This window comes from Agelaius phoeniceus, chromosome 22 (genome assembly GCF_051311805.1).
Source record: "Agelaius phoeniceus isolate bAgePho1 chromosome 22, bAgePho1.hap1, whole genome shotgun sequence".
NCBI lineage: Eukaryota > Metazoa > Chordata > Aves > Passeriformes > Icteridae > Agelaius > Agelaius phoeniceus.
In genome coordinates, this window is record NC_135286.1 from 4819254 (window position 1) to 4961482 (window position 142229).

Here is a 142229-nt window from a genome sequence, read left to right on the forward strand (position 1 = left end):
TGAGCTCTCTGCTCCATCACAGGGGCTTTGCATCCCTCGCATCTCGTCGGGCTCTGCCTCAAACCTGCGCTGTGGATGCCCTGGGGAGGGGCTGGCCAGTGGTACAGCTTGGTTCTTGGAGCAGCTGTCTGCTGACACGTGGAAGGAGCTCATCCAAACCTGCCTTGTGCTTCCAGCTCCTGAGCAGCCCCAGCGACTGAGGGAATTGCATGTGAAGCTGTTAATGCAGGGCAGCAGGAGCAGAACTTCAGGGTAAGGCAGGGAGCAGGAGCAGCCCTGCCCCTCGCTCCAGCTGTCCCACCAGAGCTCCATGGTACAAACTCGTGAAGCAGAGGAGCACCAGACCCCACGAGGTCTGACCTGGACAGTGGCTGTGTGGAGCCAGGGTTTGATTGAAACCTGGAGAGGCTCCAGCAGGTAACCAAGTGTCGCAGACATCTTTCATGAAAAATCCTTTCTTAGGATTTTTCCTTGTGAGAAGCTGCAGTTACAGCAACCAAAGTAAACAATGGTTATCTGCTGCTGTGGAATGCAACAGGTAGACCCTGTGATTAGTCTCTTGTGGGTGTTTAGATTTCTTGACCACTCATAGCAGAGCTGGCTCTTGCTCTGTCTGAGACACAGATCTTTGTTATTCATTCCTTTTCTATTCTTAGCTTAGCTAGCTGCTGAAGAAACTTTTCCTTTCTATTGCTTTTTAGTATAGTCTTAATGTAACATATATCATAAAATAATAAATCAAGCCTTCTGATCATAGAGTCAACATTCTCGTCTCTTCTTCATCCTGAAAACCCTTGTGACCACAGTCACAACCAAGCAATGAGCAGTCAGGATGATCCCAGTGTGTGCCATGAGTTCTGGGAAGGCCCTGCTTGAGCAAGGGAGGTGGGAGCAGATGATCCTCTGTGGTCCCTTCCAACCTGAACCAGCCTGTGATTCTTTATGCTGTTATCTACTGCTGGATGGAGGATTTCAGACCCCAACTATATTTTTGGATGTACTTGTGGTTTTTAAAGTAGGCAGTGGAAGGTGGACGTGTACAGGAAACCTTCAAGATTTGCACCCATGTTGGCCGTATCCAGGTGAAAGCCAATCCCTAATCTTAGTGGATTGTTTTTTATTCCAGTGCTGGAGGAGAAAAGAAGAAGGTCAGGAATTACATCTGCCAGTCTTCAGAGCTGGCTTTCAGTTACAGGCACTTATTTAGACCTAAGATATTAAAAGTTTTTCCCTGCAATCAGATAATGCCCAGGTGAATCACAGATGGAGGCAGAGATGATGTGATGTGCAGTGATGATGAGATTAGGCTGGGCAAGTGAAGCTTGAACAACTTTTCAGTCAGCATCTCTACACTTTCCCTGCTTGACTTTGCAGCCCTGTTGTTCTCAGCACAAACTTAATTTCTTAATTTGGACTCCACTCTGTAGACATAAGGTGTGTAGGTCCCAAGGAAAGATTCAGCATGTGAAGGTGAGAATTTGTAAAGGTGCTCACAAGAACAATTCTGCCATGGGAGGTGTTCCAGTTACTGCATCTCCAGATTTCTCTTGGTGAGTGCTACCATTGAAGGGACTCCTCACTTGCAAGGTGACTTATTAAAGGCATCAGTAAACTCCTTAGAGAGCCTTGGGGGAAATCACAAGCAGCAGTTCACTTTCTCACACCTGGAAATACCTCCAGAGCTCAGCAAACCTGCAGTTCAGCAGGACTGGATTTGATGTTGGTTTTGGGAGCGGCAGCCTGGGGGCACCTCTGCACGATGGAAGCTTGTAGCTCTCTCTTTAATTGGAGGTGAATTTAATTTCAGTAATGAGCCTGGCACATTCCAGTTCCTGATTAGATTTGCACAGTGATTAACCCAGCAGATACTCACTTGGCAAACTGCCCAGTCCATTCCAGTTGCAGTGGACTGAAACCACTTCTGCTGCTCCTCTCACACTGGGAAGGAAGGTCATCTGAAGGTCATTTTGGCAAAAGAGATATGGCAGGGCTCAAAGCTGGTTTTCTAACATTCTCCTTGGGAAGGGCCTGTCCAGATCCTCCTGTTGGATCCCACCTGGACTGTGATCTACAGTGGGCAGTTTCTGGTGCTCCATGGGACAGGAGCAGGTCCTTGGAGAAGGTTCCCAAAGAGAAAGTTGGGTTTGCCTGAGCTCCTGGGGATGCTGAGCACCTCTCAGAAAGTGCTGCCAAGCTCTTCCAGATCTGTGTCCTTAGGGTGTGCAAGAAGATTCCTCTGGTTTTCTGTCCTCACTGAGAAGAGATGGAGCTGTGGGTACCTCCAAGGACATTCATACCCCTGTGCTGACCTGGGCTCCTGGCCTTGGAGCAGAGCTGGAAGGAGAAAAGGGATGAGTTATCCAACATGTTTTGCATGCAAAGAATCCCACCCTCAGGACTTCCAGGAAAATGTTCTTTACCTTCACTAATTGTCTCCCAGAAGGAGAATAAACCAGAAGCTACTTTAAGATGTACAAGTCACCTGTCAGTTGATCAGAGCTTCCAAGTGATTTCCACATTCTCCTGAAGAGCTCCCACCACTGCCCCAGAGCAGGACAAGGTGTTGGTCAGTGCCCTCTCTGTGATCACTGCCCAGTCCCTCTTGGACAGCAGGTCCAGCTCTGGGCAGGTGGGACCAACTGAGAAGCACACACAAAACATCAAAGCATTTCCTCTGTTGTGATTTAATTTACTGGTTATCGGGTATCTTTGCTATGATTATTAGCAGAGCAGAGAGTGAAAATGGCCAAACCTACTAAATTTATTACAAAAATCCATAGTTGGCTCAGGAGAGACACTGGGTGATGGCTCCACCCTCCCTCACACGTGGTTTATAATTCTATTTTGCTGACAAAAGACATTTTTTTCCTTCTTCCATGGACTGCCTGAAAGGGAAATAAGCCAGAATCAAGAGATTAGCATGTGTGGTTCATGTTTATAATTTGGCACTGATAGGATATTATAATATAGTCCAGATGCCTGGGAAGATGTTTAATGTAAGCCAGAATGATTGACATGTCTCCATACAGGATCTGAAGGCTGTCAGATCTGAGGTTATTGAATGCCCCACTTACTGACAAATATATACAGCAGCTAAGTAGGGCACAGAGCACCAGCTCATCCTGCTGAGCTCAGGCCCTTCTCCTGGAGCTGCTCTCAGAGGAGCTGTGAGGTGCTCATGGCATCTTCAGAGGACATTGGCAATTCCTAAAACCACTAACAGCCCCAAACCTACATCTTCCTGTTGTGCAGAGGAGGTTTGGAAAGGGCATGAGTCAGGTAAATTCAGGAACTCCCATTAACCCCTGACCTTGGGCTGCAGGAGCAGCACAAGTATAGTGGATATTTTTGCCCCTGACAAAGGGGAGAGAATGATGAGGACTCCATCTGATCAGAAGGCTAATTAATTACTTTATTATACTGTATTATTCTGTATTATACTTTATTATACTGTATTATATTGTATTATATATATAATAATATATAATATATAATACAGTATAATAAAGTATTATATACTTTATTATACTGTATTATTCTTTATTATACTGTATTATATGTATACCATATTCCACTATATTACATTACATCTAAACTGAATCTGCCAAGCACTCAGCTCTGCACAGAACTGCCCTGAATCTCGTGACTGTCACCCAACAGTCCTGACTCACATACACACACTTGGCCCTGACAGGCCAAGGGAACAGAATCACAGAATGATGAGGTTGGAAGAGACCTCTAAGATCATGGAGTCCAACCTATGCCCTAACACCTCACCCAGACTATAGCACCAAGTGCCATGTCCAGGCTTTCTTCAATCACATCCAGAGATGGTGATTCTGCCACCTCCCTGGGAAGGGCATTCCAGTACATTCCAATACAAAACACAATCACTTTGGGTAAACAATCTCCATATTGCATTCTGCTTTTGCACAAACACAGGCACAGCAAATGAGATAAGAATTGTTTTTCCTTTCTCTGAGCTTCAGAGAATGTGAATCTCAGAAATATTCTTGGGAAGTTCTCTGGGAAGAGAAATGCGGCTACACACAAGGACTTTGCCCCTCTGGCAGAGGTGTTGGCACAGCAGCCAAGCTCCTTGGGAGGGGGCAGCAGGGGTGACAGCAGGCACAGGTCACACCAGGCTGCCTCCATCTCCCCTGGCCTGCAGGCAGGTTGTGTTGGCCGGGCTCTGCTCACATTTGGGGAGGCCCCTGGAGTGCACTGTCTGTGATTTCTGCCGTGGGGAGCTGCTCCAGGTGGCTCAGGAGAGCAGTGGAGCTGGCACAGAGGGAGGGGAGCTGCAGCACCCACTGACCCTTGAATGGCAGGGGGGACCAGGAGGGGACAGTGACACCTCAGCCACCCAGGAGCTTCTCAGGTGCACCAAGACTGTGATGCTTTGGGAATATTTCTGCACCAACGTGCTGCACCTGGGCATCAAAACATCTCTGTAAGTGATGCCTTATGAGGCTATCTAGAACAGAGGCTAGACAGTGTTAAAGGAATAAAGTGTTTATTAAAAGGCATCCAAAGGATACACCTTGGGCAGTGCAAGAGCACTGGGCTACACCCAAGATGCACCACAGGTCATGAGTTTTCACGCTTTTATAAGTTTTGGTCCATTTACATATTGGGGTTAATTGCCCATAATGACAGCTTCAGGTTATGAATTCCCATTTTCCCAGTTTGCTCTCCTCAATTTGCTGTTTGCACTTTTTGGGCCTGAAGCTGCAATGGTGTCCTTAGCTGGAAAAGGATTGTGCTGTCTAACTAAACTTTGAGGAGAACTTGCTAACACTTTATATGAAGTTCAGAGTTACACACTAATGCAGCACAGAATCTGGAAAATATGAAAGCTAAAACTTAAGGAATCATTAGCATTCACTCACTTTTCTTTGCACAATAAAGGCCAAACTCTGGGAGTTGCACTGCCATAGGGCAATGCTTTTGCCTGCATCAGCAAAGCTTTTCCAGGCCCATCTGAGCAGCTGCATAGGAGGAGCAGTGAAGAGCCAGGCTGGATCCTGCTCCCTTTGAACCCAACCAGATATTTGGACAAGAGACATCAAAACAGATGTGAGAGCCATGTCTGGAGGTTGATGAATTGACCAGGGCTTGGTGGCTTTAACAGTTATTTCCAGGTTGACTTTGCTTTGCTGCAGCTCCCACTCATGGGTTTGCCTTGGGCAGCATCTTTGCTGTCAGTCTCTTGGGTTTGCAAGACACACAACAGCACCCTGTGCTTTGGATCCAACTTAATGGGCTCAGGCAGCATTAACTGGGAATGGCATCCTGGGGATAATGAACAGGTGTCAGCCCAGACTCAGGGTCTCGTGTTGAGGGAGGATTATTTTATTATAATTAATATTCTTATTTCTTATATTGTTAATTACTGGCAGAAGCTCAGTGCTTTGGGGAACCTGCAGTAATGCCTCCATCCGTGCTCCAGATGATCCTGCAGGCTTGGAGAGGACTTGTCAGAGCTCATCAGGTTTTGCACATGACTGGCTACTACATAGCAACCAGAGGTGAGTGGAAATATTACAGACACATAGGGAAATCTTCTTTCAGACTAATCCCCATGAATCATTTTGTTTGCATTCATGACCTCTTTTATATATGAGTATTTGGTAGGAAAACACTTCCTTCTAAATAAGGACTCACGAAAAACAAACATGTCCTAATTACTCGTGCAAATATTCTCATTTGAGTATTTATGCAAATATACTTGCCCATGTGAGCTGGTATATCAAACTACTATGAATATGTATTTTCTTGAGAAAACACATAAGCTGAAAAAACCTTTTTGTCCAAATTCCCTAAAATTCACTTCTTCGGTATGACAGGACTTTTGTTGTTAGCATTCATTAATGACTGAATTTGGTATTGATAAAACACAGGGTAAATTATGATTATGTGAGTTTATATCTGTTTAAATGATTGTGCAACTGCAAAGGATTAACAGGGACATGCCAGGAAAAGCACACAGTGCACTTTAGCCATAATTTGGTGCAGATTGTGCAGCTAGAAACCTCTTCTGAAGAAAGAATTCTTTTTCTTGTACAGGCCTGTTGGCATAGCTGAAGTGCACTGTACCATGCTGATCCCAGCCCAATGGCCCTGCCTGCCCTGGAAATTAGATTTTTGCCCTGGGTTAACTTAAAGAGTTTCCTGACCCACTTCACATGAAACTCTCCAGACCCAGTGGGCTTCATTGAATCATTTAGGTTGGAAAAGACTGTTAAGATCACCAAGTTCAACCCTGTACTTAAGACTGCCAAGTCCCACAAAACCACATCCCTGGGTTACACATCTACACATCTTTTCAGCCTCTCCAGGGATGCTGTCTCCACCTGTGCCAGGGCTTGACCACCTTTTCCATGGAGAAATTTTCCTTAATATACAATCCAAACATCCCCTGGTGCAACTTTGGGTAATTTCTTCTTATTTTATTCTTTTTCATCTGTGAGACCAACCCCCACCTGGGTACAAGTTCTTTTCAGGGAATTGTAGGGAGGGAGAAGGTTCCTCCTTCCATCTCTCTCTGTAGATGGATGCCACATCTGAAAATCTAAAGTCAGCTGGGATCTCCACAATGAGTCAGGACAATAATAATATAATAGCCATTTTTCGACTTCAGGATGAGTTTTCCTGGAAAATTCTGGAAATTTTCCCATTGGAAAACAGTAGAAAATGGTAAAGTAATTGTTGTTTCAGTAATTTAAAGAGTTAATGAATGTATGTTTGATCTGTAGCCTTTACTGGAGGAACACTGGTGGATACTCACCTCCTGCAGGTACAAATTTTCATGGAGGAATTTCACACGTTTTGGACTTTGACTTTGAGTAATGTGATCCATGTTAGCCAGATGTGTTTTTTGCCTCTGAAGAGCTGAGTTTTGGGTCTGAGTCAATGCAGCTGAGACATCACCAGCCCTGTTCTCTCCCCTCTGTGGCAGACAGGAGAATTTGAGGCACGAGGCCAGCCCATGCACAGGGCATAGCCCTGCCTTGTCTGCCTGCAGGAGTCAGTCCAAGGGGAATTTGGAGCTGAGGGAAGAAGTTCATCAGCCTTGGAGGGTCAGGTTAGCACAGCACATCCTTGCCATGGATGCAGCTGAGGCACACCAAGCCCCCTGACCACACAAGCTCTGTGGTGCTTGGGAGCCCACAGGGCCAGCACTGCCCACTCTGCAGCCCCCATGTGGGACACTTTGTCTGCTGCTACACTTGGCACTGACCATGGGCCACAGCTGGCACTGACCTGTGCAAGGAGAGCCTGCTACAGGCTCAGACACCAGCCTGGCTAAGCCAAGCTCGGGCTCAGACACCAGCCTGGCTAAGCCAAGCTCCTCTCCCCCAGTTGCTCCCTCCCCCACGAGTCTCTGAGAGCTCTCCCTCCTCTCCCTGCTCGAGGAGTGCGTTCCTGCAGATTGCTTTGTGGTAATTAGCACATCGGTGGGGCTGGGAAGTGGAACAGGAGGAGAAGCTAACGAGGTCAGAAGACAGCATGTGGCATCCCCGTGAGGAGAGGGAAGAGGATTCAAAACCTGCTGCAATCAAAGATGCACCTGCCTGGGATGAATCCCCGGGGCCAGGAGAGCAAAAGGAGAGGGAGAGGATTTCATTCTGCAACATAAGGCAGCAAGTCTTTCTCTCCCGTTTGTTTCAGAGACTAATTAGGTCAATGTTGCCCTTGTAGATTCAGCCTGGAAACCTGAGGTCTGCCTGCTCTGCAGATTGCAGGTCCTGGCAGGCAGGAAGGGATGGTGTAGGAGCATTGGGAGGTGGATGGTGGGGATGGACAGAGAGCAGAGATCTCTGCAGCCAGGGCTGGAACTTGGGGTTTATTGCAAAGGGCCTGGGTGCAGGGCCCTGCTGGGAGCTGCCAGCCACAGCTCAGAGCAGGCCTGAGAGAAGAGAGGGGGAGAGAGGGTGAGAGAGTAAAAGGGGTAAGAGCATAAGAGGGTAAGAGAACGAGGTTCCCATTACAACACCATAAATCTTCTTCTGTGTTGAATATTCTCATTCTCACTAACCAATCTAGTCCAAGATACAAATCCTACAGCATTTCCATACAGCCTATAGGAATCATTCCATTACCACACTGGGTTACATTTTAAACCCTACAAACTCCTCTTTGGGCCCTTCTGCCAAGCTGGCAGGGTCTGCTCTGAGCCTTGGGCCTGTCTGCAAGCAGAGGGGATTGTTTGATCAAAAGGGGATCACCTTCAGCTGGCCATGCCATTGTTTTCCAGTTGTTCAGGAACTGAGGGATCTCAAAGCTTGCTTTCATTTCAATCTCACTTAGAGTTTCCATATTCTCAAAATCTTTTGCCAGACAATCACATTTATAAGGCTTTCCTGTTTCACCTTCCCAACAGATGGGCTGGACCACAGGATGGGGGCAGCTGGTTCTGGGTGTGGATGGGACTCTTGGTCCCTTTGTGCTTGGTTGGTTTCAGATGCTTTCCACCCCCAATAACATCCCTGCTTCCTCAGCCTCACACAGGGAGATTTACTGAGAGGTAGAACAGATCTGGCTTCAAACCCACATTGCCATTCACAAGGGTACCTAAGGCTGCTGTTCCCACCTTGCTGCCAGCCCTGAGGGAGCTCACAGCCTGCTTTAGCCACAGCCTCGTTCACCTGCTCCCTGCTTCTTTCACACCACAGACATTCTGGGAAAGTTCTTAGGGATTCAGAAACCTGAATTTTGGGAGCATTTTGCTTCTGTGTTTGCTGTTAGTGGTGGAATGCTGAGCTGCACAGTACAACAGTGGGTCAAGGAATGCAGAAAAACCAGGACAGGCCAGAAAGGATCAGCATGGAAGAGAGAGCAAAAAGATCCATCACCTCTCACCACACTGATCCCAGGATCTCTGAAGAAAGAAAAAGATAAAATCAAGATGTTACATATCCTGAACATGTTTCATAATTTTGTTTGACAGCAATATACAAATATAAACCCTAAATCCCTGGGTATGAGGGTAGGAAGCAGCTGCAGAGGGAAGAAAAGAGGAAATTCTTTCTTACAGGGGTTATTATTGCCCAGAGGAGTTGCTGATGCCCCATCCCTGGAAGTGTCCAAGGCCAGGCTGGATGGGGCTTGGAGCAACTTGGTCCAGTGGAAGGTGTCCCTGTCCATGGCAGGGGAGGGGAACAGAGCTCCTCCACAACTGTTGCCCTCTGCCAGGGCAGCTGAGGTGGGATTTCCAGGGATCATTTGTGTCTCCAGGTAAACAGACACACATGGAGGGGCAAACCACAGCAGCTGTTGAAATGAAGCTGTCACCAAGCTCCCTGGAGCAGTGCCTGGCACAGGGAGCCTGAGGGAGGGGGAGACTCTTTCCCATCCCTGTTGGCTTCAAGCTCATGTGCTCGCATGGGGCCCATCTCATGTACACCCTCCTGGCCAGTCCAGGACTCAGGCTGAGCTCCAAGCCCCCCAACCAACCACCTCTCCATTTCACAAGCCCTGAAACCCCTCCAGGGCACAGACTCAGGACTCCAATACAGTTGTTTCAAATCTCATCCACTCAGCCATGCAGCTTTTCTTCTGGTGATGGTTTGTTTAGCCTGTCCCTAGCAAGTGACCCATGAGGAGCCTGGCAGTGTTTATGCTACTGCTGATTAGCAAACAGCCCTGGGACCCGCTGGGAAAATCCCAGCCAAGTCCTTGTCTGGCTGCTGACCCATGTAAACACCAAGAATTACTCCTGTGGCTGCAGTGCTGCAGGTCTGGGGTCAGGGGATTAAGCTCCAGGGAGCGAGTGCTGCTTTGCTGCTCAGTGACAGCATCTGCACAGAGGTTTGGTGCCTCACACTGACAGGCACCACCTTCCCTGCTCTGCCTAACTCAGCTCCCCCAGCTCGGGAGGCAAGCCCAGAGCACCCATCTGTTTGATCTGCTCTCCTCATGGGTCTGGGAAACCAGCAAGGGGTGCAAAGAAAACAAAAAGAGGTCAGAGAAGAAGCAGAGAGAGAAAGCACGCACAAAGGAATGAGGGTCTCTGGATGTCAGGTGTGGGACATCAGTGCTTTGGGCATTTCCCACCCTCAGTGGCTGTCCTGCAGCAGCTCTAGTCACTAGATCAGGGTGAGCATGGTGGGGTCACTGGGGCAGAGAGACAGAGCAAAAGCAGCACAAGCTGGTGTGATGGGCTCTGTGTGACAGTCCTGCTGTCCCCACACAGACGAGGCCACAAATGCTGACTCCACTCAGGGTTTCTCCTCAGGTCTCTTGAACACTTACTTCCTACAAGTTTCCAGCCATGCCTCTGGCTGTGCCTTCCATCCTTTGCATGCTTGGAAGCAATTATTCCAGCCAAGTGGCATTTGTGGTTATTCACAGAGCCCAGGCAAAAACTGGAGCTGCACATGTGAACTGACAGCTCTCAGAGGGGCTGCTGCACCAGGGACACAAAAAGAAACAGTCTCTGCTCCTCCTGTGCCTGCTCCAGTTATTCCACATGAGAGGCACAGGAGGAAGGAGAGCAGTTCCTCTGATGTTTGCCAGCAGAAGGGTGAATGGGCACGTGAAGGGCCAGGGTGACCCAAACTCTGTGGGTACAGAGCAGGAGGAAAGGGACAGCAGGTAAAGCCATGGCCATGGCTGATGGTAGGGGTACCCTCTCCAGGATCCATTGGGTCTTTGTTGGATCCAGTGAGTCTGTGGTGTCCCTGCTGAGCTCCATCCCTTTGTCCTGAGGTGTTTGGTGCCTCACCCAGACACAGTTTGGTAACACTGAACTTTAACCTGCCCAAGAGAGGTGATGGTGTGGTTTATGCTCATCTGGATTTCTGTGGTTACATCAAATGGGAGAAAGGAACACAAACCATGGGCTTATCAGCTGAAATTCATGTTTGCTGGAGAAATTTCCACACTTCCACATGATGGTACCAGGAACTGCAGGGGGAGCCAGCTGCTGTGACACAGCTGCTCCTGGCATGGTGCCTCAGACAAAGAGGATGGATTACTGGGACCTGGGGGACATTAATAAGATAGTTGTCCTGAAGGAGTTTTGTCTATCTCCAGGCTCCATACACAGAGAACTCTCCCTTCCTAGGCAGTGTGTCTGTAACAGGGCTGGGAACAGCACACCCTATCCTGTGCACCAGCCCCAGGCCCTGCTCGTGGTGCCTCTGTGCTGCCCTGGGTCCTTTTCCTTCTCACTTGAACTTCCAACCTCTCCCCATATCCAGGGGATAATTAACAAGACATGTTTCCTTCATCTTCACTGTAAACTGATAACCCACCAGTGTCTCTAACAGTGGAAAGCCATCCTTCACCTGCCCCAAGGGCTTATCTGATACCTGCTGCTCACCTTGGCTCAGCACAGGACCTGCCAGCAGGACTATTCAAGGACATGGTTTCCTGGTTTTTGCTGATCTGGGTCACTCTTAAATTTAAATTCGAGTTAAAAGCTGTCAGCTGTTTTGCCTGATAAATACACGCACATGGGATTTGCTTCAGTTCAAGAGAAAGTAGCAATTTCTTTGACTAAAAGTTGCTTGGAAAAACTGTGGCTTACAGAAATTAGTCTTGCAACCCTCCCAGCTCGGAGACCTGCTTTCTGCCCTGGTATCGCATCGCTTTGTTATTCACCTCAGCACTCCGGAGTTAATTGCAGAGCTCACACTTTCTCTTGGCTCGTTCGCTTCCTGCTGTTTCATGATTCATTACTTGTAAATGAGTCCCTGCGGTTCCCACAAAGCTGATTCCCAGCCTCACAAAACCCTCAGATCTGTCCTTTGGCTGAGCTTTCCCTGCTCACGCCTGTGCCTGCTGCTGGGGAAACTGTCGCCGAGTTACAGGTACTAGCTGCCATTTGAAGGATAGCTTCATCTTCTTGAAAAAAACCCACTTTTTTCTTTTTTTTGGAGGTCCCAAATTTCTGTTGACTTCGGGGCTGTGAAGTGAGCTCCCCGCTGGGCAACAGCTCCAGGGCAGAGCCTCGAGTCAGCTCCAGACAGGGAGATGGGAATAAGAAATAAAGAGTGCAAAATTGCACCTCACCATCATCCCTGTATGATTCCACTGGTGTCCAGTGGGGATCCTGGCCACAACTGCTCCCCCTAACCAAAACAGCACCAGTGCCCAGGCACAACCCAGTCCTGTCTCTGGGAAGAGGAATTTAAGCATCACCTCTGCACTAGAGCAGTGATTGCTGTCACCTGAGATGGACAGACAATAACCAACCCAGACCAGAAAAAAAAGGGTTTTGTTGCAGATTGCAATAATCCCCCCAAATTTCAGGGTGTTTCTCCTGGAACAGATGAAGCACCTGCTCCAGTGCATATGGTGAGTTCCTGTCACCCAGGGCAGCAGAGCAGGCTGGGATGGACAGGCATCCAAGAACTGGCTTCTTCTGGACCAGTCACCATGCTCTGAGTGGGAGAAGCCTCGCCAGGATTTGTGTGACTTACCCACAGCAGGACAGGCACAGCCTCCCCCATTTGCCCCAAAGTGAACTCCTGTCTTGGAGACCCCTGTGGGTGTGGGCAGGTCCCTGAACACTGCAGCTCCTGGTCTCTAGGGCTCAATCCATCCCTTGATCCAGTCCAGGACAACAGTGCAGGGTAGGAGTGACCTCAGTTTCCCAGCTGAGGGGTTAGGACTGCTCCTGACTAATCACCAGACACAGGTGAAAGTTAAGGATCAGTCAGAAGCTTGCAATGCAACCTGGCAGTCATTTGGGGCATCTTCCCTTTTCCTGAAGGGACATTTTAGAACAATCTGCCTAACAGAGGGGTGTGACTGTGGTCACAAGGGTTTTCAGGATGAAGAAGAGATGAGAATGTTGACTCCATGATCAGAAGGCTTGATTTATTATTTTATGATATATGTTACATTAAGACTATACTAAAAAGCAATAGAAAGGAAAAGGTTTCTTCAGAAGCTAGCTAAGCTAAGAATAGAAAAGAATGAATAACAAAGATCTGTGTCTCAGAGCAAGAGCTAGCTCTGCCATGAGTAGTCAGGAAATCTAAACACTCACAGGAGACTAATCACAAGTCTACCTGTTGCATTCCACAGCAGCAGATAACCATTGTTTACTTTAGTTGCTGAAACTGCAGCTTCTCACAAGGAAAAATCTTAAGAAAAGATTTTTCATGAAAGATGTCTGGGACAGAGGGGTATGCACAGCTTTGGCAGGGAGTGCCATGGATCATTGAATCCCTTCTCCTGGGCTGATGGTGGGTGATGCAGCCCTTAGCGCTCACAGCCATGTCCTGTTCATGGACAACTGTTTCCCCCTCTGCAATGAGTGTCAAGCAGCAGGCTGGCATGACAGGAATCTTCATCTCTGGACCCCTTCTCCTTTGTAGTCAGACAATGACAATGATTTCATTTTTGTTTCACTTTCTTCCTTGTCACCAACATTTCTTTTGTCCCTTTCTTTCTTTACAAATGTTAATTTCCGTCTTTGTCTCGGCCGTAGCTGTTTCAGTGCATTGTCTTCTGCCAACTGAAATGAAATCCTCCTCGATAGACAGATCTGAGAAAATTAACATCACGCTGCAATTTGGAACAAGCACAGCTGCAGCAGCTGCTCAGCTGAAGAGAAAGAGGCACAAGAACAACAGGAGTGAAAAGCACCTCCGACCTTTGTGGCCATACTCTGCCTGTGTTCATCAGAGTGGCATTCCTTTATGATTTGAAGCCAGTAAAAATGCCTAGGGACAATTTTGGGCAGGGTTTTACATTCCTGCTGAATTTGCATCGGCTGGGGCAAGAAGAGGACTGAGAACTCCGTGCCAGTCACCTGTTTATGCAAAGATAAGTCATGGAGCTCATCCTCTTGGAGTCCTTATCCAAATGTGTGCAGGATGGGGAAGTGACCACAAAGAGCTGGAATGGTTTTACTGAGGGCAAATTGGGGATTACAGAAAGGCTGGAGAGAGACTTTGGACAAGGGCCTGGAGGAACAGGATAAGGGGAAGTGGCTTCCCACTGCCAGAGGGCAGGCTTGGATGGGATAATGGAAAGGAATTGTTCCCTGGGAGGGTGGTGAGGACCTGGCACAGGCTCCCCAGAAAAGCAGTGGCTGCCCCATCCCTGGAAGTGTCCAAGACCAGGCTGGACAGGGCTTGGAGCAAGCTGGGACAGTGGAAGGTGTCCATGGAATGAGATAAGCTTTAAGGTCCCTTTCAACCCACGGTGCTCTGTGATTCTATGAAAATGCAGAGCTGCCTCCTTGTCCCATGACATTCCCATTAGCTTTTTCCCATTCACACCAATTTGAATAAGACCAGAATGGGCCCCAAAGGGTTAGAGATAATCACATCAAGTTTTTGGTTTAAAATGCTATAGTTCAGGAACTCAAATTTAACAGAAGTGCTGCTATTACCAGATGCATTACATCCTACATTTCCAATGTGCACAAATGCACTGAACAGAGGTGGAAGTCTCTCTGGGTATTGTATGATTTTGAGAACAAAAGCTGAATATCTTCCTAGACCACCAAGACAAATGCCAGAATCAGAGCTAATGAACAGCACAACCAGCTGCAGCTGCAGAACCAGGACATGAAGGAAAAAAGACTTTTCAGCACTTCTGCTTCCAAAGTGAACTTTCTTCCTTGAGCTGAGCAAAACAGCACTCAAAGAAAGGCTGGCAAAAAGGATACTGATCCCTCAAGTTTCCAGCAGCCACCACTCCAGGGATTTTGGAGGAGGTTAATGGTATTTAGTTATTTACAGGACTGAGTCCAAACGAACTGGAAAGCTCCAACTCTGGGAAGCTGACTGATAATGTTGTGGTAACCAGCAGAATGCCTCAATTAATTCCTCAATTAAATCCTCAATTAACTTATCAGATGCAGGACAGGCTGAGCTGGACAAGGCAGTTGATGCCTCAGCAGAATCCTTTGCCAGGATTGAAGGAATGTGGAAATCATTCAGGATTAAAATTCCTCTGGCCCATCCAGTTGCCCCTGTGCAAGCACAGCAGGAGTGCAGCCCCAGGGGGATGGCAGGGACAAAAGCTTCCCTGATCTGCCCTCATGGCACATCCCCTCCTGCTGCTGGACTCTTGAGGACATGCTCAGCCTTTTACTGAAGAGATCAAGAGGGAGAGTGGGGTGGTGTTTGCAGGGTCCCAAGGATGAGGTGAGAATCTTGACTCCATGTTTCAGAAGGCTTATATTATATTATATTATATTATATTATATTATATTATATTATATTATATTATATTATATTATATCATATCATATTATATCATATTATAATGATATACTAAAACTATACCAAAGAAAAGAGAAAGGAGACATCAGAATGCTAGAAAAGAAAGGAATGGAATGAATAATAAAATCTTGTGACTGACCAGAGTCCCAACACAGCTGGACCTGTGATTGGTCATCAAGTAGAAACAATCCACATGGACCAATCAAAGATGCACCTGTTGCATTCCACAGCAGCAGATAATTATTGTTTTTCTTTTCCTCTGAGGCTTCTCAGGAGAAAAAAACCTGGTAAAAGGATTTTGCAGAAAATGTCTGTGACAGGAGGCAACAAATAAAAATGGGAAATGCTTCCCTGTGGGGCAGGTATTGCTGATTTGACACTCCCAGGGTGATTTTACACTCCCAGGGTGATTTTACACTCCCAGGGCCGTTCACTGCTCCCTCTCTCAAACACAGGCAATGGATGGCACTTGTTATACCTGCAAACAACCCAGGTGTGCTTGTGCAGGGCTTCCCTCTCTTCCTGACCCAGCTCCTCCCACTCCTGACTGAAGGAAATAAATCCTGTTGCCCCCCACACTCAGCTCTGTCAGGGCTGTGGAATTTGCGCTGCTCCTGCCTGATGTGGGAGCCCAGCGTGCAGGGACTGCCTCTCTCTTCACACCACCAGCCCCTTTGAGCTCTTCATGCTTTTGTGCCTTTCACAATGTTGGCCTCTTCTCGGCAAGGATTTGGGTTTACAACCTGCTCACACCTCCCAAGGTCCTGTCTGTGTGTGCAGGAATGTTTAACAAAATGAGCTGGAAGCTGCAGCACAGCAGGAGAGAGCACTCAAGCCCTTTGACTTGAGCGTTTCTTCTGTAATGACTCTCTTTGTGCAAGGAAATGTTATAAATGGAGGCAGGAATTTGTAGCACAAGTGTGTGAGTATTTCTTTATTGTCAGTTAAGCAAATCCAGTATAAAAATTAGCAGTGAAGTGGCCTCTAAGTGAAAAACTCATCACATCTCCATCAGCCCAGCAGAAGTAGAGTGCAAATGGGTTTGTGTCAAGAATACAAATGGTTTTATTTCAGGAGTTTTGATTGAATTAAATAGAAGTTGAAATTATCCTGCAATTGAATTAACTGAATGTCACTGTATTTCTCACACATTTCATAAAGATTTTAAAGAGCACTCAGAGCAGGGTTTTGTGTCCTTAGGGTTGCATGAACAATGAGTGATTGTCCTTTTCCATGAAGTGCCTTTTGAGACATCTCACACCGCTTGTGTGACACTCTCACTACCAATCAACAAAGCATGTATGCACTCAAAAAAGGGTTGAAATCCCTCAAGCTTTTGCCTCTTCAAAATTAGAACCTAAATGACACAGCTGGAGGAAGAGGCCATGTGCAGAATCAGGTTCAAAGTGCAGGACTCCAAGAAAATCAGGGAGTAAAAGCCCTTTAGGACTGTTGTGAATCCCAGTGCATGTCCCTGCACTGTGGAGCTGTTGTGTCCCTTCAGGGTGGATTCAGGGATGTCACTGGTGGTGACAGGCTGTTCTCAGGGGCTGTGCTGCTCAGTCATACCCTGTGTTGTGCTACACCTGCAGTGCACAGACCCAAATGTTTTACTCAGGGCTTTATGTTTTTGATCTGGTGGCTTAAAGCCCATCCAGCTCCTGAAACAACCACCCCAGTTCTGCTGGTACCCTGTTCCTGTCACAGCAAAGCTCTTTGTTGGGTTTCTTTGACTGTGGACAGTGACAAAAACCCCCCAGTGGATGCTGGGTGCCCATGGAACTGCCATCTCCCCGTGGCACAGCAGAGCTGCCCATGCTTGGGGCACAGCAGGAGCTCAGCTGCACTGTGAGGTTTCCTTGCCAGCTTAGCTTCACCTCTGCAGGAGTCCATCTAGGAATCCCCCAGGGCATTCCTCCTCTCTCAGGGCTTTGTGTCAACCTGCATTTCCTTCATCCTCTCTCTGGAGCCTTTGTGTCTTTCCTCCTCTCACCCAGCTTGCCAGGAAGAGACTCACAGGAGTGACACTGTGGGACCTCATCTTTCTCAGCCAGCAATGCTGGCCTGGAAACTCTTCTGCCTGCATGTTTGCTCCATACTTCTCCAACTCTCTGCTCATGCTGCTTTCCTCACCCCAGTTCCTCTGTTTGCTTAGCACTTTGTCAGTGGAGCTCCTTCTGCCTGTGCTGAGCTGTGCTTTGCTGCTCCCAGGTCAAGGCTGGGTCCCACAGCTCCCACACATCCCTGTGCTGGTGGCACACTCTCTCCTGCTGCTGGTCACATATGCTCTGCTCCTAAAATAGAAGGATTCCACCCTTTTTTTACAGACAAAAAGCCCCAAAAATGAGGGAAAGGGACACGGTGCATGAGAGTGATCTTGTCAGATTTGTGTTGCAGAGTGAAACATGGAGATCAGTTCTCACCCCTTAACACTCAGAAATCCTATGGGACCTCCAGCAAACACTGAGTGCCTTCATCCCTAGATAACAGAATTGCAGAGCCATGGAAGAGTTTGGATAGAAAGGGACCTGAAAGCTCATCCTGCTCCACCCCCTGCCATGGGCAGGGACACCTTCCACAGTCCCAGATTGCTCCAAGCCCCATCCAACCTGGCCTTGGACACTTCCAGAGATGGGGCAGCCACAGCTTCTCTGGGTACCATGTGCCAGGGCCTCAGCACCCTCACAGGGAAGGATTTATTCCTGATATCTCATCTAACCCTTCCCTCTGTCGATTTAAAACCATTTCCCCTTTTCCTGTCACTACCTGCCTGTATAAAAAAAATCTTCCTCTCTCTTTTTTCAGAGACATCTACAAACTTATGGGAGAAGCTAACATCTTCTGAGAGCTTCCTGGCTGATCCTAGTCTCTAAAATCTACTTCTTGCACCCTGGTACCTGTTTGCAGCTCCAAACCTTCCTGTGTAGTATTGGGAAAAAGCAGCTTCCTTATGCCTTGAATAGAGCTGAGTCCCACACTGAGGTGAGACCATTCCCAGAAGAATGGGAAGATTCAGATGTTCTCTGCTTATGCAGAATTCACCTTTGCTACCAGGCAAACGTTGAGGTGAAAGCAGAGTTCAATCATTACAATGCAAATATTGTCAGTGCAAGTTTAAAGACAGAAAAATGAAGCATTTGAGCAGAACTTTAAATGAACTCCAGCTGGGCTGTTTTGTGTGGTCAGTGAGCTGATGGGACACTCACAGTAGTGGCAGAGAAACAGTATTTTAAAAAATTCCAGTCTTTGACACATCCACAAAAGCATCCTGGATTAGGGACAGGTACAATTTCACATCCCCAAAGCTCCTCTGGGATTCTGGTGCTCCCTCACAGTGGTTTGCTGTGACACACAGGTCTCCTATGCATGGTCCCACCTGATTTTCTAGCCATGGTGGCCTCTGTGTGTGATAATCTGGACTTGATCAGATGGTTCACAGTCCCTGTGTGGAGAGAGGGCTCAGCTCTGTCCTGGACTTTGTCATATGGTATCTGAAAATGTCCTTCATGGATCAAGGTTAAGATGTGCTGAGAGCCAAAAAGGTGCTGGGGGAACAATGGCCCTGGTGTGTGGGTGCATTTCTCTTCACAGAGAAAAGCAAGGCACAGCTTCCCAAGGATTTTCTGGGATTCACATTCTCTGAACCTCAGAGAAAGGAAAAACAATTCTTATCTCATTTACTGCTCCTGTGTTTTAGAACAAGTAGAATACATTGTAAAAAATTGTCTACCTAAAAGAAATTAGTAATTAATTTCTAGTGTAAATGTTTTAATTCATTAACCAATTAAATCCATGTATGTGTGTCAGGACTGTCAGCTGACAGTCACAAAATTCTGTACAGTAAAGTTAAGTACTTAACAAATTCAGTGTAATATAGAATAGTATAGTATAATAAAGTAATTAATTAACCTTCTGATATCAGTGGAGTCAGATGCATCATTTCTCCCTTTCTCAGGGTTGCCCTGCTTTTACTATACTGGTGTATATTTTAATTCAAGGAAAAATGCTATAGAGAATCACCTTTATTCTTTTCCCTGATTTTTCTGTTGAGGATATGAACTCTGGGAGAGATGAGACCCCTCCCTGTGTGTCTGTGTATTGCCTCACCTCCTGCCCTGGGCCTGGCACACCTGGCTGGCATTAAACCTTGGCCACACTCTGTTTATGTGTGGTACGTGGCAAATAGTGAGGCCAAAACCTGTTTTGCCTCTTGGCACCTCAGTGCTTTGCTGAGTGTTCCTGCTCTGCAGAGCTCTTGAGGTTTGCTGAACCTGACTCTCCCTGGGTGAGTGCATTGTTTTTCTAAGCACTGAGACCCTGTTCTGTGCCTGGCAGTGACATTCCTGCCCCCATGCAGGTCCCATCACAGCAATTCTGCCCATTTACCAAATGCCCAGACAAGCAACGTGTCCTGCACTTTATCACAACATCAAAACACGTCTGACTGACAAGGTCACAACCAGCAGGGATGGCTTGGGTTTGTTTGTGAACCTACAGGCACACCCTGACATCCCAGGGTGAGGTCACCTCAACAAATCTTCCTGCAGATCATTCACCCCATCCTTTCAGCTCTCTGGACCAAGCCTTTTCTTAAACACTTGGTTCATTACCACAACCATGACCAAAGAGCAGCTCTGTGAGATAATTTTATGATGGCTCCTTGTTGCTGCTAGAAAGACAGGGAACAATTAGTCTCCTTGGCCAATAAGAACAGAAGGTGTTACTTGACAGCAGATAAAATTTAAGACTTGAAAATACAAACTTAAGGCTTGAAAATACTTGAAAATACAAACACAAGACTTGAAAATACTTGAAAATACAAACACAGCAGTCAGTGGATGAAGATTTGGGCACCAGAGAAAACCCACAGACAGTCAAGCTCACAGCATCAAAGAGGCAGGTGAAAATGGACCTATGGAAATATGACAGGCTAAAAACATTAAAGGCAGATGATTGAATGGAAAAGCCAACCAGCATGCTTCCTGTGGGTAGCAGGTCTCTTTTCCCTACACCATTCTTTTTCTTGGATGACTCACTACAGAGTCCTTGTCCCAGCTTTCCCTGGTCTCTACTAGAGGCACCCTACAGGCTGCAGGGCTCACAGACCTGTCACAGCACTGCAAATCGTTAGAAGCCTAAATCTCATGGTTCATGTACAAGGGCCAGGCAGCTCTCCTGAGAGCAGAGGTAATTAAATTTTGCTCAGTCATGCAGGTAGAGAGAAGCAGCTCTTGATAATCCTGCCTCTTGTCCTTGCATGTCTTTGTAACACACTCCGTGGCAGCTGGCCTGGCCTCTCCAGAATGCACGAGCTGGAAATGCACTCCTGCAGAGTGCTGGGGGAGCTGAGGACACTCCTTAGGCTTCACATGGTCTGTGGTTTCTGTCCTCAGAAAAAAGGTGTCACAGAATCACAGGATGGCTTGGGTAGGAAGGAACTTTAAAGGACATCTCGTTCCAAGCCTTTTGGGCAGGGACACTTCCCCCTGGACCAGGTTATCTCCTGGCAAAACCACCACCAGCACAGTCCCCTCAGAGAAGGAAACTTCATTTGTTAAAGGAAAAGATCTCATTCTGTTTCTACAGCTTCTCCACTCATCAACTCTGCACGAATCTTTCTGCAGACATGGCCTGCAGCCTCCACCCTCACCAGGCTGGCCAAACAGTGACAGCAGCTCAAGCAGCACCCATCAGCCCTTCAGCAGCAGCTGGCTCTGGCACATCTCCCTTTGCTGTGTGCAGGACACTCTGCTCTAACTGAATTGAGGGAACCAGGACAGTGCAGGATCAGCCCCCTGCTCTGGACAGTGCCATGAGTGGAGCTAAAGCCTCAACTCCCCAACTCCAGGTACAGAGGGCACAATCCCACCAGTCAGCAGCAGAGTCAGTAAAGAAAACAGAGAGCTCTGACACCCAATTCATTGTAGATAAAAAAGGTCAGAATCCTTGATTCCATCTTACACAGGAGAAACTGAGGCACAGAACTGTGACATGACCTCTCAGGGCTGAGGACTGAGAGCTGGTTCCAGTTCAGCACTCTGTCCAAGGCCAGCACTGGCTCCATCACACAGACTTGGGAGCTTTAATTCCCATCACACAAATCATCTGCACCTGCAGAACTTTTCCTCCCCAACCCCCCCTCTTTGGTGGCATGCTGTCCCATTCTCATTCACAGTCCTCCAGCCAAAACATTCCCTTCCTGGCATGGATGAGCTCTGGGTTCAGACAGAGGGTTCACTCCTTGCCCCCTAGGAAAAAGGCAGCTCTTCTCCATGGAGAAAAGGAAGTGGAGAGGAAGGTGAAGGTGAAACCCCCTGCCTGAAAGAACCAAGACCTGTGGAATGATCACAATTCTTCAGTCCCAGTGGGTTTGGGATGGCACCGCAGAGACTGATGCAGAGGGGTGCTCCCAAATGCCCCCCAACACGAAGGGCACGTGTGGTGCTCCAGGATCTGGTCCTGAGAGCAGCTCTGAGATCGCCACGGGTGCCACCACAGCCTGATGGCGTCCCTTTGTTACTGCACGAACTCTTTTACTGGTGCATTCCACCATCTAGTGGAGATCTCGGAGAGGACAGAGTGCAGTGAGGTGAGAGGGCAAGAGACACAAAACCACAGGACAACTAAAAATGGAAACGACCTCCAAGATCATCAAGAGAAACCTCTGCCTGAATCTCACCCTGTTCACAAACCATATCATGAAGTGGCACGGTTACTCATTTTTTGAACACTTCCAAGGGATAGTCTCCACCACTGCCCTGGGCATCCTGTGCCAATGCCTGACCACTTTTTCAGTAAGAAATTTTCCCTAACATCCAACCTGAATCTCCTCTGGCATAACTTGAGGCCATTTTCCTCTTGTTCTGTCACTCATCCCCTCAGCTGCTCCTCATCAGATTTGTGCTTCAGAGCACTGTACAAGTAGTAACAGCTCTTGTTCCTACATCATTTTGTATCTTACTCAAGATCCTTTGGTTGCTCAGGGTAACAGATGTGTTTACTTTGCACTTGGATGAAAACTTGATCGAGTTCAGAGCACAAGTGTAGACTAGTGAAAGGATTTGAACACTTTACACAAACCCTAATTAATCCTGCAAATGGAGACCTCAAGGAGCCATACAGAAGGCTCACAGGGAGCATCCTGCTGTGTGGAAGAGGATGCTGGACAGTGCTTGACACTTGTCAGTGACTCCACATCACCCCTGTGAAGTTTATATTAATCACGAGGTGAAACCCAGTGATCAGCACTGGAAACCAGTGGAAATCAAACATAGAGCAGCTTTCACAGTGTGTTCAAGCACTGGGTCCTGGCTTTGAACCACGTGCTGATGGGAGTTGGTTAGGAGAACCTAGAAATGGAGATTTTTCTAGTCACCTCTGTAGAAGGAAGTCCAGCATCCTACCTCAGATAGTACACACCAGCATTGTTAAGAAAGAACTTCCACCCTAAACCACTAAAGAAGCCTTTCAGAAGGCATTTGGATCACAGCAGGAACTATTTCATCACCACTTCAGCAGTCACAGAGTGTGAATATGGAGCAGGGCAGCTGAAAATCACCCTCATGCCTTGATTTTTAGCTGTCTGCACTATTCTGTACTTAAAAATCAGCCAAGGTTTTGCAGCTTTTCACAGGTACTCAGAGACAGAAATGGCCAGGGCACTTCAGCAGCACATGAGATGCTCTACCTGGAGGTGTTCAAGACCAGGCTGGACAGAGCTTGGATCAACATGGGATAATGGAAGGTGTCCCTGCCCACAGCAGGGGGAGGAACAAATGGACCTTTAAGGTCTCTTCCCACCCAAACCATCCTGGGATTCTGTGATTCCAAGTGTCCTGTCTGTCCTTGGTGATACCAGAGTTGTCCTCTGCTGCTAACAAGGGATGGGGTCAGGCTGGATGGGGATGGTGACAGGGATGTCCTCACCCACACTGCTGCCACCTGGGGCATGTGCAGGGCATTTGGAGTAGGAATCAGTCAGAAGAGCATGAGCTGACACCCACTTAACACGATATGTTGATGATATATCAGACACCTGTGGTGATAAGCAGCACAGGTAACAGTAAAGACAAAGTGTTTCACTGGTAACAGCAAAGACAAAGTGTTTTCTCTGCAGTGCTGCCCAGTGGTGGGGTGGCAGCCAGCCCACACTGCAGATCCCGCAGGGGTCTGCATCTCCTGGATATTCTGTCAGGAACACTCCAGGGCAGGGCCATCTTTAGCCACTTCTTTCACAGATCACAGAGAAAAGAGACACTCTCTGAAAATGGTATTTCAGTCTCAAAATCTTGTTGCAACAGGTCATCCTGTCGTCTTCATGTAAGAGGAGGCTGTGAATGTTCTGACTGGAATAACTGCATGTATATATCATATATATTATATAATTTATTATTATCACTGTGATTAATACATGTAACATTACAATCAGCCTTTCCCTGTACAAATAGGCCCCTAAACTGCAAGGAAGTTCAAGTGTTTGAGGATTCCAGTCTATTCATTCCTTGCATAATCCCAGTAACACATTAACATTCCCCAGAGCTATGCCAGTCCTCCCAGCAATGTTTTCCAGTTAAACTGTTTTGTTGTGAATCAAATCCTGTTAAATAAACAGAGCAGATCCATTTCATCTCATTTCACATTTCTGAAAGGGAAATATTCAGTCTGTATTTTGCTGAGAGCTGAGAACAAGGCACTGCGAGGGCAAAATTAAGGGTGAAACACATGTACTCACACACACTTTCACCCACTTCTGCAAAAAGCAGATGTAATTTTGCATAACTTGAGATATTTGCGATCTGACTTTTCTGGGTCATTGTTATTCCACACCATTTAATGCTCACAATAGCTCCCAGTGAGTGCAGTTCTCTCCTGAGCACCACGGGATGTCCAACCCCTGAGGCCTTTAATGAGGCACTGAGAAAAGGATTTGTGTGTGCCGAAGTTAATGCTCACATCGAGGTTACACACATCTCCACAAGGATGGACTTCCCTTCAGCTACAAGACACTTGTCTGGTAGCTGAAGTGGAATGTCTTGTGCCCCACTCATGAAATGGGGAAAGCTGGGATGTCTAAAGGGAGAGCTCAGCCTCCCTGTGCCTTATCAGGATGTGCCACCAGGCAGTGACAGTGACAGCCCAAGCACACACAGCCCTTGCAGCTGTCACCCATCTCACTGCCACCAGACCAATGGCCACCATTCTGCAGAAAAGGTGCTGGAAATGTTGTTTTTTTAATTTCCCACTTAGGAGCTACTTGTAGGACAGCAGAAAACAGGAAGGGTCCTTTGTGGAGGAACAGATCAGCGTGGCCAGGTAACTCTGAAAGCAGATGCATCCTCCAAGGGGGCAGCAAGAACAGCATTCCTGTGCAGGGCCACCAAGTGCCAGCAGCGAGGGGACAGCCCCAGCCCATGGGAAGGCAAAGTGACATCTCTGCCCACAGAGCTATCAACACCCAGGGGACATGTCCATGGGGAAGTGTGCTGGCAGGACACACAGACACCAGAAAATGAGACCAACAGTGGCAGAATCCACCTCAGGCACAGCTGAGGGAGCTGGGAAGGGGCTGGAGCCCCAGGAGAGGCTGAGGGAGCTGGGCAGGGGCTCAGCCTGGAGCAAAGGAGGCTCAGGGGGCCCTTGTGGCTCTGCACAGCTCCTGCCAGGAGGGCACAGCCGGGGGGGCCGGGCTGTGCCCCAGGGAACAGGGACAGGAGCAGAGGGAACGGCCTCAGGCTGGGCCAGGGCAGGCTCAGGGTGGATTTGGGGAATTTCATTGCTGAAAGTTTGTCCTGGCCTAGACTGCTCAGGGCAGCGGTGGAGCCCCCATCCCTGGAGGCGTTCAAGAAAGCTGTGGATGTGGCACTTGGGGACATGATGAGGAGGTGTTCGCTCATAGTTTGGACTGGATGATAGTAAAGGTTTTTTCCACCCCAGTTCATTCCGCGATCCCACAGCCGCTCCCGCCCTCCATGAGGCTCTGAGAGGGCCGGGGCGGGACAGAGGGCGGGGCTATGCCGGCTCCGGCCACGCCCCCGAGCTCAGGCTCTGGGCCCGCCCCCTGCCAGCCCCGCCCCGCGCATGCGCAGAGGCGCAGCAGGGCCTCATGCGGTTCCCAGCCGAGCCGGCCGGGAGCGGCGCCGCGCGCGCTCCGCACCTCCCGCCCGCTCCCCCCGCGCGCGCGCTGTCCGCGCGCCCGGCGGCCCCAGGTGAGAGCGGCGGGCGGGACCATCCGGGCAGCGCTGGGGGGTGGAGGGGAGCGGGTGGGCGGCAGAGCGGGACCACGCGGACCCCGCGGGCCTGGCGGCGGGGCCACGCGGGCGGCGGTGGCGGGAATTTATGGCGGGAGGAGCGGGCAGGGCACCGGCCCTCAGCGGAGAGTGGGACACGGCCCGGGGCTCGCTGTCAGCAGTGTCAGCGGGCAGGGCACCGGTCCGGGGGTCGCTGTCAGGAATGGCAGCGGGCAGGGCACCGGCCCTCAGCGGAGAGTGGGACGCGGCCCGGGGGTCGCTGTCAGCAGTGTCAGCGCCCGGAGCGCGTTCCGCTGGCAGAGCCCGCGCTGAGGCGGTGCCGGTGTCTGTCGCGGCCAGGCGCGGGGCAGATGAAGTACATCCTGGTCACGGGCGGCGTGATCTCGGGCATCGGCAAGGGCATCATCGCCAGCAGCATCGGCACCATCCTCAAGTCCTGCGGGCTGCATGTCACCTCCATCAAGATCGACCCCTACATCAACATCGACGCCGGCACCTTCTCCCCGTACGAGCACGGTGGGTGCCCCGCGGGCTCGGTGTCGGGGGCTGCCGGGTGGCGCCGGGGCTGTCTTGGCTTGCCGTGAATCGTCTCCTTTGTAGGAGCCTTTGTGCCTGCTCCTGAGCCTGCCAGCACTGCGGCTGCTGTGCTCACAGCACAGATGTGCTCTGCCCTGTTCTTGCTGCTGCCCGAAGGGGTTCGGTCCCCAGTGCGCTGCTCCTCTCGGTTATTAAGGCTTTTAGTTCTATTCGCCGCTCCTGAACTTGCTGTGGCAATCAGGGAAGGAGTTTCCTTGTGTTGAATTGTTCCAGTGCCCGACACGTGTGCCCGTGCCTGTTTCTGTGCCCGCAGGGGAGGTGTTTGTGCTGGATGATGGAGGGGAGGTGGACCTGGACCTCGGGAACTACGAGCGCTTCCTCGATATCCGACTCACCAAAGACAACAACCTGACCACGGGGAAGATCTACCAGTATGTCATTAACAAGGAGAGGAAGGGAGATTATCTTGGCAAAACGGTCCAAGGTGATGCAAAACTTCTTTCCTGGTGCTTAGAAGTGCGTTCTGTATTTCAGCCCTGGCTGGATGTTTTTGCCTTTCATCTTCACTCGAGGCTCTGCACCATCTTGCCTGTGTTTGGACTTGGGTCCAGCTGGCTAATGTACCCAGTGATAAATGTGAACAGACTTCAGACCAGTACACTTTGGGCTTGTTTGTTAGCTGGTTAGAATGGTAAATGCTTTTCTTAACTCTAGCCATTAGAAAACCCAAAGTATTTGTGAGTATCAGATCAGTCCCTTTCCTTTTTAACCACTCTCCACAGCTGGTTGACATAAGGACCTTTACAGACAGTTAAAAACAGTGTTACTTTCTCTACTTAGAGCAGAGAACAGTTTGTGCTTGAATTTTTCAGCTTAAAGGAAACGTTGCTTACATGTGTTTAAATTAAGGCAGGGTTCAATTTCCTGCCAAGGCCCTTGAAAATCACAGCCAACAATAATCACTTCAAAAATGCACAGTTCTTTAAAGACAAAAATTCCTGCTCAAGCCCTGGCTAGTGATTGTCAGTAATTTGCTCTCTAATGAGTTAAGAGGGAGAAACGTGTGGGGGCTTTAACCCTTGCCTGGGTTTCTTTTCCAGTTGTTCCCCACATCACAGATGCCATACAGGAATGGGTAATGAGGCAGGCACGGATTCCTGTGGATGAAGATGGCATTGAACCCCAAGTTTGTGTGATTGAGGTTTGTAACTTTTTAAAAGCAGGTAGTTTTGTTTCTTGTATGCAGTAAACTGATCTATATGCATGTTTTTCTTTACAGCAATGTTCAACTTTGCATGTTATTGAATGGGTTAAAAATTCCCTTTGTTAATTTCACTTATTAATCTTTTGAGTTGCAGCTGCCTCATGAGGGGCAGCCCCACGGGACCCCAGGGCACAGCTGGAGCTGTGTCAGAGGAGATTTAGGCTGGAGATCAGGGCAAGGTTCTTCCCCCAGAGGGTGCTGGGCACTGCCCAGGGAATGGGCACTGCCAGAGCTCCAGGAGTGTTGCCCAGGGTGGGATTGTTGGGGGGTCTGTGCAGGGTTTTAGACTGGACTCAGTGGGTCCCTTCCAGCTCAGGATATTCTGTGAATCAAGCTACAGAATGAATTTTTCAGCTCTTGTAACTCAGTATGCCAGTCTGAGTTAATTGTGCTGTACCCTCTTCTTTGGTGGATGGAGGGAGGGGAGGTAAATCCCCCTCTGGGTTCAGCTGTCTTTCCTCCTCCAAGTGACCAATTGAAGCACAGACATGCAGCAGGAAATGGCACAGGTTAGTGGTGGCATTCCCAGGGTGCTCATGGAACATTCTGCTGCCAGAAGGAGACAGAGCAGGGTGAAGGCTCTGGCAGTGCTGAGCTGGCTGCTGGCACGTGCCAGCACAGGAGAGGGAGCTTGTCACAGAGCCCAGGTCAAGGTGACTGGGACTCTGCCTGCACCTTGGGTGCCAGTTTGTGTGCCAGGATCACAAGCCCAGGTCTCAAGTACCAAGGAGGCACTGTCTGACAGCCTGGGAGGCTCCAGGTGTGGTCTTGCATCTGTTCCTGCATGTGCCCACTCCATATAGTTCTAAAACTTAACAGAAATCTGCTTCTCAGTGCCACCTAATGTTCATAAATCATAATTTTCACATCTAAGTATTTTCCCTGACTAGAAAATAGAAGTCAGGCTGATGTCTCTGAGGTGCTGCCCATAGGGGAAGCCGTTTTTTCTTGTGGCCTTTTGATATGTGGGGAAACGATGGCAGTAGAATAGCACCTGGAGTAGATTGCTGTGTGGATTTCCATGTCTTCAGTGTACACCTGCAGCAGGTTTGGGCAGTATCTGTAACTCCCAGATAAAAAAACTCAGTGTGTGTTTGCCAGCTCGGGGGCACCGTGGGTGACATCGAGAGCATGCCTTTCATCGAGGCCTTCCGCCAGTTCCAGTTCAAGGCCAAGAGAGAGAATTTCTGCAACATTCATGTCAGCCTGGTTCCCCAGGTAAGGATCTGAAACATGCTGGTGGGCAGAGGCCTCCTCAGTCCAAAATTTCCTAAATAGGTATTGCTGAAGTGCTGTTACTTCTGTATTTCTGTGTATGGATAAACTTCTGGCAGAAGTGCAGAGATTATATGCTTATGTATTTTATTATATGCTTATGTATTTAAAAAGTCTTACAGGAATTGAAAAAGATCTTTTCAAACGGTGTAAATGTGTAATAAAGGTTTGGGAGTTGCAACAATGCAGCATGAGCATTCCTTGTGTCAGACTGAACTGGATTTGGCAGAGAAAATTGATAATTATGGAATGCAGATCAATGTTGGTTCTCTTCTCCCTTTTCCCCCTTCTGTCCAGGCCAGGTGATTTATAGAGAAAAATCAGAAATACAGAACATTAGGTATTTGGAGGGAGCAGTGGATAAACCTTAGGCTCTCTGTCCCTCTCCTTCCTGCACTCCAGTGGGCAGATTGGGGCTTGGGTCCCTGCTGTTGCTCTCAGTCCTGGGGATTAAAATGGGCTCCATGAGCTTCATGTGAATTGTCCAAGAACTGAATCCAAGTTTTGATGAGATGCCCTCATTAACCTGCTGAATCATTGCTGCTTATCACAATCTGATCCACCCACTGCTCTTCTCTGGCCAGCCAAGCTCGACAGGGGAGCAGAAGACCAAGCCCACCCAGAACAGTGTTCGGGAGCTCAGAGGCCTCGGGCTCTCTCCAGATCTGGTAAGGTTTGTGTAGCTTTAAAGTTTGTGGCTTTCAATGTAAAAATCTGGCATGTTGCAGCAGCAGTCTTGTCTAAGTAATGCTGAATTTGAGAGCTCTTGTATAGTTGTGATAAATAAGGAAAAGAAACTGAATTGCGGGGTTTTTTTCCCTCAAATCAGAGCCTGCACAAAGACAGCTCTTTTTAGAGGTTTGTTTTATGAATGCCTGAGTGTTTCTGTTTGCCTCACAACCCTGATGGTGCTGCTGTGTTAGATTGTTTGCAGGTGCTCCACTCCACTGGATACCTCAGTAAAAGAAAAGATTTCCATGTTCTGTCATGTTGAACCAGAACAGGTGAGGATTGCTGTCTGTGCTTCCTTGCAATAAATACTGGAGCTGCTTGTCAGATGCTGAGGGGGGTTTTGTCTAGTGCAGCAGTTCCAGCTCTGTGTTTTGGTAGCTGCATAATTCATTTGCTGCTTTGTCTTACCTCCCTTCCTGACACATGAACCTGTTGCTAAAGCAATTCTTTTTGTGCCAGCACCCAGGTTTTCTTGTGAGGTGATTGGTGTAAGCTTAGAGAATTCTATGGAATCCAAGGTGATTTCTGAATCACTGTTTTGACCTTAATTATAGTTCCACATTCCTCCTGCGAACATAGAATGAGATTTTTCCAGTATTTAGAGGTGAAAAGATTACCCAAAATTAGTTTTAAAGGCTATATTACTGTACTTCTGCTCTTTTCACAATATTATTCTTCTGCTCAAGAATTCTTGAGGAGAGATTTCACAGAGGTTGAAATGGTGTTTGGGAGAAGCCCTGCTTCACTTGAAGGTTGTGATATGCACAAATTCCATGTTTGCACGATTCTTTCTATACTGAGACTTGTAACACATTCTAAGGTGGACCTTGGAAAATAGTTAAAAGTGTAGGCTGAGTTTTAGCCCTTTGCAATCCATCTGGAACTCAAAAAATGTTGTCTTTTTGTGAAAGACTGAGTATAACTTCACAATCCCATGTTCTGTCAAGTAATTTTTACTAATCTGCTCTATAGCAAGACCAAACTTGAGTCCTGCAGTTCCAAGCACTGCACTGCTGGCAATAATGTTGATGTGTCATCAGTGAAATATCTACCTCTTGTTGGCCAGGAATTCAAAATAAGTTGGCTCTTGTCCCTTTCCAGGAAGTTTAATGCAGTTCTATGTAGTTGCTGCTCTGACTGCTGTTGCACTTGGATTGAGAAGTGAGCAGTAAAAGAGGAAAATGTGCAGCCAAGGAGGTTTGACTGGTGCAGAACTGAACTCTGCTCTCCTTTGAGTCAGTAGAAATGAGGATTTAAAGAAGTTTTGCCAGTGTGTTTTGGATCCCTAAAGTACAGCTTCATTATTAATGGACAGGTGACATTTGTCCTGAGCCATCTTTTCCCATTTCAGTTAACTAGAACTGTAGATGCAGATTTTCCTCATTGACCTTAGAATTCTTTGCTCATAATTGTGCAATCCCAAATTGGATGAGGGGCACCCTGTAAAGTGTATTGCTGTCCTGGGGTGACAGATTGCCCTGGGTTTCACTCAGACTGGGAGCCTGGTTAGGAAGCACAGTGGAGGGAAGGGGGAAGCTGTGACTGTGGCAGTTTGACTGTAGCTTCACTTGTGATCCTGTATCACACGAGTCTCTCTGGAGTGTTCTTTGAACTTTGCTGAGTGCTGCTCACATGAAGTGCTGGACAGCTGACTCCTGCTGCTGGGTTACTGTGTTCCAGCCCTTCCCAAGGGGCTCCAGGGAGCAGTAATGCCTTGGGAGTGCTGAAGTGGCTTTTTCAAGTATAAGGAAACCAGTGTTAAACTACTGATATGTTATATTGTGATGGTGTTCACAGGGGTCTGAGGATGAGGGAAGAGAGGAGGATCTGACTCCATGTTTCAGAAGGCTGATTTATTATTTTATGATAGATATTATATTAAAACTACACTAAAAGAATAGAAGAAAGGATTTTCATCAGAAGGCTGGCTAAGAATAGAATAGGAAAGAATGATAACAAAAGCTTGTGTCTTGGACAGAGTCTGAGCCAGCTGACTGTGATTGGCCATTAATTAGAAACAACCACATGAGCCCAATCCCAGATGCACCTGTTGCATTCCACAGCAGCAGATAACCATTGCTTACATTTTGTTCCTGAGGCCTCTCAGCTTCTCAGGAGGAAAATCCTAAGGAAAGGATTTTTCAAAAACTATCATGGCTACATTATATTATTCAAAATGTTATTGTCTGGAAGTTTAGGTGGTCATAGGGTTTTCTGCTAGAGGAACACTCAGAAAATCTGAGTAAAAAATGATTGTACAGGCACTGGATGGCTGTGTTTTAATGCTATCATTATTTTATGAACAGGTCATTTGTGTCCATGATGTCTCCTCCATCTACCGGGTTCCTCTGCTGCTGGAGGAGCAGGGAGTTGTGGACTACTTCAGGCACAGGCTGGACCTTCCCATCGAGAGGCAGCCCAGGAGGATGCTCATGAAGTGGAAGGAGATGGCTGACAGGTGAGCTGCACTGCTGGGACACTGCAGCACACTGCAGCATTGCTTTCTGGTCTTGGTTCTTTGAGATGATGTGAAATTCCCTGTCGGGTCTGTCTGTCTGTCTCTGCCCCGACACGGGTAGAGTGGTTCTTTGGTGGGCGCGATGCAAAGGACGAGTCTGGACTCTTCAGCTTTTCGGTCTTCAGGTTGTTTATTATTTCTTATCTACAAAATTTTCTGTCTGCCCAACAGAGGTCTGATCTGCAAGCAGTCACAGGCACTCTCTGACCACCCACGGGGCGGTCATGTCTTTTTATACTAAAACCTACGTATACAATATTTACCTTTATTTCCCAATGCTTTTCGCCCATGTTGGCAAGTGCACCTTCACCATAAACCAATCTCTAAGTGCCAACATCATCACAGGAGATGGAGGACAAGAAGAAGAAAGAAGAAGGACAAGACACGCCCTGATCCCTCCATCTTGTCTCCATAACCCCCCTGTACCAAAAACCTTAAAGTCTATATCTCACCCTCTAAATGTGTCTCTTTTACACCTTGTACTCTAAAGTGATTCTCTTGTCCTCAGACTCTTGTTACTTCTGTGGATGGATCAAAATCAAGCCACCAAACACTCTTGGCAACATTCCAGGATTTTCGAGACCCCCAAGGGTTCTCCTGGCATCTCTGGACATCGGGAACGATGTGCTGAGATCCCACAATTCCCTGTTCTTAAGTGTGTTCTTACATGCTCACATTGGTTTTTTTTTCTTTTGCTCAGAGCCCCATCCAAACTTTGAATGTTTCCAGGGTAGGGAATCCACAGCTGCTGTGGGAGGTTCTTCCCAAAACATTCATATTGAACTCACGAATTTTTATTAATGCTTTTAAATGGAAATGAAAGTTATGTGTTATCTCAGGCTTGATGAAACCAAAAATCCTACAGCTACAACTTCTGTTCCTCCTGCTTGGTTTAGCTGAGCCTTAATGCAGTGATGATCCTGCAGTCCCCCTTGGAGGTGAAGACAGAAACCCTGACTGGATTAGAATGTGGAACTGTTTATTCCAGCTGGGTTTCTTTTGCTTGCAAGAGCTGCTCTGAACTTCATTCATTCATGTGTTGCTAAAACAACTGCATGGGTTTCAGACAACCTGTGCCAGTGCCTCACCACTCTCACTGTACAAAACTTCATCCTTGTATCTGCCTAAATCCCCCCTCTTTTAGATTAAAACCATCACCACTTGTCCAGGCACAACAGACCCTACTAAAAAGTCTGTCCCCATGTTTCTCATAAATTCTCTTAATGGAAGGCTGCCATAAAGTCTCCCTCTCCCTGGGGCTTTTTCTTCTTCAGGCTGAGCCACCCCAATTCCCTCAGCCTTCTCTCCATAAAATCCTGTGAGATAAACTGAGTGAGATCCTTATCTTGTGTTGGAAGTTTACTGCCTGAGTCAAACCCAGCTTGAAGTTATTAACAGCTGGACAGCTCTGCCCTCCCTTTTTATAAAAAAACCAACTTCTCAGTAACATTACAAAGTGTTGAAATCCTTTTGTAGCTATATGGAGATGTCAGGAATGTCAAAGAATATCTTTGAGAGTTCTTTCAGGTAAGTGGGACAAGTGTTTGGTACCTGTTCTGAGACTCCTTGGACACTGGGCTTTTTCTTGTGAGGCTCAGGCTCAATGTTCATGGGGAAATAGTGAATAGAGTCTTTTCAGAAAGGGCTTGAAGGTCAGCTGAAGCCTTAAATATGTTTGTTCTTATAAGAAATTCATTTTCAAGATCTAGATGCTTTCCTTGATTTCTGTGCCTGACATAAGCCCTGTCAATAACATTTCCTTTGATGGGGAAAGCCCTTGGTCACCAGCTGGGCTGAGGGTATTTAGCAATTCTGGGAGAAACTTTAAACAAACCCTTGGCTGTGGCCAGGAATTCTGTGTGAATCCTGTGCTGCCAGGTGCTGGGGATTGAAAGTGGAGGCAGCACAGCCTTAGGGCTGCAGAAATGCAGAAATGCTTTCTGTGTTTGGGGCTGCTGGTAGGAGCTGAGCAGCAGCGTGGGAAGATGCTGTGCAGTACAAACATACACCAAGCTGTGCTTTGATCCTCTCCTAGGAGTTCACTGCAGCTTTTGGAACTAATACAGCTTCCTGAAAAGGCAGTTTGGATCTGCTCAGAATGGCTTTTCATCATCAGGAGAGATGAGTTAATTTATGTGTGGCTTTCTGCAACTGTTTTCCTCAGTCATTGTTGTGGTTTTGATCTCGCTTTGATGTTTCTAAATCAAAATGATTGTAAAAGGTCACTCTTGCAAGGACGTCAGCTCTGTTGGACACACTTAGGAGAACAGGAAAAGTTTGTTTGTTCCTTGGAAAGCTGAACAGAATGGAAGATTCCATCCCTCCCCTGTTAGTGCTGGAATAACCTGTGTGCTCTGGTGTTCTGTAGGTACGACCGTCTGCTGGAAACGTGTTCCATTGCACTGGTGGGCAAATACACCAAATTTTCTGACTCCTATGCATCTGTCATCAAAGCCCTGGAGCACTCTGCCCTGGCCATCAACCACAAACTTGACATTAAGGTAGGGGTGGGTCTGTGTGTGGGGAAAGAACTCCACCCATGCTGCTTCCACCTACAGTGCTGCCCATCCTAATTCACATTTTCACAAACCTGAATTATCCTCGCATCCAAAGGATAGTTTGATGCATAAAATGATCCTTGCATCAAAACAGCTGTTTTGACTATAACAGCTCTAAAACAGCTGTTATCAGGCCTAAACCAGCTTCAGAGCAAAGCAGCCTCTCCTCCTGTGAGCTGGAGTGGATGGAAATTCCTCAGTGCTGTGACAGTGGTTGATGGATTGGAGGGGGGCACTCTCTGCTCTCATTTCTCTGACACTTGTTGCAAGTGATTCTTTTTGTGGTTTTACCTTTTTTGTTGCTGTTAACCTTGTGGTGCTCAGGTTTTATGATGCCCCTGCCTCAGGCTTTATTAAGGTTTTCATGCTGGTTTGGATGCACAGATGCTTTCAGAGGTCTTGGTCATAGCTGGATCCTCTGAAGAGGTGAAATATGAATTCTACCTGTTGCTAGAAATTTAATTTTCATTTCAACAGACTTTTAAATGCCCAGCAGTTCCATGATGTCAGTGAGTCATGGAAATAGGTGATTGCTTTTGAACAGAAGTGATCTAGGTCAGGGTTTCCTTTCAACTTCCAAAATCAGTAGAGGTGAAAATAAGCAAAACAAGACTGGTAAAGTGCAGAACCCTGCATGTGCATCTGTGGGTATTCCCTGGCAAGGCTGTGTCTGAGTGGCTCAGGAGTGAAGTGAGCTCTGTGCAGGGAGATCTTGTGCTGAAGAACTGAGTAGCTGGAGTTAGTTAAAGACGTGATTGGTAGTTTTGCAACTTCCAAAAACCAAACAAAAAAAGAAGGACAAGATTGTTCCTTTAAAGGGTTAGCAGCCTGCCAGAACATCCAGAAGTTCAGAGGTCCTGGAATGCTGTGGATGAGAAAATGGAAAAATTGCAGGGTTTTTTTCCATTGTCATAACACCCTTTAATTACAGCAGCCTGTGTTTCACCATAGCCTATTTCTTCTGCAATGCCTCTTGAAGGAGATGTTTATTTGATGAAAAAAGAATGTTTTTTTTTCCTCTCTGTGTGGTGGTTTTTGTTTGCTCAGCCCCATGTTCCCACCTTGCTGTGCTGCATTCACACCTCACATTGAGCATCACAGGGTGGGGCTCAGGGTCTTGGTGTAAGCAGGGCTGCAGAGAGGGGAGGACACAGAAATCATGGGTTCTGTCTGTGCACAAAGAGCAGGGGGATGAGGAAAGGAGTTTTGTTGGCTAACAGATGGGAAATCAGCCCAGAAAAAACTGAAGTATCCATTAGGAAACAAATCCAGAAATGCCCAGGAGGAATTATGCTGTCTTAATTTAATGAGAATTCAGGGAGTCCTGTACACTCTGGTGGCAAGATCTCATCATCTTTTTTTTTGGATTTCTTCCCAGTACATTGACTCTGCTGACTTGGAGCCAGACACTCTGCAGGAGGAGCCTGTCAGGTACCACGAGGCGTGGCAGAAGCTCTGTGGTGCTGAGTAAGTTCTGCTGTGACCCTTTTTGGAGAATGCCTGATAAACCTGTTTTCAGCACACTCTGACAAGGCCCCAAACACCTCTCAGGGGCATTTAGGTGGAGGTGTTAAATGGAGAAGTGTTAAATAAGTGAGGGAGGTGGGGGAAATGATCATGGGCATGAGGATATGCACACTTGCATGATCAGGTGGAAACAGAGGAAATCAGGAGGAAGGAAAGGAAATCAGGAGGAAGGAAAGGTACTGGTGCAGCCAGACTGAGAATGGAAGGTGTGAATGGAGTACCAAGTTCTTCAGAAATAGTATGAGAGGGGGAAAAGCATTGGTATGCAGAGGAGTGCCAAGAATTAGCACAAAACCAAGAACAAGTGGGGCCTGTTCCCCCTCAGGGCAGCAGGATTGGAGTGAGAAGAAAGAACTTCCTGCAGAGTTTGGTGTTAGGATAACCTGACACTGTAGCCAGGGGTTTCCTCAGCATGGGCCTGGCTGGGTGATGTGTTTGCAAACATGTTTGGGGCAGGGTGTGGGAGTCCCACAGCATGAACCATTCCAGCATGGTAACCTGTGAGATACTTGGGATCTCTCTTTTTGGGAATGTAAAATTGGCATTTATGAAATATTTCCCCCTCTTTATGTGACAGCTCATGTGAAAACTGCTGCAGCCAGGCCTTGCCACGTGGCTATTTCAGAGCCCTTTGCAGAGGAGAGATCTTGCAAGGCCAAGATTTTATGGGAGGGAGGTGATTTGTGGGTGTGTGGTTTGGGGCAGCCATGCTGAATGGAATCTTTTCATCCCCATGCAGTGGAGTTCTGGTTCCTGGTGGATTTGGTGTTCGAGGGACAGAAGGCAAAATTCAAGCTATTTCCTGGGCAAGGAAACAGAAAAAACCCTTTTTAGGTGAGAAGCATGTTTGATCCATAAGAAGAAATAAAGCAAAGGAAAGGAAGTTGAAGGTGTCTGTGCTGGTCTGCAGCAGGAGCTGCCCTTGTTTTCACTGGTGTGTGGGATGAGCAGTTTTGCAGGCAGTGATTTGTGCTCAGCTGGGCAGGGAGTGCAGCCTCAGCCCTGCTTAGCTCTGAAGTGGTCAGAGCTGGCTGACAGGGAGTCTGTAATGAGGGGATTGCAGTCTGGGGATGTTTCACATCAGCCTGTGGTGATCTTGGCACCAGGAAATCCAAGGCTGCATTTCAGTGAAGTGTCTGTGGTGAGAGACTCAGCTGGAGTACGAGCAGAGGGGATGGGAAAGGGAGGGAAGTGAAGCTTGTCAGGACTACAGAGCCCTAAATCCCAGTCCAAGATGTGCCTCATGCAGGTTTTCCTCTGACTCAGGATACTCTGGGAGGGTGTGTGTGCTTTGCAGCATGGGCTCAGGGGTCCCTGTCCTGAGCTGATCGTGTCCTGCCTGTCCTTCCCCAGGAGTCTGTCTGGGAATGCAGCTGGCAGTGGTGGAGTTTGCTCGCAGTGTCCTTGGTTGGAGAGGTAATGGCACAAAACCCTTCCTGCCTTTGGTAATTTCTTGGGTTGCTTGAGTAATGTGATCTATATAGAGTAATATCTAAAAAATTGTGATTTTTTTTTTTTAGATACCTGTGATTTTAAGTTTTTTTCATAGGTCAGTTTAATTTTTTACCTAGACCTGTAAAAATCCCTGTCTCTTTTGCTAATTCAAAGTAAAAAGAGCAATTTCCTTACCCTATTTAAATAAAAATCAATAGAGTAAGTGATGCTTATAATGACAGAAAGCTTCCTAGTGCTCAACATGAGATTCTTAGCTCCTGAATGAAACACCATGGCAGATTCCCACTGCAGCCAGTGGCAATGAAGCTCAAAAAGCAACTCAGCCAGCCAGCAGCTGCAGCTCCTTCAGTGAGTGGAGTTACCTCCTGAGCCCTCTGCTTGCATTGAGCAGGTTCCTGTTGATACAACTCCCATCAGAGAGTGCTAAATTGAATTCTCAGCCTGACTCTTTGATTCTCTCCAGTAATGAGGGGGAGGAAAAAGGAGTTCCTCAAACCATTGTGCTCCTTTCCCCCTCCCTGCCTTTATTTCTGTGTTTGAAGCTGTGTTTTTCCTGAATGAGGATGGGTTATCCTCTGCCTGCAGCCTTTGAAATTGGTACTGAACAGTGCTGACAGCCCTGTTCCTGCTGCCTGGGGTGTTCTGTGCCTGAGGAGGGGCTCAGCACAGCTGGGGATGAGGAGAAGCTGTCCCTGGGGCAGCTCCTGGAGGTGATGCCATGCTTTGAGCCACTCTGTGCTCCTGACTGCTGAATCTTACATTGCAGATGCCAACTCAACAGAGTTTGACCCCAAAACTTCTCATCCAGTGGTGAGTTTATGGTGATTTACTTGTGATAGCCTTACCTGACTTTCCTGCCCATCCCTGGGCTGGAATTGCCAGAGCAGCTGTGGCTGCCCCTGGAGCCCTGGCAGTGCCCAAGGCCAGGCTGGACATTGGGGCTGGCAGCCCCTGGCACAGTGGGAGGTGGCCCTGGGCTGCAATGAGCTGGCATTGAAGATCCCTTCCCACCCAAACCACTCTGGCATTCCCATTCCTCAATCCAGGATGGAAACCAGCACCAAAAACCATTGCAGCAAATGGAGAAAGGCAAGGAAAGAATGATTTCCTGCATGGTTCCAGGTGCCCCCAGCGCCATTTGCCACAGGGGTTTGTAGCCTGGCAAGGCCTGGTTCGAGAGGTTTGGGCTCTGCCAGGGTGCCCAGAGCAGCTGTGGCTGCCCCTGGAGCCCTGGCAGTGCCCAAGGCCAGGCTGGACATTGGGGCTGGCAGCACCTGGCACAGTGGGAGGGGGCCCTGCCATGGCAGGGGTGGCACTGGGTGGGATTTAAGGTCCCTTCCAATTTGAAGTGTTGTATGATAGCTGCAGACACACCTGAATTCCTGGGTACCATTGTGGAAGGCTCTGTGTTTCTAGTCCAGAGTCCACCACAATGATTGGCTTCTGCTGTAATTTAAAATGCTACTCAAAGTGAGGAAGTTATCAAAAAACAGCTTTTGATAATTTATCAAAGAGTGAGCAAGTCTGATTTAATTTTTTTTTCCCATAAATTTGCTTGTTTGTTTGACATGCAGTTCAGTCAACATCACAGTATTGGTGTGTGCAATCTGTGTAAACTCTGACTGAGGCCATTTCCTCTGTGAAAGTTCCCTGAATATCCACAAAGCTCCCATAGGTACTGAGCAACTCAGCCAGCTAACCTAGTTCTGTTGGTCTGCCTTGGCAGGACAGTGTTCCTTGGGCTGGTTTCCTTGGTTTTTTGCATGAATGTTGATGGGATTTTTTTTCCTTTTATGTGTCAGAGTTTGCCTGTTCTTGTTACTCCTCCCTGATTCCCACCTCCCTCTGAATTCTTTCCACAGGTCATAGACATGCCAGAACATAATCCTGGGCAGATGGGTGGGACAATGAGGCTTGGCAAGAGGAGGACACTCTTCCAAACCAAGAATTCAATCATGAGTAAGGCCTTTCTTGTCTCTTCTGGAAATGTTTCCTGGGAATGGCCTGGGGAAGTGAGGCCTGGGGATGTTGAAGCATCCCTGAATGGCAGCTGTTCACAGACTGTTCTGGTGGGGAATGGGGATCAGGGAATTCAATTCCCTCCAGAAGTGGCAGATTCTGAAGGATGCTGATCAAGTGAATGTGTTAAAAGCTGTGATCACTGCTCTAAGGAACATTTCAATTCTGCTGCAGGGAAGCTCTATGGAGATCATGATTTCTTGGAAGAGAGACACAGACACAGATTTGAGGTAAAAATGCTCATGCAGGTATTGAGCTTTCCTGTGTAATCCAGACACAAGAGATCATGGCTTGCCTTGCTTCTGGTTTTCTAGGTCAATCCAGAACTGAAGAAGTGTTTTGAAGAGCAAGGTCTGAAGTTTGTGGGGCAGGATGAGGAGGGGGAGCGGATGGAAGTGGTTGAGCTGGAAGGTGAGTCCTTAAGTTTGTGGGTGTGGGATGGACAGGGGAAAGTGTTTGGAGGGTAATGGAGCAGCTTTTCATGTGGGACCCATTCAGACTGTCTTGATTGCATCCATAAAATGATGGTAAAAATAAAATCCCATGTCCATCTCCATTTATGGACAAAAATGGAAATGATACTTCCCCATCATCAGGGCTTCAGCATAATGAGGATTTCACTGCAGCTCAGCCACCAGCTTGAGAGACTTGCCATGAATGTTTTGTTTGTTTTCAGACCATCCTTTCTTCGTTGGTGTTCAGTATCACCCCGAGTTCCTCTCCAGGCCCATCAAGCCATCACCCCCATACTTTGGGCTCCTCCTGGCATCTGCAGGGAGACTCACCCACTACCTGCAGAAGGGCTGCAGGCTCTCCCCCAGGTGGGTTTCAGTCAGAGCTGTCACAGGACACTGCTGCTTCCTGCAGGATAGCCCAGAGCATCCTCTTGGCACAGAGCTCCTGGGGATAACTTGGTATTGCACCCTCTTCTTTCCACTCTTCTTTTGAAAGCTCACATCTGTGTGTTGAGGCTGATTGTGGGGCCACAGAGCTGTCCTGCAGAGAGGATCTGCAGCCTTGTGCTGTCAGTCAGGCTTTGGGAAAGCTGAGGTTGGGCCTGCTCTTTTACATGATTGAGACCTCATGGGCTTTCCCCTCCATTCCTCAGACAAGTCCCATGTACAGGCTGGTCCATGAGAAACTTGTTCCTGTTGCTGGTTTAAAGAACAAGCCCTGGTGGTTGCAGCCTCTTAATTTTGTTTTTTCTGCTGACTCCAGCTTTCCTTGTTTCATTTTGCAAAGCAAGTGGTGTTTTGGGTGGATTTAATGGTGCAGTTACTTGGTGCTGCTGTTCCCCAGTGCCTGCAATTCCCTTTGGCTCTTGGGACTGTGCAGCAAATAACAACCATTTGGTACTGACCTGTTCTCCTCCTCACACTGAGGGGTTGCTGACAGGCACTAAACAGAAACCAGACCAAATGCAGAGGAGAATTAGCAGTGTCTGTATCAAACCCAGGCAAATGCAATGCCAAAAATAAAGTGTTGGCTTTGTGGGCTGAGCTGCAGAGCAGCTGCACCACAGGATTCCTGTGTTGGTTCAACATCACAGTGCTCAGGTGTGGTCCAGAGGAGTTTTGTGTGTGAGGCACTCTCATTTCAGTGCCTCCAAGGGTGGAGAGATATTTTAACTCTCTGCTTTTGCACATTTGACTTTGAAATGGCTCCTTGCAGCAGAGGAGCTGAAGTTTTCCCTGTGCTGCAGCATCCCACATTAATTAATGAATTAATCTGTCCTTAAAGCACTTGTGCTCCCTAACCCCAAATCCTTTACTCCTGCAGGGACACCTACAGTGACAGGAGTGGCAGCAGCTCTCCTGACCTGGAGATAACAGAGCTGAAGTTCCCTTCAGCAAACCACGACTGATTCCTGGTAATGTTTCATGATCTCTGCCTCTTCCTTTGGGGAAAAAAAATTTCTTGGCCAAATCTTTGCTTCTGGCCACTGATTCCCCACATTGTTTGGTAGAAAGCTGGGGCACCATGAGATGGGCTGGGGCTCACACATCTGTTCCAGCTGTGCTGAGGGCTGGGTGCTGCCTCTGTCTGTGTAACAGCTGGGCATGGGTGTCCCCTTAGCAAAGTGACACAATAAAATACAAATACACACAGAGGAATTTGGGGTTAGATTTGGTTGAAAGCACCAGTGGAGCACACACTGCTGGGAATGGGGGCAGAGCTGCACAAAGGGTTCCTGGGTTTAGGAAATTCAGTATTTTGCAGTCCCTCACCATAGTAAAAGAACATCTTGGATGTATCCATTGTGTCCATCTCCTGGGACAGCAGATCCTGTCAGACCTAGGGCTCAAGCTCTGCTCTGTAAAGGCTGCAGGTGTTACAGGGATGTGAAAACTGGATGTAAACAGTCCTGGGAAGGAGAAGTTACTAAAACCTGGCACTCAGACTGCACCAGCAAAACAGAGTTTACATTTGCATCCTCCCTCTGTTCAGTGGGTGATCATGGGTGTGACACCTGCCCCTGCTCTGGCTGGTTTGTGAGGGGGTTTTGCAGGAGCTGAGCAGCATCTGCACACCCCTGTGGGTGTGTGGGCTCCACTGCTGAGTGGAGGGCATGGAGAGCTCCAGCCCTTCCCTCCTCCCCTCCAGAGTGCCTGCAGGGGACAGCAGGGTCAGCCCCAGTCTGGCCCAGGAGTGCTCCCCATCCCTGGGCACAGCACTGGGACCAGAGGGGACTGCTGGGTCTTGGGCTGCTCCACAGCACCAAGAGCTGGAGAATTCTCCCTGTGAATGTTGATCCTACAGACACTCTGAGCCTTGGTCTCACTGACAGTGTCCCCTGTGTTCCCTAATGTGGCAGCTCTGGTGGCTTGGAGGCTGTCCCCACATGGGGAGAGTGGCAGTCCCTGGGATTGGTGTCACCCAGCTCTCTTAGGGCTGCATGCAGCACAGTGCAAATGCTGCTTTGGTGCTGCCTGTGGGCAGGGCTCAGTGCTGGCTGAGCTGTGCTCACTCCCTGTGCTCTGTGTGCAAGGAGCCATGGCCAGGGGGGCAGTTCAGTGCCTTTGGGGGTGCCCCAGTGGAGCTGAGACAGCCCTGAGCTGGGCACAGGGCTCTGGCCAGGGCCCCTGTGTCAGACCTGTCAGTGATTCCTGCTCCTTTTCTCTCTCCAGGTGTGTCCTTGCTGCAGAGAGGAGTCTCCATTGGGTTTTCCAGGTGTTCTTACAGCAGCAGCTTCAACACCCTCAGCTTTGGGCTTTCCTAACTTACGGGTTTATAATTTTTGTTCTGAGATCCTGTCCCTTATTTCCTCAGCTCTTCTGTCCTTCCTTTATTCTCTCTATAGATCTTGGTTATTTGTGGAGGAGAGTTCACAGAGGCCCCTCCAGACTCCCTTCAGTTGCACCAGCTTGGAGGCCAAGGCGAGCTGGGTGTGGGATTTGCTGTGCTGAGGGGAATCCCATGGCACAAACCCTTCCCAGTGCAGGCAGTGCTTGGCACCAGGGTCCTTGGACACTGACAGTGCAGCTGCTCTCTCCAGTCCTTCTGCTCCCTCCTCAGTCTTTACTTACTGGTGGAATTATGGATGGCACAAGATTTTGGGAGCTGGCTTAGTGTCTGAGCTGGGCTGTGCTGCAGAGAGGGCTCTGGGCAGCTTCATGCAGCCTTTTTGGTTTGTTTGGCTTTTTTTTCAGGGGATGATTTTTGTTTTGTTTTGTTTTTTTTTTTTTTCTTTTTTTTTCAGTAGCATTTGCAAACCTTTGGCACTGGTGCTCTTGGTGCATTCATTGTCACAATGAATTTGTAACCAGGAAGATCTTCCTGGAACAGTGTTAGTTACTCTGGAATATGCTCAGCTCTGGCTGAGGTGTCACTGCAGGGATGTGATCAACTGGGATCAGGCTGGGGGGCCAGGAGCACAAAGCTGCAGGGAAGCCCTGACCTGAGGGGTCCCTGTGAGCCCTCCCTGTGCTCCTGGGGCTGGGAAACTTCGACCCCTTGCATCAAGGGGGAGGTGAGCACAGAGTGAACCCCTGAACCACTTCACTGCTGCCTTGAACTGTGTCCCTGGCCTGGGACACAGCAGCTCCTGGTGCTTTTTCATGGATTTGAAGTGGAGCCTTTTTGTTGCCTTTTTGTCCTCGCTGGAGTCCTGGGCTCCTGCAGTGGGTGCCCTTCTTCTCCAAGGGCTGTTCCTGAGGGAGGAGCTCACCACCCCTGCCTTGGTGCTGCTGTCCAGCTCTGTGGGGCTGAGCTGCCTCGGTTCCCTGCCCTGTGTGGCCCTTGATTGAGGAGAAAGGAACAAAGAAAAAGGAAGGAAAGGGTCTCCCTTGTCTGATGTTGCACACTCGGACTTCAGCAGCTCCGTGGAGTTTGGGAGAGCTGCACGGTCAGACCTGGCTGAGCCACAAAACCAAACCCTGTCCTGTCCCTCCCCAGTGATCTCCTCCCAGCCCCCCTTGCTTTAGTCCTCATTTGTTTTAAATATTCCCTGTAAAGCTGCTGTGAGCCTGGAGAGCTTGGAGCATTCCTCGTGTGCCAGTTCCAGCTGTGGGGCAGGAACTCTTGAGTTGCAGTTGCTCTGCTGCTGCCCACTCCTGCCCTGGCCTGGCCATCCTGGGGCAGGCTGAGATCCTCCCTCAGCTGCAGCACAACTGTGTTTTTTTTTTTCTCCTGAAATGTTTGTTTTGGCTAAAACCGTGCAACTGACTGGGTCATTAAATGCTCATTTGTAACAAACTGAGTGAGGAGCCCTGAGCCTGCTCTGTTCTGCCTGCTCGGAGGGAGGGAAGGAAAGGCCTGAAGCACAAAACTTCCCAATCTTGAATGAATCCCCTCTAAGCTAGCAAAAACTTGTGGGTTTAGATGTGGAGCTGCAAAGCCTGAAGTTACTGAGCTTCCTTCCAGCCCTGGAGAAACCTGGGGAGCCTGGGCTGAGCCTGCAGGCTCTGCAGGGCAGGAAAAGGTTTCCAGTGGCTCTGAGCTGCCCCACGAGGGTTTGTCCCACCCTGTCCTCCACAGCCAGGAGAGTTTCTTGCCTGGTGCAGGACAGGCAGGGCCGTGCACAGGCCAGAGCTGTGTCCATGGGGTGACGTGGGGCTGTCACTGCCACCACTGCTGTCCCCAGAGCAGCCTCAGCCCTGGCTCTGGCTTTGGGAACAAGGCTGGGACAGGTCCTGGGAGCACCCTCAGCCAAGGGCACCCCGTGGTTCAGGGAGGCCAGGCTGTGCTTCCCTGGCCTCCCCATCACCCCCAGCTCCACCCTGGCCCCGCTCTCCCTCCTTGCCTGGGGCAGCCGGGGCTCAGTCCCACGCTGCCATCAGTGCACAAACCACGGGGAGGAACTTGGTATCCTTTTATTTATAAACAAATCAACGTAAAAGAAGTGCAGAGGAAAGCACAGGCTGGCCCTGGGGCCAGGTCACAGCGAGGGCCCCATGAGCAGCACAGGCTGCTACAGGACAAAAGCCATTTTGCCTTTTTATTACTTTGGGGTTTGGGGTATTTTTTTTTTTTTTTTGCAACTTTGCCCCTTAGGGGTAAACCTGACTCAGTGCAAGAGCCTGGAGGGTTGGTCACCACAGGGGCCCATCCTGCTGCTGGCCAGGCCCTCGAGGCTGCAGGGGAGGCTGTGAGCTGTGGCTCCGATGCAGAGGAAGTGCTTGGAGTGGAGATTCTGTCCCAGCCCTTTGGTCACTGCAGGGGGAGCGTGCTGAGGTGTGTGTGGGCACACACAGGGCTGTGCTGGCACCATCAGCCCTGTCCCAGCTCAGGCCACGCTGGTGCCTGTGATGCTGCAGGGTCTGGGCAGCCCCGGGTGGCAGCTGCTGTCCAGGGGACACTGCGGTGGCACAGCTGGTGGCTCCACTCTGACACTCCTCGTGCAGCTGCAGAAACCTGTCTGGGACCATGGGAAGCACTCAAGTGCCATCAAAAATAAATACATTAAACTGCCTGAGACCAGTAGGTGCCTCGGGAAGGGCAAAGCCCTCACAGCCCTCACAAAGCCCTCACAGGAAGAGCAATGCCAGGACAGGTCACCATCCTGGGATGCTCTGGCCAGACCCAAAACCCTCACACACGCTGAGCTGGGACAGACCAAAACTAGAGGAGCAGGAGTGCCCCTGGGAAGACAAACCTTAGCAGCTCTGGCTAAAAAACCACCAAGAGCTGTGAGTTCAACACAGGTAGAAAAATCATCTCATCGTTTGAAACAGACAACTCCTTAGTAAAAAAAAAAAAATCCAAATTAAAACAAAAATTAAAAAAAGGCGAGAAGGATCAGCTGAGTCCTGCAGCATCCAGGCAGCCTCCAACACCAGCCCAGGCCCATCCGTGCCAGGGGCAGGCCAGGCCCAGCCCTGCTCAGCTCTCCCAGCTCTCTCCATGCTCCCACATGGCATCTCCAGTCTGGAATAAATATGAAAGCCTCCACCCCCAGCCCAGTGTGCCCAGCTGGAGCCAGGTCAGGAGCTGGGGGCAGGCAGAGATGGGTGGATGGGCTCCCCCAGTTTGGAGACAGGGCTGGCTGGCCAAGGCTCTGAGCTCGCTGCGGTGCCACGGGGCTGAGGGCAGGCTGGGGGCACTGAGCCCCTTGAGGCTGGGCAGGCCCAGGGAGGAGCTGAGGCAAACACCGGGGCCCCAGGGGCCCTGCTGGAGCTGCTCCATCCAGGGAAGCAGGACTGAGCTCATGGAGAGGCGCTGGCTGGGCAGCAGGGGAGACACCTCGGCTTCCAATGGCCCCAGCCCGAGTCTGGTGCAGGGCCGGCTGTGCCAATGCCCACAGCCCGAGTCTGGTGAGAGCCTGGCTGTGCCAATGCCCACAGCTCGAGCCTGGTGCAGGGCCGGCCTGTGCCAATGCCCACAGCCCGAGCCTGGTGAGAGCCTGGCTGTGCCAATGCCCACAGCCCGAGCCTGGTGAGAGCCTGGCTGTGCCAATGCCCACAGCTCGAGCCTGGTGAGAGCCTGGCTGTGCCAATGCCCACAGCCCGAGCCTGGTGAGAGCCTGGCTGTGCCAATGCCCACAGCCCGAGCCTGGTGAGAGCCTGGCTGTGCCAATGCCCACAGCCCGAGCCTGGTGAGAGCCTGGCTGTGCCAATGCCCACAGCCCGAGCCTGGTGAGAGCCTGGCTGTGCCAACGCCCCCAGCCTGAGTCTGGTGAGAGCCTGGCTGTGCCAATGCCCCCAGCCCGAGTCTGGTGAGAGCCTGGCTGTGCCAATGCCCCCAGCCCGAGTCTGGTGCAGGGCCCGGCTGTGCCAATGCCCCCAGCCTGAGTCTGGTGCAGGGCCCGGCTGTGCCAATGCCCCCAGCCCGAGCCTGGTGAGAGCCTGGCTGTGCCAATGCCCCCAGCCCGTGTCTGGTGAGAGCCCGGCTGTGCCAATGCCCACAGCTCGAGCCTGGTGCAGGGCCCGGCTGTGCCGGGCTCCTCCTGAGCTCTGTCGGGGGCGGGCGGGGCCCCGAGGGCCCGGCTGGCGTCGGGAGTGTCCGTCTGTCCGTCTGTCTGTCTGTCTGCTGCGGCGGAAGGGGTGTGTGCATGCGAACCTGTGGCAGGTGAGCGCGGGTGGGGCGGCCGGGAGCGCGGGTGGGATCCATCCTGCCAGGAGTCCTCTCAGAACTTGCCTTGCTTTAGCTTGTCGATGTGGTAGGTGAGCTTCAGGGCTGGCCCCAGCTTCAGCCCCATGTATTTCATCATCATGTCACTGCGCAGCAGCAGCAGGGCTTTCCCGTCGATCTCCTGCAAGGATCAACCACAGAGCTCGAGATGGCACCTGGGAGCCCCAGCCCTGCCTGAGCCAGGCCCAAAATGCAACAGCAGGGCTGGGTGAGAGAGGCCTGCTCAGCAGCACCACAGCATGGACATCCCAGCGAGGACATCCCAGCATGGACACCCCATTATGGACACCCCAGCATGGAGACTCTAGTATGGAGATCCCAGTATGGACACCCAAGTATGGACATCCCAACAGGGACATCCCAGTATGGACACCACAGCATGGACATCCCAGCGAGGAATCCCATTATGGACACCCCAATATGGGCACCCCAGCATGGAGACTCTAGTATGGAGACCCCACTATGGAGACTCCAGTATGGAGACTCCAGTATGGACATCCCAGCATTGACAGCACAGATAGCCCCACATCCACTCTGAAAAGTCTGCATTGTGGGCTCTGTGGGATCAGTTATTGGGTTAAAAGGGAAAATAATCCAGGTGTCAGTTCTTAATTGGATAGTTTAGTCTTAAAAGACCTTGGAACAAGAGATTGTTGGCCATTTTGTGCCTTCTAATGAAAAGCTGCAGAACTCACAGCAGTGAGACTGTTTTACTGATCAGAAATAATAAACACCTGAGTCCCAACATGAACTACTGTCTCAAGTGCCTTCAATCCAGACCCAGCGAAACCCACAACTGGTAATCCCCACACATCTGGCCTGAAGTGCTGCTGTGTTCTGAGTCTCGTGGATTTTGTTGGTGTGATTTGCCCCTTCCAGATGTAGCACACCCCCAAACACACACCCAGAGCTCTGCACATGAACCCCAAACACACCCAGAGCTCTGCACATGAACCCCAAACACACAGAGAGCTCTGTAAATGAACCCCAAACACACAGAGAGCTCTGTAAATGAACCCCAAACACACACACAGAGTTCTGTAAACGAACCCCAAACACACAGAGAGCTCTGCACATGAACCCCAAGCACACCCAGAGCTCTGCACATGAACCCCAAACACACAGAGAGCTCTGCACATGAACCCCAAGCACACCCAGAGCTCTGCACATGAACCCCAAGCACACCCAGCTCTGTACATGAACCCCAAGCACACCCAGAGCTCTGTAAATGAAGCCCAAACACACAGAGAGCTCTGCACATGAACCCCAAACACACACCCAGAGCTCTGCACATGAAACCCAAGCACACAGAGAGCTCTGTACATGAACCCCAAACACACAGAGAGCTCTGTTCATAAACCCCAAGCACACCCAGAGCTCTGTACATGAACCCAAGCACATCCAGAGCTCTGTAAATGAACCCCAAACACACCCAGCTCTGCACATGAACCCCAAACACACCCAGAGCTCTGCACATGAACCCCAAACACACCCAGAGCTCTGCACATGAACCCAAGCACACCCAGAGCTCTGCACATGAACCCCAAGCACACCCAGAGCTCTGCACATGAACCCCAAACACACCCAGAGCTCTGTAAATGAACCCAAGCACACCCAGAGCTCTGCACATGAACCCAAGCTCTGCACACTCACGTGCTTTCGGAAGAGGTCGGCGTGGGGGCCCAGCTGCGGGTCTGCCTCGCGGATGAACTGCATCACCTCCTCCACCGTCCAGGCCGAGGGGTCGCGGCTGCTGAGGCGGGAGCTGTCCCGGGAGCCCGGGTACCTGTCCGAGCCTGGGGAAGCCACAGCTCCGTTACTGGGGCTCCCTGGCACCGCCCCAGCCACTGGCCCTCAGCCCACCACCACTCAGCTCCTCTCCACAGCAGGGCAGAGACACAGCAAGGGCCAGGCCCAGATTCCTGTGGCACAGCTCTGGCACCCAAACCTTACTCCCCCTCTTTAGGTCTGACTTTTCAGGGCAGCCTTCTATACTGAGCTCTTGTCCCCTCTCTCAAGCCCCACTCCCCTTGTTTGGTCCCAGCTCCCACTCCTCCCTGTCCATGGGCAGACACTTCCCACCTCAGCAGAACATCCCCTGCCATTCCCAGGTGTCTCCACAAGCACGGCTCCTCCTCCCCTCCCAACACCTTTAGCACATCTAACACAGCCAAGCTGGTTTATGCTTCCACTGGCTGCATCTTCTGATGGACTGAACCCACAGGTGACCTCCCAGCCTGAGCTGGCACAAGTCCTGCTCCCAGCGTGCCCAGCCCCTTGTCTCAGCTCTGCCTGAAAATGTGTGGGGGAGGCAGCAGCAGCCTGAGCTTTTCAGAGGCTTTTACTGATGCCATGCACCTAAAATGACATTATTTGTGACCCCACATGCTGCAATGAGCAGTTCAGCTCTCCTGCCCCCATTCCCCCATACAGAGAGGTGCTATTCATGCATCTGCCCATCCTCCCTGCCCCACCAGGCAACTTTTGACTCCCCAGCCATTCTCAATCCATCCTTGTGGACTCAGACACCCATTTATCACTTGGACACAGTTCAGCTCCTGCCTGTTCCTTTCTCCCCACTGATCTCCAGGTCCACCCAGTCACCAGGCAAAGCAGAAACGTCACCTGTCCACATCACCTGTCCACACTGCCAGGTGCCATCACACCTAACAGACCCAGCTGGCTGTGCAGAGCCCAGCCTCTGGCACTTGCTGCACTCAGAGAGCTGTGACTGGAGTTAGCCCAGCCCTTCCCTGCCCCAGGTACAGCTCAGGGCTGTTCTGAGCTCTTACCCCCAGAGCTCAGCCTGCGCAGGGCAGAGCTGCTGCCCTGGCTGAGGCTGCAGGGCTGCTGCAGGTGCCTGTATCCTGGCAGGCGAAAGTCTCTGGAGCTCCTGCTGTGGCTGGATGAATTGACTGAGTTCAAGGCAGAGTCCATGGGGTCCAGGCGAGGCTCTAAGGGCCCTGGGAGGCCATCTCCCAGGACAAAGGTTTCACCTGGAATGCACCAAGCTGCAGTTAGTGCACCCACCCGAATGCCATGGCCACGCTCCCGTGTGGGGCACAGCCACAGCAGCATGGCTGGGTCCAAGCCCTGGCTGGGCTCAGGGATCAAACCAGGCCCTGCCACAGCCCTGGCATTCACCAGCTGCCAATGGTGTCACCATCTGCCAGTGCCAGTCCAACCAGTGTAGTGACAATGGTCCCAAACTGGAGCAGCAGCTCCTTTCTTCAGCTACTCTGCTCATGCCACCACCAGCACTGAGGCCTGACTGCCCTGGGCCCCTCTGTGGCCAAGGGGCACCTCTGGATGCCAACGGACACAGGACTCACAGACAGCCCTGAACAGAAGGGGAGGAGATGCTCCCTGAGGGGTCACACCCTGCACCTCACCAAGGGCTTGGCATTGGGTGGCAGACACATGCAGAGCAGGAGGGAGCTGTGCCATCAGGGCCAGGCAATGCTCCCACACCCTGCTGCTCCTCTGGCCCCAAAAGCAATGATGAGCTGCCCCAAAAGCAATGATGAGCTGCCCCAAAAGCAATGATGAGCTGCCCCAAAAGCTGGTCATGAGCTGCCCCAAAAGCAATGATGAGCTGCCCCAAAAGCTGGTGATGAGCTGCTCATCCCTCCTGGGCTCCTGCTGGGCCCTTTTCCAGCCTAACCACATCAGAGGCCAATTCCCTCTACTGGAACACGCACAGGAGGGCCTGGGCCTCTAAAACCTCCCCAGGCAGGGTGTCAGAGCAATGGTGGCTTCCTCATCTTCTCCAGAAATGCCCTGAATTTGCAGCTGCCATGGTACTATTGGGATGGAGGGGCTGGGGAGGCTGTCCAGGCTGCACTGGCTGAGGCAGCAAGATCTGTCTGTGCTGCTCCACTGCAGGGCCACCTTTGCAGGCTTTACTGTGGCACAGCTGAGTCTCAGCCCAGGTGGTTCTTGTGCCTCATGAGCCACCCTCAAGTGCTCTTTATGATGAACCACATGCCAAAGAGGGCAGGCAGCAGCTCCACAGTGAGGGGCGTTGCCTGAGCACTGCCAGCACACATGGCTGGGAGCTGCAGCTCCTCCACCACAACCTGAGGGGTCCTGAGGGCAGCTCACAGCCCTGAGCTGCTGCCACTCCAGCACCATGGCAGCTGACAAGGCTGAGGAAGCCTGAGCACTGGCCAGGCCCTGGGATTCTTCCCTGGCACTTCCCAGACTCCAGGAGCAGCAGGTGAAAGCCAGCACAGCACTGCTGTGCAGAGCTGGGGGTCATGGTGAGGGTGCAGGATCTGCAGCCTGAGAGACCCAGAAGCTGCTGAGATTTTCCCAGTTCCCTGCTGAGGTAATGCTGATGCTCCAGTGAAGGGAAATGCAGCTTGCCAGAGCCTGAAGTGGTTCCCAAGTGCTGCAGATATTGGGTCCCACTGACTGGGGCAGCATCTCCTGGCTGGCTACCCCTCATTTGCTCTGGTTTCTGTGAACTGTGGCACTGTTGTGACAGCTGGGATCTTCTGGTCCTGCTGCCTGTGTTTGAGCAGAGATCAGAGGCCAGCTCAGCTGGTCCAGCCCTGACCTGCCCGGGCTTCACACTGTAAGGACATGAAATGGGAACACCCTTGTGTGGCTGCTGGCCAGCCCTGTGTGGGGCCATCACTGGGAAATTGCTGCTCTCACCCCATCCCTGTGTGGGGCTATCACTGGGAAATTGCTGCTCTCACCCATCCCTGTGTGGGGCTATCACTGGGAAATTGCTGCTCCTACCCCAGGACTGTGTGGGGCCATCACTGGGAAATTGCTGCTCTCACCCCATCCCTGTGTGGGGCTATCATTGGGAAATTGCTGCTCCCAGCCCAGCCCTGTGTGGGGCTATCACTGGGAAATTGCTGCTCTCACCCCAGGGCTTTGCCACTCTGCACTTGAGGCACTGCTGCCTTTGTTTGTTTTTAGGTCTCTGGGATGTGCCCAGAAACAGCAGCACAGCCTTAAAATCTCCTGTACAACCTGCTGGTGTGGACTGTTACCCCTGTGACCTGTGCTGGCCCTCTTGTCACTCTCTTCCTCCATGGACAGGTGTGTTCTCACCTGCTCTGCATGCATAAAAAATGGTTTGCTGACTCATGGCTATTCCTGAATAACTCCAAACCCCTCCTGCACTCCCACCATTGCATTTCAGCCCCAGACTGGATGCAAAGCAGAGCTGGCTGCCCTGGTCTGGCCTGGGTGGAGATCCCTGCCCAGCCAGAGCCACTTGTGGGTGTCACTTACACCAGTGGGGTTCCACTGCAGCTGCTTCAAACTACATTTGGTCTCCTCCTTGTGAAAAATGCATGTATTTTATGATTGGCTTTTCACAAATATTCAAATGAATATTAGATGTGTTGTGTTAGAAAGTGATGCCGTATTAATTCTCTTAAGTAGTGTGTTAAATATAGTTTTAGGTTATAAAAATGTTAAAATAGAAACTATGCTATGTAGGATACTTTTTTTAAAGGACTAACAGCAAGATAGCAGCCACAGGACACCTGAATCTTTCAGAGAAGAAGAATTTATTGCCCTCTTATCAGCAGAAACGAACTTCTTCCTGCCTCGAAGGCGCTGTTAGGATTCAGAGGAAGAAGCTGACACTGCCCAGACAGAATCCTGTGTTTGAATGGAATTTATGCATCATGTCTGAGGTGCATGAATATGCAACAGGCTGTTGTTTTTAAGGGTTAATCCTCTGTTAACCTGGGTCCTTTTTCGGGCTTGTGCTGCCCAGAAAAGGTACCTGGACTGTCTGTAACTCTTTGTCTCTATTGTCTCATATTTTCCTAATTCAAATTGTCCTAATTATTATTACTCTAATTGTATTACTATTTTTATAACCATTTTATTACTATTAAGCTTTTAAAATTTTAAAAACAAGTGCTTGACGTTTTTCACACTCCTCAACAGGACAGTTCTGTTTGAACCCCAAAACACTTCCCATGAAACATCTGGGGAAGGGTTCTGACTGCAGGGAAGGACAGGGCAGGAGAGGGTCAGTGGGCACAGCCCCCTGAGCTGTCACAGGACAGTGGCTGTGGGCATGGCAACAGGTCCAAGCTGTGCATCCCAGCACCTTCTGGGGTGACAGAGAGCTGCAGCTGGCCAGGAGGTCCTGGGACACTCACCCAGATGTGCTGGGTGACACAAACACGTGTCTGAGTGCTCCCAAAAACCCCAGAGCTCTCAGCAGGGATTGGTGGCAGCAGAAGGAGTCTCAGGCCCAGTCTGGGAGAGCACATGCACAGGTTCTGTCAGTGCAAGGCTGAGGATCCAGAACTCACCCTCAGAAATGACTTCACTCAACAATGAACAGTGTCATGACAGGAATGAGCTGTGATGCATTCTGCAAACACAAATATGTGATCCTGTCCTCACAGCTGCTGATCACACCCCAGGGCCACCTGGGGGCACGATGTGCTTCTGCCCAGGAGCTAAAACTGAAGGCACACAGTGATCCCCAGGTTCCCTAACCCTGCACAGGGCACAGCCTGCCTGGGCTGGAACTCTGCAGCAGAACTGGGGGCTTTGTGGCAGGCTCAGTGCAAGAGGGAGTGAGGGTTTTCCTAAAAACACAAGTACACAGGGAACTGCTCAGTGAGTGATACCTGCAGGGAAGGGAGAAGGACATGAGGCAAGAGGGGAATGATTGCTGCCCCTGGGAGTCATCTGTAGATGAGGTACTCAGGCAACACCCAGGATCCTTCACCTTTGACAAACAGAGTGTGAGGAGGAGGTGGCTGATCCTTAGGCAGGATTTAACTTACACACACTGTTAGATTTAACTAAAGGCTGGCAGTTGGCACATTGCAGGGAAACATGCCACAATTAGTGGTGGAGAGGCAGGGAGCAGATAATTAAAGTTTAATTAAACAAATAGTGCTATAGACTCAACAGTGTCACTTTACTGCTAAAACATGGGAGTTTGGCCACAAGCACAAATGTGATTTGCACTACTCCTGAACACCCACTGCTTCCAGCAAGTGATGGGCTGGGATCCCACTGTGCTGGGACTGCAGTGTTTCAGCAAAAAGCCACACAAACTCCACTGGATGCAAGAGGAAAAACAATGTAATATGTGAGATCCCTTCCTCAGTGTCTCTGCTTCTTGCCAAATGCAGAGTGAATGGAGATGTCCCACTGCTGCTCACAGCCTTCCACATGGCAAACAGGGATGTGCTCAGGAGCTGCTGTCTGAGACAGAGTTCATTCCCATGAGAAGATGTGCCTTGCTCAAGAAATACTCAATATCTGAGGATTTCAGGTGCATATTCTTAAAATATATCCTCTGAAATGCAAATATTCCTGTCTGAACCTCAATTTCACGGTGGAGGAGAATGTATTCATTACAGCTTTTAGCTGTGGGATAGGAATGAATTTCTAGATGGAATTTGAACCTCATTGCTCCCTGCTTGGATGAAGAACAGAAGCAGACCAAGCTGCTGCAGGAAGGATCACCCCTCACATGCAGACACACTTCCTGCCCACTTGTCTGTGTTCTTCTGGAAGAGGCTGGAGAATTCTGGCATCCAGATGGCACAACCCACTCAAAGGCCAAGGGATAACTGAATAGACTTTGAAGCAGACAAAGAATCAATCTTGTAGGAACCTAATGAAGGCTCCTCCTTAGAATTACCCATCATGGAAGCCTTCTCTCTTCACTGACAATACAGAGTGGGCAACATTCACCACCCAACCAAGGCATGTGAACCTTTGGAGCAATCCAGTTCTTCAAGAACAGGCTGAACACTGCATGTCCCAGCTGCTGGGGGAGGAGGAGGGGCTGGGCTGTGCCAACAGTTACCAAAGGCAGTGGCTGATGCATCAGAGAGGAATCAAGGAGACCAGCACCCATTTGGAGGTGAGGAACAGGAGGGGGCTCTGGGGACAGTTTCTGACCTGTCAAGATGCTGGAATAGATGAGGCAGTGCCACACACCAGCTCTGTGACAAATGTACAGTTTTAATCACTGCAGGTAATGAGGCCACTAGAAACTGTCCACCAGAGAAGCATGGAATGGTTTGGGTTGGGAAGGACCTTAAAGCCCATCCAGTCCCACTCCCTGCCATGGCAGGGTCACCTCCCACTGTCCCAGGTTGCTCCAGGCCCCAATGTCCACCTGGCATTGGAAACTCCCAGAGATGGGGCAGCCCCAGCTGCTCTGGGCAAGTTCAGTGTTAGAGGCAGGGTCAGAGATCCTGCAGAGCACAGGACACAGTGATGGACACAGACAAAAATCACCCACAGTGGTGCCAGGCTGGCACTCACACCCAGCAAAACCAGGGAAATGGGGATTCTAAAGGGACAGCAACAGAGCACGAAGCCACTGAACTGTGAGCCTGCCCAGGAGTCTCCAGCAATTTTTCAGGGATTTCAGTCACAAAATATTGTGACTAACATGTTGGCAGATTTCACCATCCATTAATTAAAAGCCCCAGTAAGATTAAATCTTCAGTCTGCATTATGAGGGTTTGCAGTTCAGTACAAAGTGGGAGTGTATTTAATGAAGATTCCTCAGTTCAAGGAGTCCTCCAGCTACCTGGATCTTCTGGAAATCTCCCACCTATGCATGCAAGAGTCACCTATGGATCCCACAGCTAAAATAACTGAGTTCATGATAAACAAACTGGGCAAACTTTGCCTCTTCCTGGGAAGATGAATTCTGCTGCTGACTTGCATCCCAGCTGTGAAGGGTTTTAAGTGTGCCTATGCTTAGTAAGGAATAAAGTGGTAATTCCTGCTTCTGCAGCAGTGGCATCCTGAGGAAGGAGCAGCAGTGTGGGATGGGAATGCAGTGGCTGAGCTGAGGGAGCCAGTGACACCCCCCCAGCTGTTTCAGTGAGCAACAAGATGAGATCCTGGGAAAGGGCAGCAAGTTCCTGGGGTACAGCTGCACATCAGCATCTGTACAACAGGCTGCAGCAAACCCTCAGGGAAAAATCCACAAATCAGATTGAGGCAGCTGGGCAGTTTGAGCACTGTTAATGCCATGCACAGCGAGGGAAGCTAAACCAGATTATACAGTGTGAGATGATGCCTGTCAGGCTTAGGAGGAATTCCTGCTGCATTCCACATGCCTGACACATCTGTGGGGAACCTGGCTCACCACACAGCAGCTCATCTGTCAGGACCCAGCACATCCCTCTGGCTGTCCAGGACAGCCAGGACCCTGCCAGGGGGCTCAGAGACCCTGCACAGAGCCCATAACACCTGTGGGTTTGATTATGAGCCATGGAGCAAATTACCAACCTTAGATGAGGATCTGCAAGCCACAATAGTTAAGGTAGAATAATAGTGAAGTTATCATGGGGTGAAAAGTAGATTTTGGGGTTTTGGTATAGGGGCTCAGGAGGCAAGATCGAGGGAACTGGGTGTGTGCAGCCTTTCTCCTTCTTCTTCTTGGCCTCCATCTTCTGCTGTGATGGTGGCACTTTGGGATTGGTTTAGAGTAGAAGCTCACTGTCTAACAGAGGTGATAGGTATTGGGAAGTTATTGTAAATATTGTACATATAGCTTTTAGTATAAAGACATAACCCTGCCCTGGGGGCAGGCAGAGTGCCTGGAACTGTCCTGCTGGATGGACCTCGGCAGGGCAGGAGAAAATGTTTTACAGATAAGCAACAATAAACAACCTTGAGACTGAGAAATGAAGAGCCCTGACTCCTTCTTCAAGCACTGGGCTGGGAAAAGAGACTTTTGAACTCTTCTTGGGGACACTGTGAGCAGCTAAAGACCCCGACACTCATCCACTCCCCTCTGGAACACCAAGCACAACCCACGCCAGGGACAAGCCAAGCAGCTCCCTGCAGCCTCCCCTGGGCTTGGCAGGGCAGATGTGAGCCTGCAGCAGCCAGGACAGGGCTCTGGGAACAGGCAGCTTTGGGAAGAGACACGCTGTGCTCACCTTCCAAAGGGTGACGGTCATTCTTTGGTAACTTGGGGGAGAGAGGAGCACTGTATGGAGGGGGATCTTGGGAAAAGCGCTTTGTACCCCGGCCTGGTCCCTGCAGAGAGCCGTCTAAGGAACTGCTTCTGTCTAGGAAAAGAGAACAAGCCCTCTTTAGTCACACTTCTGACTGTGGTTAGTTTTTCTTTAAGTGCTGCAAACACTCTGACTCAGAGTTCAGGATGGGCAGGTCTCAGCATCCTATCAGATCTGGTGCTCTGCCTGAGTTTCCCTGAATTCTGATTTCTGCTTTTCCACTCTGCCCAGCAGAGCCCAACTCTTGGCACTGACCTCTCATGGAGGCTGGAAACCCTGTGTGAGAGCTGATCCATGGCCAGAGCTGGGTGCTTCCCCTCTCACTCAGGTTTTGCTCTCTCTCATGATGACAGGGTACTGAAACATGGGTGTAGCCATGATATTTTATGAAAAATCCTTTTGCTAAGATTTTTCTCCTGAGAAGCTGAGAGGCCTCAGAAACAAAATGTAACCAATGGTTATCTGCTGCTGTGGAATGCAACAGGTAGATCTTTGATTGGTCTCATGTGGTTGTTTCTAATTAATGGCCAATCACAGCCCAGCTGGCTCAGACTCTCTGAGAGTCACAAGTTTTTGTTATCATTCCTTGCTAGCTTTCTGATGAAATCCTTTCTTCTATTCTTTTAGTATAGTTTTAATATAATATCTATTATAAAATAATAAATCAGCCTTCTGAAACATGGAGTCAGATCCTCCTCTCTTCCCTCACCCCTGTGAACACCATCACAGATGGGGATTTTTTAGGAGTGGAGACATCCTGGGAAATGCAGTCTTGCCAGAGTCCCCTGAGCCCTGTGTGCATTGCCAGCCTGGGCACCCTCCACCTGCTCAAGCTGCAATCCAGCACATCTGGCAGGGCTCAACAGAGCAGAGTTTGCAGGTTTTACCAGAGAAAAAGAGTGGTGAGAAAACTAACAAAGAATCTTAGCCATGTTTTGCCATATTTCACCCAAACAGCACCTGTAATTGACTTAATTCCATTTCTCCTCATGGCTCATCCCACACAATTCCTGCTGATCCCACTGTCACCTTTCAGATGCACATAGCCCTTGGACAACTAGCAAACAAGCCTTGGATGATTTGCAACTCCTCTGTGTTGCTGGATTAAACCCTACTCCCATTTTCAATCTCCCCCTCCATGGAGCCCCCAGGCACTGTCATTGCTCCTCTCCAAAGCCATCATCCCAAGGATGGGACTCTGCACATCCTGCAGAGCAGACAGGACACTGCCATGGCACTGTCCCTGCACTGCCCCTGCTCCTCTCCAAAGCCATCCCAAGGATAGGACCCTGCACATCCTGCCCAGCAGACACTGCCATGGCACTGTCCCTGCACTGTCACTGCTCCTCTCCAAAGCCATCCCAAGTAGGGGACCCTGCACATCCTGCAGAGCAGACAGGACACTGCCATGGAGCCCCCTGCTCCTCTCCAAAGCCATCCCAAGGATGGGACTCTGCACATCCTGCCCAGCAGACAGGACACTGCCATGGGCTGGGACAGCTCTGCACACACGGGGTCAGTGGTGGATGGACAAGGAATGGAAGCACTGACACTGATGGGGACAGCAGCCAGGTGAGTGACACAGGGGTGGCAGAGCCTGTCCCAGCTCAGGTGAGCCCTCCTGCTGCCCCACACAGGTGCCAGCTGGGCCCTCCAGCCACCCTGAGAGCTCTGGGGTGGGCACAGAGGGGTGAAATGCTCTGCACAGATGCCAGGAGCCACCAGCAGCCCAGAGCAGCCCTGAGAGCTGGCACAGGGCAGCAGCAGGGGCAGGAGGGGTGACAGGGACGGCGGGGAGTGACACCAGGGGGATGCACAATGCCCAACAAAGGGAGGTACAGGTGGGGCAAGCACCAGATGGGCACGGCTGAGGTGATTAAAGAGAAACACAAAGGTGGAGAAGGTACCTGTTCAATCAATATCCTTCAGGGAAATGGAAGAGCCGCTTGCACTGAGGCCCTGGGACTCCATATCACCCAAAATCACTGTGACATTGCCAGAAAAACAAATTGCCCCTCACTGCCCAGAGGGGAACACGTGCTCTTGGTAATGTCTCTGGACAGCCCTGTGTCAAACTGCACAACCTTCTTCACCCAACAGCCACAGAACCACAACACAAGGTGATGCTTTACAAAGGTTTTTTCATCAGGTTTTGGCTTGGCCTTTTGGTTTTTCTTAAAGTGGTTGATGTTAAAAGTAATGCAAACACAACAGGTCAGGTTATAGAAGTTAATTCTAGGAATCAGAAGTGACGTTGGTGTAAATTAATGAGAGGATAAACCAAAACCAGAATTTTGATTTTAAAGGAAAAGTTTGAAGAAAATAAAGAAATGGAGTAACAGACAGAGCTGTACTCAGATTATCATGAATAAAAGGAAAATGTCTTCAGTCCAAAAATGACATAAACCTCATGAATGTGATCACAAAAAGGAAATAATCTGAGAGGGAAGGACCCCAAATCTCAGTGGATAAATGCTCACTTTGAGAAGGATGCTGAGAACAAGCAGATAATTTCCTAGGTTAAAAGGAGGCTGTGCACCTCAGGATGGGGAGTGCAGGGATGAAGGGAGGTTTTTAACTCATTCTGTGTTTTGAGACAGTGCAAAGGCAAAGATGGGTCTGTGTTTCAGCTACAGAGGAACAGAGTGAGGGGACACTGTGCAGAAAGGTGAGGATTGAGAGGAAAGGACAAAGGGTTGTGTCCAAGTGACAGGACAGCTGGGAGGGATACCTCACCTCCCCTGCCCTGGGGGGAAGAGCAGCTCAGCTGCTGTGCCTGGATGGTGCTGTGGCCACCCCAGGGCCATCAGCATGGACACCTTTATGAGCAGTGACAGCCACCCACCTCATCTGGTCAGCCCACTCCTAATTAGGGCTTCTCATGTAGGACAATGCACCTTGCACTGAGTGCACTGGCACCTCCTCCCTGGCTGCAGAGCACACCCACACCTGGCTCAGGTGGACATCTGTGACATCCACCTGCACTCAGTGCACCTGTATGCTGAAAGATGGTAGATTTAGACTGGATTTATGGAAAAAAAGTCCTCCCTGAGGGTGGTGAGGCCCTGGCACAGGTGCCCAGAGCAGTTGAGGCTGCCCCTGGATCCCTGGCAGTGCCCAAGGCCAGGCTGGATGGGGCTTGGAGCCACCTGGCACAGTGGAAGGTGTCCCTGCCATGGCAGGGAGTGGAATGAGAGGAGCTTTAAGGTCTCTTCCAACCCAGACCATTCTGGGATTCACTTCCAGCTGCAGCCATGCTGAGCACTTGGGGGCAGGGCTCTAAGGATACAAGAAACAGGACAGAAACTAAAATATCCACCACTGACTAAGTCAGACAACTGAATGTCCTCAAACTGGAGACTTAGGGGTGCAGAGGAAGCCAAGAATGCCAGTGCACCTGAAATTCTGGGTCTGCTGCAGTAAATTCTAACAGAATTCAGCACTGTGTTACTGAGAGTCACTTGAAATGTGGTGGCAATATTTGAAAAAATAGGTGGAAAAAATGATTTTTACAATAAAATGACCATGGTCTGACCTCAGCAGCACCATGGCAGGAAATACACAGGGCACATTCTATGGCAGGTGTTCATCAGAGGAGGCCAACCCAACAGCCTCCCTGTGATGGGAAATCCTGATCTGTGCCATGAGGGAAGAGACATCAACCTCATACACCTGGAATTCAGCAAGATGTTACACTGAGAGCCAGCTGAGACAGAACATGAATTACCAGGAGCCTTGTTCTATGCACAGAAATCTGATTTGGGAGGTAAAGCTGTTGGCAGCAACTCAGAAGGAACATGAGACTGGGAGTGAATCTGCCTGAGGACCACCCTTGAGCCCAGGGTAATTTAATAACTGCAATAACTTTGGCAGAAATTTTAGAGATTTACCAATGAAATCTGCTGATGTCTTCCCAAGTCAGGTCAGACAAAGCAGCATTTAAAATCAGGAAGGAAGGATATGTGTATATATATATATATATATCCAGCAAGGAGGAAAATCCAGCAGCTAAATCCAGATGTGCACTTGCAGCACTGTCCCTTATGACCTGCAGGTGACACCAGTGATGAGAAGAATGGTGTATGTGACCAGGACAGGCTGATCACTGCCTGCTGCAAGGACACAGTGACTCCAAGTGACTGCACAGACATTTCCTGTGACCATGGTGGTGTCAGTGCTGTGGCACCAGGTCCCCACGAGCTCCTCCCCAGAGTGCTGGGGGCCACTCTGGCCACCCCATGAAGTTTAAGTCAAACCAACACTTTCTGAGGAGAGCAAAAAGCAGAGAATATGAACTCCTCTGAGGGCTACAACTGCTCTGCAACTACTCCCAGAAGAAAGAGAACCAAGTTAAGCCAAAAGACAATATTAAGACCAGGAGACACAGACACCAAGTTGCCCAAGAATACATTGGGGCTGGAAATTACAACATAGTTTCTAAAATCTCAGCATAAAACCCTGGAGCAGTCTCCAGCGGAAAAGCAAAATCCACAACTCCAGAGTTAATCCAAGAAGCTCCACGTGCTGTGGTGCTGTAGCAGCAGGAGCCTCTGTGGCCCAGAAGGTCCCTCCTGTCCTGTGCTTTCAGACAGCCCCAGGTCCCATCATGTCCATGGTGCTGTGGACAGCAATCAGCTCCCTGCAAAGGGCAGTTCCTGATGCACAGCTCAGTCTGCTCCTCCTTATTTCCATTTATTCAGTGAATGGCAGCACACTGCTGAGCTAAGGGACACTGCAGACCTGCCCTCTGCCCCAGGCACACACCCCAACTCTCCATGGCACCCACAGGGTGCTCCTGCAAAGCCACTTTGGCCTGGGAACTCAGACCAGCTCCCAGTCCCAACCAGTGGCTGTCTGCTGGAAGAACCAGCCCCATACAACACATTCCTGTCCTGGAGAGGAAACACAGCAAGCAGGACATGCAGGGCTCAAGGTGAGACCACAGCAGCCCTGACATCTGGTGTGATTGAAGGATGTACGACTCCACCCTCATTCCTCCATGACCAGCTCAAAGTTCCCAAAATCACCAGCACTGTTTCCCTGCCCTCACCAGAAGCACTACAGATTAGGTTATCACCTTCTTGCAGCTGCCTGAGAAAGGTTACATGAGCAGATGCCCAAGAAGCTCACAGATCAGGATGAACTGCAGGACTAGGTGCTGTCACACCTCTGACTGTGGTTAGTTTTTCTTTAAGTGCTGCAAACACTCTGAATCAGAGTTCAGGATGGGCAGGTCTCAGCATCCTATCAGATCTGGTGCTCTGCCTGAGTTTCCCTGAATTCTGATTTCTGCTTTTCCACTCTGCCCAGCAGAGCCCAACTCTTGGCACTGACCTCTCATGGAGGCTGGAAACTCTGTGTGAGAGCTGATCCATGGCCAGAGCTGGGTGCTTCCCCTCTCACTCAGGTTTTGCTCTCTCTCCTGATGACAGGGTACTGAAACATGAGGATTGCTTCTATTGAGGGTTCCTCAGGGGAAAGCCTCCAGTCCCAGTACCTGGTCATGCTGCTCCTGTCCTTGCATATCCTACAGCTCCTCTGCTCCTGGCCCTGCTGGCTCCAGCCAGGAGGAAGCAGAGGATGGGAAGATCCTTTTGCTCTCTACACTCTGCCTAAGGTGCTTTGTGAGGTGCAATGAATGGAAGCACTGTGGCATTTGGCTGTGGCTCCCACACCTCATGCTTAGCAACTTCTCTTTAAACAGTTCTTCCTAAGTGCCCATCCTTTTACATTCATACAACTTTTGCTTTTCTTGCCAGAACCATAATTATGCAAAGGATTAAGTTTGGAAAGACCTCAAACAACACAACAGATATTTGCTGACTAGAGGGGGAAGAAATCAAGACAGGAGAGGAAATCAGCACTTGTCAGGCACCAAAGAGGGTGCAGACAGCTTTGATCCTCTCCACAACTGACACCCCTGGAGCAGGAGCTCCCCCAGAACCCCCAGACAGCCTGAGGGGCAGCCATCACCCCAGGCCTGCTGCCACTGCCCAGCCCTATGGGGGAACTGCTGGGCTTGTTTTCCACTGCTTCTACTTCAGAGCAGCTTTGCAGCCTGCCAATCTGCACTGTGGCATGAGCTGTCTTGCTGGGGTGAGCTGGAGCTGCTTCAATGCTATGCCAAGGAAAACAAAACCACCTCTGCCTCAGATTGAGCATGAGCATCACCCCTGAACAGGAACCCCACGTTGTTACCAGGGCTGGATGCCCTGGCTGCTGCCAGCAGATCCACGGCCAGTGTGGAAACCACTCTGCTTCAATTCATTTCTAATTCCAGTTTACTTGCTGCATGTTATCACTCTCCCTTTTCCTGCAGTCTTTCACCTGAATTCCTAGCTGTATGAAGTCACCACAATCAGATCACAGGAAGTGGGAAGGACTGGAGGATGAGGAGGGGAGGAGGGAAGACAAGGAGACAGCACGGATGAGCGGAAACCTCCAGCAGAGATGGGAACCAAACTGACAGGCAGAAAATGCAACTGGAACCCTACACAACAAGAGCCCTGTGGGCACGTACAGGACACTGGGTGTGATGTAATGAACCCTGGGAGAGGGCTCTGGAACAGGAGCCTGCCTTCTGAGATAGAGCTCAAACCTGAGTCCCTACAGTGCCACCCCCCCCAGCTCCTACCTGGTAGATACCTGTCGTGGTCGTACTGGTGAGAGCGCTGCATGTGGCTGTTCTGAGTGAAAGGCTGGTTCCCAAAGAGGTTGTCACTGCGCAGATTGTGGCACAGCTTCTCCAGGAAGCGGAGGACGTAGGTGATACTGTTAACTGCTGGCAGGTTCAGAGTGTGCTGTTCCCGATCAAACACAGCTGGAGACAGAAACAAACAGAGCCCAACACGTGAACCCCCCGCCAGGGCGGGAGGCTACGCCCAGGGCCGCACAGGCAGCTCCTGGATCTCAGCATCCTGGGCTCTCAGAGCCAACAAAGCCTTCCTCTGCCAGGGCAGGCCAGGACCAGCCTGCTGCACCCAGCACGGGGCCGGGGGAGCCGCGTCCGAGGGAACGGAAAAGATTCCAGGAGGGGCCTGCAGATCCAGCTAGGCCCGGGCTTAAAGGAGAAATAAAACCCGGCCTATTTCTTGTCTGTCCGTGAGGAGCTGTGGCATCCCCCCTGCTGTGGCTCTTCCCAGGGCTGGCAGGATTGCTGCCCAGGCTGGTGCCAGCGCTGAGCACTGCCTGCTCCAGCAGCTGCGCCCGCGGGCCATGGGAACTGCTCCGCTCTGAGTCAGCCGCCAGCTGTTGCTTCACTGACACACATGTGTGGCAAGAAAGAGAAGACAGAACTCTTGTGTCTGCCCCTGGCCTGTGGCTGCAGCGAGCTTCAGGACAGACATCTTCCAACGAGAGAATTCTTGCAACAACCTCTCTGGAGGCCAAGTGCTGCGGGCCCGTTCTCACCTGAGATGACCTCTCCCCCGTGGCCTTGTTTTAAGAAGGAGAAGACTGTTTTCTGATGATAAGCACAATCAATGCAGGCCTGTACTGCTTGCTGCAGGACAACAGAAGCTCGAGCTGGTCCAAAATGGTCTGGCAGCTGCTGAATTTTCTTCTTGTCTAGGTGGGGCCCAGTGCTGCCGTTCTTGTTCAAGTAAATGCAAACTGCCAAGATGAGAAATGTGTTTGCTGTTAACCCACTCAAGAAAGCAAGAAACAGATGCCTAAAATCCAACCTGAGAGATGCTGAGATATTAAGACTGTCCAATCACTGACAAAGTGGAATCCACCACGACTGCCTGACTGCATCCTCACAGTGGAGCCGCTTCTAGAGGGGAAGGAATCCCCTCCAAAATCTTCCTGCCTCATGCTCACCTTCCAAACTGCTGCTGTTTCTCCCATGCTCTCCCCTGCAGCCAGGCTGTAAAGTGGTTTCCATGCCAGCCAGGTAAGGTGGCTGTGATGTTCAGAGGGGAAGAAGGAATGCAGCCCCCACTTTCTAGAGGTTCCCACAGTGTTTCCTTTTTAGGGAAACTGGCTTCTTTAGGTTCTTCTGAAAACTGGCCAATTACATTCTGGGGAAACAGAGGGCTCAGCCCATATCCAGTGCTTGACTCAACATGTCAAAAACAGCTTTGCATTAGACTTTCCTGACCAGATTCATCCTCAGCTGTAGCAGTGCATAGACTCTTCACTGCTGCTCCTCCTCCTCCCCTATTCCCTCCTGTCCCTGTGTTCCTTGATATCCTGGCTGGACCTGGGCAGATCAGTCCTTCAGCACCTCCTCTGCCCCCTGTGCACTTCCAGCAGCTGTGCCTTGCATGGTGTGGGACTCACAAGGGGTTCTGCACACCTGACTGCCCCAGGGCACAACAGACCACAAATGTATCTGGAGAGCTGTGGAGTCACCAGCATGCAGGGGAAAGTGGTCCTTGTACTCAACAAGTGGGCTTGCAATCTTCCTACTTCATTATTTCCAATAGAAAGATAAATGAACAGCTGCTCTGGACTCATGTGCCTCTCTCAGGCCAGCCCTTCTGGAGTGGTAAGGATTGCTGCTTTACAGGCTTAGGCAGAAATGGGACTCTCTCAGGGTGTTGCTGCCTGCCTGCTGCAGCTCCTAACTGTGCAATCCTGTCAAGAACGTGGTCCAAGACCCTCCTTACCTGTGGGAGCCTGCATGGCAGAGCTGGGGATTGTAGCAGCGTCCTGGGGCACAGTGCTTGTGTCTGGCTCTGGGGTACTGGTTGTTGGAGAGGTGGGTGCTGGGTTCAGCAATGTCCTAGGTTTCCTCTGCAGAAAAAGAGGAGATATTTCTCCTTTTACCCCTGCTCTCCTTTACCACCCATGATCACTACACTCTCTCCTCTGCATCCAACAGACAAGGCACTGTGGAACATGACACATTTCTGATGGTGATGACGGGGTGTCTCAAGAACCTAGTAATCAATATGTGCATATTTTACAAACCACAACCCTAAAAAATAACGAGCCTGGGATCTGCCACCTCTGTTTGACTCAGACTAGCCACACACAAAGGACAGGAGAGCTTACTCTACCCTTTGGCCATCCTGTCATGCTCCCAGCATCTGCCATGCTACTCCACAGCCAATGCACTTCCAAAGACACGGATTCTTGATGGAAATGATCTTTAGGACACAGACATTCTCTACAGCTCTGGGGCTGGGCTCTGAGGACACTCCCAGCCCACACACCCCTCTGCTCTCCTACTTGCTGCAGTCACACAGCCAGAGGCTGAGCCAGACGTGCACAAACACACGCATGCACCAACCCATGGCAGGACCTGCAGCACCTGCTGTTCACCCGCCTGCATCAGCATCAGCTTTTACCTTACTGCCAGGCTTGGGGCCTCTCTTTCTGGGGAATTTCAAAGGCTCCACTGACTTGGAGGGTGTAGGCATGGGGTGGTGGATTAGTGTTTTGGTCGTTCGACCACGCTTCTTCCCTGTTTTGCGACGCCTTTGCCCTTGTTGATGCCCCAAACCAGCCTTTGTGCTACTGTGCATGCTAGGTTTCTCCGAGTTTACTTCGGAGGCAGGTAAAGGGCTCTTTGGAATCACAACTGAAATAAAAAGAGAAAAAGCAAATGTAATTAAATCAGGTGAGAATCAAAACAAGAGCAGCCTCCATCTTTATACACATGGAAAAACTTGGAGAACTCCCAGACCCCTGGGTGGGGGGGGACTGCTCTCCATGCCAGAGTCAAAACCAAACACATGGATCCCCAGCTCAGAACTCGAGCTGGGGGACACTGGGGCTTAACCTGGAGGGGCTGAACTCCAGAAGGATCATGCTTGCAGCCATACCTTCCTTCCTGAAAATAACTGGCACCTACATCTCTTCCTTCTGCAAGTAGTGACCTGCCAATGGCCACGGAAAAGGCTCTGAGAGCATTCCTAGGGAGGGATCCGCCAAGACCTGTCTGACAGTCACAGAACCAGTGCTGCAAACACTGGAAATCCCCTCTCTCAAGGCTGATGTCAAATCTGTTCCTAAATTGCCAGCAAACTGCAGTGGAAGGGAGCAGCTCCACCCTCCCTGCCTGCAGGGATTACTGCTCCTGGTCCTGAGCAATAGCTCATCTCTGCTGGACCAGCTGCCCTGCCCCTCCACAAACTACCAGGGGCAGGTGTGCTCCTTCTTATCTTATTCTTTCCATCACAAAATCAGGTTTCTGTTAGACTTGCCCACACATCCCCTAAATTTGTTCAATCATCTTTCCCAAGCTTGCTAAAGGCCAGAGATATGCTGGCCCAGCCTAGCAGACCAGTATTTCCTTCTGTTTTAAATTTCTGCTAAAAAGAAACAAACCAAAATCCTGCTGCATTATGAAAACTGCAGAGTGGTCTTTAGGATGTCTTGTTTCTCATATCTGGAAACTTCAACATAGGGGCAAGGAATTAGGAAAAAACACAGGCAAACTTTTGAAATCAGGGGCTTTGTAGTTAAGGAAAAAAGTCTTAGCCAAGGAAACAAAGTACAATTAAAGACTGATACCAGGATGGCACAACTGTGGGCATATACAGAGATTTTTAAGGTTTCTGTAACGAGGTTTTAGGAGCAGTTACTGTGAGCAGGGATTTATTCCCCTGGCACAATGAAGTTGTGGCTGCCCCTGGATCCCTGGCAGTGTCCAAGGCCAGGTTGGACAGGGCTTGGAGCACCCTGGGACAGTGGAAGGTGTCCCTGCCATGGCAGGGGGTTGGAATGAGGTGAGATTTAAGGTTCCTTCCAACCCAAATCACAGAGTGCATCCAGGATCCAGCCCCATTCTGCTTGCCATGTGGGCATGTTTAGTTTTAATTTTATTTCCTTGCTTTCGTGCATTAGCATTCTGTATCAGAAGCTGAGAAGAGCTCCACAGTCATCAGGATCTATCTGACTTCCTGAATAAAGACTTTTTTGTGTCAGGCAGACACAGGGACTGTGGCAGAAACAGGGTTTTACTACTTTTTGTCTGAGCTGTTAGTGTTAAAAGCAAGATTATTTTGCTGTTAATAAAATGAGTGTGATAGCTCAGGTGCTTCTTAGAGCTGATGGTACTCCAGAAGTGCCACCTGCTCCAGGTGACACCTGGCACTGAGCTGCAGGGAGGAATGGCACAGGTAAGGCAGGTGCTGATCATGGAATCCTGGGGCCTCTGGCTTCAGGTGTGCAGTGACTGATCTCAGCAGAGAAATGTTTGTATTTATTAGAATCCCACAAGCTGTGGCTGCCCCTGAATCCTTGGCAGTGCCCAAGGATAGGGCTTGGAGCAGCCTGGGACAATGGGAGGTGTCCCTGCCATGGCAGGGGTGGAATGGGATGGGATTTAAGGTCCCTTCCAACCTACACCAATCCATGATTCTAAAACTCTCCATACTTCAAAGAAACTTAAATATCAAAAGGATGTGGAAGCCAGGGCAGGGAGCATTTCATTTGAGATCTGCACAACACTCAGTGTCTAAACCAAGCTGTGCCACAATGAGGTTTCTCTAATGTGGAGGAAAAATTGAGAATTCTACAGACAAGCTGTGAGGCAAACATGTTTTCTCAGTTTTACTAGTAACAAACCCAGAGAAATGGTGCATTTGGGAAGCTGGCATGCAGCAGGCAGAGCAGCTGGACTGCACCCTTTGCTCCCAGGCTGGGACCACACCACTGAGAACTCACTGCCAGGAAAAAGGAGACTGCTGTCAGATGAACTCCTGGTGCAAGCTTTCACTGTGTAATCTTATGTTAGTAAGTGATTATAATAAGTGATTTCATCTTTTGGTGAAATAAATGCAAGAAAAATCTGTTGCCCACTTCAGCTGTAAAGACAGTACACATCACAGTAATTTGCCAGGCTTGAAGAATTGGCTTTGGGATTTGGACAATAAAAGCCCATAACTGGGTGCATGCAGATCCCCTGATGGGACACCTCATGTCATTCAGCCACCCAGAGGAGTTCCCACTGTGCCTGTGCCCCTGGCAGCACATCCCTGGTCCCTCTGCAGCCACAGCTCCTGCAGGGATGGAGGAGCTGCCACAGCAAGGGAGGCTGTTCACTGAAACAGGCTAAATTACATCTAAATGTGCAGCCAGCTCAGGCCAGAGAGACCCAGACTGTGACCTAGATTGGTGCTGTGTGCCCAGCAGTGCTGCTGAGCACAGCCCTGGGCACAGCCCTGGACAGGCACTGATGTTTTCCCTGGGGCTGATTCCATCAGACTGATGCAATGCACAGACATTTTTCTGACCTGCAGTGATTTAATGAAATGAGGTCTTATCCTCCCACGATTCAGCAGACTTGCCTGGCTTTTTTCTTGGATTTGAACCAGGATCTGAGCAAACACCAGGCTGTGCTAATACATTTCTCCTGCCCTAGCAGATGCACGGAGCAGAGTCCTCCCACCAGCTGAACCTGCACATCAATGGTGCAGCCCCCAAAGCACAGGGTTACAGCTGGCCACACTCTGCCTCACCCCCAAGGCACCACTTCCAGTGACTGGATGCTCCCTAAAGGAGCCTGTAGCTTCTTTTCAGGTACCTGTTATTTTCCTGCAGGACTTCAGCCCCTCCTGTCATGCAGATGTGGTCCAGAAACACAGGATTGCTATGCAGGGATCAGTGCCCAGCACTCAGCCCAGCACCCACAGAGCTCCAGAGGTGGAAACAGCTGTGCCCAGCAAGCAGGATTATCTCACAGCTCTGAGCACTGCCAAAGTCTCCTTTAACTGCCAAAAGCTTCAATTTACTGCATCTTATTCTTATTATTATTACATCTTAATCATTAAGGATCTAGAGCTATCAGAGAGTGTCCAAAGAGGGGCCACAGAGATGCTGAAGGGTCAGGAGGGGCCGCAGGAGGAGCAGCTGAGGGCTCTTGGTGTGTGCAGCTGGAGCAGGGCACAGTGAGGGCAGAGCTCAGGGATCTGCAGCTCCTCCCGAGGGGCAGCTCCCATCCCTGCTCTGGGCCAGGGACAGCAGCCAGGGCACGGCTGGAGCTGGGCCAGGGCAGCTCAATGCTTTCTGTAGGCTGAGCTAGAGCAGAGACTGGATGGAGTTAAAGAATAAAGCAGGGATTTATTAAAAGTCCTCAATGGATGCACCTTGGGCAGCACCAGAGCCCAGCCAGGGCTGCACCCAAGATGAACCAAAATGGCCCCAAAATGCACGGCCGGGCACGGGGTCTCTCCCTTGGATCAGTTCTGCTCCATTTGCATCTTGCAGTTCATTGTCCCATTCCAGCTTTAGCCCCTGCAGTCCCACCCTGCTTGTTTTTCTCTCTCCAGCCCACACTGTTTGTGCTCTGGGGCTGAGATTTGGGTCATTTGTCCTTGGTGCCCAGCTGGAGCAGGAATTGTTTTGTGTCCCTGCTCTGTGCACAGAGCTCACCATCCCATAATGTGAATCCCAGACCCACACACTAAAGCAGCACAGAACCTGAAAAATAGAAAAACTAAACCTGAGGCATCAGGCTCAGGCTGGAGCTCAGGGCAAGGCTCTTCCCCCAGAGGGTGCTGGGCACTGCCCAGGCTGCCCAGGGAATGGGCACGGCCCCGAGGCTGCCAGAGCTCCAGGGATGCCCAGGCTGGGCTTGCTGGGGGCTCTGGGCAGGGCTTGGGGCTGGACTGGCTGATCCTGTGGGTCCTTCCAGCTCAGGACATTCTGTCATTCTATGATTCAGCTGGTGACAGGGCCAGCCCAACAACGAGCAGCTGCCAGAGACATCCTCACTTTCTTTTTCCTTGTGCAAACCACTAAGAGGAGCCGTATTTTCAGAAAATCAAGTGGAGCCTCTCTTACTTAAAAAATCAACTCTTCCTGAGTAAAGCAGCATCTCTGTGCCACAGCTTTGTTGCTCACCTGAGCTCTGAGCAATCTAAAGCTGGCCTTGCTTTGCAGGAGTTGAGCCATGCAACCCTGAGCTCCTTTCTGACCTGAATCTGAACTCATGGCTATTTCAGCTCATTAAGGGGACAAAAACTAATCACTGGGAATTTTCTGCTGGCTGAACTGTCTTGTTTTGGGTCACACAGGCATCCAGGACAATGGCAGACATGGAGGAGGAGGAGGAGGAGGCTGGCTGGCATTGGATCCATTTGGCACAGTGAGAAACATCACCCTGAAAATGCAGCTCAAACACAGCTGAGCTCAGAGCCAAAGAGAAGCTGGGCACCACTGATGATGTTATTCCCCATTGAAAGATTAGTTTAAACAAGAGTTTTGAGCTTTCTGCAGAAACAAAGAGACTTGACAGAGAATTCCTGATTTCAGGCTCTACTTCCTAATGCCAAAATATTCCATCAGCTGATACAAGGCACCTGCAGCTGCCCACCACACTGGGACTCAAACTATTGATTACAGGAGACTCTGCACAGTTGCCATCCACACTCTGAGGGTTAGTCAATGCTTGGAAGCAACATTTGTCACCCATCAGCTTATTTGAGACTTGTCACAGCTTGAAGAAGACAAAATGATGTCCTTGGGACAAGAATTACAAAGTCAAAACATACAAAAATATGGAACAGAAAAGCTTGAAGTTGCAGAAAGGTTTCCTGCCTTTCTCTCTTGTATTTACAAGGTTCATTTACCAAGAGCAGCAGGAGCACAAATCCCAAATTCCCATTTTCTGTGCCAAGGGCTCTGTACTCTCAGATGCAGCTGTAGTTCATGTGCTTCTACGTGGAGATGTCCACAATGGCCCCTGCAGTGTCCTGAAGTGCAGGGGGAGATTTCTGAGCACACCACTCATGCCCACTGTGACAGGTGTCCTGCAGGCCACTCTCCTGTGCTTCTTTGGTGCTCACTGCCCCTTGTCCATCTTCAGCACTTCCCAGGCAGAAGCAGCACTCAAAGAGGTTAAACAGACCCATTTAAGATAAACAAATTTGCCAGAGAGCAGAAATCTTGTTGAGATCTGGCTGAACTTCCCTGCGTGAGGCATTTCAATCCCAGACATCCTGAAGGTTGGAGCTGGACAGGAACTGGAGCTCATTGCTTGTCCCAGAGTAAAATGGGAAAGCTTCAAAGCCCTGTGATTCTTCCCAAAGCAGAGACCATCATCACTGGCCACCATGAGCACAACTGGGACAGAAATAGAGGCCCTGGGAAGGCTCCAGGCTTGGATTGTCCTGAGCTCTCAGCAGACATGGCAGACACAACACAGGAGCAAGGGTGGGAGACACAGGCTCCCTGCAAAGACAGGGATTAAGAACAAGACTCCAAATCCTGGAATTTAAAGGGTGACCAAGTTCCTGCCACCAAGGCTGGAATATGGTGACAAGCAGAAACAAGGTGTGGAGTGTTCAACCTCCTGCCAAGGCTCAGTAACACCCTGAGACATTGAAACTCTGTTTTGGGCCAGGAAGCACAGTGGAAAGGGGAAGGAAACATCCTAAACAAAACCCAGGTTCTCTGGGATATGAAACATTTCAAAATAAAACATGAGGAAAAGTCAAGTTGAGAGGAAGGTGTAGACACTGAGAGTAAGGACAGGCTGGAGACCAGAGGAAACTGCTTCTGCCAGGTCAGTTCCTTTTCTCAGAGGCTCCTGTCAGGACATCACTCAGTACCCTCAGGTCTCTGATATGCCATGGTTCCCATCTGGTGTTTGCTGAGCCACAGGCACTGTCAGCACCCCAGGGCCTCTTGCAGTGCTGGGTTCCCTTACCAAGCCCCCAAACCTCCAAATCCCACATGTGTACTCCAGGACACCATCCAAGCTGAGCCAGGGTCACTGCTAAGAGCCTGGGCTCTGTGCTCCAAATAGCTCAAAAGATTTTCTTGGGATCTTCCAAGAGCAGCCTCAGAGGCAGCACATGCAGGCTCCAGGGCTGTTTGTGTGTTACCCTCATGGATAAACACCTGAACTGCTCTGTGTACCCTCCTTCCTCCTCCTGTTGGTGCATAAGCTCGACTGTGTGGTCCCCAAACCAGCCATGCCAGTGCAAAGCAATGTCACCCAGCTTAATGTGTGAGCTCCAGATCCCAGCTCAGTCCTAAAGAGACAGTAATTCATTAATATTTTCCCATCTCCTCCAAGCAGGAATGCACAGGAGCTCACCTGAGCTGTTACCCTGCCAACTACTCCTGATGAGGCTCCTCTTCCCACCACTATGTTCTCACCCTGAAGAAGGAAGAGAAACCAAGCAATGTCCAAAATAAAATAGTAAAATACACATTACCTTTGCCCCTGGGCAGGAAACCTAGCAGCTGATCATCATCTTCCTTTGAGGAGACAAAGCAGTTAAACAACAAATCACATGGCAGCAGTGGTGGTGAGAAATGAAGAACTTCATGAACTTTCTGTCCAGGATCAGCATCTTGTAACCCTCTGGAGTCAGTGCAGCAGCCCCAGCAGGCAGCTCTGGTTCCAGGGTAACACAGAGCTGTGAGCCCAGGGTGGATGGAGCTCCCCTTCAGCCTATCCCCTTGGTAACTTCTAAAACTACTCCCATGTGCCTGCTCTGCAAGCAGAGGGAGCAGGGTCTGAGGGCACACACAGACCTGTGCAGGCACTGAGCAGTGCCCCCAGTGCCCTGGCATGGTGGCAGAGGATGAGCTCTGTGTTAGCTCTGCCCTGCCTGCCTGGGCTTGGGGCTCTCTGCCAGCTGGGCTGCTGCCAAGGCAGCAATTCCAGTCCTCCAAATTCCAGAGCTGGAGCAGCTTCCAGCTCTGCCTGCCAACCTTAACCCTTTCACTGCTGCCCCTCTCCCACAGCACAGTCACCCCTCTCTCTGTCCCAGAGCATCCAGAAGGGTGGAACAGGGGGCAGCAAACCCATCAGGAGTCCAGAGCAACCTGGCATCAGCCAGGATGGAGGAATAGCACAGGCACCTTCTGAGATACAGTGAGGGCTTTACCTGTGTCCCTGCTGCCCTGTGCTCAAGGGGACAGTACTCCCCTGCCCTCCCAGTACCACATGAAACATGGGAGCAGCTTAAGGAACACTGGTGTCTGTATGTGTGTGTGGGCAAGATCCTTTCAGGCTGCTTTGATTGTGGCTGTCCTGTGCTGGGCCAGGAGCTGGCCTTGATGATCCTTGTGGATCCCTTCCAGCCCAGGATGTTCTCTGACTCTAAACCCTCTGAGCAGAGCTCCCAGCCAGCACTCAGCTGAACAGAAAGTCCACCTCCCCTTATATTCCTAAAAGGTATGTACAGATGTGTATTTAAGGTACAGATATGTATTTAAGGTAAAAAAGTACACGTATAAGAGGCATGAAAAGACATGTAAGGTGCTGTACACCACATATGCAGAGTGGAGTAGGGATTCCTGGCCAATGGACATCCCTGGGAGCACCCCACTGGTGTGGGTGGTGTGCTGAGGAAAGTTTGCTGCACACACACAGAACTCCTCTCCTCTGGGCCAGCCACTGGGACCTGCCTCCCTCAGCAGCTGCCAGGCTGAGCTGGGGAAGCTGTGGGTGCACAGGATGAGCTCTCCCACATTCTGCCTTGCTCTGTAGCCCAGCAGAGCCAACATCCATCCCTGGAGTGGAGAGAGGACCAGGACCCACCACAGGCACTCCCAGAGCTCCATTTCCCCGTGTGGTGTTGTTGGCTTGGATCCCCCAGCCCCAAGGTGTGCAGCATCCAGACAGGAGCACCAGGAGATCCCAGGAGCCCACAGGCACTGCACAGCCAGCAGACAGCAGTGCAATTACCAAGCACAGGCATGCAGGCTGCTCCTCCTTGCTGCTTGACCTCCCTTTCCTTCTTTAACACACACACATGGCCTAATGAAAGCTCCATGGAGTGGCTGGCTGGGCTCCAGCTCCAGCAGCTCCAGCTAAGCTAACACTGCTGGGAGGACTGGGAGGCCCTGGAGATGGAGAAGGACCATGGAGAAGCCCTGCACTCCTCCACTTCTGCTGGCAGCCAGCAGCACAGACAGATTAGAGCTGACTGGAGTTACCAGCATTAAATAAACATGCCTGCCCTCTTTGAAGTTGTGCTTCCCTTGAACATGAGCTCATTCCACGAGGCCTCTTTTTGCTCAGCCCCAGGAAGCCACGGGGTTACTCATTCTCCATGGAGTTAACTCTTCACAGGACTCCCCACCTTCCCCACAGTCAGCCCAGTAAATGAGCACAGACCAGTTTACCACAGCAGCAGCTGACTGCCTGCATGTCTCTCCAGTCCTCTTTGAGAGGAATTCCCACCAGGAAAGGGAAACTGCCTGACTCCCCCACATGGTCCTGCAGGCTGGCACATGGAGAAGGTTTAGTGCAGCTCAAGGAAAAAGCAATTCCTCTGTGGTGATGCATCCTCCCACCCTGCCAAGAGCAGCACTCTCAGGTCTGGAAGGACTGTGCTCAACCCTCCACCACAGCAGGGCTGAGGAAACACAGGAGGAATTTCATTAGAGAAAGCTCCCACTACTCTGTTCTTTTGGTTTAATCCCACAAAGTGCAAGTCAGAAATTCTTGGTCAGGAGAGGGAGCAGACAGTCACAGAGGGAGAAGCAAAAGCACAAAGACAAGGCTGATCTCAACTCCCTGGCATTTTTACATGGCTCATGCAACCCTTGCCAACCCCTGCTCTTGTCCCAGGAGTTGAAAAAAAAGGAGAAAGAGAGCAGAAATCTGCCTGAGGGTGAGGGCTGCCTCTGCCTGTGCGTGGAGAGATGTGACTTTTTGGGGGTCACTATTTTTGTACACGAGCAGGAAGTGCAGAGTGACTGCACATGGAGCCAGTGGGAAAGGGAGAAGCCATCCCAACCACTTGCCAAGGGATGGCACAATGGGATCTTGTTTCTGGATAAGTGACTGGGCTCTGCTCACTCACAGCTTCAGCCCCTGGCAGGAGGAGGCTGGGGAGGATCAGAGCTGCCTGTGCTGGGGCTGAGGGTCAGACAGGCTCCCACTTCTCCTGAGGAGGCTTCCACTGCTCTCCTGAAACCTTCCACCCCCTGATTACTGGCAGGAAAGCTCCCACCAAACACAAACATGTCTTGAGCCACTCGTGCAGTACCTGAGAGGCACCCTGGAGATGCCTGGTGAGAGCACCAGGGCACCACTGGAGGACTCAGCCACTGCCCAAGAGGGCCCCAGTGCTCTGCAGAGCCTGCAGGGCAGCAGCAGCTGGGACACAGCAACCAGCAAGAAGAGAGGGAGAGGCTGGGAACAGCAAGGCAAAATGTAGAAATCCAAGATAAAGAGGAATCATCTTCAGCCAAGGGGTGCTCACAGCTTGGCTTGCACACAGATCACCTCAGGCAATCCACTGAGACCAGCCCTGAGCTCAGACCTGGCCCATGCCAGGGACACAGGGCAGCATGAGCTGACCCAGGACTTCCAAGAGGAACAGTCCTGTCAGAGAAATGCCTTTCCTAAGCAATCCTTCAGCTCTGGCAGAGATGCTGTTCTCCTGCCCCTCATTTCATTGACCAGCCATGTGCAGGGCTGGCCAGCCAGTAAATGCCAGAGGGATGTGCCTGGGGACAGTGACAGCCCTCCTGAGCCCAAACACAACTGTGATGTGAGAGAGCTTGAGACAGGTCTTGAGAATCAAACCAGCCATTGCTCAGCCATTTGCAAGGCATCAAATTCCCCAGCACTGCTCCTACCCAACAATCACAGCCCTAAGAACAAGGCAGGCACAACCTGCTCCACACCTGCTTTGTTCACAGCAAAGGCACACCAAGAAAACTGCCCCAAGCACAAAGAGGCGCAGTCCTGCAGCTTCACACTTCTCATTATTCCCCCTGAGACAAACTGCACAGGAAAATGTGGTTCAAAGGCGCAGGAAAAACTTCAAGGGAATTCCTGGAGAGGAGCAGACCTCAGCAAAGTTGTACAGCACCATCCCTCCCCAGAGCCATCATCCTGCCCAGCTTTATGGACAGCCAGGCTGTTCCAGTGCTATGGGTCTGATCACCTGTACCTTTACCACGCACGAAGCTGCACAAAAACCAGACAAGAGCACCCAGGTGTCCTTGCTGCCAGTCTCTGCCTGCTTTGCTGCTCTTTGAGAGCTGAGTGGAGGAGCCAAGACAGCTAAAAAACAACGTGGGCCTTACCTTTTGTACCAGGGGGCTGCAGATTATCTCCAGTCAGCGAACACCAGCCTACGGGAAAGATGTCCCGGGAATCATATCGGCACCAGTAATCGAAGGCACCTCTCCAGCCATCAAATGTTATCAGGACCTCAGAACCTCTCACCTCCCCAATGGTGGCCGGGCAGATGAAGTGAGGGTTCTTCCTGTCCACTGCCTCCAGCTTCATACCTGTCTTGAAGAAGTTTTGGGAAGGAGATGGTGGTTCCTACAAGAAGAAGTGGAATATATGCTCAAAGGGGATATGGCAGTGCCTCCCCACACCAGGGCTGTGCCCTCACCAGCAAACTCAACTCCACAAGGAGCTGAAGGGAATTAGTGGGTTGGATTTGAACCCCAAGAGGTGTGCACACACTGGCTGGGCTACACAGCCACTGCCCTTTAATCAAGAGGCAGCAAAGTCCACAGCTCACTGCTGGACTGAACCCAGGGAGTGGGACATTGCACAGAGATGCTGATGTTCCCACCTTGCATTCCCCACTTTGAGCAGCACCTGCAGCTCCAGTGAAAAACCAGCTCCCGCCTCAAGCCTGAGCCCTGAAGCCCAAACACTTCCTTGGCAGACCTCTGGCTACATCCTGACACTGCTATGACACAGCTGGAGAGGACACAGGTCTGTCCTGGAGCAGCCCTGAGCTGTGCAGTGTCACCTCCTATGGGACCAGCACATCTCTCATGAGACAGCAGCTCTGAGTCTGCTGCTCTGCCAGAAGGCTCTGCACAAACAGGGAAATACCTTGTGAAAAATCCGGACAGGAGCCATCTCTGCTCCATTCAGGGTCTTCAGAAGGAACATGGGCCAGGAGGAGGCATTGAGCCGGAAGCCTGAGGGGAGGGAAGAGGAGATGGACACTGTTAGACTGTGGGGGTTGGTGGATCTGGCAGCACAAGCCTGCTCTGATGGCAACTCACACAACCATGATCCCATACCACCCTCCTCCCATGCTGGAGTCAGGTGGGATTTTAGCCAGATATTCTGAATGTAAAGCATTTGTGTTATTGAAAAGAAACATCTGGAAACAGCTGTCTGACTGCAATATTCACTTATCACAACAATCCCACTGACCATCCAGACAGAGCACTTTGTGCAGCCTCAGTGCTGCCAGCTCCTGCTGCAGGGGAGCCATGAATCAGCAAATGCACACTCAGGCTATGGAATTTCTTCCTCAACAGGGAATCACAGCTTCTGGGTGGCCTCCTCTACCTCTAGTGTGAGCTGCAGGCAAGCTAATCTGAAGAAATAGAGGCTGTGATTTGCCTGGAACACATTATAGGGAAGGATGGCAGGTTTTGGCTTGACACCTGCTGGGAAAAAAGTGGAGAAATAACAAGAGGGGGCTCATGGGAAGAAAAAAGCAATTTCACATGCTCTGAGGTATGTGGCACTGACTATGACTATACAACCACCAGAAGGCTCTGGATATCACAGATATCTTTGTTAAATGTGCATCCTCCTGCACAGGCAACTTCTGCTGCTCAGCTGTGTTAGGTCTGTGGTTGGAGGGGTTTTGAAGGTAATCCTGGCACTGGACCTGGACCAAGAACATGGCAAAACTTTGCCAAGGTTGCAGTGCTCAGCACAGGTCACCCTGCCAGCCCTGAGCTCTGTCAGATCAGCTTGGAAACCAACCCAAGTAGCCACAACTGCAGGGGATGGGAGAGCTCAGCTCCCACAGTGGCAAAGAAAACATTTTATGTGAATCACAGAATACCCTGGGCTGGAGGGGACCACAAGGATCACCCAGTCCAACTCCTGTCCCTGCCCAGAGCCCCCAACAGCCCCAGCCTGGCCATCCCTGCAGCGCTGCCCAAATTTCTCCCCCATCCTTCATCTCCCCCATCCCTCCCTCTCACAGAACCATGGAATGTGCTGAGCTGGAAGGGACCCACAGGGATGATCAATGCCAATGCCAAGCCCTGCCCAGAGCCCCCAGCAAGCCCAGCCTGGGCATCCCTGGAGCTCTGGCAGCCTCGGGGCCGTGCCCATTCCCTGGGCAGCCTGGGCAGTGCCCAGCACCCTCTGGGGGAAGAGCCTTGCCCTGAGCTCCAGCCTGAGCTGCCCTGGCCCAGCTCCAGCCGTGCCCTGGCTGCTGTCACTGGAATTATCTGTGTAAAGAAAGAGCAGCAGCAGATGTGTGCACATGGAAAATACTACAGGAAAGAGAAAACTCTTACTGGGTTTTCTAGGCCCTTGAACTCTGCAGGCAGAAGGATAACTGCAGCACTAGCTCAGTTACCTGTCTTCATGCTGGGTGCAAAATCATCCAGTTCCACTCCCCAGCTATGGGCAGGGACACCTTCCCTGATCCCACTATGCCAGAGCCTCACCACGCTCACAGGGAAGAATTTTATCCTAACATCCCAGCTGACCGTGGCCTCTCCCCTGGCACAAGGTTAAGCAGGTGGCACAGAGCAGAGCTCGGGGCAGCACTCCCGGACCTGCTCCCGAGCACAGCCAGGGCTGCTCCGCCTGCGCCTCGTGCCCTCTGCTGGCCACGCCAGGCACAGGAGGGGCCCAGCGGCCCACAGGGCTTTGGGAGAGATGGGCAGCACAATCACTGAACGGTTTGGGTCGGAAGGTCTCAGATGACCAATGACAGCCACCTGTGTTGAGGCTGTGAGCAGTCACAAGATTTTATTATCATTCCATTCCTTTCCTTGCTAGCCTTCTGATGAAATCCCTTCTTCTATTCTTTTTGTATAGTTTTAATATATAATTTTCTTTTAATATAATATATATCATAAAATAATAAATCAGCCTTCTGCAAGATGGAGTCAAGATTCTCATCTCTTCTGCCTGTCCATGTCATCAGCTGATTAGTAGGAAGGACATGATTCCAACTCCTTCTCAGCCAATGAACAGGATAAATAGGTTGTTGGCAATGATTAGGATGAGTATGGCGATTAGGAAGAATAGTAGGTAGGTGAAAAATTTTGTAATGTAGGGATCTGAGGCCATATATCATGTTGCAAATTGTAGGATAGATCATGATACAAACAGTGCAATGGGGAAGAAGGTAAGGGAGTAGAAGCCTATTTTCAGGCTGCTGGGGATTTTGAAGTTTATAATGAATTTTCATTCTCAGAAGGTGGTGATGCTTTCTGTTCCAGAGAGGATGCCCCCTTGTCCTGGGGCCCCTACAAACACCACCACATTTGATGAGCCCCGAGTGAGGAACATTCCCACAGCCCAAACTTTCCCCACCATCAACTTGACCCTTGTTGGACAGCTGAACTCCAGCTCACCCAGTGGAGGCTGCAGCATGCCTCCATTCTTCTCACAGTTGCCAATGGGCTGGATCTCAGCAGAGTCCACCAGCCTCCAGAAGTCGTTCTTGTTGTCGCTGCCGTCGAGGCGCAGGCGCAGGCGGGCGCCCGTCAGCCCCACCACGGTGGCGATGCACGTGGACGTGGTGTTCCGGGGGTCCTGGGCCTCCAGCTTCATGCTGATCTTGAACTCGTTGGCAGGTGGAGTGTAGGACTGTAAAGAGTGGAACAGGGGCTGTGGTGTTATGTTTTAGTTCAATGGTTTGCTCTGTCTCAGCCCTGGAAAATGAAGGGTTTGTTCCGAGCCTCTGATCCTCCCCTGCAGTATCATGGATCTGTAATCCCATTGGCCCAAGGCTTATTCTGCACCCACTTTGAATCTCCCTGTTAAGCTGTGGGAGGTAGACCAGGCTCTCTCTTGGCCCTTCTCTCCCCCTGCTCCCTCAGAAACCATGCTGCTCCCAGGGGTGGGACCCCCAATAAACCCTCATCTAATTAGCACCCTCAGAAGCCATGTGGAGTCTCTGAAGCAGAGTAGAAATTTTCCAGGGTAGAAATCCATTTTGATTTAGGTGAAATGTACATTTTGGAGTTGAGTCTGTGGTTAGAAAACATAGCTCTGTAGCCTGACTGCAAAAGCCTAGGCTCAGAGAAACTGCTTCAGTGAAGGACAGAGATAATGGGGTGTAGACAGAGGGTGATAGAGAAAGAGAGAGACTGCTGTGAGAGCAGCTCAACCTGACCTAAGAATTCTTTCTGATAAAGAAGAACTAGCAGCAAATGTCACGGGAAATTAGTAAAAATGAATATGAACCTATTGTGAAATTGTATGCATATATATTTGAGAAGGGGATAAAAAGGGACCTGAAGATCCCAGAGGTACCCATGTCATTTTAGGAGAACGATTCCCACATGAGTCCAGTGCTGTAACAAACACACCGGCTTTACAACTTTCCCAAAAGTTGTGGAGTTTTGATTATCTCTGCAAAGCATCTCCTTGCCTGCCTGCTGCCACCAGTGAGCACACAGCTTAGGGGGCCCCCTGGGGACCCTCCAAACCAACAGCAACAAGGGCCCAGTCAGTCCAGGTTTGCCAATACATGCATGCACCAGCTTGGGCACAAAGCCTCCAAACGGGGTCTGCTGAAGGCTGACAGCCCCTCCAGGCACAGCAGAGGCACCACTGAGAACTCAGCAAGCCCAGGCACGTCTGTAACAGACCCCCATCCTTCCATCCTGCATCATCCAGGCAACTAAAGCCTGTTCTCTTGGAATCACAGAGTCATTAATGCTGCAAAACACCTCTAACATCGTCAGCTTCAGCTGTTCCCACAGTGCTGCCAAGCCCACCTCTAACCCAGTACCCCTAGGCATCACATGCTGTTGAACACTTCCAGGGATGGGGACTGCACTAGTGCCCTGGACAGACATTTCCTTGGCCTGGTCACCCTTCCAGTGAAGAAATTTTCCTGATATACAACCTGGCCCTCCCCTGGCACAAGTTGAAGCTGTTTCCTCTTATTCTGTCTCTTGTTTCCTGGGAGCTGAGCCTGACCCCACCTGGCTCCATCCTCCTGGCAGGAGCTGTGCAGAGCCACAAGGGCCCCCCTGAGCCTCCTTTTCTCCAGGCTGAGCCCCTGCCCAGCTCCCTCAGCCCCTCCTGGGTCTCCAGCTCCTTCCCCAGCTCCATTCCCTTCTCTGGACATGCTGCAGCCCCCTTGTTGTGAGGGGCCCAAAACTGATGCCAGGATCTGAGGTGCAGCCCCAGCAGTGCCCAGTGTAGGGGATTAACCCTCTCCTGGGAAGATCACCCAGCCAAGCCCAGACCCACACAGACATTCACTCTCCCCTCTGCCCAGACCCACGTGTCCCACAATGATTCACTCCTGCACCCCCTGTTCTCAGCACAGCCACCTCTGGGTTCAATACCTGCTGCCCAGGGGCTGCTATTCTGTCAACAATTCACAACAATTGGGTGGATTCTGCTGAAAATCTCCTGATTGAGCAGGATCCACCAAAAGCTGGATGCCAGCCTACTCAGGACACTTTCTCCAAGGGGCTGTGCTTGGCAGAGTTAATAGCACACTTGTGTTCCCAACATGCACATCTGACAGGAAAATCTTCTGTGCTACTCTAAATGCATATTTTTAATCTTTGCTTCAGCACTTGGATTTCTGTTCAGTCTCCAATATCCTTAAGTATCTTCCTTTCCAAGCCAGGGGTCTATCCCAGGCACAGAACTCCAGGGCTTCCATTGGACCATAGCCCTTGACCTTTCCTGTTTTTACCCTCTTACCTGCTTGAAACAATGGGCAGGAGCTGGGATGGCACATGTCTCTTTCAGGTACTTCTCCCAGGTGAAGTGACCTGAGAAGTAAAAACAAAAGGATTCAAATAAGAAAGGATGAGCAAAATTCTCAGTAAAAGAACTGGCCAGACTCCTGTGCTGGCAGTTCTGCACTTCTCACAGAGGAGGTGCTCACAGGCAACGTGTTTTCAGCAAGAACCTCTGATGTTTGTGAGCACAGAAGATTTACAACTGCAACTGACAGGCAGAACAAAGCCCAGCTCTGCCTTCGGCATCCTCCTGCCTCGGTGCTGCTGAGAAGGGGCTGCACAGAGCCAGGATAACAACCTGCAACTTAATGGAAAACACCCAGCACAGATGGGAATCTGCTGAGTCCTCCAGACAACTGCCCCTTCAAAACCATTCATTAAACACATCACTCAGTCTGGGGATTGCAAACAGTCACTGTGGGCTGTGAGCAGCACAGCTTGGGGGCTGGAATGAGATTATCTTTAAGGTCATTTCCAACCCAAACCATTCTGTGATCCCATGATTGGAAATCGTGGATTTAAAACTGGAATCTGCTTTTTGGTGACTGGATGGTAACCCCTGGTCCAGCACAGACACAGCCCACCCCATGGGCCAGGGAGCAGCCCAGCAGTAAGTGGACAGCACAACAATTAACTTCCTCAAGTGCCATGAAGTCCATAGGGTGGGAGCAGGGATCCTCCAAACAGGGATTTACTGAGCTCAATACCTCACACCCAAGCTCAATCCCCCTTCCACCAAGTGCTGCTGCCAGGGGAAGTGCATTTCATCCCTGCCTCTGCACCTTCCTCATGTACAGCAGGAAGGGTAAAAGCAATAAGCCACCCAGGGAAACCTGGGTTATTAAATGAGGAATTAAAAGCTCCTGTGATCTGAGCAAATCATGACTTTTGCCATTTAAACTGAGCAGCTGGGAGAGGAACCTTGCAGCATGACATTCACTTGTATTCATCCAAACAGCTCCCGGGAGACCACTGTTTTCAAGGCATTTCAAGAGCAATGGTGGCAGCACAATTAAAGTCAGCCACTGCTTCCCCGACTCAGGCAAGTTCTTAATCAGTCTATTCTCAAAACAAAAGCTACATTAAGAGCCATTTTAGCTACTGCAGCACACACCACACCTCTGAAAACTGAGGCAGTAAGGTCAGCACACATTACTTCAGTGCTGCCTCATGCACAGAGGAGCCTTCATAATCTACAAGCTTCAAATAAATACAAGGAATGCTGCTTTCTCACCACCTCCCATGCAGATGACTAGTACACTGTTAAAAATGGGGAAAATGAACAGAAAAAATACAGTTTCATTGCCACACTGGCTGAATATTGCTGTTTGCAGACTGACAGCACTCTCCACGCCACAGAGGACTCAGCTCCATCCACTGGCACATATTTTCATTTCAGCCACAGTCTCACACTGGGTGAATGAAGAAATTCAGTGAGTTACTGCAATTATGCTCTCACAAAACCAAAAATCTTCTGCTTTAGTTGAAGATATGATTTTATACTTGGTTCTGTCAATGAAACTCTTTGTATGAATAATGTGGAGTAAACACCCAGGCAAAGCAAAGCCGGGCACATCCCACCCCTTAACTCATCTCAGACTGGGGTGGCCCTTCAGAGGTCATTGTCCCCAGGGCACAGAGGACACCCAGGTGACAGTACTGGGTGAGCAGTGCCAGTGTCAGCCCAGGCCCTGAGCCAGCAGCCTGAACAGGATCAGCTGTGCTTGACAATTTTATTAAAAAAAACCCAAACCAAACAAACTCCCCTCAGCTGGTTTCAATCCATCACTATTAAAAGTTGTCATGGTTTTAATCTTCCCACTTTCCATTCCCTCCACACCAAGCCAGGCCATCCTGCTCCCTGCAGCAGCTCACCCCACAGCCCAGATCCATGCTGCACAACCCCAGTGGGAGCAGAGAATTTCTGACACAGCTGAAGGCCTCTAAAAATAGTGTTTGGACATGGAACTTATTTGAGATTAATTCTAAAGCCTGCTGGGATTCAACCACTGTATGAAGACACACACACAGCATTAGAACTGCAGCTTCTCTAGGACCTGAGGGAACAGCATGAAGCTGGGCCAGGGCAGCTCAGGCTGGAGCTCAGGGCAAGGCTCTTCCCCCAGAGGGTGCTGGGCACTGCCCAGGCTGCCCAGGGAATGGGCACGGCCCCGAGGCTGCCAGAGCTCCAGGGATGCCCAGGCTGGGCTTGCTGGGGGCTCTGGGCAGGGCTTGGCTTTGGCATTGATCATCCCTGTGGGTCCCTTCCAGCTCAGCACATTCCATGATTCTGTGAGAGGGAGGGATGGGGGAGATGAAGGATGGGGGAGGAATTTGGGCAGCGCTGCAGGGATGGCCAGGCTGGGGTTGTTGGGGGCTCTGGGCAGAGCCAGGGGCTGCACTGATGATCCTGTGGGTCCCTTCCAGCTCAGGATGTTCTGTGATTCTCTCATTCCTATCAATAATGGTTCTGGTGATTTATTTTGCAAAGAAAAGCAGGAGCAGCAGAAAGACTTCTAAGAAAAGACAGAGCTGATACAGCAGAGTTCACTACCAGCCATTTCCTTACACACAGGTGGCAGGGCAAGCACAGGTAGAACCTGCACTTCTTTTTCAAGATTACCTTCAAACCAAGGTAAAAAGTGCAGACTGCAGTTGGAAGTTGCCACTACACCCTTAGCATGAGAGGAAACCCTGCACTTCAGGCCCTTGTCCCACGTCCCTCTCTGCCTCTCTCCAGCACACTGGATTTTCTTCACAGGAAGAAATGAGAGAAAGACCCTTAAATGAGAAACACCCTGTTTTTGCAACTCCATCTGTGAGCCAAACAAAAGCCAAGGACTGGGAACCCGTGTGAGTCCCTGTGACTTGGCTGTGGAAATGCCACTGGGGTGACTGTCTGTCACTTGTGCTTGCCTTGGGAAAACTCCTTGTCATGTGCTCGTGCCAAAGGCAGATATTACTTCCAGGCAGAGAGTCACATTTGGGCTCTGATGTCTTAACCTTCAAAAATATTCACTCCAAACAAAACACTCCACAAACCCAAGGGGTCAAACTGCAGTAGTTGTGAACAATGCAGCTCTGCACCCTCATGTTTTGATTTTCTTTATGTTGCATTTAACATTGATCCTTTGCCCAGAATTTCAATGAAGATGGAGTTTCTGTTTATATCTTTAACTGAAGTCTGCTTTGGGCTCCATTAGCATTTTGGCTCCCGAGGGGTCATCAATCCAACTGAAACAATACATGTGTGTTTCAGGTCACATCTGTGAAGGAGAACGTGCCCTAGCCAGATCAAGGCATCCCATTAAAGTCTGCAGCCCATATGTGTGGCTGCTAAGGAGCACCAAGGCAGCAGCACATGAAAGCAGCTCTGTATGAAAAGGAGCAGAGCATGGTGTGGGCTGGCAGATCCCAGGTGGCAGTGGCTGTCCCTGATGTCTGAGCATGGCCTCCTGAGGGTCAGTTCTCCCACAGGCTGTCCCACCCTATAGGAGTGTGCCTTTTGCTGACAGAGTGACAAAACTCTCCTCTGTCCCCTCAAAAAGGAAAGAAGCCCACAAGTTTCTCTCCTCCATTAGGTAAATAAAGACACCTCATAGGCCTGGGAGACTTCACCTCAAGCTTAAGGAGAGCAAATTGGACAGAAGCCAAAAAGTCCCACCTGGGCAATTTACTAGAAAAATAATTGAACAAAGAAAATAATCACTTTTGTAAAGTGTGTTACCAGGAGCAAGGACCTCCTGCACCTACCTCAGTTTTTTTCTGTTTGTTATTTTGCCTTTTATTAAACCTTTTTGTTTCCAACACTGCAACAGAAGCCATCCTGCTGATTTTATGCCTCCAAAGGTAGCTGAGCCATCTTGAATATGAGAGTTATGAGACCTGGCTCAAGGAGGCTCCTATCCCACAACCCTGCCCCATGCCAGGCACTTTGCTCAGCCATCAATCCAGCTGCACATGCTCCACTGGTAACATGAGCCCCATTGCTCTGTCCTGCTCAGTAAAATGTGACAATGTGTGAGTCAAAACTAACAGCTCTGAAATATCAGGGTGCTGTCTGCTCTGTCCTGCTCTCCTCAGAGGTGTCCCAATGCAGCTTTGACCTGGATTACAGGGTGCTCTGTGCCAGATGCTGCAGTTTTACCCTCTCACTGTGCAGAATCACAGAATGGTTTGGGTTGGAAGGGACATTAAAGCCCATTCCTTTCCACCTTCCACTGTCCCAGGGTGCTCCAAACCCTGTCCAGCCTGGCCTTCGACACTTCTAGGGATGGGACAGCCACAGCTTCTCTGGGCACCCCGTGCCAGGGCCTGCCCAGCCTAACAAGAATTTATTCTCAATATCCCATCTAACCCTGCTCTCTGACAGTATGATGCTGTTCCCATTGTCCTGTTACTTCAGACCCTTGTCCAAAGTCCCTCTTCAGCTCTCCTGGAGCCCCCTGAGGCACTGGAAGGGGCTCTATGGTCTCCTCAGACCTTTCTCCTCTCCAGACCCAAACCCCACAAGGATGTGCCCAAGCTTTGGGCAGTGATGAGCTGCTCAGTGTTCCTTGCAGGTGATCACCAATATTCACTGCTGCACCATGCACTTGTCAAAAACAAATCTTCAGAAATCACAAAAGGGAGAAGGGAGGGCAAAAAAAAAAAGAGGGGAGGAAGAAGGGAGCTCTCTTACCTTGGTACTGGGAGGGAGACTCTGAGGGGCGGCTGTACTTGTGCTTTTTACCATCTTTCCAGTCTATGGCTGAGACAAGAAACAGAGCATTTGTGTCAGGGAAAGGAGCCAGACAATGCACCCCTCTGCACTATCTGTGTTCCAGGCACTTCAGAGCAGAGCAGTGACCTCCCTGTCATGACCCCAGTGACGTGGATGATCTGCCTCTATCTCTGGGTGTGCTCCCTTCCTCTCCACAGCTCATGCAGGCACCTGACAGGAGGTATCCACATCTGCACCTCAGTCCCTGTTTATTCCACCAGCCACTGTTCTCCTTCAGTGACAAGCAATAACAAAGAACAGCAAACTCCATCACTTTAGCTGTGAGAAGAAGGGCTTGAGAGGAACAAACATAACAGCCACTAAAAATGGCTCATGTGGATCTTTGGTGCAGAATGGCTCCTTGTGGATCAACTCCAGGTTATTCTACACAAGCAACCTCAGCCCTTTGTGGTGACTTCTCTGAAAATCTGCACAAGTGCCCTCTCCACACAAAACACCAGGTTTCCTTGTGTCCCTTGCAGCTCAGAAGAGAGCACAGCAGCAAAGCAGCACCAGCTCTGCAGAGCAGCTCACCTGAGCTGTCTTTGCTCATGATAGCTTTGGGTCTCAGAGCTCCAAAAAATTGAAGATCTCAAGACAGCTCTGGAAAGTGATAGAGCAAAAAGTGGGGAATGCTCATCCTGGCCTCCAGCTCTGTGCCATGGCAGAGTTCACCCTGAGCCAGCTCCTCAACCTGCTGCTGCCAGGGATTGCTGCTGCATTCCAGCTCCTTTATTTTACAGACCATTTTTAGGGCTGTTTTAGACAGCAGCTTGGTAGTGCCCTGTGAAATGTGCCTTGCCCCCATGAAAAACAGTTCCTTGTGAAAGCAAAAGGTTTGAAATCTGAGCAGTAGCTGGAAGAGGCAGGCTAAGAGCTGCTTCTAAAGTGGCCTGGGGTGTCTTGGTGTGTCTGGAATTGCTTTGGGACAATTATTTTTACAATCTTCTCTTCTTGACATGTTCTTTTCAGCACAATGGACAGGACAGCATGTAGGTTTTATTGCTCTGGAAAGTGATAGAGCAAGAAGTGGGGGATGCCCACCCTGCCTCCAACAGCCTCCAGCCCAACAGAGGGATGCCAGATCAGCATCCCTTAAATGAACACAAGGGACATATGGAGTGTGGCCACAGCATCCCTAGACATGGGCCAGACAAAGAGCCTCCTTGGAGAGACATAAATGAATGAAAAGCATTGAAGGACACCCTTCCTAATAAATGCATTACCACGAGGCACAGCATTGTGCCATGTCCCTAAGAAAGCAAGAATAAAGGACATAAAGTATTTAAGGCAGAGGCAAAAGAGCCCCCTGGGTGGGTAAGGCTCCCCTCAGTGCTGCAGGACAGCTCAAACAGCATCCATGCACTCAAAGGAGCTTCTCACCATACTCTGCAGGTGAAGGTACATTTTGTTCTTAACCTTTAACATGCAAAAATCCTCATTAAGCAGGATACAAAAGCAGCAGAAAGAGAGCGAAACAAGAATTTCCGCAGACAAATAAAGAAACAGAGCAAGTTCAATGCATTATTAAAAAAGCAGGTAAGTAGGACAGAAACCCACATGTGCACAGTGCAGGTGCTGCCTCTGCAAGCCCCAGCCTGGCATTCTGAGCCCAGGTCACAGAGGCAGGCTGGCTGGAGGCTCCAGGAGCACAGAGAACAAGCTGTGAGTGAGGCTGAAGCCAGCCAGCCTGGCCTGGGCCACGCTGCTGACTAATCAACCAGCCTCCTTTATTGCCAAGCCCTCCAGCTGCCTCACAGCAGGGTCTCCCCATTCCCTGCTTTCCTTCATTTATTTTCACTTCATTAAAGGACAAGCAGTGTTAGGAAGAGGATAATGCCGCTGTAAGATGAACCACGACAGAAGCAAAGGAGACATTTAAAAAAAATAAAGGGAGCAGAGAAATCGAGCATAGAAATCTCCTGCAATAAACCTTGGGAGTGTGGAGCAGATGTGAACAAAGAGCTGTGGAGGATGCTCCATCCTCTCCCTTCTCCCTTCCCCCCTCTCCTCCCTGATGAGATCACTCCAGTCAGATGCACATGCATGGCACAGCACTAAAGGAAATCAATATTTCTGTTAAGCACAAGAAGCCAGAGCAGCTCAGCTGCAGGCAGCCTGCTTGGCTTCACCCTTTTTGTTGGGGATGCAGGACCCAGGAAGCACGTGCTGTGTGAGGGGCCAAGGGACTGGGTGGCAGGGGAAGCTCCTGACAGATTTCCTCTCCACAAGGCAGGCTGGTTTCTGGTTTCATGCCTCATTAGAGGGGGAGCCTGTGCCAGCTCAGGCAGTTTGCCTCATGCTGGGAGCTCTGCCAGATGGTGCCCTGGGTTCTGCAGGGCACCCTCCATGAGCTGCAGGGATGCCCCTAAAAAGGACTCTCCTCTTCCTGTCACAGAGGGGATTGATGAACTGCTCTCTGCACATGGATTGAGAAACACAACTCAGTTTTTGGGCTTCCAGCCACATCCCTTCAGCTCCCACCCCACTGGCAGCCCCCTGAGGCACTCAGGCCGTGCCAGCTCACTGCAGGGCCCTTGGCTGTGCCAAATCACTGCTCACCTTTCTGAGGGCCTGGTTTCCGCATTCTACCACCTGCTGCTGGCCTTATCCTGGGACTGGGCTGCTCTTACAGAACTGAAGATGTCTAGGACAAAAGAAATAAAGATGAGAAAATTCCCCATTCTGGAGCACACAGTCATCTGCAGCATTAACTCATCACACAGTGGAGGGAAAAACACATTCTGTCACCTGGGGTAGCACAGAACACACAAAACTCATTTTACCCCCTGAAACTACAAGACTTTCTCCAATTTGTGGACAACACCAAATTCATGGCAGCAGGAGCAGCATGAATAAGCACAAGGAGCACATGGCTGTCTCTGTGCTAACCCTACGGTGGGTCCAGAGCGTGTGTGTGGAAGGAGGGGCTGCCCCCACTCACTAACAAAGGGAGGCAGAGCTGGAATTTATGAAAGAAAACACATGGAAACATAACATTAACTCTGGCAAAGCACACAGCAATCCCCAGCTTGCCACTTACAATTCAAATTGCTCACAGCAGTTCTGGGGAATAAGGATGAGAAATTGGACAATGACCCAGGAAATACTTTTGCTGTTAGTACTGCCATGAGTGTCCAAGTTGTGCTGCATTTTTTGTTTTCCTGGTTGCAGAAAAACCGACTGGACTGTGCCCAACAAGCAAAAGCATTTGCATTCTTGTTATAAAGAAATATTCCTGAAAAATCAGAGCTCCTGGGAGATGTGTGGTGGTCATGTACAGGGACCCAGTGCTCCAGCACAAGCACTCCCACAGGGCAGGGCCTGCCACACCCAGAAAGCCCTGCCAAGCCCTGCCACAAAACATCCAAATGAATGGCTGAGCCACAAACCAGCCCTTGGGAAAGCCACGAATAGCATGTTTGACACTCCACTAACTAATGAAAGATTAATTGTATCAATATAATTCCATTTTGTTCACAGTGGGGCAGTCAGGAGAAGGAGGAAGCTGTCTCAGGACGCAGCGCTGAGTAGCTGCTTAAAGGTTATTTACAGATCCAACTTGGCAAGAATTTGGGGTTTTGAAAACCAGGCTTTTTCGAAATGTAAGAGAAACAGAGTTTAATTTTCTGTAACAGCTCTACTAACTACAGCCTCTTTACATGCAACATTGAGCAATACTCTGAGAAGAAAAATACTGAAGGAATATTAAATACTAAAGGAAAAAAAAATCCTGGTTGTTTTTTTAATCCAAATCAAAAGGTGCACAGTAGTCACTTATTGCCTCTCTCCTAAATAGTGTGTGTCTGTACACACTTGTGAAAGGAGTAAGGTTGGTTTCCCTTTCAATAGCAGAAAGTAACCTACATGTGAAAGGTTATTTACAACTTTTAAAGCTTCTTTTCATAATTTTCATTAAAGACTAGCGGTCCTGGCAGGAAAAGTCCCCTAGACATAAAAACCCAGGCTGAAAGCTGTTTATATATAAAGGCACCAGACAAGCATTTGCCATCTCTGGCTCTGCCCCTCTGCTGTCTGTGGGACTTTCTCAAGTACCCACACACATAAATCTCATGGCACAGGAGTTCCTGTGCCCCTCTGAGGGCTTCTGAAAAGCTGCTTCAGCCTGAGCACCTCAGGGCCCTGCTGGCAGGGATGTGTGAAACCTTCCCTTCCAAAGTATTGGGAGAAAAAACATTGTGACTGTGTTTGAGCTGCTCAGACAGGGTTTGTGAAAGGTTATGGCCCAATAACCCTAATGAGGCTAGGAGGACCTTGTCACCCTCCACAACTCCCTGATAGGAGGGGCAGACAGGTGAGGGTCAGTTCTCTTCAAGGGAACAAGGGACAGTTCAAGAGGAAACAGCCTCAAGATGTGCCAGGGGAGGTTCAGGCTGGACATCAGGAAGAATTTCTTCACAGAAAGGGGTGTCAAGCATGGGAATGGGCTGCCCAGGGAGGTGGTGGTGTGCTGAGGAAGTGTCTGGATGTGGCACTAGTGCCCTGGTGTGGTGGACATAGTGGTGCTCAGTCTTGATGATCTTGGAGGTATTTTCCAACCTTAATGATTCTGTAATTCTGTGATCCTGATAAAGCACAGAGCTGACTGCTGGTATCCCTCAGTCAACACTGCAGCAGGCTCTCAGCAAGATCTCATGTCATGGAAGAGAATCAGGTGTTGTAAATGTCCAATTTAAATAAATAAATAAACAAATGGTGACTCTTCCCCAAAGGAGGAGACTTAAGCTGCATGGGGATTCCCACTTTGCTGAGAGCCACATGAATGCCAGCTCAAGGACACTGCACTCTAAAATATGCTTCCAAGAAACTGCCCAAATGTGACAGCCCCAGCCTGACTCCTGCCAGCCTCCATGAGCTCTGCACCACCCAGATCCCCCCTACATCTCACAGCACAGGGCAGAAACACGTGGGTTAATCCTGCAAAATCATAACTCAAGGGAAAAAAAAAAGCAGCAAAATAATTTTGAGTGCTCAGAGTCCTGTAATGCCTAGAGAAGAGGCAGAGCCAAACTCCATGATGCACAGCTTCAGCCTGCCTGCCCCAGAGGCAGCTGGACCTACAGCCAGATGGGAGCCACCAGCCTTGGTGCATCCCAGGGACATTTCCTGCCCTAGGATGCAGGGATGCCCTTCTTCAGCCATGGAGACAGGCACTGTACAATCACAGCTGGGAGGGATCCCCAAGGGTCACCAAACCCAGCTCCTGGCCTGTCACAGACACCCCAACAGTCCCAGCACCCTGGGGGTGTCTGAGAGCATTGTCCAAATGCTCCTGGAGTGCTGGCAGGCTTACAGTCATGACCATTTCCTGGGGAAAGAACCTCTTCCTTACATCCAGCCTGACCCTCCCCTGCCACAGCTCCAGCCACTCCCTTGGGTCCTGTCCCTGGTCACAGGGAGCACAGACAGGAGCTGCCCCTGGGCTTTACTAACACAGGGCTTGGGAATTGATTGTTTCCACTGACTGTAATTTATGGTTGCCCAGAGGAGCTGTAAAATCTCCACCCTTGGAGATACTCCAAACATCAGCAGCTCCCTCCCCTGCCAGCCTGATCTCACCTTGTAGCTGGCTCTGACTTCAAAGTCAGCCCATCTCTGCATGCAGCATTGGACCAGACAACCTCTGAAAGCTCCTTCCAGCCTGAAACAGCCAGGGACTTCATCTCACTGGATGGCAAGAGGAATCACTCTACAGGTTTTGACAAGGCTGAAATGCCCCAGTGAGGAGAATTCAGTGTAGAGAGAAGAAAGTCAAAGGCAGAACAGACAAGCCCACAGGCACCTGTGGACAGGAGCACCACGGTACCAATGGATGCAACCTTTACTCCATTCAGGGACTGAAGATTGAAAAAATGTGAAAGTAATAAATAGCAGAAAGTACAGACTGGTACCCAAGGGGCAAAACCAGGCTACCCACAGAGACAGATCTTCCAGAATCACCTCAGGCACAAACATGCCCCTGATGAGGACCTCCTGGCTGGATCCATGGCACAAAGGACACAATCTTACTGTTGCATCAAATAAAAAGCCTTTGAGATTGCCACAGCCCAGCACACGCTGCAATGCTCCATCTCCAGAGCCTGACACTTGCACAGAGCTGCACACCGGAGTTCAAACTCCCCTTGTTTTCAAAAGCTGTGTTTCTCCTGCTTGTGGAGATCAAGATAATCTCCCAAGTATGAACTACAGCATTACAGAGTGCTGGTTTCCAGAATTCATAACCTGAAAGGACAGATCAATGTGCAAATCCATTTCAGCAGGATGAACGTAAAAAGACCAACTAATTTGCTGCCTTTAGTAGCAGATGAAGTTCCTCTCCCAGAGTTTCAAACAACTTTCACTCACCGAGATATCAAAAGTGCCAAGGGCTCCACTGAACTGTCATGGGCTCTAGTTCCCCATCACTCCTACAAGACAGCAGAGTCAGTACAAACACTGCGGCATAGCAAAACCTGAAAGCACAGAGACAAAATGAAAAAGTTTGCATTTAATTGCAGAAAGGCTAAGTTACCAGCTGCATTATTCATGTTCATATTTAATTCATTTAAAACATCCAAATTTAAATTTAAAGACAGCTGTAACAAACATTCCCACTTGCACTCACAAAGCAGCACAGAACTTGACACAATTTAAGTTCAGCTTGCAGTGAGTACACGGGACTGCGGCTGTTAAACACCTTTGATATGAGTAAGATCACATCAACTGAGCTGATAGAAACTAGTTCAGCTTTTGTAAAATGAAACTATCACACAAAGGAGGATTGAAAAGACTAGACCTGATTAGTAATGAAAAGGAGAGAGACCACAGGAGAGGCATATAAAATAATGAGTAGCATGAAGAGAGAGAACTGGGGACTCCAAATTATCCCTTCCCAGTGCAGCAGAGCAAACCTACAAAAGTAAAAAACCCCCAAGTATATAGCAGAGAGAAGGAGCAGTTCATTGGAAATTAATAGACATGCAACTTCCTTATGGAGGAAGTTATCAAGAGAAGTAAAGGAGTAACCTTAGAAGTGACAGACATTGAAAAGCAAACCAGCATTTGTAAGGGTATCAAAGCATGAGACCCATGGGCCATCAGTACCCAGGCCCCAAGAGCTGAAGGCTGGGTGCCCAGCCAAACCCTGCCCACCACATCACAGCCTCTGAGGCAAGGAAAAGCTGAGCCCTTGCCCTCCTGCCAGGCTGCTGACCCCAGCTCAGGACATGGTTTGTTCACAGCCTGGGGAGCCCTGTGCTGGCTTACACTGAGATTCACACCTCTGATGCATTTTCCTTTTTCTCAGGCAGGCAGGCAGGGCTGGAAGAGCATCCCAGGGCATCCCCAGCTCCTCCAGCACTGCACAGCCCGCAGCAACACTGTGGAAATGCATCTTAATCTAATTAAGTTCTCCCCCCACTGCTCTTGCCAACAGGCTTTTCCAAAAGCTCATCCCTAAGGGTAGTCAGATTCAATTTACCTGTGCCAGATTGGAAGGCAACTGCAGGGTTACAGGGGAGCCTACTCTGCAATATTCTTCCACAAAATGTGGCAACTGCAATATCAGTAAAACAAAAATGAGAAAATGTGGATGGAAGATGCTGTCCCATCTTTCCAGCCCTCATGAGATGCATGTAATCCCTTTATCTCCAAAGCCTCTGCTCCTTCAGAGTGCATAATTATCAAAGGAGTTAGAGCTGAGGCTCTTAATGTCTCTTCTAGGCACTTTGTTCCACTCAAGGCACCAGTCACAACTGAATTATTTCCTGGGGTTGTTTGGACTTCCTATTATACAAGGGTGATTCTGGTGAACCTTGGGATGGAATCCAAGTCGGATCTCAGCACTCCCATGTTTGATTGAAAGGGAACCTGAAGGTTTGCTGACAGCGTGCCAAGCTTCAAACCTTGCTGGACAATGCCACTGCCAGCAGGCCAGAGGCTTTCAGAGACAAGAGGAAGAAAACCACCAGCAGTGAAGCTGGAAAATGGTTTTATTAGGTCAGATACATACCCACAGATTAGGACTGGGGGGAAAAAAAAGGAAACTTTGCATATTGACAGAGGACTGTGAGAATGACGCTTCTTGGAAATCCCATGGGGCTGCCACAAGAGAATCCTGACAGTTTCTCATGATGCAAAGTGCCTGCAGTCATTGATTTGTTCCCCACAAAAGCACAGGTCTGGAGCACCACAACCACTGCAGCCACTAAAAATCCCTTCCATGTAACCTCTGCTTCAGCTGAGGTTTTCTTCACAGCGATGTTTCCATCAAACACCATCAATGTTTCCAGCAGTAAAGAGCTGTCCCTTACAAATTCCCTCAGGAAATGTGAGGGCAGCCCTGTAAGCTCCTGCCTGTCAGGGGTGATGGCAGTGCTGCCATTTCAGCCTCCCTGCTGCAATGTTTCAGCTCCATGCTGGAAGCCCCTGTGTGACTACACAGGCACATCCAGTGGCATCCCAACCCAAGCAGAAAATCAGGCACATGATGAGCAGAATTACAGAATATCCTGAGCTGGGAGGGATCCATAAGGATGATCAATTCCAACTCCTGACCACACAGGACACCCCAACAATCCCACCCTGTCCCTGAGAGCATTTTCCAGATTGAGCTTTGGCAGCCTTGGAACCATGACCATTCCCTGGAAGCCTGTTCAGTGCCCCACAACCCTCTAGGGGAAGAACCTTTCCCAAACTCAGCCTGCTTGCTCATTTAACACCTTTTTTGCCATTTTTAATTTCTATGGTGCAGAAAGAAAAGCACTTTCAGCCTACATGAGAAATCAGAAGAATGTCAGCACACGATCGGACTCCTCCTTTAGTTTTCACACCAGACTTGGCTCCTCTGATTTCTGCCTGACCTGTGGACACCAGAACTTTTGCTGGTCTAAAGCACAGTTCTTGCTCTCTCAAGGCATGCTTTGATGAGCCAGCTGACCCCTTTCCTGGGCAGAAGCCAAAGACCAGCTCCCAGCACTGAGCATCAGCCTCCTCAGAGCCAGACATGCAGGCAAGGATCCTACACCAAAATGCCAAATGGATGTTTGTGTGGGACCTGGAGTAAACCCTCAGGAGTGATCAGCTTCCCAGGTTGAAAAGGTGAGTCAGAATTTATCCTAAACAATGATTTTAGCTCCTTCCACCTCCCTGCTACCATCCTCCTGAGCAAGACTGGAGTTTTATTTCTCCTAGTCAATGCAAAGTCACATTTTTGGCAGCTCCAAACAAATGCTGATAAAGACACAGCATCTCTGGAAGCACCTCCCCTCATCAGATCAGGAGAGCCCTTACATTCACACCAGGGAATATTTCTAAGTAACACTGTACAATGAATGCTGGTATTTCCATCTGCAGTACTGATCCCCTTGTGTGATCTGAAATACCTGACTGGCTGTAAACCATTATTCCTCTTTCTACCAGAAGGATTTTCTGTTATTTCCAACATCTCTCATTCTCTGGAATTAATTTTATCCTTCTATCATGTAAGAAGTGGACTGATGAACTCCAGACCTCATGACAGGCTCCTCACAAACACATTCTTGTGTTAACACACTGAGGTGTCTCAAAGATGTGATCACAAGGAACACACTTCCCTCAGCCCCTGAGCCAAGTCTCACGGGATTACATATTTTAAAAGACAAAAACATGTGAAAAACTTGGATATACCATGTTTCTACAATGAAAATATTGATTTTATGACTTCCTTTTGAACACCTTCAGGTTGGTGGGGAGAGAAAATAAGTCAGCTCCCCAGGAAATGGCAGCTGGACCACCAGACACTGCTGAGTCAGGCTCAAGAGATCACCCTCAGGGTGAGTACAAATACCACAGAGGAACCACCACTGTGAGCAAAGCTACAATAGTTACCACTGCTCATGACTGGGGAAGAAATGAAATAAAACCTTGCAGGATTTCAGTAATGATTTCTTTTCTATGCAAAAATAAACCCAAAAAACCAACCCACACAAAAAAAAAAAAAAAAAACAAACCACAAAACCAAAAAACAAAAAACAAAAAACCAAAAAACAAAACTAAAATAAACCCAACATAACCAGCATGGGCCTTGGATCAAACCAAAAACATCCTGACATGTATCACTGTGAGCAGATCTTGCTCTCCACAAAGACTGAAGAGGCTGCAGTAAAGACAACATATTTGGCACACTCCAGGAACAGGATACCAGGCTGAGAGAAATGGAGAGATGAAAGGGCTTCAAATAAAAGACAAATAAGATAATCTGACTTGAGTCTGCTAAAGGAAGCCCCTTAACAGGATGAATTTTCTCAGTACAGACACGTTTACTGATGAGCTGGGAGTTTCAGCTCCGGGGCTGCCATTTCTGTAGTGAGGGGGGTGAGCACTCCAGCCCTGCAAATCCTCCTTGGAAAGATGGGGCTCGATGCTGTAAGAAGTCCACACACTGCTGAAAAATCAGAGCTGCTTTTAAGACTGGCATTGGTTTCCAACCCACTCAAATAGAAAGAAAGCAGTGCAAAACCTAATGCAGGGAACATGGAGTCATGGAGTGGTTTGGGTCAGATGGGAGCTCAAAAATCCTTTAGTTCCAACCCCCTCGACATGGGCAGGGATTGACAGCCCTCACAGCATCCTGTGCTGCTCCTCCCCAGACAGGACCATGTCCAAGGCTTGGAGCCAGTGCCTGGGCTGCCTCCCACTGCAGTGGCCCACCTTGAACTCGTGCTGATGTGGCACAGGCCTTATCTAATCACACAAATCCCCTGGGGGTAAGGAAGCTTCACTGTGCTCCAGAATTATTTCAGCAAGTCCTTCATGGCTGGTCCTACTGCTGAAGTGACTTTGAGGTTCTCCCTCTGAGCTGAGCAATGCCCATGTCCCACATCCCAGTGAGAAACATGCCACCAACATCACTGCTCTCCATGACTGCTCTGGAGGAGTTCTGGGAAAAGCTGCAGATCTCTGTTTCTTGGTGTTAGGCAGAGACATTTCTGACTGTACCTCCACAGAGCTCTCCCAAATGCACTGTAACAAAACTCAACACAGATCTGCTTTTTGGGCAGGTAAGGTGCCTGTTACACAGAGAAAAGCAAAGCACTGATGGCCTTCAGTGCCAGTTGGGAAGAACATGCCAAAGCAAGGAACTGAATCTGTGTGCCCAAGGCTGCTGTTTCTACCACTGAACCATCTGTGTTACAGCTATTCTGTGTCAGCAGGACTCCCAGAGCTAAAAGTTAAAGTCTCCAGACTTTGGAAGAGGAATGGCCCGGGTGTTAGACTGGCACAGCAGTGTACCCAATCCACTGAGGACAGCTAGAAGTAGAGAAGATTTATCACACATGGGGCTCTGGCATATTCTGCCCATTCCCTGACACCCTGGGAATGGGAACCAGCCCACAGGCCAGGTTTGCAGCTACCTGAGTTTCCTCTCATGGCAATCCCAGAACATGGAGAGGTGCAGGACATGGCGCACCCCACACTCCTGTGCTGGGTCATGCCCCCTTGCCTGGGGACAAGCTGGAGGGTGAAGCTGGTGCTGCAGGGCACCCTGAGGGTGCACCAGCCCGTGCAGGCATAGTGGGAAGGCCAAACTGATGCAGGCAGTACAGAAAGTTTTGCAGCAATGTGGCTATTTCAGCCTGCACTGAGCCACATGCCAAAGCTAAGAGCTATTACTGAAAGCAGATGGCTTACAGGAGACCTTGAAATGGGATTCTGCCCAGGGCACTTACACAGTCACCCCTCACAAAAGCACACACAATAGGATGCTTCAAGGTCTTTAAATAAGAATTTAAACAGGAGTACATTAAAAACCAGTGCATGGTTTCCATATCACCCCCAGACAGGCTAGTACAGCCCCCCTTGCACAGCCAGCTGTGGCTGCTTTCCCAGACAGCACTTACAGGGGTGATGGATGTGGCCCCAGAAAGGCCTCCAGTGTGAAAACTCTTCATGGTTCACACCCAGTAGATATATGTATGATATATACACGTTTAATCAACCTTATCCTTAATTCTCTACTGGACTCTATTAAAAAATGAACTCTTTATGGCATGGAAGATATGGAAGGACAATGTATTCCTATGGAAGGGGAAACAGGAGGCAATCCAGAAGGAAAGGACTGACTTCCAGTTGTGTCTCTATTGGAAATGTCAAGACAGACTGTGCAGTGATGCTGCAAGCAGGATGTGAGAATTCCTCAAAGAAAATTTTGCATTAACTATTTCTAGTAATGTAAGTTTGATAAAGTTTCAGCAGAACATCCTCAGGAGACCATGAGCAGGGAAAGGCAGCTTGAGGGGGAATAAAAAACCAAAGGGATGGTAATTAGGGGACACAACAGAAATGTAAATGAGGAAAACTCTGCAAAGAGAGGGGAAGGAGATGACCCAATCCCTTAAAGTAAGTACCCTGTATCTCACAAGCACGAGGGAGGAGGGTGATCCCCAGGGAGAGACACACGGGGCAAGGGTTTCCACTGAAATGGCAGGGAGGGAGATGAGAGCTCAGGGAGCAGAGCAGAACAAACCAGCCCTGAAGAAAAGGTGAGGGACAAAATCACCACCCTCTAATGAGCTAAATACTGAGACATGGGGGATGATGATGGTTACATACACTTACAATTACATTTTCCTTCTCCTTTCCTTCTATAACCAACCCCAAAAATTAAATGGAATGCTTAGCAATATCCCCTGGGAAAATACAGGGATGAAAACTCATCCTCAAGCCTCACATGGCATCAAAGCAATCGCTGAGGATGTTACTGGAATGCCTGAAGTGCTCTCTTTCCTCATCCAGCACAAAGGAATGACCTTCCAAGGAGTTAAGCATTTCTTACCTTCCTGAGGTCCAGCACCAACACAAACATCTCCCTCCTGACAAAGAGGAGGAGGGAGGGGGGCACAACTCCAGTCACACTCAAGGCTGAATCCTTCACAGATCCACATACAAATGCCTGTCCCTGACTCAACATCCACACAGCCAACCTTCCCAAACCTTCCAAATGCAACTCCCTCTGCCCTCCCTCAGAGGAGACCCCTTTAATGTGTGTGTGTGTATATATATAAAAATCTACCCTTAGAGTGACACAACCCAGGGTCTCCCTGGCAGGAAGCACAGCCAGACTCCCCTCCAACCCTTCCAGCAGCTGATTCTTCTTATGCAAACAAAGGACAGATGAGGGATAGTTCCTACTGATCTGCCCCATCTGCTAAAGAAATGAAAAAGATAAAATCTCCAAAGCCTCAGGGTATGGAGCAGAGCCACAAAACCTGGATTTACCCTTTTGGAGCGGAAGAGGAGTCAGTCTCTGCTGCTTGGAGCACTGAGACAGAGATAATCCAGCCCTGAGAGGGGATGTCTGGGGAGGGAAGGATGTGAAAGGATCATTCCAGCCCAATCAAGGCAAAGGGCTGCCCAGGAGAAGAGCTCCTCAAACTCACTGTACCCCAAGGGAATGGTGTGCCAGGGCAGGAAACAAGTATCATTGTTTTATTTTCTCACCCATGTAGAGAGATATTAATTCATCTATTTCTGAGGAAAAAGAAAGGAAATTGTTACACTGCAACATGTTAAGAGAAACCAGCAGAGCCAGGCTCACTGAGGATGGGTATTAATTACTGCTTGCTATTTTTAATCTGTGTATAACTCTGGTCTCATCTGTGACTTAAGATAAAATCCCAGTATTCAAAACCATGTATCTACTCAAAGAGAAATATCCTCTACCAGGTACAATGTCTGGATACAGAAAAAGTATAACATGCCCATCAAAATTACACTCAATTTTAATAACAAAAGAAAGAACAATCTAGACGTAGACAGAAATATTAGCTCAGGAGAATTACTCCCAGAGAGGAAAAATCACTAGCCAGTTCCTTCAGGAAACCCTGAACAGATTGCTGTTAATTATGTAAAGAAAAAGTTGTTAGGCTGCTTTACATTCCTGAAGGGCCAAGAGTTTGGACAACTAAAAAATATCTTGTGAGGCCCTTCACTGTTTTCTGTGCAACACACAGTAGATGCCAATAAAAAACCCAAATCATAACCACAAGCAACCAAAAGTCCATCCTGCAGCTCTGCAAGTATGTTCAGTGTCTGCCAAGGAGCTAATGAAAACAAGGCACTCTTACAGACTGTATCTGCTCGACATTCAAGTACCTGCTGGACATTTTGTACAGCTTATAAAGCCATAAAATATCACAGGGCATTTACAGATTTTCCAGCTGACAACAATATGAAATAAGTGAGCAGCCCCAGAACACACTGAGTCCTCTGGTCAGGCACAAGATAATGCTGAACAGATACCACTACACACACACACACACACACATATATATATATATATATATATATATATATATATATATATATATATATATACATATATATAACTGGAGACTCTGCCAGCAGTGTGCAAGACATGACCAAAGCTCATGGTGATGGAAAAGGAGTCGAGATTCAAACCCCCCCCATAATGCTGGAACAACAGTGGCACTGCCCAGATCTACAGTGCAGGGCTTGGATAATGCCCAAGGCAAACAAGTTCCTCCTGCCCTCTCCAGGCACAGCAATTCAAGTGAGCTGCTACCTCCTGCCATGCTGGAGGAGATGTGGCACTGCACAGCCAGGTAAAACCCTCCAGTGTGGGGCTGTGGCAATGACAAATGACCTCAGGAGTCAAGTGACAAGCCAGGTCAGCCAGCTGCCACAGTTTAACCCACTTGTGGGAAGAGTTAAGGGCTCCAGGTGAGCCCTTAGGTGGTGGAACTGATACCTGCTGCCCACCACTGGCCAATATCCTCTGCACATAACAAGCAGGACAGCATTTTTCTTCTCTTGGTAGCTTGCCAGAAGAGAAGGTGAAATATCAAAATGATAGGGTTAAAATATAGCAATACCAGCCTGAAATCAAGCAAAGCTCCTTAATCTCAGAATAGTCAGGCACTGGAGTGAATTGCTGAGGAAGGAGGAATCACCATCACAGGAAATCTTAGAACACCCTAGAGAAACCTCCAGGAAACATTATGTATGGGTGATCCTTCAAGGTCACTTCTAGAAACACTGAAACCACAAGACTTTCTGCATAGGTACCTCCCTGATCACACAGCCACTGCACAATTTTAATGGCCTGCAGCATCTAAGATTTGCTGTAAAAAGACAAAAAAAAAAAAAAAAAAAAAAAAAAAAAAAAAAACCCAACCACAGTCAGCGTACAGAGAGCAGCAGTCTCTGGGCTGTGTGAACAGCCACTCAACTTATTTTTAGAAAGTAGAATTGGTACAACTTCCTCCTCGGTCCACATCAGACTCCATCAGCTCTTCTGCTTGCTCTCTACTCCACTAACGAGTACAGAGCAGAAATTTCTCCTACCTTATGCATTGCAGCTGGGCAGGAAAGGCACGAGTGGGGAGCGAGGGGCCCTGCAGCAGTGAGTGCAGGGAGGCAGCACTGCTGGGAGATGCCCAGGACTCTGCAGAGCTCCCCCAGGGCATTCAGCCTGAGCTCAGGTAGCCACCCTCACCTTGAGCCATCACCTCTGCAGTCCAGCTGGTACCAGGGACATTCAAGTGCACTGTGGGGACATTTTGTGCCACCCAGAGCCAGAGCCAGAGCCAAGCCCAGGTTCCTGCCCCAAATTCCCTCCCCCCTGAGAAGAGCTATGGAGTAACCATCCACTACTGATTGTCTATGAAGAAGACAACTCCAGAAGTTAATTAATTCCTTCTAACTACCATAGGAGTGGCTGGAAGTGAAATACAAGTCCAGCATAACTCAGCAGAAATCCTGGCTTTTACTAAGGAGCCAAAATACTAGCTGTAGACAGGTCAGAATTCGATTATATGTGATTATATGTGGGTTGCTTTTGAAAAATCTCTGAATATTTAAGATGGATATACACATGTAAGGTTGTCAATGACAATGAGCCATCCTAAAGTTGCTGCTCATCCGTGTCCCCCACAGTGTGTGCAGCCCAGCCTGGCCCCTGGCCTGGCCTGGCCTGGCTTGGCTTCCCCACAGCTGCAGGGACACAGGGAGGGCAGCAGGCCCTGGCAGCAGCCCAGGGAGGCTCCCCCAGGCAGGAGGGAGCGAGGGGGAGCAGGGAGCACAGGCTGCCCTGCTGCTCACCGCAGACACAGCTGGACACGCATCCATCCCACTGCCGAGGGCTCAGCACGGGGGGAGGAGGAGGCAGGGGCTGCTCCAAACGGGAAAGGGAGGGAGGCCAGGAGCAGGGACACCCTGCAGCAGTGGCACAGGGGAGGCCAGAGCAGATGGAAGCTCGTCAGGCACTGGCAGCAGGTGTTCCAGCATGAGGTGACTGCAAGCAGCAGCCGATGCGACCGTGGCTCACTCAGTGGAGCACAGATGGGCTTCACCCTGTGCAGCCTCTGCCAACACTGAACCCAAACATTTTAAGTGTCCCCCATCTCCCCCCAGGCACAAACCCCATGTTTCCTGGCAGGATCTCTTCCAGTGGTCAAACATCAGCAGCACCCTGAGGAATCAGAAGGGTGCACCTACTTCTCTCCACCCCCAAGCAAACCGCAGCAGATGTCACTCCAGAAATGGGCGAACCAAACTTGTTCCCCTGCCACAATATCTAGGAGAAAGGACCTGGACCGGTCTCCAGTGAAACCTGGAAGGGCCAGGAGAGAGGAAGAATTGCAGGAAACTCAATGGGCAAAGATTGAACTTCACAAATTTCCACTACCATCTACTCCTACAGTTTCTGTTGCTGAAAACAAAACCCAGCCACAGGGAGGTTTCTGGGCTGTTCCCACTGTGGCAGCCTGGAAAATGTACAAGCTAATTGGAGCTGGGTAACCCCGAGCACACTGGCTGGGAGGAGGCACCTCCAGCAGGAGTTTCTTTTCCTCCTGGTGATAACACCATTCAATTTCTAATACAAACAGAAAAAAACTTCTGAGCAAGAAATGGAGAGCGGCAGAAGCACAAGCTTGTGCCAGGGAAAAACAGTCCTGCCTGAATTCCCACGTCAGCTCCCTTGTGCTGGCAATGACCACACTGACTGTGCTCTGTTTCCTCATCTCCAGTGACATATTACCAACCAGGCTGTGGAGCTGCAGGGGCCACTTCCCTCTGCTGATCAAGGCAGCTCTGAGGAAGCCAAGTGCTTTAGATTCATTCCCCAGACATCACCTGTCCATCTGGCCTGTTGGACGAGGCTGCCACGCAAACAGCAGAGGCAGCAAAACAGACATTCATCTTTTCCTTCAGTTCTCAGCCAAATTCTTGATTTTTTGCTCAGGATGAGTCTGCATAAAAGTGTGAGATTCAGCCCAGTGAGAGCAGAGGCACACACAAACTCTGCTTAAATCCCTGCTAGAGAGGCAGAAACATTTGGTAGTGAAGACTGCAAACTGTGTATCACAGTGTCTAAATCTGCTAGAGGTGGTGTGTGTAAGAAACCTCAGTAAAAGAGCTAAGTATTACTCTGTTTTTTTAAGGGAATTGAATGAAAATAGAGATCTCTGGGAATTAAGTGTTTTCAGCAGCAGCCAGGCTGCAGTGATGTCCCTGTACTGATCTCTCCTTCTGCTCACAATTGAAACCACCTCTGAAATGTCCTGCTAAGGGAGAATGCCACCCAGGACAGAGCACAGCTTTACAAAGAGGAGGAGGTGCTGATCTCCGGTGCTCAGGTGTCCCCACCACTCTGACACCACTAGTTCAGGCCACTGGATTTGTTCACTCCAAGCCCAGTGAGAGCTGGTGATACACAGGGAAGATCTCTTGTGCTTCCTGCTGCTCTCAGACTTGCACTATCGGGTTAAACATAGTGCAAATGTTTTATAACAGCTTCCACTGGTAGATATTTAAGCTGGGTAAGAAAGGGATTTTTTACAACTGTATTAAAGCCAGAAAAAGCATTTCCTTTAGGATTAGGCTGTGCTATCTTGCAAATGAAGTGGGATGAAACATTTATGTCCCAGCTTGGAGTGCAGGTGCTACATCCGGATGTAGTGCTGGGGTGAAGGAGGAGTCAGAGCCACAGCTCTGCTACACTGAGAGTTCAATTGTGGAGATAATTTTTACCTTGGCATGTCTCTGAATTATATATATGCAGGAGATTAACCACCTCTCAAGAGAAGCTAGCAGCCAAAGTTGCTGCTCTGTCCTCAATGCATCTTCCGTCACTTGTCAGGGACCTCTCCTTGTCAGGAAACTTCTCAAACATAAATGGATGCATAAAATACTCAAAATGTTTTTGTCTCATTGCAAAAACTGAATTGCAGTAGCAGGCAAGGAAAAGGAGAAAAGACAGGGTGGAAGATGCAAACATTACAGCTCAAACAAGAGCCCCAGACACACCAAGGTTTAACTCAGCGCAGCTCTGAGCTCATGTTGCTAGCATGCTACTCCAGATTTGCAAACAGGAGCTCACCAAGCACGCCAAGTCCTGCCACAGACACACAGTTAACAGCACAAACAGGCAAACATATGATCTGCATTCCTTGTCACGTAACAGTGCTGAGATGTACCCTAAACGGGGTCCTTTGGGCCCAGCTTCTTACAGCTGCTGGGCAGAGTCCTGTTCTGACTGACCACAGCACTTTAGGTGAAGTGTGAATGGGAGCAGAACCCAAGTCAGAGACAGGGGTTGGCTAGGCTGACATGCCTATGTGAGAAGAAGGGAGAAACTGATCTTGCTCAGCTCAGGGAGAGGGAGAAGAAGTCTTCAAATGCTTCTCACTGAGCTGCAGACATGTAGGAAGTGGAGTGATGTGTGGAGTAGGGTGCTCTCCATGAGCTCTGGACATCAGAAAAAGAACAGGTTTAAAGTGCAAGACAAAGATTTAGATTAAACACCCCGAAAAATATCTGTAATGATGGGGAGGCCTAAGTGTTGGCATACACCACCTGCACAGGACATGGAACTGCCAGCATGAAGAGCTTAAAAGAACTATTACTCAGGAAGGGTTTAGAAGCCTACCTGACCTTACCCAAGACTGGGAAACAACCAGGACATCTCTGGAGGTACCTGATGTCTGAGTCTACCAAACAAAGTTTCAGACATTCCTTTAAATCAGACGTAGGGCAGGGACAGAGCACTCCTGCCTAGACTGAAGCACAGCTACTTGATGAATAAGATCATCATTTAATACCTTAACATGATCTTTTACTTATAGACAATATATTGTCCTGCAAAATTCATCAGATTTCCACAGAAGTGCCCCAAGAAAAGCAGATAATCAAGATGCAGAATTGGCACTTGCTAAGATGTAAATACCAAACCAGGACCAAGACTCAGCATATCTCTCACAAACAGAACACACTCAAACTTTAAATTAAATGAACACTTTAAATAGCACAGAAATACCTGCATTTCCCTCGTGCCCATTGGAAGGGACTCCCTGATTTCCATCTGCATTTTCATACCATCTACTGGGCAGATCCTGAACTACCCACCAGCACATGCAGGGCTGCATACCACGGCAGCTTGTCCCAAGCTGAGACCCCCATGAGCCGAGTTTTGTTCCCCGTATTAACACCAAACCACATGCCGGTGCCTGAGATGAAGCATAAGGAATGACACCACCATCCCATGCTCCCAATATTCCCAGCAAACACATATGGACAGCACAGCCTGGCCAGCAGAAGCTGAGAGTAAGAGAGGAAGGCGACAGGAGGAGGCCCAGCCCGCAGCGAACCGAGGTGGGAGAACATTTTCCCCCAATATTACTGGCTGCGAACTGCAGCGACCACATGGCTGTTCCCAGCCACTCAGTGCACGCTGTTTACTATAAACAACAACAGTAAACACAAACTCAGCCAAAAAATCAAAGCCGGAGACCCCAGAGCTGGGTCTCCACATCCCGCGTTCCCCATGGAAATTGTTTCATGTTCAGCTGCTGAACCTAAACCACCCGAGGCCCAAGGGAGCCAAGCTGCTCAGTGCATCCCAAACTCAGGCTGCCTGCTCAGATTTACCAGCTCTACCTTCAGTCATCCACACTCCAAAGTGCTGCCACAGTTTTACACCGGAGCTTCAAAGAGCTTGCGGATTAAACCTGCGCGACAGGAGCCAGCCGTCACCGGGGTTATTTTTAAACATCTCACTGTGCACGAAACGCTCAAATCTTGTCTCGCTCCCAGCTCTATCCCAGCGCTCGGCTCGGGGCGGCTGCGAAGGAGGCGCAGCTTCTCCCCAGGCACGGTGGTGATGGGATTTCTCCGGCTGCTCCCCGGGGTCACCCCTGCCACCTCCAGCAGCAGGACCTGCTCGGAGCGCCGGGCACCAGCTCCATACACACACTGGGGTGACAGCACGGTGTTACCGAGCCCCGAAGGGCTCGTGGGGGAGGAAGGGCACAAACCCCCGCGGGCACAGCTCGCAGACAGGGCCACCTCCTGCAGCTCGGTCCCGCTTTCCCTATCCGGACAGGAGCGCCCGGCCGGTACCGAAACGCGCCGGGGAGGGGGCGGCTCCGGCCGGCCCCAGAACCGCTCCAAGGCCTCGGGGCGAGGCGGTACCGCAGCTGCCCGAGGCCCTGCCCGGGGACAACCGGCACAACAACAAAGCCCTGGAAGAGGCTTCCCCGGGAGGCACAGCCCGGCCGGGCAGCCGCGGGGCCGGGGAGCCCCGGGGCGCTGCCCGGCCGCCGGGAGGGCCGGTCCTGGACGGGCACCAGCAGGTGCGGGCGGTGACAGCCTCCCTCGGCCCGGGCACCGCGCGGAAGCGGCGGCCGGGCCGCGCTGACAGGAGGGATGAGATCCGGGCCGGGCTGCGGGCCCGACCCCCGCCCGAGCCCCGCCGCGCTTCCCCGGCCGGGCCGGACCGAGCCCGGCCGAGCCGCCCGCCCTGGGCCGCCCGCTCACCTGCGCGGCCGCCGAGCGCTGGCGCTGCTCAGTCCCTCGCCGCCGCCGCCGCCGCCATGTTCGCGCTGCGCAGGGAGGCGGGGAGGGAACGGGAGGGAACGGGAAGGAGCGAAGGGGGAGCGGCGGGGGATCGGGGAGGAGGGACCGGCGGCCCGGCCCGGCCCGGCCCCGCGCCGTCCCCGCCGCCGGGACGGCTCCGGCCAGCGCTGGCGCTTCGGCAGCTGATCGGCCGAGGCTCGGCTGGGTCGGTGCGGCTCCACTCGGCTCGGCTCGGTTGGGTTCGGCTGCGTTCGGCTCGGCTCGGCTTGTCTCGGCACAGCTCCTCTCTGGTTCGGCACAGCTCGGGCTCGGGCAAGGCTCGGCTCCGCTCGCTCTCGGCTGGGTTCGGCCCGTCCCGGCTCGACTCCAGCCGGCTCGGCTTGGCCCGGCTCCGCTCGCTCTCGGCTGGGTTCGGCGCGTCCCGGCTCGACTCCAGTCGGCCCGGCCTGGCTCGGCTCGGCTCCGCTCGGCCCGGCCCGGCCCTCACAAACCCCTCCACCGTCGCTGCGCCGCGCGGGCTGCCCCGGCCATGCCCGCTCGGGGCCGTCCTCAGGCAGGGACAAACCCCGGTCCCCACCCGCACTCTGGGCACGGGGCAGACCCGCGGTGTCCTCACCGTGCCTGGGGAGGAACCCCTGTGCCCTCAAGGACCCCCAGGCACAGGGCAGACCCCCACCATGATCTTCAGCCTGGGGACTGCCCTCTCCAGCCCTCCCCAGGACCCCTGGGACAGCACGGACCCCACTGTGAGCCCCAGCCTGGGGACAGACCCCCTGTGCCATCCCAGCCAGACACACCACAGATGTATAGACGTGTCTGGGGACTCAGTGTCCCAAAATTCCCCCCAGACTATGACCCCTGTGCCTCCCTAAAGGAGCCCTAAAGCTGAAAGGATCCCTTGTGCCTCTGTTGTACCTCATTACCCCCATGTTCCATCTGGGGAGGAACCTGTGTGAGCTGACCCCATAAGCATCCTTGGTGCTGTCCCCTGACCACAGATGGACCTCACTGGGGACCTTCTCTGTCCTGTAGAGCTACCAAAGCCTACACATGGTACCCCAAAACCATGCTCTGCCACCCCTTATCTTGGGAACTCCCAGTTAACAAGAGGAAACAGCCTCAAGCTGTGCCAAGGGAGGTTTAGATTGGATATTGAGAAAAATTTCTCCATGGAAAGGGTTGTCCAGCCCTGGCACAGGCTGCCCAGGGCAGTGGTGGATTTGCTGGAGGGGTTTAAAACACATAGATGTGACATTTGGGGACATGGGTTAGTGGTGGCCTTGGCAGTGCCAGGGTAACTGTTGGATTTGATCTTAGAGGGCTTTTCCAACCCAAGCAATCGGTGATTCTTGTGGTCTGGAGGTTCAGTTCACATCTGTTCAGATCCTCAAGTGAGTGGTCAGTGAGCCTCTGGGGGTAGACCTGGGTCTCATGACCCAGGTATTTCAGTTGGACAGTGGATACACTACAGAATCTCAGAATGGTTTGGGTTGGAAGAGGAAAAAATGCCCCAGTGCCACCTCTGCCATTGCAGGGACACCTTCCACTGTCCCAGGTTGCTCCAAACCCTGTCCAGCCTGGCCTTGGATACTGCCAGGGGGTTGCCCTCTCTGGGCACCCTGTGTCAGGGCCTCACCACCCTCACAAGGAAGAGTTTTTTCCTAATATATTTTCCTTTACATTTTCCTACATACCTTTGGAGTGACACAGACATGTGTGACAAGTCTCAGTGAGAAAGCACCTGAACAATTTCCAAAGCACGGCTAATGTAGGAGTCTCCCCTGAATGATTTCTTGTTCTGGGAGATTCCATGGAGGCTTGAGTGCTTTAGGTCAAAAGAAGATCAGAAGAAAAACACCCCTGGTGTGGATAGGGCTTGATGGAGTCTGTTTCTGGAAAGTTCTGTGATATGTGTGGCTTCCTGCAGAGAGTGGTTTGTTATCTGTGACAGAGAGAATGCCAAGCTGTGATTTATCTGCTCACTGCCCACTGCCAAGCCTGGTGCCAGCCAGGGAGGCACAGGGTGGGCAAAGGCTCCAGGGTGGGACCTTCCCACCAGTCCCCAGCCTGTCAGGAAGGGCTGGAACCACCTCAGCCCATTCCTGTGTTCCTCCCTTTTCCTCTGGGGAAGTGAATGGCATTGCTCTGATGGGCTGAGGGCTGCAGTGCTCCCCAGGGACAGAGCTGCACCGAGGGCCAGGGACACGCTGTAGGTGCTCACGCTGTCCTAGTTCAGATGTTGGACTTGATTCAGTCTGTGCAAGGCTGAAAGTTCCACCCAAGGCCAAAGGAGCTTCTGCCTGATCAGCAGCTACCTTCTGGGGTCCCCCAATTTGTTCACCCCCTTCTCAAGGAGAGAAAAGAGGGATCAGTACTCTCAGAGCAAAATAAACTTGTATTTGCCTGTCTCTCACCACAAAAAAATTATAAATAAAAGCATATACTTCATCAAACAGGGTGGGATTTCTAATAGCGTATGTGTGTGGGGGAAACTCTTTGAAACTGTTCCAGAGCTGCTGTTTGGAAGTTTCTCATATCTTCTTCTGAATGGTGACACTGACCACTGCTGAGGGCTAGCACTGGCCTGAAAAATCTCTTGTTCTGAACTACATTGAGGGATGGAGAGTTTGAAATGCTGGTGAGGACTTCTATTTTAAGATGTGGAGTACTTGGTTGAGGTAGGACATTGGAAGTGTGTTTGCTTCAGCCTTTCACCTGAGCACCTTCTCTATTAATTCATAAGTATTACCAATGCTTCTCATGGGTGTCATCAACTCTGGTATTCCCTCATGTCCACAGAAATCAGGATTTCATGAATGGAATAAATGCACAAGAGCTCAGAGCTGCAGGATGGGGACAGGAGTGAAATTTCTCCATTGGCTTTAATTTGGAATGAGCAGTGGGATTTACATATGACATCCATATGAGCACCACAGGAATTCAGTTTGATTAATACTACAATGGAAACGAGCTGCAGAAATGGTTTGCCATTTATTCTGAAGCGTTGCCAGAAAAGCTCAGCACATTTGCAGCCTGGTTTGGGCCAGCTCCTGGGGATGAGCAGCCAGGAGGAAACCCCTCAGAGGGGCACTGGTGGACAGGGTGTTGGACACACTGCAGGAGGAGAGGGTGCAGTGGGATATGAGGCAATGTGACTGGGAAGAAAACCTCCTGCTGTCTTCCCTTCTCCCCTCCCTCTTCCTCCCTCATTAGTGCCTTGCAGCGATCTGGCACCGAATGTCCTCCTAAGCTGGTTCCCACTCTTTGCAGTGCTGCCATTAATGAACTTTGTTTTCTGCCACAAATTGATCCTCAGTCTAGCATGCATGAAAATATAGAGCATGTTCTGCTTGAAAGAAAAAGCCCAATGTCCCAATGTCCGTGACCTTTTTATCCTGAATCTGATACTTCATAAAAAGGTGAATAAGAGGGCACAGGGATGGATGTAGAGGAGGAAGATCTAAAGGAACATGTGCACCCAGTATTCCTGCTTCTCTCATAGATATGTTCTTTGACCTGACATCTTTATTGGAGAGGGGAGATGGGAATCTTCTCCCCATGCTTCAAAAAGGCAGAGGAAAAGGTTATTTACTGAGATTAAAGCCCCAACAATCAGCAGATCACTTTGCAGGGCCTGCCATAAGTTTCCTTTCCCAAAGCAATCTCATATTGAGACCAGCTGTTGAATTTGCCCAAAAGAGTCCATTTTTGTTCTGAAGACTTCATGGTCTGGAAAATCACCTTTGTGAATACCAGAATGATCTCTTGGTAGTGGGAAATCTCTTGGCCTCATGTCCCAGACATTTGCAGGCAGCTCTGCCTTTCCCTGTCCAATTGCACAGAGAGCCTCTGACAAAGGCTGCCCACTGCAAGCCCCTCTGAGCCCCCAATATCCTCCTGAGGAAACAACCCACATTTTCTCATCACAACACTTTATTTCTTCCATTCCTCATGGCTCTTTGCAACTGTTTCTATCTTTTCCACATGCCAGGTGGATGCCAAGCCTGGGTCCAAAGTGCCAGGGTGTCACTGTGCCATGTCCAGGGCTTGCACCCCCTGTCCTGGTTAAATGTACCCATTCTGTCAGTATATACCCCCAAATTTAAGCTAAAAGCTCTCTGTTACAGAGGCACTCCTTGCAGTTCAGCTCTGCTTTGCTCACCCTGAATTTCTTCCCAGAGTTGCTGCTTTCTTGATCCTACCCCACCTTTGCTGTTTAACACCTCACCAAGCTTAGGTATATATTTATAATCCTTCTGTTATTCTAATATGAAATTATTATCTAATTATTACTTAATATCAATATACAACCTGTAATTATCTGATTTCAGGCTGTCACAATAGCTCAGTTCTAACTCAGCTGTTGTCTGGTATTTCCAAAGCCTGCTATACACCTCTGTCAACACTTCAAGGATGATAGTGTTTGGGTTATCTGGCTGTAGGTGTAAAATATCACTTTATTTTTAGGTATGTTGTTTAAATTTCTTGGCTAATAGCAGTCTTGCAAGTCCTTCATCAGCTTTATGAAAAGAGATCTGGTTTCTCTGCAAAAGCAGAATTTAGGAAGTTATTGAACACTTGATTTGTTGCCGCTGTTAATAAATTTCCTGTGTCTATTAATAGACTCATATGGGTTTGAATTCCCTTTGTTCCCAGCGCCTTCTAAACATTTCCTACTGGTGCTCTTTGATCCTGCCAGCCACGAATCCTTCTCCTAATAGCTCATTCCTTCTGTTCCTACCCTTCACAAATTACTGCACGTCTTAATCCCAGCCGACCCCTCATCCTCCCGCAGGGATTCGCGGCTCCAGAGCCCTCTTTGATCCCCATATCAGAAAGAGAAGCCATTCCCAGGCCACCACAAGCTGCTCTGCTGGGTCATTAGCAGGGGGCTGCAGGGAAGGGGCACTCACTGCTCCGTGCCTTGCTGGGAACCTTCCCAAGGGATGTGGGACAGTGTAAATCACCTCCCCAAATCCTGTCCCCTGACACCCTGCAAGGCTGAGCTGGGTGAAAATTTTTATCAGTTTTTGACCTTTTCACTCCCACCCAAACTTTGAAACTCTTTGAGGTATTTAATTTAATTTAATTTAATTTAATTTAATTTAATTTAATTTAATTTAATTTAATTTAATTTTATTTTATTTTATTTTATTTTATTTTATTTTATTTTATTTTATTTTCAAGTTCTCATGTTCAATTCCCCTCGTGCACTTTCTCCCTTCTTTCCTTTTTGCCATTTTCCCCAACACAGCACCTGCTCAGCTTCTTGAATTACTGTAAAAATTTTCAAGCAAGGGATTTTTCAGAATCATAATAAACTGTTGGACAAAGGAAGCAGCTCAAGGTATTGATTCAATTTGAGTCATCTTTTCTCAAACCTCCCATTGAATTTCTGGCATTGCTTAGATTCAGGGTCATCTTGTACTCACTGATCAATATAAAATGTTATTATTTATGTTGCTATTTGTTTGCCCTTACTGCTCTTTGACACATACATATCAATTTGGGATCATCAATTTACTATTTCTTCCCCTCCTTTTCCAGTGAAATAGGATGGACTCCAGCTGTTCCTCTCCTTTCAATGATGTGACCATTTTGAGTATCTGACAACAAAGTTTCACTGGGAAGTCTCTATCTTCATTTAATTTTTCTGAATAATTTTTCTCCCTAATACATACAGCTGATAGTTTGCAGCTCCTTCCTTGCCTGCTGGCTGGCTCACTCTCCAGAGGTGATATTCAGAACAGAATATCCCTTTAGAATGCAAAATCATATTAATTATTTTAGCTTCTTGGAGGAATACATAATCAACAAACGAGGATGTAGAGTCCACCTGTGACTGAAGGTTGGATGTGTCTTTCTATGACAGGATAAGGGAGAATGGCTGCCAGTGGCAGAGGGCAGGGCTGGATGGGATCTTGGGAATTGGGAATTGTTCCCTGGCAGGGTGGGCAGGGGCTGGGCTGGAATTGCCCAGAGCAGCTGGGGCTGCCCCTGGAGCCCTGGCAGTGCCCAAGGCCAGGCTGGGCATTGGGGCTGGCAGCACCTGGCACAGTGGGAGGTGGCCCTGGGCTGCAATGAGCTGGCATTGAAGATCCCTTCCCACCCAAACCACTCTGGCATTCCCATTCCTCAATCCAGGGTGGAAACCAGCACCAAAAACCATTGCAGCAAATGGAAAAAGGCAAGGAAAGAATGATTTCCTGCATGGTTCCAGGTGCCCCCAGTGCCATTTGCCACAGGGGTTTGTAGCCTGGCAAGGCCTGGTTGGAGAGGTTTGGGCTCTGCCAGGGTGCCCAGAGCAGCTGTGGCTGCCCCTGGAGCCCTGGCAGTGCCCAAGGCCAGGCTGGAGCCCCTGGGACAGTGGAAGTTGTCCCTGCCATGGCTAGGGGTGGAACCAGAGGGTGTTTAAGGTCTCTTCTAACCCAACTGATCTGTGGTTCTGTGGTTCTATGAAATATTGCTACAGCTCAGCTGGTTTTCCTTGGAAAATCTGGCATGTTGAACTTAGGAGGGTGCAAGCCCTGGGACATCCAATGTTTTCAGGTTGGTGCTGTGGAAAGTCTAAACCTGGGATACACAAAGGTGTCAGCTGGGAAGTTTGAGTTGTGAACCAAGAGGTTTAGCAAGCCTTGAAAACTTGGAAAATCTGAAGAATGTGGGGATTTACAAAATTATGATGGTTTGAGAAAGGAAGCCATGAACCCAGATCTGGTGTTAGCAGGGATAATTGAGTTCCTGCAGCTACACACTGGCAAAATGAATGGCTGTTGGTATGAAAAGTGGCTCTGGCTGGACAGACTCCTGGTGAAAACATCCATGCTGGTCCAGGCCATGTCCCAGCAGTTCTGAGCAGCCCCCTGGCAGCACTGTGGGGTAGGGAGGCTGGGCACAAATCCCTGAGGAACCAGCACCAGCAAGGACATCATTCATGCTGTAAACTGGGCATGTCAAATGTCAGCTGTGCCCAGCTTTGTGACAGAGCCTCTGACCAATACCAACCCTGAGATGAAGGAGAGGTGCTGCCACTACTGGGACTGGGAATTAGAAAGACAGAGCTGTGAAGTAATTTTAGTAAAGATGATAACAATTGTAAAATTGACTGTAAGGTTTGCAGGTGACAAAAATCCTGAGCAGGGCAGGTTATGGCTGCCAAACCCTCAGGACAATTAAACAGCCCCAGTCCAGCTGCTGTATTTGAAGAGCCATCCACAAATCCACCCCTGAGAGCCTGGAAAATGCATTCTCCAAGATGAGAGACTCAGTCTCACAAAGCATCACTCAGGGCAGCTTCAGAGTCATTCTGTGTATCTGCCTGACACTGGGTTTATGAAAAGGGGAATAGCAAAGAGTCAGGAGTGACCTAAATCCTTCACACGGTGTTGGAACAGCTATTCCAGGAACAACACAGCAGCTCTGCTGTCAGCCTCTGACAGGGCCTGCAGAAGCACAAAGAGGGCTGGAAGAAAAGCTACAAAAGTCTTCTGGGGGCTAGAAAACCTCCTTGACTTGAGGTCAAAGAGCTCTTCATGCTTGGCACAGGAAGCTGAAGGATCTTTGCCATGGATGTGTGCCCTGCTGGTGTGCAAGTAGCTGCAAGATGCAATGAGATGGAGGGGCTGAAATGAAAATGGGGGCGATGCAGAGAGGGGAGAGATGTCAGTGCCAGGGGTGGCCTGGCCAGGGCCAGGGATGTTGAGCCTCTCACTCTGAGGCTCTACCCCTTCACATTGATGCTGAAAAGAGAAATTTCTGCCCCAGAGCAGGGATTGCATTTAAATAGCACATACTGAGCTTCTGTTTGCATCTGCAGAAACACTTGTGTTGGGGAAGATGAAACAGGAAAGCCTTATCAATATGACTGCCTGGCAAAAGATGTTGAGAATATGGAAACTCTAAGTGAGATTGAAATGAAAGCAAGCTTTGAGATCCCTCAGTTCCTGAACAACTGGAAAACAATGGCATGGCCAGCTGAAGGTGATCCCCTTTTGATCAAACAATCCCCTCTGCTTGCAGACAGGCCCAAGGCTCAGAGCAGACCCTGCCAGCTTGGCAGAAGGGGCCCAAAGAGGAGTTTGTAGGGTTTAAAATGTAACCCAGTGTGGTAATGGAATGATTCTTATAGGCTGTATGGAAATGCTGTAGGATTTGTATCTTGGACTAGATTGGTTAGTGAGAATTAGAATATTCAGCACAGAAGATTTATGGCATTGTAATGGGAACCTCGCTCTCTCATCCTCTTTACCACACTCTTGCCTGCTTTCTCTTTCCCTCTCTCTCCCTCTTTGGGCCTGCTCTGAGCTGTGGCTGGCAGCTCCCAGCAGGGCCCTGCACCCAGGCCCTTTGCAATAAACCCCAAGTTCCAGCCCTGGCTGCAGAGATCTCTGCTCTCTGTCCATCCCCACTGTCCTACCCCTCAACGCTCCTACAACTTGTCCTGCCTTTCTGGGCTTTCCTTTCTCCAAATTATTTCTGGCCTGTTCCACCTGGAGGTGGAGTGTGATGGATCATGCTTTCACCTCTCCACTGGCCCTGAATTGTCTATTATATCTTTTAATGGAGCATGAACACTGGGAGGAACCTGCTCCTCAGGCTGACAGAGACCCATGGGTTTCCATCTCCCTCAAAGCAATGTGGTTTATCATGTTCATCTTGGGGGGGTCATGGTGGATCCCACCCCTTCAGAGGCCCTGCTGGTCCCTTTCTTCTGGCAGCTGAGTTTTACACGATTGAAATATTCAGCTTCTCTACACTCTTTGGGTTCAGACTTGTGCCACATAAAAGTTGCAGTAAGTGGTTTCTAACAGTTACTTTTTGCTTTCTTTTTGCAGTCTTTCTGTGTTTTTTATAGAAATAGCCATACAGCCCATTCATATCTTCCAAATGAAGTAGAATTATTTCCCATTTGCATGTGATGAGCCTCTCTCAGGTCAAGAGACATCAGCCATTTTCTCTGGGGGGGTAAATCTTGCACCCAGTGATGGTGGGAAAGCAGGGCCAGCCCTCATTCCATCTCTCTCAAAGCATGTGGTTTACCATGTTCATCTTAGGGGGGTCATGGTGGATCCCACCCCTTCAGTGGCCCTGCTGGTCCCTTGTTGTATTGTGTTCTTATATGTTTCAGTTGCATTTAGTTTTTCTTCTGGCAGCTGAGTTTTACAGGACTAAAATATTCAGCTTCCCTACAGTCTTTGGGCTCAGCAGAGAGCATTTGGGTGAGACTTGTGACTCATAAAAGTTGCAGTAAGTGGTTTCTAACAGTTAATTTGGCTTTAATTTTTGCAATCCTTCTGTGTTTTTGTTTTTTTAACAGAAATAGCCATACAGCCCATTCATATCTTCCAAATGAAATAGAATTATTTCCCATTTGCATATGATGAGCCTCTCTCAGGCCAAGAGACATCAGCCATTTTCTCTGGGGGGGTAAATCCTGCACCCACTGATGGTGGGAAAGCAGGGCCAGCCCTTGCTCATTCCTGTGGGGCTGGAAGTGCTTGGGTTCCCCTGCAGGCTCCTTGCTCCAGCAGCACCACAGGGATGCTCCACCAAGCTTGCTCACTCCTTGGATCAACAGCTGGAACCATTTCCACCTTGTCTTTGCCTTTTCCTCATCACCACTTGCAGCAGACCCTTGACTGCATGCTCAGCTTGAAGCCTGTTGCAATAGGACACAAAATAAAATGACACAGACACTGGAACCCCAAGGTAAGAAGAAGGTGAAGAATGGAAGTTTAATTTCTGACTCCAACATTTATAGATTTTCAAAAGTGACAGTGGATTGGAGGGTGACAGTGCCACCTCTCCAATGACACTGGACAAACCAACAGTGCATCAAATTTCTCCTCCTCCAGAAAAGACTGTAAAACAATAATTATTTACATAAAAGTGCGTGAGAAACTCCATTACAAGAATGTAAACTTCAGAAGCCTTAGAAGAACTTAGAAGAACAGGGCAACAGAAGCCAGTTGGAAAATGATTTTGGTGAATTCATTTATGAGTTGTTCATTAGGATTATTCACGGGTGGCCAGGCTCTGTGGGGACACAGCTCCCACACACTGGGGCCATGGGCAGATCCTGGGCTTGGAGCATTTTCCAGGGCATCCTGTGTTTTCCTGCAGATGTGTCCTGGGTTATTCATTGCCCATCAATGCAGATAAAACCACAGAGGCTGTGCTGGAGAAAGGGGGGGGTTCCTGTGCAATCCTGCTGGGAAGTGGCTCCCGGGGTTATTTCAGGACATGAACTCAGAGGGGCTGTTCAGGATGGAAGTGGAGCTGTTTGCCTGCACAAGTGCTTTTCCTAAGGAACTCCCTGCTCTCCTCAGGACGCTGCCAGCATGCTGAGGACACTTACATGAGGAGTTTTTTAATTTCTAGGGCTTTGCCTCTGCCCAAAGCCCTGCCTGCAGTGGGCTGAGCTGTGCAGGGATTTTGAAGGGAAGTGGGGTTGTCCTGTTCCCTACACTTTGGCCTGTGGCACTGCCAGGGCTGCTACTAAAACACATCCCCAGGTGCCACATCCACACATTTTTTGAACACTGACTCCACCAGTGCCCTGGGCAGCCTGTCCTAATGCCCAGCAACCCTTTCACTCTTTTCCCTATTATCCAATTTAAACCTCCCCTAGCACAACTTGAGCAGTGTCCTCAGAAGGCTCAGAATCGGCCCTGATTATTTTTTAAGAGCAGCTCCCTTGTTCCACTCAAATTAAAATTGCAGTATCCTGCTGCTTCCAGGAGCATAAAATCCACTGGATGCACACACAGTTGAGTGACATCATCTGATCTGATTCATGTTTTAAAATCTATGGACTTCAGACTTGATGCACTTATTAGCAGGCAGATTTACAGGTGGAGTGCCATGCACCCCTCTACCAATTTCAGGAAGGGTTAAGTGCTGCTTCATGACACAAAAGGTGTTTCAGGGCATGTCTGAAGCCACCCCCTGGTTATTTAGGGGATCTCTGTGTGTTTGGGGTCTTGCCCTGATTGACTTTGAGCCCCTGAGAGAGGCTGTGCCAGACTCCTCTCTCCATGGGAACTTGCTTTTCTGAGACAGGAGGGACCTGGGGATGCTAATTTGCCTCTCCCAGAACATTAATTGAATTGCAGATATAAATTGATATTAGGGTAGTCTGGAAATAAGATATAAAAAGATTTCCTGGCATGGTGCTGCAGATTTTTCTCTATTAACATTTTGCAGAGAACAAAACATGGCTCACAAATACCTGCTATTAGTTTCAGTGTTTATTACAGTGTCACCAACTGTGCCAGAGACACGAGATCTGCAGGATGCTGAATATGGAGCCTGTGCTGGCCTATGGGAGGCAGGAGAATGGGCACTGCCAGTGCCTTGAATTCCTGCTCCTGCTTGCCAAAAATTAGGGAAATGAGCAGGAGGTGAGGGATGCTCATGATGGAAGGAAACAAAAACTCTCCTGGTCCTCCCCTGGTCCTGTTTGACCCAAAGACACTGGAGTAGTGTTCATACAGTGGCTGAAAAAAAAAAATGCTCTTTTTTAAAGAGCTCTGCCTCCTCCTTAAGGAGCAGCTCTTATTTTAGGGGCAAAATAGTGCTGAGCTGAGCTTGTGTGTGCTCGTGGCATGGTGGAGTGTGTCCAGCAGTGATTTCCCACTGATAATTCAGAAGAATTTGATGTGGCTGTGCAGGAAGGGCAGAATGGGACAAGCTCCAGGAGGGGCTCAGAGATCAGACACTTTCCAAGGCACTGTCTGGGAGCAGCTGTGGCAGGGAAGAGAAGCACTGTGAGCAGTGTGGAGCTAAAAACCTGGGGGAATTTTGGTAAGGCAGTGGCAACAAGCCCATAAAAAAAAAATAAAATTCCTAGACAGAGTGATCTGCTGATGTGTAAGTTCAGTCAGGATATGGGAAAAATGGAAGAGACAAAATAGGGCAAAACATGGGGCAAATCCAGTGGGACTTGTGGGTGTGAAAGGGGGAAAGGCAAAACATAGGGCAACTCCAGTGGGACTTGTAGGTGTGAAAGGGGGAATAAACACATGATGCTCATGGAAAAGAGAGAGAACAGATAGGAGATGAAAGCCTCACAGGTGCCACGGGCCTCCATCTGCTCCCACAGGTAGCAGACACTCTGAGCAGCCTGGAAGCACAGCTGCTCAGAGGGATGTTCCCCTGCCACAGAGCCTTCAGTTAAATGAGGGGGAAAAATGCCTGGAGAAGCTTGTCTTTCACCTTTCCAATTTGACAGAATTGGCAGTGAAGAAAAGGCAGTTTTGGGGTCTTGCTTTCATCCTTTCCACAATACAGTGTTTCACAGGATGGCGAAAGGGGGAGAAAATGCTTAGAAGAGAAAAGGGAAACAAAAATTCCAACCTATTCCAGCTTATTTTTTGGAACTGAAGGATTGTGATGTCAGGAATTTAAACTGAAGTGCTGCTTTCCCTTCTGGGCTGCCCAGGAGGGGTGGGTGAGGCTGGGGCTGATTCTTGAAAGGCCTTGGGCCTGACCATATTAGAGAAAAGGAAAAGAGGATGGGTAGGAGAGCTTGGTCTGAGATGGGATACAGATGCCTATTAGGAAATAGTTTGAGTCTTTGGGGCTGGACTATTTTTAGTGTCCAAGGGGGAAACTGAGGCAGCAACTGAACCAGGCTCTCCATATGCACTCCAGGCTCTGTGTGGTGCTGTCATTTTCTTCCTGATGCACCTTTTATTGCAGAAAAGCCTGTTGGGGACATCCAGGACATCCAGGACAGACAGACACAAGGCAAAACCTCCAGTTCCTCTCTGTGACTGAGCTGACAGTTCTGGCCCTACAATCCCCACAGCTGTGGGGTGGGTGGTGTCACTTTTAACACAAGTGGTTCATTTATTGCAATCCCTCACCTGGAAGGCAGACAAGAGGTCCAGGGCTGGAATTTTTGTTTCCCTTTTCTCTTCTAAGCGTTTTCTCCCCCTTTCACCATCCTGTGAAACACTGTATTGTGGAAAGGATGAAAGCAAGACCCCAAAACAGCCTTTTCTTCACTGCCAATTTTGTCAAATTGGAAATATGCTGTTGCAGCTCTTCCAAGCTGTGAGCTCTTGGCCCCTGTGTGCCTTCCAGGAGGATGGGCAGGCTGGAAAAGAAGGACTCAGGTGTCCCAGGGGGTTTGGCCATGTGGTCCCACCTGGTCAGCTCATGTCCAGGTGCTGAGCTGAGCTTGTGTGTGCTCGTGGCATGGTGGAGTGTGCCCAGCAGTGATTTCCCACTGATAATCCACAAGAATGTGGTGTGGAAGGGCAGAATGGAACAGAAGGACTCAGGTGTCCCAAGGGGCTTTGGCTGTGTGGTCCCACCTGGTCAGCTCATGTCCCCCATGGTGCTCTGTGCTCCCTCAGAGGAGGGGGTGAGGCTGTGTCAGCCCAAACCCAGCTCTTCCCACCCCACAAGGCTCCAGTAGCAATGGCAGCAGCAGCCAGCACAGGGAGTAAGTGCAGGCTGCTGAGGGAGAAAAATACAGCCCATAATAACAGCAAACAGCCAACTCCTGTGTTGGGGAAGATGAAACTGGAAAGCCTTATCAATAGGATTGCCTGGCAAAAGATTCTGAGAATATGGAAACTCTAAGTGAGATTGAAATGAAAGCAAGCTCTGAGATCCCTCAGTGACTGAACAACTGGAAAACAATGGCATGGCCAGCTGAAGGTGATCCCCTTTTGATCAAACAATCCCCTCTGCTTGCAGACAGGCCCAAGGCTCAGAGCAGACCCTGCCAGCTTGGCAGAAGGGGCCCAGAGAGGAGTTTGTAGGGTTTAAAATGTAACCCAGTGTGGTAATGGAATGATTCTTATAGGCTGTATGGAAATGCTGTAGGATTTGTGTCTTGGACTGGATTGGTTAGTGAGAATCAGAATATTCAGCACAGAAGAAGATTCATGGTGTTGTAATGGGAACTTCTCTCTTTTACCCTTTTACTCTCTTCCCCTCTCACCCTCTCTCCCCCTCTCTTCTCTCAGGCCTGCTCTGAGCTGTGGCTGGCAGCTCCCAGCAGGGCCCTGCACCCAGGCCCTTTGCAATAAACCCCAAGTTCCAGCCCTGGCTGCAGAGATCTCTGCTCTCTGTCCATCCCCACCATCCTACCCCCCGACTCTCCTACACTCCTGCCTCTTTAGAGAGGCCATAAATCCTGACAGACCTTCTCCAGGTGACTCCTGCTTGGTGTAAGGGGAGAGCTGAGCTCTGGCTGCCCAGTCCAGCACATTCAGGAGGTGAAATATCTCCAAATTGCACAGCTGATCATGGCACGAATTAGCAGCAACTGCTGTTGGGGAGTGTGGCTCAGGCATGGCTCAGATGGTCTTCCCTCTCCTCATTACAGGCATCCTTGCAGCAGCTGAAGCCACCAGAAGCATGGGCAGGGATTCAGGCTGTTGGAGGTGGAAAGAGACACAGTTCCCAAGAATTGATCAAAAAAAAGCTCAAAAAAACATAGCTTACAATGTGTGTTGTTTCAAAACCCAGTTGGAAGCAAAGGGATGGTTGTGCACCATGCCAGCGTTGTCCTTCACTGCTCAGCATGACTTTCCTGCTGGAAGACCTTAAATCTGATCACCTGGCCCCAGGGTTTGAGGGGGTTTCACTTCCCAGGGGGCCCTGAGGTGTTCAGGGCAGACAGAATTGTCTTTGGAGCAGAGGGACAGGGCTGGAGAAAGGCTGAACCCTCTGAGGAGTGGGGCTCAGCTCTCCTCAGTGCACCCAGGGCTCCTGCCTGTGCCCTGGGACACTCTGCTCACTGAAGGGTGGGGTTTTGAACAAACTGGGGACAGGGATGGTCCAGGGCAGCTGAGTTATAGCAGCTGGGAGGGCTTGAGCCACAAGTTCCCAGCCAAAATCCTGCCAATCTCCTGTGGTGCTTCTGAAAGGCTCCTCTGAAGGAGAGCAGCAGAACCAGGGCTGGTTTGAGCCTAGGAGAGGAAGTGACAGTGACACCAGCACTGCCAGACTCAGTGGCTCAGGCTCCACCTTCACCTGCCCAAAGGTACCTGTGCACCCTGCCAGAGCCTCTGCTCCCAAAGGAGCCCAGCACAACCTCAGGTTAATCACTTGTGCTACGTCTGCAGGGTCTGGGCTGTGACTGGTACCATCCTGGCTTGGATTTGTGAGCCACCAGAAGGTTAAGACACAGCAGAGACCATTTAGAGCCTTTTTTGTAGGTGTTCATACCTGTCTGAAACACCCACAGCTCCTCACGTGCTGTCTGTGCTGTTTTAGGAAAAACCAAGGGAAAATGACCATGATACTCCTGAGGATATTGAAGAGACAGATATTATTTCCCCATTGTTTATTAACAATGTTTATTAACAACTTGTGCCTTCAGAAAGCTCAGCTCTGCAGCTGTAGGAGCCCACAGGAGGTGCTGGCTCCCCATCAAAGGTGTGCTGACATTGGAGTGGTGGCCTTGGGGCCAGCCAGGGGCAGGGGATGACCAGTGCCCAGGGTTGTGGAAGGTGTGGGCAGTGCCAGCAGTGCAGAACCTCAGGAGATGCTGTACAGCAGAGCTGGGGTCACCTGGCTGGGAGGAGCTTCCAGGATTCTTGGGGAAGATGAACCAGGAAAGCCTTACAAATATGATTGCCTGGCAAAAGATGTTGAGAATATGGAAACTCTAAGGGAGATTGAAATGAAAGCAAGCTCTGAGATCCCTCAGTTCCTGAACAACTGGAAAACAATGGCATGGCCAGCTGAAGGTGATCCCCTTTTGATCAAACAATCCCCTCTGCTTGCAGACAGGCCCAAGGCTCAGAGCAGACCCTGCCAGCTTGGCAGAAGGGGCCCAAAGAGGAGTTTGTAGGGTTTAAAATGTGACCCAGTGTGGTAATGGAATGATTCTTATAGGCTGTATGGAAATGCTGTAGGATTTGTATCTTGGACTAGATTGGTTAGTGAGAATCAGAATATTCAGCACAGAAGAAGATTTATGGTGTTGTAATGGGAACCTCACTCTCTTACCCTTTTACTCTCTTACCCCTTTTGCTCTCTTCCCCTCTCATCCTCTCTCCCCCTCTCTTCTCTCAGTCCTGCTCTGAGCTGTGGCTGGCAGCTCCCAGCAGGGCCCTGCACCCAGGCCCTTTGCAATAAACCCCAAGTTCCTGCCCTGGCTGCAGAGATCTCTGCTCTCTGTCCATCCCCACCATCCTACCCCCGATGCTCCTGCACAGGATAACTTTGGAATTACAGCCTGGAGAATTGTGATTTCCTGATGGGCAAGGGAGCTCCTTCCCTGCATGGATTTCCTGAAATCTGAGAGCGACTAAGAGTGGTGGGGGCTCTCCAGCCCCTGCCAAGCCTGCTGAGGCTCCTGCAGGATGCTGTCCTGCCTCCCAGCTCCACCCTGCTGGTGCTGGGAGCTGGGGCTCCTCCACTGCCTGCCACTTGCCAGGCTGGCAGATGGGCACCGGTGCCTTCCAGGCTCGCTGAGTGCCCAGCAGCTTGCCAGGCAGGTTGCTGCAGAGTGGGGATTGCCAGCCTGCTCCACAGCGTGCCAGATGGACCACGGGGCTGGCAGGGATCCCCTGCTCCCTGCTGGCTCCCTGCAGGCTCTCAGCATCCCCAGGCTGGCCTGCTCCCCAGGGCTCCTGGCCCAGCTCTGTGGTGGTGCTGTGGAGTGAGCTCAGCACCTGCAAGCATCAGCACCTGCAGGTGCTGCCTGGCCAGGGGTGGTGCAGCAGGAAAGCTGTGAGCTGGAGGAACCCCAAACTAAATCCCATTTTCTCGGGGTCTCTGCTGGTCAGAGATCCATAAAAGTCTCTTTTCCAGGAAGAAGGAGTCAGGATTCTTCTGTTCTCATTCTCAAGGTTGTTTATTGTTTCTCATCTGTAGCATTCTTTCTCTGACCTGCTGAGGTCTGTCTGGCAGGTTGGGTTGAGGCACACTGGTGTTATCTTTTATACTAAAAACTATGTGTACATTATCTACCATAACTTCCCAATACCTATCACCTATGTTAGACAGTGAGCTTCTACCTTAAACCAATCCAAAAGTGCCAGCATCACCCAGAAGATGGAGGCCAAGAAGAAGAAAGAAGAAGGACAAGGCACACCCAAATTCCTCCATCTTTCCCCCTGAGCCCCCATTCTAAAAACCCCAAAAATCTATTTTTCACCCTGTGACAAACTAACTATTATTCTACTTAAACTCTCTTGACTTGTAATTCTTCATATAAATTTGCTCCATGGGTCAAAATCAAAGTCACAGGTGTGTCCTGGGCTCTGTGCCAAGGTCTCTGAGCCCCAGGCAGGGGCTGGAGCCATCCAGGACAGCCAGAGGGATGTCCTGGGTTCTGACACCATCTCTGGCAGTGCAGCACTTTGGGGTTTGCTGCTGCAGCCACTGGGGTGCCAGTGGGGCAGGGACACTGGTGTCCCCTTGATAGTACAGGGATAAAATCTTTATAAAATCATGGTATATTCAGGGGAGTTAGAAAGAAAGTCAGGCTTAATAGGCCCTGGGAAATGTTAGACCTTGTGTTTGCCAGATCATGTGAAACAGTATATGATAAATGATATAATGGTTAGATGTGATGATTGTTTAGTAATTAGAAATAATTATTGTTTAATTGTAAGAAGAATCACGAGAAACTATGTTCAAGTGTTTGAGGGGGATCACGAGAAACCCATGCTTGGATGAAATCAATGTATAGAATGGAACAATGTCAGTTTAATAATTAATATGTAAGTGATATAATGATAGAGTATAAAACATGTTCATCCTGAACCTATGGCTGGGTCAGATTTGGGTCTGTGTACCCCTGACACTCAGAGATTAATATAATATAATATAATATAATATAATATAATATAATATAATATAATATCATATCATATCATATCATATCATATCATGTAATGTAATGTAATGTAATATAATATAATGTAATATAATACAATATAATACAATACAACACAATTAATATAAAATAACATGTGATATATAATATAATACATATAATTAGTATAATATAATATAATATAATATAATATAATATAATATAATATAATATAATATAATCATTCCATGATTATGTGTTCCTGAGTGCTAACACCCTTACCCACTGTCAGGCTGGGAGGCAGCTCAGGCCTCCTGGAGAGCTTCTGGAAGGATCTGGGCCTCATGGGGCTGTGTAAGGTGCTGAGCAGGGAGTGCTGGTTCCTCCAGAGCTCAGGGAGGATCCCCTCAGTGCCCTGCTGAGGGGTCACCCTGTGGGTGCTCACTCTGTGCCATCCCTCCTCTGGCTCTGCTGGCACAGCCAGCACATCCTGGGGGCTGCTGGGGGGGATTCTCAGGGCTTTCTCCACACTCCCCTCGCCCCCAGCAGTCTGCCAGGCACTTCCATCCAGGAACATAAGTGAGTTATTGAAAGCCTTGCTGGCAGAAACATCGGGATCTAATTTCAGCGTGTGAGTGAAAATATTATTCTCCAGTGTGAGGGGAGAAGTGATGAAAGAACAAGAGGCTTTTTGAGATGAGTCGGGAACACCAAGTTACACCAGGACAGAAACTGAGCAAAGAGATTTCCCAAACCCCAAACTTCCTGCAGAAAGGATTTGGTTGTGATTAAACCATTGTTAGGAGCTTCCCTTTGCTCCAGGGCGTGATTTCTGCTCCTGGGGAAATGCAGAGGAGTCTGGCCAAGGCTGTAGCAGGAGCTGCAGGGTAATTGCTGGTTTAGGCCTGGGGCAGTCACTGGGAGCTGGCCTGGGCTGCTGTGGGGGCAGCAGGAGGAGGATGCCCTGTGCCATGGGGCTGCTGGAGTATGGTCAGGGCAGAACTTGGGTTAGTGACTCCATCAGAGCCTCAGGAGTGGGACCTGCACAGCCCCTGCCCTCATCTGCTCTGGTGCCACCCTGACATGGCAGAGGCTGTCCTGCTTTTGTCTGCGGTAGAGCTAATTTTCTTCCCAGTAGCTGGTACAGTTCTGGGTTTTGGAATGAGAATAATGGTGATGAAGTGATGTTTTAGCTGCTGTTGAGTGCATCCTCTAAATGAAGAACTTTTCAGTACCCAATTCTCTGCCAGTGATGGCCAGGGGAGCTGGTCCAAACAGGTCAGAGGATATTCCTCACCACAGAAATATTGGCCAGAGGATATTCCCCATCACAGAAATATTGGCCAGAGGATATTCCACACCACAGAAATATTGGCCAGAGGATATTCCACACCACAGAAATATTGGCCAGAGGATATTCCACACCACAGAAATATTCCACAGAACAGAAATCAGGGGGTTCTGTTGGTGGAAGCTGGGGGCCAGGCAGGGCAGTGGATGGTGAACAATTCCATTGGGCATCACTTGTTTCTCTCAGGTTTTATTCCTCTCTCTCCTCTTGTTATCTCCCTTTCCATTTTCATTACTGTTATTATTATTATTACTATTATTATGATGTGTTGCTTCATTTCAGCTATTAACCTGTTCTTACCTCACCCCATGGGTGGTTCCTTCATTGCAGGCTGGGCTTGAATCCCATCAGAGGGACGGGACCAGCAACCAGGGAGCACAGGGGGAGCTGCTGCTGTCTCCAGCTGCTGGTCCCTGTGAACACCAGGACAGTGGTGGAGTGTTGGGACAATGCTGGAGGATCCCCTCTGGGCAGGGGACAGCTGTGCTGGCCATGGAGATGTCACTGGCTTGTACCCTGGTGCATGGAAGCACCAGCCCAGCCTGGGAGCACGACATGGGATGCCCAGGGGGTGCCTGCAGCATGACAAGAACAAGGATTAGCTCAGTGCCCCTTGCTGCTGGAGGAGCAGTGATTTTTGGCAGCAGGAAAAACACAGCACTGCCTTGGCAGTGACTGGAGGAACCCTGGGGCTGGTTCCTGGCTGCCACCAGGACTATCCAAAGGCTGTACATGCATGGGTGTTCCCAAAACAAGCAGGAACAGCTGAGGAGGACCGATGTCCTGAGGATCAGGGCTTTCCCCTCAAACTGAAGAGGCAAAAGTGCCCAGAGTTTGCCCAGAGCAGCTGTAGCTGGCCCTGGATCTCTGGCAGTGCCCAAGGCCAGGTTGGACAGGGCTTGGAGCAGCCTGGGACAGTGCGAGGTGTCCCTGCCATGGCAGGGGGTGGCACTGGAAGAGCTTTGCGGTCCCTGCCAAGCCGAACCAAGCCCATTTCTGCTGCGGAGCCTGCGTGGCACTGGGGTTCAGGGTGGGAAGGGCAGCCGTGCCCCAGCCCCGGGGGCGGCCTCGCACCGCGCCCAGAGCAGCCGCGCGTGCCCCCGGCCCCTCCGGGCCCGCGCTGTCCCCGCGGGGCCACGGACGGAGCCAATGTCCCGTTCCCATGGCAACCGCGGGGCCGCGGGTCCCCGCCAGGGGGCAGTGCCCGCGCGCGGATCGGGGCTGGCCGGGAGGGGCCGAGAGGGGAACTGGGACAGGGACACTGGGACACTGGGACAGGGGGAGAGGGGAACTGGGACAGGGACAGGGACACTGCGACAGGGGCACTGGGACAGGGGATAGGGACAGGGACAGGGGCACTGGGACAGGGGATAGGGACAGGGACACTGGGACAGGGGCACTGGGACAGGGGATAGGGACAGGGGATAGGGACAGGGGATAGGGGATAGGGGAACTGGGACAGGGGATAGGGACAGGGGATAGGGGACAGGGACAGGGACAGGGGCACTGGGACAGGGGAGAAGGACAGGTGATAGGGACAGGTGATAGGGCATAAGGACAGGGCACTGGGACAGGGGACAGGGGATAGGGACAGGGGACGGGGACAGGGGATAGGGGCACTGGGACAGGGGACAGGGACAGGGGATAGGGACACCGGACAGGGGATAGGGACAGGGACAGGGGATAGGGACAGGGGATAGGGACAGGAGGACAGGGGACAGGGACACCGGACATGGACAGCGGCAGGTGATAGGGACAGGGACACCGGACAGGGGACAGGGACAGGTGATAGGGACAGGGACAGGGCATAAGGACAGGGGCACTGGGACAGGGGATAGGGACACCGGGACACCAGGACAGGGACAGGGTCAGGGGATAAGGACAGGGGGCAGAAGTACCAGGACAGGACATAGGGACAGGGGAAGGGGACAGGAACAGGGGATAGGGACAGGGGACTGAGACAGGGACAGGGGATGGGGGCAGGGACGGGGGATGGGGGCAGGGACACCAGGACAGGGGGTAGGGACAGGGCACTGGGACAGGGGACAGGGACAGGAGCACTGGGACAGGGGTGCTGGGACAGGGGGTGTCACTGCGACCAGTCCAGACAGGGGCACTGGGACAGGGAGACTGGGACAGGGGGTGTCCCTGCAGCCAACCCGGGACAGAGGGACCGGCCCCACAAGGAGCCCGGCCCCACAGCCAGTCTGGCATGGACCCCGAGGTCAGCCCAGCACAGGGTGACCCTGCCCTGTGCACTCAGGGACAGGGATTCAGGCCCCGTGCCCTGGAGATGGGGAACTGTCCCTGCTCATCCTCAGGGCACCCAGAGCCATCCCCATGGTGACCCCAGCAGGACACGGAGCTGCTGGGGGTGACTGACCCCGGTTCAGCCAGCTGCAGGCCCTGCTGGTGTCACCTCCAGGGCGCCACATTCACCCACCCTCTGTGCCATGGGCTCCTTGGATCTCCCTTGGGCTCCTCCTGCTGCTCTGAGCCCCACTGCCTCCCCTGGACCTTCCCTGGAGCTCCTGATATCCAAGGTTATCAAACTGTTCATTCAAGTGATACCAAAGCAGGCCAGAGTCTGGGCAGAGCCATGGAATTTTTCAGGTTGGGAGAGACCTTTAAGATTGAGATCAGCTGTTCTCCAGCAGTGCCATGTCCCATCACTAACCCAGGTTCGCTGCCACATCCAGACTTCTCAAATTCCTCCAGGGATGGGGACTCCACCACTGCCCTGGGCAGCTCTGCCTGAGCTTGAGCATCCTCTCAGTGAAGGAATTTTCTGTAATATTCAGTCTCACCCTCACCCAGTAGAACTGGAGGCCGTTCCCTCTGCTCCTGTCCCTGTTCCTGGCTGTGCCCTCCTGGCAGGAGCTGTGCAGAGCCACAAGGGCCCCCTGAGCCTCCTTTGCTCCAGGCTGAGCCCCTGCCCAGCTCCCTCAGCCTCTCCTGGGGCTCCAGACCCTTCCCAGCTCCATTCCCTGCCCTGGACATGTTCCAGCCCCTCAATGTCCTTCCTGTCATGATGAGCCCAGACTGACCCCAGGACTAGAGAGACCCCAGAACTGCCAGTACAGGGTCCCTGCCCTGGTCCTGCTGTCACACCATGGCTGGCACAGGCCAGGTGTAGTGACACCTGTCCCAGTACCCTGTCCTTATGGCTTCTTGGCCACCTGGGCACACTTGGGCTCATGTTCACCCACTCCTAGCACCAGATCTCAGCTCTCAGCTCTCTCTCATTCAATTTTCTGCCAGGCAGCTTCGCCCCAAGCCTGCTGGGGGCTCCTGGTCCCGGTGGTCACAAACAGGATGGTGCCTCAAGGGCTGCCCAGGGAGCAGCTCAGGCCATCCCCAGCGAGCCAGGCCATGCTGGGGAGGGGCTGATTCCTCCCATGGAGGGACAAGACCCCTGCTCAGTTCCCTGAATGCATCTCTGGTTCCATCCTGCCTCGGCACCGGAGCCAGCTGAACCGGTGCCAGCAGCACATCACCACCATCAGTAACATCGCTAAGACAAGCCTCTATTTGCATATTTTATAGCATTAAACATGCACTGCAGCCCACAGAACACACCACAGGGGCTTTGTGTCCCCTCAACAGCCTCTCCTCAGCCTGCTGAGGACACCAGCTGGCTCTCCCCATGGGTGACCATCCTTTCTCAAGGAAAACATCAGCAGGATCCCCCATCCCAGCTCCTGCATGGGAGGATGGTGACTGGAAAGGTCCCCTGCTCTCAGAGAAAAGCTGTTTTGCTCTGACAGCAAAGTGACCAGGAGCTTTCCCTGACTTCAGTCCTGTACCTTTATAGTTGCTCTGCTCATAATTTCAGCTCCCCACTGTGGGAACCCAGCACATCCCTCTGTCTGTCCAGGACAGCCAGGAGCCTGCCAGGGGGCTCAGAGACCCTGGCACAAAGCCCAGAACACCTGTGGGTTTGATTATGACCCATGGAGCAAATTACCAACCTTAGATGAAGATCAGCAAGCCACAACAGTTTAAGTAGAATGATAGTGAAGTTACCACAGGGTGGAAAAGTAGATTTTGGGGTTTGTGGTATGGGGGTTCAGGGGGAAAGATGGAGGGAACTGGGTGTGTCCAGCCTTTCTCCTTCTTCTTCTTGGCCTCCATCTTCTGCTGTGATGGTGGCACTTTTGGATTGGTTTAGAGTAGAAGCTCACTGTCTAACATAGGTGATAGGTATTGGGAAGTTATTGTAAATATTGTACACATAGTTTTTAGTATAAAGACATAACCTGCCCTGGGGACAGGCAGAGTGCCTGGAACTGTCCTGCTGGATGGACCTCGGCAGGGCAGGAGAAAATTTTTTACAGCTAAGAAACAATAAACAACCTTGAGACCGAGAAATGAAGAATTCTGACTCATTCTTCAAGTGCCCAGGCCGGGAAAAGAGACTTTTAACAATCTCAACAGCCCAGAAAGGCCCCAAGACCTCACCTGCTTTGCCTGGCCTGGCTGTGCTTCTCCACCCCATCATCTCCAGAGCCTCACTGGGACGGCTGCACCACCGGGGTGTGCAGAGAAGCTGGGGCATCTCTGCAGCCCCTGGTGGCCTTTGCCAGAGGGAACCTGCATGGACATCCCCTGCCTGCATGGGGGAGTGAGGATTGGTGATTTCACCACATCTGGGTGGGTTTGAAAGAGTCACAGGGAAAGTGTGTGTGGGTTTCAGCCCTCATTTGGATGCAGCTCGGTGCCACAGCGCTCCCAGGCTGAGAAGGAGTTTTCCCTGGTCTCTTGCACGGCTCCGTAGCCTCAGGCACACAAGCACAACTAGAAACATCTGTCCTTCTTTCATGCAATCAGTTTCAATCACTAATAATTATCTCTCCTCTTCCCTTTTCCTCCTCTGCTGGCTGCTGTCCTAGTGCAGCGTGGCACTGCTGGGGACCAGGTACCCACCTGCCCCGTGCCAGGGCTCCTGGGGCATGGGCACACCCAGCTCTGCTGCTTTGGCTGGCCAGATCTGCCCAGGGCTTACCCTTGCTTGCTAAAAAAAAACCCCAATTTTTACCCCCCTAAAAACCCCATTTTTATCCCAAATAAACCCCCATTTTCACCTTAAAACCCCCCATTTTAACCCCAAAAAACCCATTTTCACCCCAAACCCCCCCATTTTTACCCCCAAACCTCCCCATTTTTACCCTAAAAAACCCCCAATTTTTACCAAAAAAACCCCCCATTTTCACCCCCAAACCCCGCCCATTTTAACCCCCCAAAACTCCAGGTTTACCCCCTAAAAAACTCATTTTTACCCCCCCACTAAACCCATTTTTACCACCAAAAACCCCAAACCATGCATCCTTGGGGGTTTTGTTGAAAACCCAGCCCTTGGGCACAGGTGATGGATAAAAGCAGTTTCCCATGAGTGCAGACTGACAAGGCAAAGACACTGAGGTTCCTTACCCTTTCACAAAGAGATTTCCGGGCATTCTCTGGGATTTGGGTGCCTTGGAACCCTCATTTATCTTCTCCCTCTGGAGCAGGCAGGAAAGTGAGGATGGTTTCTTGACACTGCAAGAAAACACAACCCCCAAAACATTGTTCTTGTGGCAGGAGGGTTTGGGACGAGCCCTCAGCTGCAGGTATCACCTCAGTGGAGGCATCACCCTTGTGTTTGTGGGCAGATTTTGGTGTCAGCTGTGTGGGGAAGCTCTGCAGCCTCAGCCTGGGAGCTGGGGGTCAGGTTAGAGCTGCATTTACAGTCAGTTTATCCAGTTAGCTCTGGGCTTGTTTTAAACATTGGCAAATGGTGAGCTCCTGGCTCTGAGTACCTGTGAAGATGAGACATATATATATTTACACATCTGTTATTAACCTAAAAATATAACCAAGTGGCAGATCACCTGTCTTGGTTTTCCACAGAAATGCAGGGCTTGGAGTCCTTGCAGGGAATAGAAAAGGGCTGATCCACCCTGAACGTTTCCAGAGCTGCCTCATGCCCAGGTGGTTGGTGCCAGTGCAGGAACGACCCTGAGGGATGGGCAGTGAGGGTGCCACATTCACCATCCTCTGGTGCAGGAGCTGGGATGGGCGATCCTGCTGATGTTTTCCTTGAGAAAGGATGGTCACCCATGGGGAGAGCCAGCTGGTGTCCTCAGCAGGCTGAGGAGAGGCTGAGCACTGCCCACAGCTCAGCTCCGTCCCCAGAGAGGCCAGGCAGGGTGGGTGTCATGGCAGGGAACCTTCCAGAGCAGGTTCCCTGTTGGGGACAGGGATTTTCCCTCATATTCAACCCAAACCTCTCCTGGTGTAACCTGAGGCTGTTCCCTCTGCTCCTGTCCCTGTTCCCTGGGCTGTGCCCTCCTGGCAGGAGCTGTGCAGAGCCACAAGGGCCCCCTGAGGCTCCTTTGCTCCAGGCTCAGCCCCTGCCCAGCTCCCTCAGGGATTCTGCAGCCCCTTCCCAGCTCCGTTCCCTTTTCTGGACTCATTCCAGCCCCTCCAGGTCCTTCTTATCCTGAGGGGCCCAAAACTGGCCCCAGGACTGGGGGTGCCCCTTCAGTGCCAGCACAGGGGACAGTCCCTGCCCTGGTCCTGCTGTCCCACCGTGGCTGCTGCAGGACAGATGCCACTGGCCCCCCTTATCTAGGGAGGAGTTTTATGGACAACAACGAGACTTGAAAAGGAGTCAGAGCTCACCTCAGTGACTCTGCTTTGGTCATTAAACCAGCACATCCTGTCCCTGACAGCCTTGGCCTGGTGGAGAGAAGCTCCCCAGGTGCTGTGAGCTCTGTGGGGGCACTGATACCCGGGCACTGATACCTGGGCAGTGGTTCCTGGGCACTGATACCTGGGCAGTGGTACCTGGGCACTGATACCTGGGCACTGATACCTGGGCAGTGATACCTGGGCAGTGGTTCCTGGGCACTGATACCTGGGCAGTGGTTCCTGGGCAGTGGTACCTGGGCACTGATACCTGGGCACTGATACCTGGGCAGTGGTTCCTGGGCACTGATACCTGGGCAGTGGTTCCTGGGCAGTGGTACCTGGGCACTGATACCTGGGCACTGATACCTGGGCAGTGGTTCCTGGGCACTGATACCTGGGCAGTGATACCTGGGCAGTGGTTCCTGGGCAGTGGTACCTGGGCACTGATACCTGGGCACTGATACCTGGGCAGTGGTTCCTGGGCACTGATACCTGGGCAGTGGTACCTGGGCAGTGGTACCTGGGCACTGATACCTGGGCAGTGGTACCTGGGCACTGATACCTGGGCACTGATACCTGGGCAATGGTACCCGGGCACTGAGCTCAGGGACTGCTGCTGCTCCTCCAGCACCGTGGCTGTGGTGTGGCACCCTGTGCTCCCATCAGCTCACACACATCACCAGGATCTCTGCAGCTGTGGCACCAACTGGGGAGCTGCTCTGTCAGCTGGAAACTCAGCAGAGCATGAACTGCAGAGGGGGCTGAACGTGAGAGCTGTGCAGGGACCTCAGGGTTGTTCACATGCTCTGGGTTTTTATAGCTGGGATTTTGCACTCACATCCTGAGGGAAGGCCCTGACTCACACAGCATCCCTGCCCTCCCCACCAGGATGAGCTGCTGGCCCTGCTGCTGCCATGGGGACAGTGAGCATCGATGCACTGGGTGTCCCTCAGCTCTTCAAACACCTTCAGGGCACAGCAGTCTTGAGGAGAACAATGGAGGGACCTACTGAACCCTCAGAGCAAGACCTGCTCCAAACCTACTCATCCTTGTCCCTGTAAGAACCCTTGTGCAATGCAGCCCCTCCTGCTCAGAGCCAAGCTGTGCCAAACTGGGTTCATTCCACCCATCTGTGGTGGTGTTCACAGGGGTCTGAGGATGAGGGAAGAGATGAGAATGTTGACTCCCCGTTTCAGAAGGCTTGATTTATTATTTTATGATATATATTATATTAAAACTATACTAAAAGAATAGAAGAAAGGATTTCATCAGAAGGCTGGCTAAGAATAGAATTGATAACAAAGGCCTATGACTCACCAGACAGTCTGGACAGCTGGGCTGTGATTGGCCATTAATTAGAAACAACCACATGAGACCAATCCCAGATGCACCTGTTGCATTCCACAGCAGCAGATAACCATTGGTTACATTTTGTTCCTGAGGCCTCTCAGCCTCTCAGGAGGAACAATCCTAAGGAAAGGATTTTCCATAAAAGATGTGTGCGACACCCATCAGCACCCCAACATGGTGCATGCAGTGTGAGCATGCAGTGTGAGCCTCTCCTGCTCCTGCAGCCTCTCCTGCTCAGAGCCAAGCTGTGCCAGACTGGGGTTCATTTCCCCCACCAGCACCCAGCGTGGTGCATGCAGTGGGAGCCGAGCTCGTGGAGAGCAAAAGGCATCTGTGAAGTTCCAGTGGCCCATTTCATCTTACACACTGTCCTGGCCCTCTCAGAGACCCTGCCTTGCCCCTGCACTGGGCTGAAATAGCTCTGATTTTAGGAGACCACGATGAGATGAATCCCATCCCAACGCTGAGAATGTCCAGATGGAGAATTAGCGTAGAATATCAGATGCTCCTCACGTCTTTCCAGAGAAACCTTTGAGTCATTTGCTCTGAGGCTGTGTGGGTGGGTGGGTATTTGTGCTCGTGCACGTGGGCTTGCACCTGGCTACTTGTGCAGACAGATCCCTCCTGTGTCCGTGAGAGCACCCTGGGCATTCCCTGAGCTGTGCCCTGCACACTGGGGCCTGGCAGTGCCCTCAGGGAGGGTTTTGGAGCCCCCCATGCATTCCCTGAGCTGTGCCCTGCACACTGGGGCACTCTCAGTGCCCTCAGGGAGGGGTTTCTGCATTCCCTGAGCTCTGCCCTGCACACTGGGGCACTGGCAGCGCCCTCAGGGAGGGGTTTCTGCATTCCCTGAGCTGTGCCCTGCACATTGGGGCACTCTCAGTGCCCTCAGGGAGGGTTTTGGAGCCCCCCATGCAGTCCCTGAGCTGTGCCCTGCACACTGGGGCACTCTCAGTGCCCTCAGGGAGGGTTTTGGAGCCCCCCATGCAGTCCCTGAGCTGTGCCCTGCACACTGGGGCACTGGCGGTGCCCTCAGGGAGGGGTTTCTGCAGTCCCTGAGCTGTGCCCTGCACACTGGGGCAGTCTCAGTGCCCTCAGGGAGGGGTTTCTGCAGTCCCTGAGCTCTGCCCTGCACACTGGGGCCTGGCAGTGCCCTCAGGGAGGGTTTTGGAGCCCCCCATGCAGAGGGATCTCCTGCAGGCAGCAGGAGGCAAGGGGAGGCTCCGGCGTGGCCAGCACAGCTCGGTGCTCTCACAGCAGCCCTGGCTGAGCAGAGCAGGCTGGCAGAGACAAGATAACATGCCATGGGGAGCAAAGCTGCTTGGATCACCTCTAAAATGCCTTATGCCATCAGACACTTATCACCTCCAATCCCTGCCTTGTCCCAGGTCACGTACCACAAGCTCTCTATTACTAATATCATTAAGATCCCTTTGCTGGCTTCTAAATAATAAGCATAGGCGGGGACACTGTGATTAATGGAGGGCTGATGGATGAAACCCCCTGTCACCATTTAATACCTGTAACAATAGATTCATTAACTAGGATTAGTTTCAGACATAAGCTTTCTATACCCATGGCTATTACTCACTCAGTTCATTAACAGGACAGCATTAGTTCTGGTACCTTTGAGCTGCAACACATCCTGCATACCAATGATGCCCCAGTGCCGTAACTTTCAGGAAATCTGAAGACTGTTTATAAAAAACTGGAATCTCTTAATTCCAACCTGTCAGCCAAGGCGTTTCTGCTCTCATTTTCTGCACGCTTCAGTTCTGAAGGTGAAGGATGGAGGTGATGCCAGAACGCAGCTCCCCACTGCCCCAGATCCTGCCCTCAGCAGAGGCCAGGGGCCGTCCAGGGCCACTTATTTTAGGTGTTTAAAAAATAAACACTCTGAGCTCACCCAGTGAGCTCTGTGCCACCAGGCTCACTGTCATTTCCCAGGAATTAGCTCCGGAGGGTTTGACACCGTGGTTATTTCCCTGTGCCACCAAATGTGCTTCAAGGGACAGGCTGGCCAGCTGGCAGTGGGCTGCTGCATCCTCAGGATTCGTCCCCACGCAGCATCCTCCCAGGTTTGGCCAATCTGTGTGAAGGGGAAAACACTTTTATTCCCTGTCTGGTGTGTTTGTAAGCTTATTTCTGTCCGTGGCCCCTGGAGATGGGTGGTTGGACACTGCTGGGTGGGGATGTGGTGGATGCAGGTGCTGGTGGATCTCTGGTGTCAGGAGAAATGTGTAACCAGGTGTCTGCAAAGGTAAGGGGGGGAGGTCAAAAGGGGGGAATGTTTGCTGTCCCCATGGATTGTCCCATAGGGAAATGCTCCAGCTGTAGTTGCCAGATGTTTGCTGAGCTCAGGATTTTGCTGTGGTGGAGCAGTGGGTGAACAGGACTTCTTGTCTCATCCTGCTTAGCAAGAGAGCAGATCCACAGGGACCCACGCCTGGTTGCATTTTCCAGAGGCTCTCCCTGCCTGCTGCTGTTGGGATCACGGGGACAGTGCTCAAGAGGGGGATGATTTCTGCCCTGCTCTTCAGTGGGTGGTAGCTCAGGTTGGGTGGGACGTCCTGCAAATCCCTGTGATCCCTTGAGTGGCCACAGTGTTGAGATGGACTTACTGTGGAATGGCAAAATAAATATTTTCCTGTGTGTCCAGATGAGTCCAAGGCAGGGGAAGCAATGCCCTGGCACTTCCCAGGGAGCAAGGACAGGGCACCAGCTGCTCCCTCCTAAGGAGGAGCAGCAGGAAGCTCCCATTGCCTGGAGATCAGCTGTGCTCACACGAGCATTGGCTGCAGTCTTGATATTCCCCTTGTTGGAACACCCATGGAAAAATGTGAGTGTATCCAAAAATAATTGAGAGTTGAACTCAGTCTGCAGGATTTTTGTCTACTGTGGGAAGTGCCTTCTCAGTTTATCGTAATAAGTGTGATAAGTTCATTGTTACAGAAAATGCACAATATGTTTGGCCCAAAAAGCAAAATAAGACTTTGGAGGATGCAAAAGGAAAGCTGAGTTCTTGCATTTTGATACATTTAAATCTCAGCCTCCTCCCCATTAATATGCAGTGACAAGCCGGGGGGGTAGGAGCTGCGATTCTGCACATATGGAAAGATAGGAGAGATAACTCATTTCCTCCAGGAGCAAAAACAAGGGCTGGAAGAAACCACTTTGGGGTTGAGAGAGAGGAACTGGGGCAGGAGAGGGAAGGAGAAGAGGTGGTTTCATTTCATAGACAATGATGTAGATGGCATGAACAGAATGTGAGCCCTGGCAGGAGGGTGCAGGGGTGTCCCCTGGAGCAGCCAGCTGTGGGGACACTCCTGCTCCACCTGTGAGTGACAGGGAGTGCTCAGATCCTGGGCAATGCCTTGATTTTAATGCCATGTGCTGACATCCCAGCTTGGGCACAGCAGCCAGGCAAGCACCACGTCCCTGGTCTGAACCTGCTGTGAGATTTCAGCACAGCTCAGTGATGCTCCTGCTCCCTCTGGCTCGGGGTAAATGAGCCCCTGCTCCATCCCATGTGAGGCAACTCCTCAGAGAAGCAAGGGATTTTTCTGTATGGAAGATTTCAATAAAAATGGAGAGGAAGGATGGGAAAGGATGGAGGGAAATACATTTTTTTCTTTTTTTTTCGCTGCAGATTTCAGCTTTTAATCAAAACCCAGGAACAGCCTTCGACAATTTTGGCTCCTTCTGATGAAAGACTTTTAATGAAAACTGAAACTGTCCATAGGGAATAGGAGCTTAAAAAAGTAAACAATGAAGTCAATCAACCGTCCAACCAAATATGAGCCACAAACAAATTTAATAAAGCAGAGGGAAGAAGTGGTGTGAGAGCAATGGGAAGGGTGTTGGGATCCACAGCCACTGGAGAGAGGCGTGGCTGAGTCATGGTCAGGTTTGTATTGAATTCACAGGCAACCCCTAACGAGGGGAGAGAGAAGGACGAGGACTCCATCTTATCAGAAGGCTAATTAATTACTTTGTTATACTATGTTATTCTATATATTATATTGAATAATATAGTATAATAAAGTATATATATATGTATATATGTATATATATATATATTCCATTCATTCTAAACTGAATCTGCCAAGCACTCAACCCTGCACAGAATCTCGTGACTGTCCCCCAACAGTCCTGACACACACACACACACCTGGCCCTGATAGGCCAAAGAAACAAAACCCCATCACTTTGGGTAAAAAAATCTCCATATTGCATTCTACTTTGGCACAGAAACAGGCACAGCAAATGAGATAAGAATATTCTTGGGGAGAATTGTGCCTTGCTTTTCTCTGTGAGGAGAAATGTGGGGCTGCACACTTGGCCCTGACAGGCCAAGGAACCCAAACCCCATCACTGTGGGTGAACAATCTCCATGTTGCATTCTGCTTTGGCACAAACACAGGCACAAAAAAGGATAAGAATTGTTTTTCCTTTCTCTGGGGTTTAGAGAATGTGAAACCCAGAAATATTCTTGGGAAGAACTGTGCCTTGCTTTTCTCTGTGAGGAGAAATGTGGGGTTACAGGTCTGGGACATGTGGGGTTGCACTGTGGGATGTGGATGCTCCCCTGGGGCTGAAGGGTTTGCTCAGATCCCATCACCATCCCCCTGTGGGGGACACTGTGGGCACAGCTCAGGGACAGGGGCTGTGCTGGCTCACGGTGCCTGCAGGGCAGCAGTGTGGGACGCCTGCACACCCTGTCCCCTGCACCCCTGCGGGATGCACAGGGAGTTTTCATCACCCCCGTGCCCCTGGTGCACACACAGCCCTGCATGCCCACATGCACTGGAGGGGGATGCAGCTCAGCTGGTTTCACCACTGCAGGGGTGGATGGCACAGCCAGGGAGTGGAGGCCACCATCCCCCTGGAGAACAGGGATAGAATCATGGAATCACAGAGTTGTTAGGGTTGGAAAAATCTCTAAGATCTTTGAGTCCAACAGTGCCCTCAGCACTGCCCAGGCCACCATTAACCCATGTCCCCAAGTGCCACATCCATATGGCTTTTAAACACTTCCAGATGATTCCACCAGATCCATGGGCATCCTGTTCCAAGCCTGATCACCCTTTCAGTGAAGAAATTTTCCCCAAAATCCACCCTGAGCCTGCCCTGACCCAGCCTGAGGCTGTTCCCTCTGCTCCTGTCCCTGTTCCCGGCTGTGCCCTCCTGGCAGGAGCTGTGCAGAGCCACAAGGGCCCCCTGAGCCTCCTTTGCTCCAGGCTGAGCCCCTGCCCAGCTCCCTCAGCCTCTCCTGGGGCTCCAGACCCTTCCCAGCTCCATTCCCTGCCCTGGAGCCACTCCAGCCCCTCCAGGTCCTTCTCATCCTGAGGGATCCAAAACTGATCTCAGGACTGGGGGTGCCCCATCAGTGCCAGCGCAGGGGATGGGCACTGCCCTGGTCCTGCTGTCCCACCGTGGCTGGCACAGGCCAGGGGCCATTGGCCACCTGGGCACACCTGGGCACACCTGGGCTCATGTTCACTCACTGCCCAACAGGACCTGCAGGCCTTTTCCCCACTGAGCATCTTTCCAGCCACTCTGCCCCCAGTCCAGAGCAGTGCCTGGGGCTCTTGTGGCCCAGGCTCAGAACCTGGCACATCAACCTGTTCAACATCACAGACTTGGTCCACCAAGGCCCATGGAGACAGTGAAGGAACCTCTCCCATCCTACCCCAGCAGTGCCCAGCACACACACTCCATGGGATGAACTGAACCCTTGTTTTTGAGGCTTTGCCTGAAAAATTCTCAGTCTTGAGTCCTGCCTGGCTCAAACACAGGCTCAGTTGGAAATGACAGAGGAAGAAAAGCCCTGACCCTGGTCCCAGTCCAAGAAGAGCTGAGGCAGGTCAGAAAGCAGGTCCCACCCTGGTAAGTGGCAGGTACCCTGTGTTTATGGTAATAACAATAATTTACCCTTCACTATCACCTTCCAGCTGAAGAGCATAAAGCCCTTTGCAGGCATTAATTATCATTAGCCTAATGACATGGTTGATGAAACGGAGGCTGTGAAAGCTGGAGTGATCCACCCAAGGTCCCCAGGCCCCTGCGGTGGCAGAGCCAGGAGTCACAGGCAGGCAGGGCTGCAGGGCAGGCTCTGGGTTGGGGTGGGCACGGGGAGCTTTGCCTTGTCTTGGGGCAGCTGGAGGTCAGCTGGATGGCTCTGTGTGTGCCCCACATTCCAGGGACACCCCTGCTGGCTGGGAGTGCTCCAGGGTGGCTGCAGGCAATGCAGGCAGGGCAGACAGGGCAATGGGAGATGCTGCCAGGGCTGGAGGAGCCCCACAGTGTTGGGATCACAGTGCTGGGGCAGCTGGAGGTCAGCTGGATGGCTCTGTGTGTGCCCCACATTCCAGGGACACCCCTGCTGGCTGGGAGTGCTCCAGGGTGGTGCAGGCAGGGCAGTGTGGGCTGCTCCTTGTGTTGGGGTGACAGTGCTGGGGCAGTTTGAGGTCAGCTGGATGCTTCTGTGTGTGTCCCACAATTCTGGGACATCCCTGCTGGCTGGGATTGCTCCAGGGTGGCTGCAGGCAGTGCAGGCAGGGCAGGCAGAGCAGGCAGGGCAGGCAGGGCAGGCAGTACAGGCAGGGCAGTGGGAGATGCTCCCAGGGCTGGAGGAGCCCCACAGCATTGGGATCACAGTGCTGGGGCAGTTTGGGGTCAGTTGGATGGTTCTGTGTGTGTCTCACATTCCTGGGACATCCCTGCTGGCTGGGATTGCTCCAGGGTGGCTGCAGACAGTGCAGGCAGGGCAGGCAGTGCAGGCAGGGCAGGCAGGGCAGTGGGGGCTGCTCCTTGGCCTGGAGGAGCCCCACAGTGTTGGGATCACAGTGCTGGGGCAGTTTGAGGTCAGCTGGATGGCTCTGTGTGTGTCTCACATTCCTGGGACACCCCTGCTGGCTGGGATTGCTCCAGGATGGCTGCAGGCAGGGCAGGCAGGGCA

General features: G+C 50.4%; 2 protein-coding genes across 7 annotated transcripts; one reads left to right on the forward strand and one right to left on the reverse strand.

Annotated features, from left to right (window-relative positions):
- The first annotated feature begins 25272 nt into the window (after positions 1 to 25272).
- Positions 25273 to 44025, forward strand: CTPS1 (CTP synthase 1). Its single transcript, XM_054648253.2, has 19 exons — positions 25273 to 25399; positions 25781 to 25957; positions 26292 to 26462; positions 27079 to 27179; positions 28344 to 28460; positions 29102 to 29185; positions 29441 to 29521; positions 31556 to 31707; positions 34136 to 34268; positions 35704 to 35792; positions 36592 to 36686; positions 37206 to 37268; positions 38074 to 38117; positions 39170 to 39266; positions 39501 to 39556; positions 39641 to 39737; positions 40003 to 40147; positions 41106 to 41196; positions 42455 to 44025. Exons 1-18 carry the CDS (start codon positions 25297 to 25299, stop codon positions 41188 to 41190), a joined length of 1890 nt encoding a protein of 629 aa, XP_054504228.2. The 5' UTR covers positions 25273 to 25296; the 3' UTR covers positions 41191 to 41196; positions 42455 to 44025.
- A 597-nt stretch (positions 44026 to 44622) lies between these two features.
- On the reverse strand, positions 44623 to 108625 carry SCMH1 (Scm polycomb group protein homolog 1). Of its 6 annotated transcripts, XR_013185009.1 has the most exons (17): positions 108066 to 108620; positions 93615 to 93721; positions 89811 to 89895; positions 87168 to 87236; positions 82446 to 82516; positions 80129 to 80363; positions 77619 to 77707; positions 76847 to 77090; positions 66187 to 66419; positions 65503 to 65629; positions 64301 to 64501; positions 63525 to 63710; positions 56813 to 56944; positions 49688 to 49891; positions 48549 to 48691; positions 46679 to 47016; positions 44623 to 46557 (listed from the first exon to the last, which is right to left on the reverse strand). XR_013185009.1 is itself a non-coding variant. In XM_054648369.2 (16 exons), the coding sequence occupies exons 3-16, from the start codon at positions 89833 to 89835 to the stop codon at positions 46891 to 46893; spliced, it is 2085 nt and encodes a 694-aa protein (XP_054504344.1). In that variant the 5' UTR covers positions 89836 to 89895; positions 93615 to 93721; positions 108066 to 108620; the 3' UTR covers positions 44623 to 46890. The 6 variants fall into 6 exon arrangements, 5 of the variants coding, with proteins under 5 accessions (XP_054504344.1, XP_077045910.1, XP_077045909.1 ...); XM_054648369.2 differs by having other exon boundaries at positions 44623 to 47016; XM_077189795.1 differs by lacking the exon at positions 56813 to 56944 and having other exon boundaries at positions 44623 to 47016; positions 108066 to 108625.
- Between the last annotated feature and the right edge of the window lie 33604 nt (positions 108626 to 142229).

What these genes read in the sequence shown, in the direction of transcription:
- CTPS1 (XM_054648253.2), top strand. Translation starts at nt 25,297, where the DNA reads ATGCGGTTCCCAGCCGAGCCGGCCGGGAGCGGCGCCGCGCGCGCTCCG. An exon ending in ACCACAAACTTGACATTAAG is followed by an intron (nt 34,269 to 35,703) that starts GTAGGGGTGGGT and finishes ATTTCTTCCCAG; the next exon opens with TACATTGACTCTGCTGACTT. An exon ending in GGCTGCAGGCTCTCCCCCAG is followed by an intron (nt 40,148 to 41,105) that starts GTGGGTTTCAGT and finishes TTACTCCTGCAG; the next exon opens with GGACACCTACAGTGACAGGA.
- SCMH1 (XM_077189794.1), bottom strand. Translation starts at nt 89,835, where the DNA reads ATGCGGAAACCAGGCCCTCAGAAAG. An exon ending in GTCTCCCTCCCAGTACCAAG is followed by an intron (nt 82,517 to 87,167) that starts GTAAGAGAGCTC and finishes TTTACTTCTCAG; the next exon opens with GTCACTTCACCTGGGAGAAG. An exon ending in CATGCTGCAGCCTCCACTGG is followed by an intron (nt 77,708 to 80,128) that starts GTGAGCTGGAGT and finishes CCCTCCCCTCAG; the next exon opens with GCTTCCGGCTCAATGCCTCC.